This window comes from Triticum aestivum, chromosome 7D, assembly GCF_018294505.1.
Source record: "Triticum aestivum cultivar Chinese Spring chromosome 7D, IWGSC CS RefSeq v2.1, whole genome shotgun sequence".
In the NCBI taxonomy this organism is placed as follows: domain Eukaryota; kingdom Viridiplantae; phylum Streptophyta; class Magnoliopsida; order Poales; family Poaceae; genus Triticum; species Triticum aestivum.
Window position 1 is genome coordinate 141,317,011 of NC_057814.1, and position 144,179 is coordinate 141,461,189.

Here is a 144,179-nt window from a genome sequence, read left to right on the forward strand (position 1 = left end):
CGAGTTACAGCCGGCACATGGTCTCGGCGACCGGCTCAAGTAATGTCCAACGCCATGACCCGCCCCCTGGTCATGGCCCGGCTCATAAGGGAGCCTTCTACGTAGCAGACCAAGCACGCCAGGAGGCGGAGCAGACGCCTCAATTGACGGCTTACCAGACCCCCCTGGCTTATCCGATGACGTCCGTTGATGCGGGTATCCCTACCAGAACCGGGGGTGTCCCTTGTTTGGTGCCAGCTATCCGTAATGAACGTCTACCCAAGGACTTCAAAGGACCTAGGAAGGTGCCTAACTATACAGCAGACTTACAGCCTGCAGCCTGGATTGAGAGTTATGAGATGGCTATGGAATTACTGGAAGTCAGTGAGGCGGCCATGGCCAAATATTTCACCATGATGTTAGATGGAACTGCCCGCACGTGGTTGAAAGGGTTACCGCCAAACTCCATTGGGTCTTGGGCTGAGCTGAAAGCCCGGTTCATTCAAAACTTCAAAGATACCTGCAGGCAATCTATGTCAATCGTGGATCTGACTAACTGTAAGCAGCAGGAGGGTGAATCCACGACCCATTGGGTTCGCCGGGTCAAGGAGATCATACATTCATCGGATAAGATGGATGCCGGCTCTGCAGTCTTAATGTTGGAACAAAACTGTCGCTTTGTGCCCCTAAAGATGAAACTCGGGCGGCTTAAGCGTGACTGTACTGATATGGGTACACTGATGGCGGCTCTTGTCAAGTACGCCGATTCTGATGGTACCAAGGATCCCCCTTCAGATGATGAAAGGACAAGGAAGGGAAAGAAGAACGGCAACGGCAAGAGTCCTCAGTTTAACCCGGGGAATCAAGGAGGAGGCAAGCGCAAGGCCGATGGCAGCCTAGAGTTTGTAGCCAACACCAACTCTCAAGGTAATAACCAGCGACGCAAGGGGAGGCCCCCTCCCCGAGGCGGCGGGTCAGGACCTTCTCTGGAACAGCTGTTGAATGAACCTTGTCCGAGACACGGTTCTAGAGAGAAGCCAGCGACTCATTTGTGGAAGGATTGTGCTATCATGAAGGCCTTTAAAAACTACAATGGTCCGGGTGGCGGCTCAGGCTCCGGCGGCTTCCATGGCCCGGGCGGCGGGTCAAATTCCGGTCCTCAGAACGGTCAAGGGGGCTTTAATCCACAGTCTGGTCAGGGTCATCAACAGCAACAGGGGGGCTATCAGACCAACCCAAAGCAGCTTAGCGGTGGACAGTATCACGTGTTCACCACTAGTTTGTGCAAACGAGACGAGAAGCTTCACAAGAGGGCTGTTAATGCTGTTGAGCCGGCGGTTCCACGCTACTTACGGTGGTCGGAGCAACCCATAGTGTGGAGTAGGGAGGATCACCCTCCCCGGGTGGATAACCCAGGCCACCTGGCCTTAGTGGTGGCTCCTCAAGTGGGAGGCTATAAGTTCACAAAGGTACTCATGGATGGAGGCAGCAGCATCAACATCCTCTATTATGAGACTTTCCGTCGTATGGGACTAGTTGATAATAACCTCAGCCAGTCAAATACTATCTTCCATGGTGTGGTACCCGATAAATCGGCTTATCCAGTCGGCAAGATCGAACTGGAAGTGGCCTTCGGTGATGAGAACAACTACAGGGTGGAGAAGTTGACCTTTGAGGTGGTCAAGATAAGAAGTCCTTACCACGCCATATTTGGACGGCCGGCTTACGCCAAGTTCATGGCACGGCCGTGTTATGTGTCAAGATGCCGGGTCACAACGGGACTATTACGGTTCACGGCAGCCGGAAAGTGGCTCTGGAGTGTGAGGAAGGTGACGCGGCTTATGCAGAGTCTGTTTGTGCCACAGAAGAGTTGAAATTTTATAAAGACAATGTCGACCCGACAGATATGACCTCTCTGAAAAAGCCAACCACGGAGAATGAACCAGCAATGAAGTTTAAATCAGCTGATGAGACTAAACTTGTTGATTTTGTTCCAGGTGACTCGTCTCAGCAGTTCAGCATCAGTGCAAATCTGGACCCGAAATAGGAAGCCGCGCTCATCGAGTTCATCCGTGAGAATAGGGACATCTTCGCATGGAAACCTTCTGACATGCCAGGTGTACCTAGAGAACTCGCTGAGCACACTCTCAATGTTGATCCGAAATTTAAGCCGGTCAGACAGTTCCTTCGACGGTTTAACGAAGAGAGGCGGAAGGCTATTGGTGAAGAAGTGGCCCGGCTTTTGGCGGCCGGGTTCATTGTTGAGGTTTTTCACCCAGAGTGGTTGGCTAACCCGGTGCTTGTACTTAAGAAGAACGGCACCTGGCGGATGTGTGTGGACTACACGGACTTGAACAAGGCGTGTCCGGCGGATCCTTTTGCTCTCCCCCGTATTGATCAGATCATTGATGCTACGGCAGGTTGTGCACGCTTAAGTTTCTTGGATGCCTATTCCGGGTATCATCAGATTAAGATGGCAGTTAAGGACCAGGAGAAGACGGCGTTCATCACTCCCTTTGGAGCCTTCTGCTATGTGTCTATGCCCTTTGGGCTCAAGTGTGCGCAAGCGACTTACCAGCGTTGTGTACAGAATTGTCTCCATAAACAGATCGGGCGCAATGTTCGCTTACGTGGACGATATTGTGGTTAAGTCCATCAAGGAGGAAACCCTAATAGATGACTTAAGGGAAACCTTCGATAATCTCCGGGTCTACAAGATGATGCTTAACCCGGCCAAATGTGTTTTTGGTGTTCCTGGGGGCAAGCTATTGGGCTTCTTGGTTTCTGACAGAGGAATTGAAGCTAACCCGGAGAAGATCAAAGCTATCACTTCTCTAGCTAAGACGGCATGTATAAACGATGTTCAGCGTTTGGCAGGTCGCATCGCTGCTTTAAGCCGGTTCATAAGCCGCTTGGGTGAGAAGGCTATGCCCTTATATCAGTTGATGAAGAAAACTGACAACTTTGTCTGGAATGATGCAGCTAATACCGCTTTTGAGGATTTGAAAAAGCAACTGGCGGAGCCCCCCGTCCTTGCTGCTCCGGTTGATAAGGAGCCCTTGCTACTGTATGTGGCGGCAAACGCACGAGCCGTCAGCGTGGCTATTGTGGTGGAGCGCAAGGAGGCGGGTAAGGAGCATCCGGTTCAGCGGCCGGTTTATTATGTCAGTGAGGTGCTCATTGAGTCCAAGCAGCGGTATCCGCATTGGCAGAAGCTCGTATATGGGGTGTTTATGGCAAGCCGGAAGCTTAAGCATTATTTTCAGGGTCATCCCATCACTGTGGTCAGTTCCGCCCCTCTCGGTGATATTATCCAGAACAGAGAGGCTACAGGGAGAATTGCTAAGTGGGCTATAGAACTTGGACCTCATGACCTTAAATATGTGCCACGCACTGCTGTTAAGTCTCAGGCCTTGGTAGATTTCATCAATGATTGGACAGAGTCGCAAGTACCTGAGCAAAAGCCGGATAACACTTATTGGACTATTCATTTTGATGGGTCCAGGCAGCTGGAGGGCTCGGGAGCTGGTGTTGTCTTGGCTTCCCCTAAAGGTGACAAATTCCATTATGTGCTACGGTTGATGTTTCCTTGCACTAACAATGCGGCTGAATACGAGGCTTTGCTCCACGGTCTTCGGGTGGCTAAGGAGATGAGCTTAAGCCGGGTGAGGTGCTTTGGTGACTCAGACTTGGTGGCTCAACAAGTATCAGGCACCTGGGATTCTAAGGATCCTCTAATGGCGGCTTATCGCCGCGAGGTTGATGCCATTGCTGGGCACTTCCAGGGGTACCAAGTGGAGCATATTGATCGCCGGAGGAACGAGGCGGCGGATGCGTTAAGCCGGCTAGGCTCTCAGCGAAAGCCGGTGTCGCCTAACACTTTCCTGGATGTCCTGTATAATCCTTCGGTCAAGTTGCCTACAGAAGAGGATTTGGCCGTCCCTGACCCGGAGGCGCAACTGGTGGCAGCTCTTCATGTCATACCAGACTGGACAATGCCATATCTGGCTTATATAACCCGGGGAGAATTGCCTAAAGAGGAAATTCTGGCCAGGCAAATAACCCGGCGGGCTAAGTCGATGATTGTTATCGATGGCGAGTTGTATCATCGTAGTGTTTCAGGGGCATTTCAGCGTTGTATCTCCCCTGAGGAAGGTCAAGAGATCTTGTGTGAGATTCATGAAGGGGATTGTGGCCATCATGCCGGTTCAAAATCTCTTGTGGCCAAGGCTTTCCGTCATGGTTTTTACTGGCTGACGGCTCACGCTGATGCAGAGGACTTGGTCGGTAAATGTGATGGCTGCCAAAGGTTCTCACGACGGGCTCATGTGCCGGCTCAGGAGTTGAGGATGATTCCAATCGCCTGGCCCTTTGCGGTCTGGGGGCTTGATATGGTTGGGCCTTTTAAACGGTCCAAGGATAAGAAGACCCACCTCTTGGTGGCAGTGGACAAATTCACGAAGTGGGTGGAAGCTGAGCCAGTTAGCAAGTGTGCTGCAGCCACGGCGGTTCAATTTATGAAAAAGGTGATCTTCCGCTTCGGCTTTCCGCACAGTATCATAACAGACAATGGCACTAATCTGTCCAAAGGCGCTATGGAGGAGTTTTGTCAACGAGAGCATATCCGGCTTGATGTTTCTCAGTAGCTCATCCTCAGTCTAATGGTCAAGCTGAGAGAGCTAACCAGGAGATTCTGAAGGGCATCAAACCCCGGCTTTTGGTCCCTTTGCAACGGACGCCGGGTTGTTGGGTGGAGGAATTGCCCTCCGTCTTATGGAGCATCAACACTACTCCTAACAGGTCTACAGGCTTCACGCCTTTCTTCATGGTTTATGGAGCAGAAGCGGTTCTCCCCAGCGACATCCGTCATGATTCACCTCGTGTGGCGGCTTATGTTGAGACGGATAATGAACAGGCATGCCAAGATGCTCTGGACTTGTTGGACGAACAGCGTGATGTGGCAGCCGCCCGTTCAGCGATTTACCAACAAGACCTGCGCCGTTATCATAGCCGCCGGGTCAAGTCACGGGTCTTTCAGGAAGGCGACCTGGTGCTCCGGCTCATCCAGGATCAAACAGATGCACACAAGTTATCCCCACCTTGGGAAGGGCTTTTGTGGTCAGTAAGAACTTGCACAACGGGTCATATTACCTCATTGATATCCGGGAGCATAAAGACTCGCGTAAATCTGAGGAGGAGACCCGTCGGCCGTGGAACATAGCTCAGCTTCGGCTTTACTACACTTGAGCTACCGGCTCTTGTGGTGTATATATTTATCTCAGCCATGTATATATTATGATAAGCAATAAAGCAGGACCTCTGTCCTTTTTTCTCCTCCAAATATACGTGTCATACTAATTTGAAAGGAGGATCCGGCTTATGATCGCATTCGAGTCTAGCCGTAAGCAGTAAGATCACTTGGGGGCTTCCTGTTCAAACATGGGTCGTATTCGAACCAAAGAGAACATAGCTGTCGATACCCATTTGATTGGCAAAGTGCCGAGCTCATTGGGAGGTTGCCTTTGGTCATATTTGAATCATAGTGTAACCCCTCTGAGAACCGACGTGGATCGTATTCGAATCAGCGTCGTTAAACAATTTTCAGAATCACTTGGGGGCTTCCTATTCAAACATGGGTCGTATTCGAACCCAAGAGAACATAGCTGTCGGTACCCTCTTGATTGGCATCGCCACACCCATTGGGGGCTATATGATCGTATCCGAATCTTGGCTTAAACCCCTTTCGGGCCGGGTCTCTGGTCGTATTCGAACTGGAAGCCCCTAAGTTCCGATTTGTCGCAAAATCTACTCTGATTATGACAACGTGTGCATGGCCGGGTTTCACTTGCCGGCTTAACTTTGGTTTATCTTGTTAGTTGAGCATCATGGATGTCATCAAGACAAGTAAATTTGAGTTAAGATACCAGCCGTGCTACCCGGGTTATTTAACCCGGAAGTATGCTTATAGGCTGTTGAGTGTGTTATCACGACTGTGTTCAGAATATAGTTAAGGACCAGTCTTTTTGGTTTGTATCCCGGGTTATCCATCTCAAACACCTGATTCTCAGGGCGGTAAGCCGCCTTGCGACTTGTGATTTGCCTTTCTATGCAGATACTTAAAGGCACTTTTTAAGGTTGAGAAGGACAAAGGGATGATTACGACCCGGAGGAACACAAAGGGTAATTTCAAGAGTTTCCAGCATTCATTACGTGCACGATGGCACGGCAGAGATAAAATGTTGCACCTAGTCTATTACAAAATTCTTCAAGTCTCAAGGTTGGAGCGTTGTTCGGTGAACCGCCAGCCGCTTTACGATGCCTGCTGGGTTGAAGTCCCCGGCTCGTCTTCTGCTCCGGTTGATCCCAAGACCTCGAAGGTTGACGACTTCCAGTCGATGCCGCTGAGAGCTTCAAACTGGGCTTCTTCGTCAATTAACCCGGCCGGGTCAATCTCGGGGGCGAAGGTGTGCTGACGAGCCGGAGGAATCAGACTAAGAGCTTCATACCGAGGGGTTGGAATCCTCTGATTCTCCGCGTTGTACCCCGGCTGATACTTGGTTAAGTCGGTGTCGTTCCCGATGATGGTGGCCACCGGGCGTACAGCCTTCACACATGCCGCGAAATCCTTCTGGTCGAAGGCTGAGCCGTCTTCCTTCAGGCTCGGGTAACCCAGGGCGATGTCTGCCGGGTCTAGCTCCGGCAGGAATGCCTTGGCCCGGCTCAGCGCGGCAATTGCTCCGGATCTTGCGGAGGCTCGGCGTAGCTCCTGGATCCGTTGTGGCAGAACAGCAAGCCGGCGCAGGACTTCGGCCAGATGGGTCGGCACCTCATTGGATAGGGCCACCACAGCTAAGGCGCGCTGTGACCCGGTGTAGAGCTGTTCCACCAGGGTGTACACGGCCTTTAACTTGGTGACCACGCTCTGGTTCAGATTGGCACTCCTGGGACCTGTTTAAATAAAGATCAGGTAAGCCGGTGACAAGGATGAATTATAACATATACAGACTTGATGAAAGCCGGCGAGGTGACTTACCAAAGATAGCAGCTACCATCTGGGAAACCTGGCGCTTTAGGCTGGAGAGCTCAGCGGTTTTTTCATTGAGGGCCTTCTCCGCCTGTTCTGCCCGGGTCACCAGTGCGGTTTTCTCCTCAGCCCAGGCCTTCCGCTCAGCGTCGAATTCAGTCTTCAATTTCTCCTGAGCGGCAATGCTGGAGATAAACTTGGCATTCGCCTTCCGGGTCTCCATCTCTTGAGTTTTTAACCGGCTCTTGAGACCCGCAAGGTCCGGCCGGGTTATTAAACAGTCATTGTATAAGTCCCAAGCACTTTCCAAGCAAAGACACTTGGCACTTGGGGGCTAATGCATATTGAACGTGTTTATCTATGTACTGCTGGTTCAATTAAGTAAGCCGGACTCTAAGTCTATAATATATGCCAAGTATAAGTTATAGACTTGGGGGCTAGCAGGATGAGGATCACTATGCGGAAAGTAAGAAGACAGCAGAAGGTTACCTCAGATTTCTGTTGGATCTGGTTGACCATGGCGATCTCGGCGTCTCGGCTCTTGTGAACTTGGCTGATGTAGCCTGAGACAAGCTCTCCAATGCTTAAATCGGTGTAGCCCGAGAGATCCAGATTCGCCCGGTGGGGTCGCAGCAGCTCCCCCTTCGCAGAGCATTGGGCCAGTGCGGTCAGCCTCCCCGGCTCAACATACTCCGTCCGGGTAATTACGATGTCCGGGTCGTTAGCCGGTGGGGTTGAGCCGGAGGCCTCCGGATTAGCTGACGCTTCGGTCGTTGTCTTGGTGGTCGGGGCAGGGGCTTCAGGCGCCGTATCCATGGGAATGGTGGCCTTGGAGGCGGCTGGTGGATCTTGAGCCGTCGTCTCCGGCTCAGGCAAGTCCGGCACTCCGGCTGACCTGGTCTTCTTTGTTCTTTTGGTGAGCTTTGCCTGGGCGCTGAAAAAACAGAAGTGTTAGGTATACAAAAAGTAAGTACAGACAGATAATGTAAGGAGATTGTTATTACCCGGGTGCAGTCTTGAAGGCCGGCAGATTTGACTGCATGGAGTCACCCGAAGAGGGGGAGGTCTCCTGGTAATTGGAGTCAGAAGAGTTGAGTGGCTGGCGGATGACACCCGCCAACGGATGAAAAGGGTACAGGTGAGAAAAAACCTCAGTGCGGCGCTTCCTTGTCGCGACGGGTAACCCGGCGGCGAGGTCGGTGTCCTTGCGGGCCCGGGTGAGACGCCGGCTTTCATGAACCTGCTGCTTCAAAAGAAATTGAGGGTCTTGATGAGCTAATGAATGAGAAAAGCTTATTTTCCGGGTTACCCTTCGGACTTTCAGCTGTGGCAAAGGCTCCGAGTCGGAGGGGAGTAATGTTACCTCTTCAATCACCGGGTTACTGGCGCCGGTGTCATCCTGTCAATAAGCAAAATGATGGTAAAGTGGACAGCAGCAAACAATAAATACGGCAAGAATTTAAAGGTTTAAGGGTTACCTCTGACTCGGAGCTATCGCTTAATTGCAGCAGCTCCGAAGCAGTGGGTCTGTTTCCCTTTTTGCGAGGGGCGGCTCTCTTGGCGGCTTTCTTCGCCTTCCTGGCTTTCTTAGCCGCCTCATGGTCATATTTGACCCGCCAGAATTTATCATCAGCCTGAGAAATACAGTAATGAGTTCTTAGTAAGATGACAGGTAAAAAAAATGGAAAGGTTAAAGTCAGCGGCTTACCGCTGGGGCTGGATTGGTCTTGCAGAACGGAGCTAGCCCGGTTTTTCCGCAGTCTGCCAGGCTCTCGTTTAATAGAGCCTTGGTCTCTTCTTCGGCAACGTCTTCTGGAAGGTCGTTGCGACTGTGCCTCTGCGGGTCATCCTTTCGCCCGGTGTACTCACACATTAAGCCGGGGCGGCGGCTCAATGGGATCACCCGCCATGAGATCCAGACCCAGACCAGGTCTATTCCGTTCAGACCGTTGCCTAGCAGGGCCTTGATCTTATTGATCGTTGGAAGCAGAGGCTGGCGTTCCGCGGCAGTCAGCTTGTCGGATAGCGGATGAGTCGGCTCCAGGCGTGTTGGGCGAAAGCCGGGCAGCGGGCTCTCATTAGCCGGGGACGTGTCTTGGCAGTAGAACCAAGTCATGTTCCAGTCCTTGGGGTGACTTGGCGGTTCTGCGTAAGGAAATAGACAGTCCCTGCACCGTTGGATGGAGATGCCGCCTAACTCTAGACTTGGACCGTTTGCGCACTCGGTTTGGCGGTTCAAATAAAACAGCTCTCTGAGGAGCAGCAGACTCGGCTCTTCTCCAAGATATACTTCACAAAAAACTTGGAAGTTGCAGATGTTGGATATGGAATTGGGTCCTATATCCTGAGGCCGAAGGTCAAAGAAGTTGAGCACGTCCCGGAAGAATTTTGAGCCGGGCGGTGCGAAGCCACGGCTCATATGGTCTGCAAAGATCACTACCTCCCCGTCCCTCGGCTGAGGTCTTTCTTCGGACGGGTCAGGGGCACGGTAGGACATCACTTCCTTCCTGGGCAGATATCCGGACTTAACAAAGTTGGCCAGGGTCTCATCAGTGACGTTGGATCTCATCCAGTTGCAAGTGATGGGAGCTTTGGGAGGCATGGTGACGGTTGGTGATCTATGATAAAGAGGAAAGTGTCCGGGTTAATTATAAGCCGGAGTTTATCATTCAAACTACAATGACGGCTTATGGAGGGGACTAATGGTATGTATTGATACGGTGGGTTATCTAAGCCGTCGGGGCATTCAGGATGAGTTGGTCATCTACGGATTACTGCGGTTAAGTCGGAAGATACTACAGAGCATGGTTCTCTTTAAACCGGAAAGTTCTACGACGCGTGTTTTCTTTAAGTCGGAAACATAAGCCGCCAAGATTCAAGGGCTGTAGTTTTTACTAAGTGTGGTAAAACAGATTTCATATATTACAGTAACTTTTTCGGATCAAAATGGTCGGGCAAGATGAAAATTTTCTAGACCTAAAGAAACAGAAACATGAGAAGTTCTTAAGGTGGAACATGGTCTTTAAGCAGTAAAAAGAGGATTTTTTGCAGATGGAATGGATCTCGAACATTTACCGCAAAGGTTCTACAAAGAGTTAAGATCAACGAGGGCAGTGACTACAGGGGTTACCGAAACTTGCGGCAATGGTGAAGAACACGAAGAACACAAGATGAACCCTACCACAGATTTGTTCTAGCAAGGCAGGGAAGACTCACCGGAGTTGAGGAAGAGTGAAGGTCGCCGCCGTTATCTGGTCCGGGTCAGGGTGATGCAGCGGCCGGGTCGATGAAGAGCAGGGGCGCGACGGCGGCGGCGGCGGCAGAAGCTCGGGCAGAGGAACGACAGCGCGAGGAAGAAGAAGGAGAGTGTGAGGAGAGAGTGTCGGGCCGGCCTATTTATAAGGCAAGTCATAAGTGGGCGCGATATTCAAGGAGACCACGGCGTGGTTATCTCCCCCTCACGGCGCCTCGATTTTCGGAAAGACAGTAACAGCAGAGATCCGTCGCGGATCTGGCGGAGTAAAAAACGGACTTAATGGAGGATGACGTCACGGCGGATTATCCGGAGTCCGGAGAATGACGTCACACCGGGTTATGGCCTTCACACGAACGGTAAGCCGGAGATTTTTTTCTGTCGGCAGAGTTGAAGATTGACGCGAGCCGGCTCAAGTCAATCTAGGGCCTAATGTTGAGGATATAGACCTGGGAGTCACCCGCCAGGACGGCCGGGTTACACTAAGGGTCATTGCCAGAAGCCCGGAGCTAAGTTTCAAGATAATGGGCCAGAGATGGGCTGAGACCCGGCGATGGCTTAAAGCCCGTAGTACAATCTTTATTGTTATAGTAGACTTGTAGTGTAAGGCAAGTATTGTTTAGAGTCCGAGCCGGACACTCTTATGAGCCGGCCGGGACTCTAAGGGCCGCTGGGCGTCAGCCTCCCTATATAAAGGGACGACCCGGCAGCGGTTTAGGGGCGATAACAACCTCATCGAGAACCGGGCATAGCTGTTTAGCTCCCTGGCGATCGTAACCCTAATCAATAACACCTCGAACTGGACGTAGGCTTTTACCTTCACCGTAAGGGGCCGAACCAGTATAAACCCTCGTGTTTCTTGTCCCGCATAACCCCTTCAAGCTTCCTAGTTGCGATGGCTCCACGACTAAGTCCTAGCTCAAGGACATCTGCCGTGACAATTCCATGACAGTACTAGGATCGGTCGATCGTGAAGACGTACGACTACATCAGCCGCGTTGTCATAACGCTTCCGCTTTCGGTCTACGAGGGTACGTGGACTACACTCTCCCCTCTCGTTGCTATGCATCACCATGGTCTTGCGTGTGCGTAGGGAATTTTTGAAATTACTATGTTCCCCAACAATATATATAGGTGGGAGGGAGGGAGGAGCAGCCAAAGGAGGTGCGCAAGTAGGAGGAATCCTACTTGGAGTCCCTCCCAAGCCGCGCCCCTGCCTTATATAGGTGCGGGGAAAAGGCAGGGGAGGGTGGCGCCCCCCCCCTTTCCTTTCTCCCATGAGAGGGACTGCAGGAGGGGCTAGCCCTCCCCCTTTTCCTTCCCTTAGGGCCTGCTGTCCAAAGAAGGTGCGCACCAGAGGCTGGTCTGTTCCACCTTTGGCCCATTAGGCCCATATCTTTGCCGGGGGTGCCCGAAACTCCTTTCGGGTGACCCGATAAGTACCCGGTACCCTTCGAAACACTTCCTGTGTCCGAATACCATCGTCCTATATATTAATCTTTACCTCTCGACCATTTTGAGACTCCTCGTCATGTCCGTGATCTCATCCGGGACTCCGAACAACATTCAGTCACCAAATCACATAACTCATACAATACTATATCGTCATCGAACGTTAAGCGTGCGGACCCTACGGGTTTGAGAAATATGTATACATGACCGAGACACCTCTCCGGTCAATAACCAATAGCGGAACCTGGATGCCCATATTGGCTCCTATATATTCCACGAAGATCTTTATCGGTCAAACCGTTATGACAACATACGTAATTCCCTTTGTTCATCGGTATGTTACTTGCCCGAGATTCGATCGTCGGTATCTTCATACCTAGTTCAATCCCGTTACCGGCAAGTCTCTTTACTCATTCCATAATACATCACCTCATGACTAACTCCTTAGTCATTTGCTTGCAAGCTTATGATGTGTATTACCGAGAGGGCCCAGAGATACCTCTCCGAAACTCGAAGTGACAAATCCTAATCTTGATCTATGCCAACTCAACAAACACCTTCGGAGATATCCGTAGAGCATCTTTATGATCACCCAGTTATGTTGTGATGTTTGATAGCACAAAAGGAATTCCTCCGGTATCCGGGTGTCGGCGTTCTGGGAACGGGGGTCCCCGGACTTGCCTGCCTGCGGCCCACGGCGTGGCTCTACCAGCGGGCCCATACGACCCGTCTTCACCAACAAGCACTCAAGACCCTCGCGAGGGGCCAAGCCTCGCGAGGCGGACGACACAAGACCTCCTCAGGAGCGGCTTCACCAGGCTGGCTCGCGAGGGGCGGAGAGATCAAGGCAAGGTGAACATCGTGAGGATCCAGTGACGCAAGCCATCACGACCACACCAGGCGGGCGCCAGGCGGGTGCCCCGCGCGTGCAGTGTCCTTGTTTCCTCTTTGGTGCTAAAGAGGCAAGCGCAGGCGTGGAGTCCCGAGGCATCAGGCAAAGGTTTCCATATCGGTGCAACGAGACCAAGACCAGCAGGACGGTAGGACGGAGGTCACCGTGGAGCCCAAGACGGTGTCACCACCAGAGCCTTTGGCAGGCGAAGACCACCTTTAGTCGGGATAAGCTATACTAGCTGTCCCCCTTCAAACTTGGCCGTTGTGGGATCCCTTCCCTCTCAATATTTGGGAAGAGGACCCGGGCCTCTATAAATAGAACTAGCCACCACCATAGGAAGCATCTCATCTTGGTTCGGATCCATTCCATCCTATCACTCACCAGCACAAGAACACCTCACCTTAGGAGGTTGTTCTTCCCCTTGTACTGTTCATCCCCAGCCCAAGAGGCAATCCACCACACACACTGGAGTAGGGTATTACACCACATCGTTGGCTCGAACCAGTATAAATCTTGTGTCTCTGTGTTCTTTGGGTTCGGCGAGTTAGTCCGCTAGATCGTGGAGTGCGAGAGCTTGGGAAAGGAGAGATCTTCGTGCACACCCCAGTGTTCGTACGTCGAGGGTTTTGCCGGAACCCGTGATCCGACATTTGGCGCGCCAGGTAGGGGTGAGCCGAAGCTTTCCTCTCGCCGATCCGTGTTTCGCCACTCCACCACGACCATGTCGGATGCTCGTCGCGCCCGTGTTGAGCGCCAGGCCGCCCTCGCTGTCCGCGTCGCTCAGATGGCTCCTGTCGGCGGGCCTCCCCGTCGTTCTCCGTCACTCGCTGCCAACGCTGCCACCGGCCCGGCCGGAAACAAACAGCATGCGTCCTCGCTGCACCCCTCGGTGCGGCGGGACGTGTTGGAAATATGCCCTAGAGGCAATAATAAATGGTTATTATTATATTTCTTTGTTCATGGTAATTGTCTATTGTTCATGCTATAATTGTATTGTCCGGAAATCGTAATACATGTGTGAATACATAGACCACAAAGTGTCCCTAGTAAGCCTGTAGTTGACTAGCTCGTTGATCAACAGATAGTCATGGTTTCCTGACTATGGACATTCGATGTCATTGATAACGGGATCACATCATTAGGAGAATGATGTGATGGACAAGACCCAATCCTAAGCATAGCATAAAAGGTCGTGTAGTTTCGTTTGCTAGAGCTTTTCCAATGTCAAGTATCTTTTCCTTAGACCATGAGATCGTGCAACTCCCGGATACCGTAGGAGTGCTTTGGGTGTGCCAAACGTCACAACGTAACTGGGTGACTATAAAGGTGCACTACGGGTATCTCCGAAAGTGTCTGTTGGGTTGGCACGGATCGAGACTGGGATTTGTCACTCCGTGTGACGGAGAGGTATCTCTGGGCCCACTCGGTAATGCATCATCATAATGAGCTCAATGTGACTAAGGCGTTAGTCACGGGATCATGCATTGCGGTACGAGTAAAGAGACTTGCCGGTAACGAGATTGAACAAGGTATTGGGATACCGACGATCGAATCTCGGGCAAGTAACATACCGATTGACAAAGGGAATTGCATACGGATTGATTGAATCCTCGACACCGTGGTTCATCCGATGAGATCATCGTGGAACATGTGGGAGCCAACATGGGTATCCAGATCCCGCTGTTGGTTATTGACCGGAGAGGCGTCTCGGTCATGTCTGCATGTCTCCCGAACCCGTCGGGTCTACACACTTAAGGTCCGGTGACGCTAGGGTTGTAGAGATATATGTATGCGGAAACCCGAAAGTTGTTCGGAGTCCCGGATGAGATCCCGGACGTCACGAGAGGTTCCGGAATGGTCCGGAGGTGAAGAATTATATATAAGAAGTCAAGTTTCGGCCACCGGGAAAGTTTCGGGGGTTACGGGTATTGTACCGGGACCACCGGAAGGGTCCCGGGGGTCCACCGGGTGGGGCCACCTGTCCCGGAGGGCCCCGTGCGCTGAAAGTGGAAGGGAACCAGCCCTTAGTGGGCTGGGGCGCCCCCCTTGGGCCTCCCCCCATGCGCCTAGGGTTGGGAACCCTAAGGGGGGGAGCTTCCCCTTGCCTTGGGGGGCAAGGCACCCCTTTCCACCCCTTGGCCGCCGCCCCCCCAACCCTAGATGGGTTTTGGCCGGCCCCCCCTCCCAAGGGGGCCTATATAAAGGGGGGAGGGCAGCAACCTACAGCCTTGGGCGCCTCCCTCCCCCCCTGCAACACCTCTCTCTCTCTCGCAGAAGCTTGGCGAAGCCCTGCCGGAGACCCGCTACATCCACCACCACGCCGTCATGCTGTTGGATCTCCATCAACCTCTCCTCCCCCCTTGCTGGATCAAGAAGGAGGAGACGTCGCTGCACCGTACGTGTGTTGAAGGCGGAGGTGCTGTCCGTTCGGCACTCGGTCATCGGTGATTTGGATCACGGCGAGTACGACTCCGTCATCCACGTTCATTGGAACGCTTCCGCTCGCGATCTACAAGGGTATGAAGATGCACTCCTTTCCCCTCGTTGCTAGTAGACTCCATAGATGCATCTTGGTGAGCGTAGGAAAATTTTAAATTATGCTACGATTCCCAACAGTGGCATCATGAGCCAGGTCTATGCGTAGTTACTATGCACGAGTAGAACACAAAGAAGTTTTGGGCGTTGAGTTTGCCAATTCTTCTTGCCGCTACTAGTCTTTTCTTGTTTCGGCGGCATTGTAGGATGAAGCGGCCCGGACCGACCTTACACGTACACTTACGTGAGACAGGTTCCACCGACTGACATGCACTAGATGCATAAGGTGGCTAGCGGGTGTCTGTCTCTCCTACTTTAGTCGGAACGGATTCGATGAAAAGGGTCCTTATGAAGGGTAAATAGAAATTGGCAAATCACGTTGTGGTCATACGTAGGTAAGAAAACGTTCTTGCTAGAAACCTACAAACCACGTAAAAACTTGCAACAACAATTAGAGGACGTCTAACTTGTTTTTGCAGCAAGTGCTATGTGATGTGATATGGCCAGAAGATGTGATGAATGATATATGTGATGTATGAGATTGATCATATTCTTGTAATAGGAATCACGACTTGCATGTCGATGAGTATGACAACCGGCAGGAGCCATAGGAGTTGTCTTTATTATTTTGCATGACCTGCGTGTCATTGAATAACGCCATGTAAATTACTTTACTTTGTTGCTAAACGGGTTAGCCATAGAAGTAGAAGTAATCGTTGGCGCGACAACTTCATGAAGACACAATGATGGAGATCATGATGATGGAGATCATGGTGTCATGCCGGTGACAAAGATGATCATGGTGCCCCGAAGATGGAGATCAAAGGAGCATGATGATAGTGGCCATATCATGTCACTATTTGATTGCATGTGATGTTTATCATGTTTTTGCATCTTATTTGCTTAGAACGACGGTAGCAAGTAGGATGATCCCTTATAATAATTTCAAGAAAGTGTTCACCCTAACTGTGCACCGTTGCGAAGGTTCGTTGTTTCGAAGCACCACGTGATGATCGGGTGTGATAGATTCTAACGTTCGAATACAACGGGTGTTGACGAGCCTAGCATGTACAGACATGGCCTCGGAACACACGCAATACACTTAGGTTGACTTGACAAGCCTAGCATGTACAGACATGGCCTCGGAACACGGAGGACCGAAAGGTCGAGCATGAGTCGTATAGAAGATACGATCAACATGGAGATGTTCACCGATCTTGACTAGTCCGTCTCACGTGATGATCGGACACGGCCTAGTTAAGCTCGGATCATGTTCCACTTAGATGACGAGAGGGATGTCTATCTGAGTGGGAGTTCATTAAATAATTTGATTAGATGAACTCAATTATCATGAACTTAGTCTAAAATCTTTACACTATGTCTTGTAGATCAAATGGCCAACGTTGTCCTCAATTTCAATGCGTTCCTAGAGAAAACCAAGCTGAAAGATGATGGCAGCAACTATACGGACTGGGTCCGGAACCTGAGGCTCATCCTCATAGTAGCCAAGAAAGATTATGTCTTAGAAGCACCGCTAGGTGATGCACCAACCCCACAGAACCAAGACGTTATGAACGCTTGGCAATCACGTGCTGATGATTACTCCCTCATTCAGTGCGGCATGCTTTACAGCTTAGAACCGGGTCTCCAAAAGCGTTTTGAGAAACATGGAGCATATGAGATGTTCGAGGAGCTGAAACTGGTTTTTCAAGCTCATGTCCGGGTCGAGAGATATGATGTCTCCGACAAGTTCTTCAGCTGTAAAATGGAGGAGAACAGTTCTGTTAGTGAGCACATACTCAGAATGTCTGGGTTGCACAACCGCTTGTCTCAGCTGGGAGTTAATCTCCCGGATGACGCGGTCATTGACAGAATCCTCCAGTCGCTTCCACCAAGCTACAAGAGCTTTGTGATGAACTACAATATGTAGGGGATGGAAAAGACCATTGCCGAGGTATATTCAATGCTGAAATCAGCGGAAGGGGAGATCAGAAAAGAACATCAAGTGTTGATGGTGAATAAAACCACCAAGTTCAAGAAGGGCAAGGGTAAGAAGAACTTCAAGAAGGACGGCAAGGGAGTTGCCGCGCCCGGTAAACCAGTTACTGGGAAGAAGTCAAAGAATGGACCCAAGCCCGGGCCTGAGTGCTTTTATTGCAAGGGAAGTGGTCACTGGAAGCGGAACTGCCCTAAATATTTAGCGGACAAGAAGAAGGCCGGCAACACCCAAGGTATATGTGATATACAAGTAATTGATGTGTACCTTACCAGTACTCGTAGTAGCTCCTGGGTATTTGATACCGGTGCGGTTGCTCATATTTGTAACTCAAAGCAGGAACTACGGAATAAACTAAGACTGGCAAAGGACGAGGTGACGATGCGCGTCGGGAATGGTTCCAAGGTCGATGTGATCGCCGTCGGCACGCTACCTCTGCATCTACCCACGGGATTAGTTTTAAACCTCAATAATTGTTATTTAGTGCCAGCTTTGAGCATGAACATTGTATCTGGATCTCGTTTAATTCGAGATGGCTACTCATTTAAATCCGAGAATAATGGTTGTTCTATTTATTTGAGAGATATGTTTTATGGTCATGCCCCGCTGGTCAATGGTTTATTTTTGATGAATCTCGAACGTGATGTTACACATGTTCATAGTGTGAATACCAAAAGATGTAAAGTTGATAACGATAGTCCCACATACTTGTGGCACTGCCGCCTTGGTCACATTGGTGTCAAGCGCATGAAGAAGCTCCATGCAGATGGACTTTTGGAGTCTCTTGATTACGAATCATTTGACACGTGCGAACCATGCCTCATGGGTAAGATGACCAAGACTCCATTCTCCGGAACAATGGAGCGAGCAACCAACTTATTGGAAATCATACATACCGATGTGTGTGGTCCAATGAGTGTTGAGGCTCGCGGAGGATATCGTTATGTTCTCACTCTCACTGATGATTTAAGTAGATATGGATATGTCTACCTGATGAAACACAAGTGTGAAACCTTTGAAAAGTTCAAAGAATTTCAGAGTGAGGTTGAGAATCAACGTGACAGGAGAATAAAATTCCTACGATCAGATCGTGGTGGAGAATATTTAAGTCACGAGTTTGGTGCACACTTAAGGAAATGTGGAATAGTTTCACAACTCACGCCGCCTGGAACACCTCAGAGAAATGGTGTGTCCGAACGTCGTAATCGCACTCTATTGGATATGGTGCGATCTATGATGTCTCTTACCGATTTACCGCTCTCATTTTGGGGTTATGCTTTAGAGACTGCCACATTCACTTTAAATAGGCCTCCGTCGAAATCCGTTGAGACGACACCGTATGAATTATGGTTTGGGAAGAAACCTAAGCTGTCGTTTCTAAAAGTTTGGGGATGCGATGCTTATGTCAAGAAACTTCAACCTGAAAAGCTCGAACCCAAATCGGAAAAATGCGTCTTCATAGGATACCCTAAGGAAACTATTGGGTATACCTTCTACCTCAGATCCGAAGGCAAGATCTTGGTTGCCAAGAACGGGTCCTTTCTGGAGAAGGAGTTTCTCTCGAAAGAATTGAGTGGGAGGAAAGTGGAACTTGATGAGGTGATAGTCACCCCTTCCGAACCGGAAAGTAGCGCAGCACGGGAAAATGTTCCTGTGGTGCCTACACCGACTGGGGAGGAAGTTAATGATGATGATCATGAAGCTTCGGATCAAGTTACTGAACTTCGTAGGTCCACAAGGACACGTTCCGCACCAGAGTGGTACGGCAACCCTGTCCTGGAAATCATGTTGTTAGACAACGGTGAACCTTCGAACTATGAAGAAGCGATGGCGGGCCCGGATTCCGACAAATGGCTAGAAGCCATGAAATCCGAGATAGAATCCATGTATGAAAACAAAGTATGGACTTTGACTGACTTGCCCGATGAGCGGCGAGCCATAGAAAACAAATGGATCTTTAAGAAGAAGACGGACGCGGATGGTAATGTGACCATCTACAAAGCTCGACTTGTCGCTAAGGGTTATCGACAAGTTCAAGGGGTTGACTACGATGAGACTTTCTCACCCGTAGCGAAGCTGAAGTCCGTCCGAATCATGTTAGCAATTGCCGCATACTATGATTATGAGATATGGCAGATGGACGTCAAAACGGCATTCCTTAATGGCATCCTTAAGGAAGAGTTGTATATGATGCAGCCGGAAGGTTTTGTCGATCCTAAGAATGCTAACAAAGTGTGCAAGCTCCAGCGCTCAATCTATGGGCTGGTGCAAGCATCTCGGAGTTGGAACATTCGCTTTGATGAGATGATCAAAGCGTTTGGGTTTACACAGACTTATGGAGAAGCCTGTGTTTACAAGAAACAGAGTGGGAGCTCTGTAGCATTTCTCATATTATATGTGGATGACATATTATTGATGGGAAATGATATAGAATTCTTGGAAAGTATAAAGGCCTATTTGAATAAGTGTTTTTCAATGAAGGACCTTGGAGAAGCTGCTTATATATTAGGCATCAAAATCTATAGAGATAGATCAAGACGCCTCATTGGTCTTTCACAGAGTACATACCTTGACAAGATATTGAAGAAGTTCGGTATGGATCAGTCCAAGAAGGGGTTCTTGCCTGTATTGCAAGGTGTGCAATTGAACACGGCTCAATGCCCGACCACGGCAGAAGATATAGAAGAGATGAGTGTCATCCCCTATGCCTCGGCCATAGGGTCTATTATGTATGCCATGCTGTGTACCAGACCTGATGTAAACCTTGCCGTAAGTTTGGTAGGAAGGTACCAAAGTAATCCCGGCAAGGAACACTGGACAGCGGTCAAGAATATCCTGAAGTACCTAAAGAGGACTAAGGATATGTTTCTCGTTTATGGAGGTGACGAAGAGCTCGTCTTAAAGGGTTACGTTGACGCTAGCTTCGACACAGATCTGGATGACTCGAAGTCACAGACCGGATACGTGTATATTTTGAATGGAGGAGCAGTAAGCTGGTGCAGTTGCAAGCAAAGCGTCGTGGCGGGATCTACATGTGAAGCGGAGTACATGGCAGCCTCGGAGGTAGCACAGGAAGCAGTCTGGATGAAGGAGTTCATTACCGACCTAGGGGTGATTCCCAATGCGTCGGGCCCAATGACTCTCTTCTGTGACAACACTGGAGCTATTGCCCTTGCGAAGGAGCCCAGGTTTCACAGGAAGACCAGGCATATCAAGCGTCGCTTCAACTCCATTCGTGAAAGTGTTCAAAATGGAGACATAGATATTTGTAAAGTACACACGGACCTGAATGTAGCAGATCCGTTGACTAAACCTCTCCCTAGGGCAAAACATGATCAACACCAGGACGCAATGGGTGTTCGATTCATCACAATGTAACTAGATTATTGACTCTAGTGCAAGTGGGAGACTGTTGGAAATATGCCCTAGAGGCAATAATAAATGGTTATTATTATATTTCTTTGTTCATGGTAATTGTCTATTGTTCATGCTATAATTGTATTGTCCGGAAATCGTAATACATGTGTGAATACATAGACCACAAAGTGTCCCTAGTAAGCCTCTAGTTGACTAGCTCGTTGATCAACAGATAGTCATGGTTTCCTGACTATGGACATTGGATGTCATTGATAACGGGATCACATCATTAGGAGAATGATGTGATGGACAAGACCCAATCCTAAGCATAGCATAAAAGGTCGTGTAGTTTCGTTTGCTAGAGCTTTTCCAATGTCAAGTATCTTTTCCTTAGACCATGAGATCGTGCAACTCCCGGATACCGTAGGAGTGCTTTGGGTGTGCCAAACGTCACAACGTAACTGGGTGACTATAAAGGTGCACTACGGGTATCTCCGAAAGTGTCTGTTGGGTTGGCACGGATCGAGACTGGGATTTGTCACTCCGTGTGACGGAGAGGTATCTCTGGGCCCACTCGGTAATGCATCATCATAATGAGCTCAATGTGACTAAGGCGTTAGTCACGGGATCATGCATTGCGGTACGAGTAAAGAGACTTGCCGGTAACGAGATTGAACAAGGTATTGGGATACCGACGATCGAATCTCGGGCAAGTAACATACCGATGGACAAAGGGAATTGCATACGGATTGATTGAATCCTCGACACCGTGGTTCATCCGATGAGATCATCGTGGAACATGTGGGAGCCAACATGGGTATCCAGATCCCGCTATTGGTTATTGACCGGAGAGGCGTCTCGGTCATGTCTGCATGTCTCCCGAACCCGTAGGGTCTACACACTTAAGGTCCGGTGACGCTAGGGTTGTAGAGATATATGTATGCGGAAACCCGAAAGTTGTTCGGAGTCCCGGATGAGATCCCGGACGTCACGAGAGGTTCCGGAATGGTCCGGAGGTGAAGAATTATATATAGGAAGTCAAGTTTCGGCCACCGGGAAAGTTTCGGGGGTTACCGGTATTGTACCGGGACCACCGGAAGGGTCCCGGGGGTCCACCGGGTGGGGCCACCTGTCCCGGAGGGCCCCGTGGGCTGAAAGTGGAAGGGAACCAGCCCTTAGTGGGCTGGGGCGCCCCCCTTGGGCCTCCCCCCATGCGCCTAGGGTTGGGAACCCTAAGGGGGGAGCTTCCCCCTTGCCTTGGGGGGCAAGGCACCCCTTTCCACCCCTTGGCCGCCGCCCCCCAACCCTAGATGGGTTTTGGCCGGCCCCCCTCCCAAGGGGGCCTATATAAAGGGGGGAGGGAGGGCAGCAACCTACAGCCTTGGGCGCCTCCCTCCCCCCTGCAACACCTCTCTCTCTCTCTCTCGCAGAAGCTTGGCGAAGCCCTGCCGGAGACCCGCTACATCCACCACCACGCCGTCGTGCTGTTGGATCTCCATCAACCTCTCCTCCCCCCTTGCTGGATCAAGAAGGAGGAGACGTCACTGCACCGTACGTGTGTTGAACGCGGAGGTGCCGTCCGTTCGGCACTCGGTCATCGGTGATTTGGATCACGACGAGTACGACTCCGTCATCCACGTTCATTGGAACGCTTCCGCTTGCGATCTACAAGGGTATGTAGATGCACTCCTTTCCCCTCGTTGCTAGTAGACTCCATAGATGCATCTTGGTGAGCGTAGGAAAATTTTAAATTATGCTACGATTCCCAACAGGACGGCCGCACCGCCACTCCGTCGCTGACTCCAGCCGGCTTGTCGTCTCACGCTCGTCGCGCTCCCACGGACGCGCAGGCCGCGCTGCTCATGGCGCGCGAGCTCCTGCGTTACCACCCGGTCGATGACCTCTACGAGGACTGGCTCGACCGCATCGCCGAGCTCGTCAGCGCCGCTGGGGGCTCCCCCGTACCGTCCCTCTCGCTGCCTCGTCCCCCACCAGCTACGGGCGACGTAGCTCACGAAGCGCCTCCACCTCCCCCGCACCAAGACGGCGTCCTGGCGCCAAGACACGCGGCCCCGCGGCGTGACCCACCGTGCCAGGCGCCCGCGCGTGAAGAAAGAAGCTGCCAAGAAGTTCCTCGACCGCAAGAGAACGCTCCACCGCTCCCAGCACCGCCACGTCAGGATCGCTTGCCGCGGCAGGGCCATGCGCCGCTTGCCGTGGCGGCACGAGGTCACCAAGATATAGCTCCGCTCCCACGATGGGCCCCGGTGGCGACAGCAGGCTGCCGCGCCTTCACTCCGGTGCTGTGCAACGTCGTTTGGCCAGGCAAGTTCAAACCAGACCTGCCTCCTCGCTACGACGGCACCCCCGACCCTGCAGAGTTCTTGCAGCTCTACGAGCTGAGCATCGAGGCGGCCAACAGCAACGAGAAAGTCATGGCGAACTGGTTTCCCATGCCTCTCAAGGACGGCGCACGCTCTTGGCTCCTGAACCTGCCCGCGGGATCCATCTCCTCCTGGGGTGAGATGCGTGATCGCTTCGTCGCCAACTTCCAGGGCACTCGCGACCGCCCGCCGGCCACGGGTGACCTGCGCCGCATCAAGCAGCAGCCCGGAGAGACCCTGCAGAAGTACATTCAGCGCTTCAACTGCGCCCGCCTCAAGATCCCCAAGGTGACGGACGAGGCCATCATCTCTACATCCTCTGATGGCGTTCACGATGTCAAGATGAAGGAGAAGCTCGCTATCCATGAAGACTTGTGCACGGCCTTGGAGCTGTTCAACCTAGTAACCAAGTGCGCGAGAGCCGAGGAGGGGCGTCTCTCCCTCGTCGAGCTCGCGACGGTAGATCCAGAAGACAAGAAAGCCAAGGCCAAGGACGTGAAACGCAAGGGAGTAGCCGTACTCGCAGCGGAGCCGGATATGAAGCGCGGCCTGGACCTTCCTGAGTCGTCCAAGAGCAGCCGACCATTTTGCGCCTTCCACAACGTGCACAACCACAACACCAACGACTGTCAAGAGCTCAGAGCCATTCGAGATGGACGCTTCGGTACGCCCCGAGCGCAACGACCGGGGCTTCGGCCGAGGAGGAGGACGAGGTGGAGGATGCCGGGACGACCGCGGCCCTCGCCAGGAATGGCGCGACCGACCTCGTGAGGACCACTGGCTGGACCAGCCTCGTGAAGGCAACTGGAGGGATCAGCCTCGCGAGGATCGCCCTCAGGGCAACGCTGGCCTTCCTCCGCTGCCACCACCACCAAGGAGGAATGACGACTACCACCAGGACGAGGGGGCCGGGGGCTTTCAGGAACCTCGCGCCATCGCCTGCATCTTGGGCGGTGCGCAGGCCCCAGCCTCCCCGCGCCTCTTCAAGCAGTTTGCTCGTGAGGTGAACGCGGCTCTTCCCAAGCTCGAGGCCACGCACCCGCTCAGGTGGTCCAAGTGTGCCATCACCTTCAGCTCAGCTGACCAGCTCAAGTGCGCGGCAACTGCCGGCGCCCTCTCGATACTCTGTTCGCCCGTCATCAGCAACATTCAAGTCACCAAGACCCTCATCGACGGTGGAGCAGGACTCAATGTCCTGTCCGTCAAGACATTCGACAGCCTCCAAGTGCCGTATCAACAGATGCAGCCTACCAAGCCCTTCTCAGGAGTAACTGATGGCTCCACCACCCCGATAGGGTAGGTCCGCCTTCCTGTCACCTTTGGAGAACGCAAGAACTACCGCACCGGGCTCATCGACTTCAACGTCGCCCATATCCGCCTACCGTACAATGCCATCCTCAGGTACCCAGCATTGGCCAAGTTCATGGCGGTCACGCATCACGTCTACAACGTCCTCAAGATGCCCGGGAGCGGCGGGATCATCACGGTCCCCTGCGAAGAAAGAGATGCGGTGTGTTCCCTTGAGCGTGCCTTCCAAGCCGCAGCAATTGAAGACCCCGACAACGAAGGAATCATGTACCCTCCTGAGGCCATCCCCAAGAAGAAGAAGCAGCTGCTCCATGCAGGTCCTCAGGAGGGCGACACCACCAGCAGCACCACCTCAAGACTAGCGCCCTCAGGTGGGGCGCCTCCCTCCCGTGCATAGGAAAGCTCGCCGGGCGCCATCCTCGGGCAGCGCTCAGGGCTCTCTTCTGGAGGGCCTCTGACCTCGCCAACGTCATGAGGGAGGCGCTCGGGCACCACGTGGAGGCGTGCTATGCGGCACGTTTCCCTCAGGAAGGCATCAAGGAAGAAACACGCGGCGCTCAGGAGTTCGTCCACCAGGCCATTCAGGAGCTGGAAAATGCAAGGGCCATGCGCGGCGATCGCCGCCCACCTCGCGCGGCCCCCCACCCAGGAGAGGATGGTGGGCTGCGCGTTTGCGTAGACATCCCAGGGCTCAACTGGGCCGCATCTCAGGAGCACTTCTGGCCTTCGCGCGTGGGATGCTGCGAGGGCCCACCTCACAGCTACCTTCGCATGCCTTTTGGCCCGCCGAGCGTGGCGTCCGCCTTCCAGCGCAACCTGCAGAGCATTTTGGCGGCTCATGAGGCCAAGCATCATGCGGTCCTGGCGGAGATGGAGACGGTCCTCAAGGAACTGCCTGGACTCCCAGGGCCTCCCGAGGCTCAGGGCCCCGGTGGCTCGTGAGGGGCGACTCCATCACGCGCCTTCAGCTACACCAACATCTCTTCAGCGGCTAAACCAGGTGACATTCTCCAAGTTCATTTAGCTGGGAGCGCCCCTCGGGCTGCATCATTCCCAGGCTGCGTGGGTCCGTCCCTGCGGCCTGTATCCTTCTGTCTTTAGCTTGCCTTGCTAGGGGCGCCCCTCGGGCTGCATCATCCCTAAGCCGCTCGGGTCCTACCCAGTGGCATGTATCATTTTCGCATTTACCTAAGCTATTTCGCTTCTCATGCATGATCTATCTATGATTATCACCTGCTTGACTGTCACCCACCATGGGAGCCGTGCACCGATCGTCTTTCTTCGGGACCCTTCGCATAAGAAGGCTAGGCACGGCGTCTGTGCTCGGGCCCGTCCCTGCAGCGTCGATAAATCCAACGGCTGAGCTCTGTCTGGTGGGCCAGTCCCGTTCACGTCACCTCCTGGGGTCGTTGGTGCTTGGCTTTTTCATGAGATAATCTCGGGAGATTCGTTCTGCGCAGGTTGTCTAACCATGTCGCAGGACCACCACAGCCATCAAGAACCAAGACCAGGCGCAACCCGCCTTGAGGTAGGGCCTCATGAGTCCCACGCTAGCACACGAGTGCCCAGACACACCTCGTCTAGCCCTGCCGTGCAAGCCACGTGTCAGGGCGGGGCTGTACACGCCCCGGGGGCTCTCCGCAGTAGGGAGTCCCCTCCCATGTACCAGTGGAAGCACCATGCTCCACGCTGGCCGTCGACACTGCTGAGGAGCGGCTATGCCCGTGCAAGTATGGATGCGCTATGCTCCGCGCTGGTGATAAACAACTGAGGGCGGCCCCACGGCCGTATCAACCTCAGGGAGCCCTTGAGCTCAGTGTCCGGCCTCATTGCAACACCTCCCCTCGGGAGAGTCATGCGAGGGGGCTGGGCACGGGGGCTGCGCTTGGGTCACGCCCAAGCGTATGCCACCCAGCCAGGTCCCCCAGACCTGGTCATCGCGCGCCCCTCCCGAGCCGAGCCTCGGCGAGGACAAATGTATGAGGTCTGTTCGTACGTCAAGGGGGACCCTTGGGCATCGCGACCCAAGGGCCTAACTGGTCACATAGCCCCTCACTCTCTAGTGTCGTCCTGGTCTCCAGTCGAGTCAGCGGCGGCTGAGGTATGCGCGGGGTCGGGCCCTGCCGACGCAAAATGCCAAGGCCTGCTCTTGCCTCTTCTTCCCAAAGGTCATTTGAGCGTCAAGGGGGACTCCTGAGCATCGCGACTCAAGAGCCTAACTGGCCACGTAGCCCCTCACTCCCTGGTCTCGTCCTAGTCTCCGGTCGAGTCAGCGGCGGCTGAGGTATGCACGGGGCCGGGCCCTGCCGATGCAAAATGCCAAGGCCTGCTCTTGCCTCTTCTTCCCAAAGGTCATTTGAGCGTCAAGGGGGACTCCTGAGCATCGCGACTCAGGAGCCTAACTGGCCACGTAGCCCCTCACTCCCTGGTCTCGTCCTAGTCTCCGGTCGAGTCAGCGGCGGCTGAGGTATGAGCGGGGTTGGGCCCTGCCGACGCAAAACACTAAGGCCTGTTCCCGCATTTCCTTCCTGTAACCTGTTTGCATGTCAAGGGGGACTCCTAAGCATCACGACTCAGGAGCCTAACTGGCCACGTAGCCCCTCACCCCTGGTCTCGTCCTGGTTTCCGGTCGAGTCAGCGGCGGCTGGGGTACGCGCGGGGTCGGGCCCTGCCGACATAGAACGTAAAGCATAACATGAAGGAAATCGCAAAATCTCAAAGCAAATATTACAAGACATATTGTTCTCCAAGTATCAAGCACAAGTTTAAACGCCTCCACGAGGCACGGTACATGTTGCATGAATTTAAACAGGAAAAGAGCCGCAAGCAAGTCATCCCTGGACACCGCTGGCGCTCGCAAGAGGTGCTCCTTCCTTTGTGGCGTCGCCTTCACCTGTACTACCGACCAGGGTTGCAGGATTAGTAGCACAGCCGGTCGAAAGCGCAGGAGCAAAGGCGTTGAACTTCTTCAGGAGGGCCACCACCTGACCCTTCACGGCAGCGGCAGCGGCTGCGCAGTGCTCGTCGTCCATAGGCTCTAGCAGCTCGTTAAGACAGGCGTAGGATCGCGAAGATGGAGGTGGCTAAAGACGCGCGTCAGCGCAGCTGAAGAAAGGACGCGAGCTTCTTCCTCCGCCATGGGGCCAATGCCGCTCACGACTTCCTCAAGCGCCTCGACCAAGTAAGGGAGCAGCTGGGCGGGGCCATCCTCGTCGGCGGTCAGCGGCTTCTCCAGGCCCCTCTCATAGAGTGCCTTCAGTGCCACGTGAGACCTCTCCTCGAGGAGCGCGAAGGCCGCGCGGTCTTCGACCAGGACCTTTGCCTTGGCGTCAAGTTCGGCCTTCTCCGCCTTCATCTTCCGTTCCAGCTCCTCCAGCCGGCTGCGCTCAGCAGCCTGCACTTTCGCTGACTGCTTCAGCTCGGCGTCGCGACCCTTGATGGCGTCCTCCCAGGCCTTCATCTTCTCCTCCTCCGCCTTGCGACCATGAGCTTCTTCCGCACGCGCATTGCGCAGGGTCTTCAGCTCGGCCTCCAGCACCCGACAGCGACCCTGGGCAGCCTCGGCATCCTTCAGCGCCACCTCGCGAGTAGCTGCCGCCTAGGCGGCAGCTTGCTTCTCCCCCTCGGAGATCGCCGCGGCTTGGTTCAGTGCCACCCGAACAAGCACGTCAGAATGAAGCCAGCCAGAGACCAGCTCCGGCCGTCCAGCCACCAGGTGGGGTTCGGTGCCCTGAAGATCTTCTCGCAGCTGGGTCATCTCAGAAAGGGCATGCTCCAGGATGTCAGGGGAGGCAGAAGGACCTGGAACCAGCGGTGCAGCAGGAGGAGGAAGAGGCGACAATGTCACCATGGCTTGGGAGACTGGGGGCTCCTGAGCTTTGGGTACCTCAGCAGCCGCGCCGGGAATCAGCGCCTCCGGAGCCAGGGAGGCCACGGGGGCTGATTCCTCATGAGGGTGCGTTTTCGGGCCTCGCGGGGACGACCGGGCCGGGGAGGCATGAGCACCATCGCTCCCCTTCCCCACGGAGAGAGGTGCGGCCGTCGCGAATGGATCGGCCCCGGGCGGTGTCGTCGTATCCTCCTTCCTCTTCTTCGCCCCAGGCGGCGGCCTAGCCAGTCAATGGTGAATGTCAAGGATCAACGGCATAATCAAGAACAAGATGGAGCACGAACACTTACTGGTCCATCGCGACGTACTCCACCCTCCTCTTGCTAGGCTTGAAGCCTGAGAGCCTCGCAGCGTGGGGCACGGGTGCACGGGCTCCAGGGGCAGAAGGAGCGGCGGATGGGCCGGAAGCGGCTCCAGGCGGCGTCTGAGCAGAAGCAGCATCTCGGGAGAGCAGTGCCGACCTGCCCCTCGTCGGGATCGCGGGCGGATCCTCGTTCTCCAGGGGGACGTCGGCCTCGTCGTCGTCAGGAAGGGTGCGGAGGATATCAGCCTTGCTCAAGGGGGAGGTCTCCCCCGTCCCCTCAAGGGTCGCTTTCGAGTCGCGCTCCTCGTCTTCCTCTTCTTCTTCTCCCTTGCGGGACTCGCTGGAAGACACAACCACCTGCGTCGTCGCCTCCGGAGCCACAAGGGGCGCCGGCGGCACCAGGCCGCGCTCACCGAAGGTGGGCATGGCGGCCGCGACCTGCGCCCCGTCCTTGCGACCGAACAAGGGAACGATAGCACTTGGCGGATACTCTTGGTCGTCCCCGACCAAGAGGCGGAGAACTATAGCCAGCTCTTCGTCAGACAAGGATGCTGGACTCAGGCGAAGCTTGTCTTCCTCACCCTCGAGCGTCCACAAGGGGCGCGAGCACGCCTGAAGTGGAGCCACCCGCAACATGAGAAACTCCCTCGGGAGCATGGCCCCCGTCAGCTTCACCGCCTTTGCGTTGCCCGGCTTCAGGTCGGCGTTCATCTTCTCCAGCACCGGCGCCGCCCGGTCGTCAGTGAGCTTCAGGCGAGTCCACCCCATGTCAGATTGGGGCATCTCCATCGGCAACCTCAAGTGAGGGTGGACGCACTTGGCATCCATCATGACCCACTTGCTCCTGAAGCTGTCGGCCTTCTTCCCGGCCTTTGAGATCACGTTGGCCTTGCCGGCCGCGATGAAGTTGGCGCACCCGGAGGCACGGCCCTCATTGATGTGAAGGAAGAAGAAGTGGCGCAGCAGAGCCACAGACGGCATCACGCCGACATACGCCTCGCAGTAGAAGGCGAAGATCGACAAGAGAAGGATGGAGTTGGGATGGAGGTGAAGGGTCTGTAACCTGTAATGGCTGAGGATGGCATAGAAGAAGTCAGAGAAAGGGGGAACCAAGCCTGCGACTATGCTGCTCATGAAGAAGGGGTAGAAGGTGTTGTTCGAGGCCTCCGGCACGGCGGAGCCAACCCAGAGCTCGGTCTTCCCCCTCTCGTTGCTCTCCCCCGCCGTCAGAAGGCGCGTGGCGGCGAGGTTCTTCTCCGAGACGTTGGGCGCATCCAAAGCCGGCTCGTACCATGCCGGCGACGAGACGGGCTTGACCTTGCGGGGAGCCATTGGTCGAAAGCTTGGAAGGGTATTAAAGCAGATCTGGAGATTTCAGAAGCGAGGAGCAAGAAAAGGGATCTGGAGCAAGGCGAAGGAAAGCAATGAAGGCAAGTGTTGCCCGTGCCAGCCTTTTGTCAGTCGGGCAGTTGCCGAGGCAGCGTGGGGAAGCAGAGACGCCCATGTCCAATCAATCGCCACGCGTCGACCAAGGCCGCAGGCTGTTGGGGCCCGCGGTGCTTCGTGCTTGCCCTTTTGCTTCGCCTCGAAGCCAAGCCCGAGCGCACCTTGGGCCCGAGGGCTACTGTCGGCGTTCTGGGAACGGGGGTCCCCAGACTTGCCTGCCTGTGGCCCACGGCGTGGCTCTACCAGCGAGCCCGTATGGCCCGTCTTCACCAACAAGCACTCAAGACCCTCGCGAGGGGCCAAGTCTAGCGAGGCCGATGACACAAGACCTCCTCAGGAGCGGCCTCACCAGGCTGGCTCGCGAGGGGCGGAGAGATCAAGGCAAGGTGAACCTCGCGAGGATCCAGTGACACAAGCCATGACGACCACACCAGGCGGGCGCCAGGCGGGCGCCCCGCTCGTGCAGTGTCCTTGTTTCCTCTTTGGTGCTAAAGAGGCAAGCGCAGGCGTGGAGTCCCGAGGCATCAGGCAAAGGTTTCCATATCGGTGCAACGAGACCAAGACCAGCAGGACGGCAGGACGGAGGTCGCCGTGGAGCCCAAGACGGCGTCACCACCAGAGCCTTTGGCAGGCGAAGACCACCTTTAGTCAGGATAAGCTGTACTAGCTGTCCCCCTTCAAACTTGGCCGTTGTGGGATCCCTTCCCGCTCAATATTTGGGAAGAGGACCCAGGCCTCTATAAATAGAACTAGCCACCACCATAGGAAGCATCTCATTTTGGTTCGGATCCATTCCATCCTATCACTCACTAGCACAAGAACACCTCACCTCAGGAGGCTGTTCTTCCCCTTGTACTGTTCATCCCCAGCCCAAGAGGCAATCCACCACACACACTGGAGTAGGGTATTACACCACATCGGTGGCCCGAACCAGTATAAATCTTGTGTTTCTGTGTTCTTTGGGTTCGGTGAGTTAGTCCGCTAGATCGTGGACTGCGAGAGCTTGGGAGAGGAGAGATCTTCATGCACACCCCAGTGTTCGAACCTTGAGGGTTTTGCCGGAACCCGTGATCCGACACCGAGAGTTGCATAATCTCATAGTCAAAGGAATATGTATTTGACATGAAGAAAGCAATAGCAATAAACTGAATGATCATTATGCTAAGCTAACGGGTGGATCTTGTCCATCACATCATTCTCCTAATGATGTGATCTTGTTATCAAATGTCAACGCATGTCTATGGTTAGGAAACCTTAACCATCTTTGATCAACGAGCTAGTCTAGTAGAGGCTTACCAGGGACGTAGTATTTGTTTATGTATTCACACATGTATTTAAATTTCCGATCAATACAATTCTAGCATGAATAATAAACTTTTATCATGAATAAGGAAATATAAAATAACAACTTTATTATTGCCTCTAGGACATATTTCCTTCAAGCGCCCCCTTTCCCTCTAGGGGAGGCCGAATTGGGGAGGGGGAAGGACTCCTCATTCCCCCCTTGGCCGGTGCAAGGGAAGGGAAGTCCTTCCCCTCATGTTGACAGCCCCTCCATCCCTCCAACCTATATACACTAGAGGTTTTGGTGCTATTTTCGACACAAGTTTTAGAGCCTCCTCTAGTTCATCTAGTTCTAGTTGATCCTAGTTGATCTAATTAGAGATAGACCTAGTTCCTCTAATACTCATAATTAGAAGCCCAGTGTGGTTCTAATCTCCTTCCTCTAATTCTCCGGCAACGATTAAATTTGGACAGGGAAGCGTTGCCGGATCGTAAAGACCGTAGCTTGCAACCAAGTAGAGAGGCTGTGCTTTCGGTCTTCCGTTCGAGGGATCGTTCGTGGGCGGTTCGCGGGATCGTTCATCTACGGTTCGAGGGACTTCAAGTATGATCTACGCCGACTCATCTACTTCCGCTGCATTCGGAGCCGGTAATGATCGTGATCCAAACCTTATATGCATCTTCGTATTGTTCCTGGGTGATCGTAGGGCGTTTTTTTTGTTTTCTACTACGTTTCCCAACAATACCAGGGTCATGTTAAGAAGCCCACCATCATTCTTGAAGAAGTTGCACCACGAGATCTTCGGATTTGGCACGCTTTCTTTGACATACCCAGGTCTCACAATGACATCAATGTGCTGCAGCGATCACCATTGTTTGCTAGGTTGACTGAAGGAAAAAATTCTTCCTTGCCACTATACTGTCAATGGGCATGAGTACAACATGGGCTACTATCTAGTTGATGGTATCTATCCTCCTTGGGCTACCTTTTTGAATACCATCTCTAACCCAGTTGGTCAAAAAATGTCTCACTTTGCCAAAAGACAAGAAGCAGCTAGAAAGGATGTTGAGAGGGCTTTTGGAGTTCTGTAGGCACGTTTTGCAGTTGTTCGTGGAACTACTAGACAATGGGATCCGGAGGCCTTGTGAGAGGTGATGACATGTTGCGTGATCACGCACAACATGATGGAGGATGGGGGTGAGGATGCTGCCGCAGGTCTTGAATTTGAACATGGGTGATCTTATCGAACATGCCAACCAAAATTCGGCCACATTTGAAGAGTTTGTTCAAATGCATTAACAAATTCGGCATCGAGCAACTCACGAGCAACAAGATGTGATTGAGCATACGTGGGCAGTCAAGGAGGACAACAATGTTGGAGTGTAATATTTGAAATTTTTTAATTAGAACTAGCGCTGCATTTGAACATCTGAACTATTTTATACTATATACGCGGCTATTTGAATGTGCAGACTTTAAAAAAATGAGAGTTAGATGTACGCGGGCAGCATTGGATGGTGGGCTCCCGCATCAGTGTCTGTGGACTGGCCCTCCTATCCATGGATGGATGCCAGAGCAAATTTCCGGGTCAGCGTTGGAGATGCCCTTAGAGCAAAGGGCAAGTCCAACGACCTCCCGCATTGCAAAAGCAGGTTTTTGGTCTAAACGGTAGCTCCAATGTAAGAGTACTCTTTAAAATGAAGAGTGAAGGACGACGAAAACAAGTGCTAGCCACTTAGCCAGGCTCCTGCTCCCAACCCTAGCCTCCGCCACCAAAGGTCTCCTCCATGCAGCGCCTTGGACCCCCTCCTACCTCGTCTGATGGTCTTGTCGGCGGAAAGAGGAGTTGAGATCCGTCTTTTGTTTTACTTTTCTTTACATGCTAAATACAAGAATCATATGCTATGTAGGTGTTGTGGATATGGAACACGGGTACCCTCACGGAGGTAGAACGCGCCCAACATGAGGGTGGCCCAGCAGGCCGATTTAAACAGTTTGAGTAGGACCCGGACTGCTATCCGACTTGTAATAGAAGATAAGACTAGTTTGTACCCTACTAGGACTCTACATGTAAGCCAACCCCTTCCACCTATATAATGATGGGAAAGGCGCCCCAAGAGGGGAGAGAAGCTTTACGACTAGACACAAGTAGAGAAGAGCTGGCTCATACGGCATCTCCCTCATGAGCATACGAAATAAGACCTAGCCACAAACAACACGTAGGGCTATTATCGGGTGATTTTTCCCGGGGCCCGAAGCTGTCTAAATCTTGTCTCGTGTGCTAACCCACCTCGATCTCCACGCATACTAATCCCCACGACCATCTACGGATGATACCGTTGATAAACAACATCGACAGTAGGCAGCAGAGTCCTTGCCATGTGCACAAGGTGGCAATGCGCCCTACATTGCCGAACGACTCTTAAGGAGTAGGGTTGGGCCACCCCGTGGTTGATGGGCCTCTTTTGTCCTCCGTGGCAATATCTCAGGTTTAGAAGAAAAAAAAGATGATTAAGGGCCTCTTTGATTTGCAGGAATTTCAAAATGCAGGAACAAGAAAAGTACATAATTGGAGTGACATGTCCACTTAAATCTTACATGATACCAAAGAGTGCTTGACGCCATAGAAAAATAAAAGAATTGTAAAAAAGAGGTTAGAGTAGATGTTTGGTTCTTTATGAAATGTAGGAGTAGTACAAATGATTCCTTAGAGAGAGAAAAAATCATATTGGATCCAATTCTACGTTCGAATTCTCCAAAAATTCTATGAAATTTTCATGTTTCACAAAAATGTTGCAAGCAAGCCAAAAAGGATCACTATTATACGCAGCGTAGAGTGGATTTGCATTCTTTGATGGAAAGTTGTACATATTGAGAGGATTTGGCCAGCTTTCGATGTTTGAGTTGGACGAGACCTTCATCCATCCAGAACATAATTGACTCTTTGGGTGATTTAGGTGGTTTCACGCCATGGCTAATTCGGCAAGCGACGATGTGTTTGAAGATAAAATCAGGCTATACTTGAGGTCTTTTTGACAGATTTGCACAACAGCTCAGGTCAATGGAGAAGGGTCGGTGATTTGCGCGGCCATGCGCTCTTTCTTGGCCAACATGGCTCCTAGTCCCTGCCCGTTGGAGAATGCAGTGAATACCAAGAGGGTTGCGGCAAAATTGACAAATTTAACCGATGGACGAAATCAAATCACAGAATGAACTGCCCGTGAAACTATTTCACGCGGCTGACCTTTTTGTGTGACGCCCGACACGAAGGCGCCACACTACACTGTGCAACGCCTCACAAATAGGCACTACACGCCTGGCCAGCGTCACACCCGTGTGATCCGAAAATTACTAAGTCAGTGTGCAACGCCTGAGAGCTAGGCGCCACACTATACAGTGTAGCGCCTAGCTTATAGGCGTTGCACTAGTGGTTGCATCATTTTGTAGTGCAACGACTAGTGCAGCGCCTGAGAGCTAGGCGCCACACTATACAGTGCAGCGCCTAGCTCTTAGGCTCTGCACAATGACTTAGCAATTTTTAGGCAGTCTGAGGTGCAACGCTGGCTAGGCGTGTAGCGCCTATCTGTGAGGCGTTGCACAGTGTAGTGTGGCGCCTTCGTGTTGAGCGTCACACAAAAAGGTCAGCCGCGTGAAATAGTTTCACGGGCAGTTCATTCTGTGATTTAATTTCGTCCACAGGTCAAATTTGTCAAATTTGTCGAGGGTTGCATCTACTTCATGTGGACTATCCCTGCCTGAACTTTTCTGCTTCTCGACTCTGGTGTGTACGACATCAGGAATGGGATGATATCACCATTGAAGTCAGGGACAGCAGCGGCACGGCTACAACATGTTGAGCGGTGGTGTTCAACAAGGGTTATGGTTGGATAGTTAGAGGGACAATGGTATCCCAGCCCCCCAGGGTTCAAGTCTTGGTGCTCGCATTATTTCTGAATTTATTCCAGGTTTTTCGGCGATGCGTTTTCAGTGAGAGGAGACGTTTCTGTCGACGACAAGGCGCATATGATGACTTTGTAAATCTCAAGATGGTATGCCGGCTCAGTCTCTCAAAGATGCTAATAGGGATAGTGTATGCGTGTGTGCGTTCATCGAGGTGAGTGTATGCGCGTATATATAAGCGCTTGCGCATGTACTGTGTTTAAGAAAAGGCATGTGATCAACCTAGCAGGATTACTTCTGTTTTCTTGGAAGTTGGAACATATGTACTCCCAACTTGCTGTGCTACAACTTCGGGATCAACCAGTTAGCCTAGATCTGATTATCTTTGCCTTAGTGATCTATGATTCTTAGTGTACAGGGTATACCTCAAATCCTATATATGTATGTATGTACTCCCTTTGGCTTGCTTGCAGCATTTGTGAAACATAAAAAGGACACGAAGAGATTCTATTGACATCCCTAAGGCCAACTCCACCGCAAGACCCCAAATGGACGTTCGGTTTGGCCGGATTTTGTCTCTTTGGATAGGGCGATGGGGTCGTGTCCGGGCCTGTCCTGAGATGCGGTGGCCGTGCACCCAGCGCGCGACTGCATCCGTTTGCCCCATCCTATCTGCTAAGGCCAAAAATGCCCATATTTTCATATCAAAACTAGTTTGCACCTCCAAATATTTGTCTGAAAATAAAAATAGTTTTACAACCCAATTGAAATTGTCTCTAATAAAATAGTTGTACAACCAAATCGAAATTGTCTTGACTGAACATAAAATGAACCAATACATCTATTGGTTGCCAATGTGATCCCACACGTGCTCAACCAAGTCATTTTGAAGATTCAAATGAGTGTGCCAGTCACGCAGTGGAATTGGACAAACTGTTTAAATGTGGCCGGTTCTTGGTGTAGGGGCTCAACATTTCACCTTGATAATCAAATCCTTGGTCGAAAATACTCTCATCACACTCGTCCTCGACGATCATGTTGTGCATGATCACACAAGCAGTCATCACCTCCCAAAACTTCGTTTCATCCCATGACAATGCAGGGTTTCGAACGATACCCCACCGGGATTGAAGCACACCAAAAGCACGTTTCATACCCTTTCTAGCACTCTCTTGCATTTGGGCAAATCTCTTTCTCTTCTCACCTTGGGGTTTCGAGATTGTCTTCACAAAAGTTGACCACTGAGGATATATACCATCAGCTAGATAGTATCCCTTGTTGTACTGGTGGCCATTGATCTCAAAGTTGACAGGTGGGGAGTGGCCTTCTGCAAGCCTTGCGAAGACTGGAGAATGCTGCAGCACGTTGATATCATTGTGAGAACCTGCCATGCCGAAGAAAGAATGCCATATCCAAAGATCCTGCGAAGCCACCGCTTCGAATATGACAGTGCACGCTTTGACATGCCCCTTGTACTGGCCCTGTCAAGCAAATGAACAGTTCTTCCACTCCCAGTGCATACAATCTATGCTGCCAAGCATGCCTGGAAAGCCTCTAGCTGCGTTGGTCGCCAACAATCTCTCTGTATCAGCGGCAGTTGGCTGCCTCAAGTACTCCGGTCCAAACACCTCGATCACAGCCTGGCAGAACTTGTACATTGACATCAGACATGTTGTCTCACTCATACGCACATACTCATCCACCAAATTGCCTGGAATTCCATATGTAAGCATGCGGATGGCCGCGGTGCATTTCTAGTAAGAGGAGAATCCAAGCTTGCCAAGGGCATCCGTCTTGCACTCGAAGTATGGGTCATGAGCAACCACTCCCTCTCGGATACGATTGAACACATGCCTTGCCATTCGAAAACGGCGACGGAATTTATCCGGCTTGAAGAGCAGGGCGTGGCCTCTCTCCCTGTTGCGGTTCAGGTTGGGAGCACGGTCAGGGAGTGACCCCTGTACCGAGGAAGCTGCCATTGAATGTGGTCGTGAACGATCAGTGCAGCCACCACAAGATCTTCATCATCCGACGACGAATCGTCCGGTGAACAAATGAAGTGGTGGAAGAAAAACTCATCTCCGCTGTCCATACCTTTGTGGGCAAAGAGTCGAACACCTTGCGGTCGTGGTGGCAAAGAGGCCGCGATGATCACCTCGACGCAACAGGGGTGGTAGGCGGCCGGCTACTGGCCGCTCTGGAGCTCTCGTCGGAAGCTGCCGCGGCCGCCGTGGTACATCGCCGACGGTCGTATCCCCTCTGCCACCGGCTACGACGGCGACGACCAAACCTCCTCCGAACGACGGCCAAAACTACGGCGAAAGCGCGGGCGTGTTGGCGGCCATGTCGAGACGTGGTTTGGTATGGACGGACATGGCCTGCGCAGTGAGGAGGCAGCCAGAGAATAGCGGCGGCGCCGGCGGGGGGCGGGGCGGGGAGAGGGGGTGGAGGCGTTGGAAGCGAAGGGACTGCTAGTGTCCTCGACAGGCGGGCCACGGGAGGACAAGGGCGTGCGGCGAGCCCGTCCGCACGATGTCCGTTTCACCCCAAACTCGGCGCAAGTTTGGGCCGGGGATGGGTCGAAAACGGACGGAATCCGGACATTTGTCCGTTTGGGGCCACGCGTTGGGCCGTGCTATTCGTCCATTCTATTCCAAACGAACGCACCCGGACAAGATGGGGTCGCGCGGTGGAGTTGGCCTTAAAAGAAGAGTCTATTATTGACAATTAAGAAAACAAAAGGCAGACAATAGCAGAGTTCTGATTTCAAAAGGAGATAACGATAATCTAAACGCTCTTATATTAGTTTACAGAGGGAGTACTGAACAAGTTCTGATCTCAAAATGGAAGACAGAACTACGGATACATAAGCGATTTCTTGGCACCTCCCGTAGCTCCACCACCGCATCAACCGGTGAGTGAACCAGCCGTTGCTGGAGAAGACGCCGGTGAGGTGAAGCTGACGCTTGGATCTCGTAGTACATTACATAGCCTGGTCTCAACTGATGAAAAGCCACCGAAGAAGGTGGGACTGAACCAACCACGAGATCCGCAAGAAAAACAACAGCCTAAATTGGAACGGACTCCTCAGATCGATCGCTCTGTTTAAAGAGGACGCATCCGCACGTATCACACGACGATGGCAGCCTCATCAAGCTCGTCTCCCCGCTGCCCATGGCCGGACCTCCAGCCGGAGTTGTTGGGCGTCGTGCTCTCGCGGCTGCCGTCGCACGCCGACCGCGTCCGCCTCGCCGCCGTCTGCCGCCCATGGCGCTCCAACGCGCGGCTGCTGCGCCCGCTTCCCCCGCTGCTCCCGTGGCTCGCCCTCTGCGATGGCACCTTCCTCAGCCTCCCCGACGGCGCCATCCACCGCCTGCCCGCCGCGGACGACGGCGTCTCCGTCCGGGCCTCCACCGGCAGTAGGCTCTTCCTCGTGCACGGCGACGGCAGGTGCTCGCTGATGAGCCCTTCCCCCTCGGCGACGACCCCTGTCCCCGAGGCTGCCTCCTGGTTCCAGGGGAAGCCCGTCGTCCGGAAGGTGGTGGCGTCCGATCACCTCATCGCCGCTCTGGTGGAGTCAAAAAATTCCGAGACCGCAAAAGTCATCATCTCTACTCGTGGGCAGCCATGGGACACCACGAGGTGCTCCACGATGGAGTGGGCGGAGCCTGAAGGCGGCCTCGTCAGCGACATTGCCATCTTCAAAGGGAAGATCTATGCCCTCCTCACCACAAAAATGAAGCGATATCGTCAACACGAGCTTCGTATCCTGGACGACGGCCACGAGCAGACAACCATCCACGGTACCCTACCAGGGCAGGAGGCATGGTACGATCCTAACTCGACCGAGTTCCACTTGCAGCAGAACTACCTTGTCGTCTCCGGCGATCGGCTGCTGATGGTCGAACAAAGGATCAGCGAGCCGTGGCCGAGAGACTGGGGAGCTTTGAAGCTGACTCGACACTTCAAGGTATTGGAAGCAACGGACCTGAGCAGCAGCGGCTGTGCACACTGGACCGAAGTCGATACATTGATGGGGCGTGCGCTCTTCGTCAGCCAAGGGTGCTCCGAGTCCCTCCCTGCCAGTGCCGGAGGTCAGTCTAGCGGCACCGGAGTTGAAGAAGATTGCATCTACTTTCTAAACGAGAAGAAAGGATCTAGTCAGCCTGGTTTGGCCTTTCTTAACTTAAAGCCGGGCAGGCCCTTCGTTTCAAAAATAAACGGGGGAAATTGTGAGAATGCCTTTCAAGACTCTGGGGTGTACAACATGAGAGACCGGACAGTGATGCCATTGCTGTCGGAGACGCTAGTGGCGTCCACAGCCGGCGAAGGCCCATGGTCTCCAACTTGGCTTTTTCCAGAGCCTTGAGTTAAGCTAGTTACGCTGTATTATTAGTTACTAGGATTTTTCTTAGATGTTGCAGTATGTATTGGTTCCATCTCTTTTTACTTTCGCAATACCAATTAGACACTTTTAAAGTTCTATAAAGCATATGCTCGAGACTGTGAAGTGTGAACAAATCATCTCTTGTGTGTGTGTCAGTGTGTGGTATAGGAATATCTGGAATTTAATTCAAAATGAGAAGCTGCGGATCAGCACAAGCTGGGTGCAGAGCTTGTGCAAGCAGACCCACATAAGCAAGGTATGTCAAAACTCCTAGACAATGGGCATTGCGGTTTTAAGGAAAAAAGAATACAAACTGCAAAGATTTTTCTTTGTAGCAAGAAACAGTTTTTCCTACTACATGTAATATGTTATAAGAAAAATGCAAAAGGTTCAAACCTATCAAATGATTTGATCGCGAAATACTGAGCTAAATAGAATCCTAATGGACGGAACTCCAGATATTTATTGGTAGTTAAGGGGGGCCAATTGAAAAAAAATAGTGGGGTTTTACTTAATGGGCTGTGTCATCAAATCCATTGAGTTCATATTTGATATGTTTGCACAGATGGTTAACTGCAATGTCTAAATTCATGAAGGATCAAGATGAACTTTGATAGTTTCTGTCAGAACCTGCAGCCAGTTTGAAATTCCAGCATCTATCAGATCAACCTACATAATCAAATACCGTAAAAACAAACAATAATCATTGTCGAGTTTGAGATTCCTAACCTTATGCGATATTATTATTGCTAACCATAAAACTTACCTTACAGGCTTACACATCTTACTCAAACTAAATCTTTTAATGTGCACTGTAGTGGAAGACATGAGTTACACCAATAAGATTGAATGCAGATATAATGTATGATTAAATTGCCAGGATGTTCCCTCAAAAAAAAATGCCAGGATGATGTCATCTTAGTTTGCTAAAAAAATAGAACACATATTAATTTGCAACTTTGCGTCATATAAGATGTGCTCATTACCAAACACAAGGGATACTAATGTGCAGAGAACCAAGCAATTAATATTGATCTTTACTTCTGATGAAACAGAGAACTGCAAAGCGTGTTGTATTTGCATGTGATGCTGGAAATGTGATATAGAAGCTTTTTCTCTCAAACATGAGCTCCTAGAAGATGTTAATCTGATATCCAGGTAAGGAGATTAATTCACATGCTACTTTTGTGAATTTTATTTACAGTGACAAAAAGGACTACCTCAGTTACAAAGGAACCAAGCAATTCTGGTTCGCAATCAATTCTATTTCATTTTTGCTTACAGAAATGTGATCTGTGTTACTGTTGATCTTCTCTTTCAGTAACTAAAAAATTAGGCAGATTATATAATTAGAGTGGAGATTGTTCTCTGAACTGAAACAAACACCAAAAGTACATTGATAGAGGTAAACAAGAAAAGCAATCGAATTTGAGATTTCTTACATCTGTAGTCTTGTTCCTCTATTCACCTGATATTGTCCCAGAAGCACTATCCCACACCTCAACAGACCGCTTATCGACTCTAGCCAATGCCATTCTGCCGCCTCCGAAGGCCCAGCTCACGATCTTGTCCATCTCCTCACCGTCTGCAGTAACCATCGATGGCCCGTTCCCTACCCAATTCCTCCTCATCACCTTCTTCTCCCCAGGCTCTGATGTAATTTCCACCTGTGTCCACACCTCAGCATATGCACCTCGTGCCACAAACACCCAACTGCGGTAACACTCAATTCTACAACCATTCCCATCCTTTCTGCGAGATGCTGTGGCTGCTCCCGCCCTTTGCCCGTCTCCGATGCACACCCAAGGATCAACACTGGTGCCATCACCACTAAGTCTCCTCAAGTCAGCCATGAAAACCTCACCGGAGGCAGCCCCCACCTTAAACAATGCTGACAGCGAATCTGATGCGGCAACATCTGCAAAGCAGTCGTCCTTCTCCCTCACCCCCCACAGCGGCACCGTCGAGCTTGCCCGGACATCCCACAGGCGTATGTCCCCCACCATTCCAGCCGGCCCAGAGTGTGACCCAGCGGCAAGCAAGAGACTGTGCCCAGCAAGCCAACCTAGCTTGGTCGGTGGTATTGCTGCCTCAACGTCTGCACCGAACACCTCCTTCCGCCCAATCTCCACCACAGGTGAGAGAGAATTCAGATCGAACGCCACTACGGCGCTCGAATTCCGTCGCGCTGACTCGAAGCTGGCAAAGAGCCAGTGTGACGCCGGTTCTGAGGCGGCCATAGACAGCACGGAAGAAGGAGAGTCTGGCCAATATAGAGCGTCGGAAGCTGTGGCAGGGGCGTCGCCCGGGAACCGGCAGAGCTGGACGCCAGGAAAGTCGCGGGCGCCAGCGAGGGCGAGGGCGGGGGACACCGCGACGAGCGAGTCGATGGTGGGGAGCGGCGTTAGGACGCTGGTGCGAGAGGCGAGCGCGGCGTTAAAGCTAGTGACGACCCCGCCGTGCGCGGCGACGAGGGAGGCCGCGTGCGGGGAGAGGGGTATGGCCACTGCGGAGGGAGCGACGCGGCCGGTGAGGAGGAGGAGGGCGGTGGGGCGCAGAGAGAGGGGGGAGAAGGCGGACGCGGGGGAGAGGGAGGCGAGGAGGAGGCCGTCGAGTGAGAAGTGCCGAGCCTCGGCGAGGAGAGCGGGGGAGGGAGGATGGGACGCGAGGCGGCCACTGCGGAGGAAGGAGAGGCTGGCGGCGAACAGGCGAGGGTCGCCGTCGAGGAAGTGTGGCGCGTCGGGGGGCGAGGGGCCAAGGGAGGCGAGAGGGGAGGAACCGCCTGCGCGGGAGAGGGTGGCTGCGGTGGTCTGGAAGAGCTCGCCGCCGACGTTGAGGGTGACGACGGAGGAGGACGCGGAGGCGGAAGCCATGGGTGGGGAATTCTCGGTAGCCGCGGTGTTGACTTCGACTGACATGTTTCTAGCATTTTTGTTTCTCCTAGGGGATCGAGTGACAGTTTTTGTTTGGGCCGAAACATTTAGTGCGCTGTATGGTCGCGTCATTTGTCTATCATTCTGAAATTTCTCTATTTTTTTTCTGCTAGTGAGCATACCTAACGGCGCCACAAGGAAATTTTTTGCCCCCTCGCTTCTCACTGCCATCTTGGCACTCAGAGGTGGGGAAACCTCACATCTTCAAAAGTTCTATGTTCTTTGTCAACATTTAGTGACCATCGTATTTTGTGAGAGTAAATTTGCTCTTGTATTTTTGGCGATGCCATTGAGGTTAGAGAGGTTTTTGTCCTTGCAGATTGGAGCGGATCTAATCAGTTTATGATGGTGTGTCAAACCTTTTTTGTTGGTTTGATTCTTTGTGGAGATAAAATCTCGCATCGACGTCGTGGTGAAGATATTATGATCTGACAGCCTGCACTTCTAGGGGTTTATCCCTGGCTCAAATACGTTCATCGATTAAGACTTCTTGTCTTTTTGAATGGACGGCTCAAGGTGCTTTCAAAAACCATTATTGATAATGTTTGTGCGGGTGAAAAAGTGATAACATCGTTGCTTCAGTCTAATTGCAGCCTCTTTAGATTGAAGTATTTCTTCTAGCTAAGATTGGTACAACAAAGAAGGTGTTTTTAAGATATTTCATTGTAATTCTTAGTTATAAGAATTATTTTGTATTTTCTTGAATCTTATATCCAAATCAGTATACCATTAATCGTTATGAGTATGATGAATGAAACTACATGTGTTTCTAAAAAAACTTATTGGGATCGAACTCAGCTTTCCTTTTCTCGAAAAAAATTGTCGGAGTCCCAAGATAAAAATAGTAGTACTCCCTCTGAAAAAAGTATAGTGACCTACAACATCTTATCAGGAAGTAGTATTTTAGAATGTGAGTTAAATATCTAATCCAATATGGTCTTCTCCCATGGCTCGGACCCAATCGCCTAAATGCAGCTACCACTATCTTTCAAAACTGGCATGTTTTTCAACTCTTGAGAAAAGCAAAAAATCACACACATTGGATTCATCCTGACATGATTGGATGATTTGAACAATTCCTTAAGAAGGAGAACACACACTAAATCCTAAAAAGCCCCAAGCTACTGTTCTTGAGAAATGGCCGACCTCTGCCCCATCTGGAGGTGCACACCCGAGTTCGTTCGGCTTTCTCCCAGATTTTTGAATTCTTGCAACACGCAAGCGCCATGAGGGCTATTTCTCGCCTATTGCTTTCTCCCTGATTTTCCTATACTAGCAAAACGCAGGTGTTGTCGGGGCTATTTCTCGCTTATTTGCACAGCTACGGTAACCGGGCTCATGCTTTTTAAAAGATCGGCCCATCAAAACGGTTTTAGAAAGATTTTGTAGACCGGTTCGTAGCACTTTTGGGACCATTCAACAAGGATTTTCACTGTGTTTCTTTTGTCAGTATTCCGGTCTTCTTTTTCTTTCTTTTGTGCATTTTGGTGTTGGTTTTTACCAGTTTTCTTTTGGTTTTTTTTTTATGTTTTTTTGTCTATTTTTATTTCTATTTTCACTTATATATATATTTCAATACATGCCTATTTTTTCATACACATTGCACATATTTTGCATACATAAAAAAATCTTACACAATTTTAAAATTTTCTAAATAGATGATTAACATTTTTTTCAAATAAAAGTTTTGATGTCTACTTTTTTCATACACATTTCAGATTTTTGTATATGCTCGGAACATTTCTTATACATCTTCAACATTTTTCAAATACATTTTTAGCAATTTTTTAAATATATATTTTTGAACAACTTTTTTTGAATATGTGCTAAACAATTTTTCAAATGCATTTAGAATTTTTTAAATAGTATGAAATATTGTTTTACAGTGTATAAAAATTTCTAAAAATGGCACGAAAACATCTTCTGAAAACACGTGAACATTTTCTTAAATGTCAAGTAGTGCATCTTTTTGAATGGTACAGAACGTTTTTCCTGAGTTACGCAAACATTTTTCTGAATGTCATATACATTTTTTTTTCAAATGGTACAGGAAATTTTTCTGGATTATGTAAGCATTACTTTACATTATAATATATTTTTTAAAATATCACATACATTTATTTGAAACGGGGAACATTTTTTAATGTTATCAGCATTTTTAGAATGTTGCGTGAAAATTTCTTAAACATAACATCATTATTACTTTCACATTTTTAAAATTTAAGTAACATTTTTTCCACTTCAGAATTGTAAGTAAAAGTAATAAAAAGGAAGAAAAAGAAGAAGAAATTGTGTGCTAGAGACCCAACGCTTCTCCCACAATGGGCCGGCCTTTAATAATCTTTCATCTTCATGTTCTGAAAGGTTAGCACTAATAATAACAGGATATATCTTCTTCTCATCAAGATAAGCATATTTCAAAGTGTCAGGTAACTGTTTTAATTCAAACACAGGATCACCTTTAGGTGGAGGAGGACCTTCTAGAGTTTCAATAGGCAAACTGTGTTTAAGCAGAGGTTGTTGTTCGAACAAGATTCTATCTATTTCATTTCTTTCGTACATATGCAAATCATTTTCATGGTCTAGCAGATATTGTTCTAGAGGATCAGTAGGAGGTACAACAATAGAAGCAAGACCAATTATTTCATCCTTACTAGGCAATTAGTTTTTATGAGGTTTTCTACTAAACTTGGAAAAATTAAACACATGAGACTCATCACCAAAGCTAACACCAACAGTTTGTTTCTCACAATCTATTTTAGCATTAACAGTGTTCAAGAAAGGTCTACCAAAGATAATGGGACAAAAGTCATCTTGTGGGGAACCAAGAACAAGAAAATCAGTAGGGTATTTTATTTTCCCACACAAGACTTTAACATCTCTAACAATCCCAAGTGGTGTGATGGTGTCTCTATTAGCAAGTTTAACAGCAACATCTATGTCTTCTATTTCAACGGGTGATATGTCATTCATAATTTCTTGATATAAAGTAAAAGGAATAGCACTCACGCTAGCACCTATGTCGCATAAACCATGATAAAAGTGATCTCCTATTTTAACTAAGACAACAGGCATGCCAACCACAGGTCTATGTTTATCTTTTTCATCGGGTTTAGCAATTCTAGCAGCTTCATCACAGAAGTAAATAACATGCCCATCTATATTTTCAACTAGGAAATCTTTAACCATAGCAACACTAGGTTCTACTTTGATTTGTTCAGCAGGTTTGAAAGTTCTAATATAACTTTTATTGACCACAGTTGAAGCTTTAGCATGTTCCTTCATCCTAATAGGGAAGGGTGATTTTTCAATATAAGCAGTAGGAACAACTGGATCAACCACTACAGGAATCAGCTACTTTGCCGTCTGCCACGGCAGACGGCAAGGGCAAGGATGGCGGACGGCAAAGGCCTTTGCCGTCTGCCACTGTAGGCAAAGCCTTTGCCGTCCGCTGCTGTAGGCAAACTGACCAAATGGGTCAGCTCCCAGGGAGCACAGGTGGCCGGCGCGTGGCTTCTTTGCCGTCCGCGGCGGACGGCAAAGGCGCCTTTGCCATCAGCGGCTGACGGCAAAGGTGCCTCTTTTTTTTTCTTTTTTTTAATCCAGCATTTTTCACAGCAAATATATGACATATATATATATATATATATATATATATATATATATATATATTTCACAGGGCTATTTAACAGCAAACATATGACATATCCAGCACATAAGTTTCATCGTGCATACATATATAGTTCCATCCATTCATACATAGCAAGTTGCACATACACATTGTTCCATCCATACATATTACAATGCAAAGTTTCATCAAGATAGTAAGTTCCATCATAGCAAGCTAGAAGAATACTAGAGGAGAATGAAAGAAAAAAACAAGCACTCCATCATAGCAAGCTAGCTTCCGTGAAGTGAATGAAATCTGCAAAAAGGCAAATAAGAAAGTTAGAAAAAGGTGACTAGAAGAAGAAGTATATGCCATTTATGAGCTAACTTAGGTGAAATGGATCATTTATGAGCTAACTTAGTTGAAATGGATCGTTTATGAGCTAACCTAGGTGAAATAGATCGTTTATGAGCTAACTTAGGTATAATGCATCATTTTAGAGCTAACCTAGGTAAGATGGGCCATTTTGGAGCTAACCTATGTGAAATGGATCGTTTTTGAGCTAAGTTAGGTGAAATGGATCGTTTATGAGCTAACCTAGGTGAAATAGATCGTTTATGAGCCAACTTTGGTAAAATGCATCATTTTAGAGCTAACCTAGGTGTGATGGGTCATTTTGGAGCTAAACTAGGTAAAATGGATCGTTTGTGAGCTAACCTAGGTGAAATGGATCGTTTATGAGCTAATCTAGGTAAAATGGGTCATTTTAGAGCCAACTTGGGTAAAATGCATCATTTTGGAGCTAACCTAGGTAAGATGGGTCATTTTGGAGCTACCCTAGGGAAAATGGGTCATTTTAGAGCTAACATAGGTAAAATGGATAATTTTGGAGTTAGTCTAGGTAAAATGGGTCATTTTAGAGCTAACTTGGCTAAAATGGATCGTTTATGAGCTAACTAAGGTATAATGGGTCATTTTAGAGCTAACTTAGGTAAAATGGGTTGTTTATGAGCTAACTAAGCTAATTATGCCATTTTTGACATAAGTAAGCTAAGTACATGTCATTATTGAGCAAACTTAGTTAACTAAGCATACTAGAGCTAACTTAGGTCATTTTGGAGGAAACAAAGCTAAGTATAGATCGTTTTAGAGCTAACTTAGGTAAAATGGATGGTTTTGGAGGTCAGTAAGCTTATTAAGTCATTTTGGAGGAAAAGAAGGTAACTCTAGGTCATTGTGGTAAGCATATTGGAGGAAATAAGGCTAAGTCTAGGTCTTTATGCATTTGTTAAGCAAAACACTAGAAGAAACTTACCAGCGCCCACCATCTTTCAACACCTGCCATGACAAAGAGTAAACGAAATTAGTACAACATAAAAAAAATACCGACATGAATAATAATATGTATATCACTTAAGTGTATCATCATCAAGTACAACATAAAAAAATTATATACCTGACACTACTAATAATCTCGATCACTATCATCAATAAATGCATAATCATCATCATCACTATAATCAATGACGGGCTCATAGGGTTCAGTGGCATCAACATGTGGAAGGCCACCTTGACGTAATCGGTCAAGCATTGACAGGTCATCCGTAGCAGTAACCTCTTCTTGTTCCTGCTCTTCTTGTTCCTCCTCTGGGTTGATGTCGGATTCACTGTCGCTGTCTACTTCAATAATCCTCTTGAAACGCTTTTTGGAAAGACGTGTCTCTTGGAAGAATTCTCCTTCATATGTGTCTGGGTTAATGTGAGGTTCATAATCCTCTTCCTTTGGGGGAGATAGTCTAGCACGTGGCGGCACTTCATAAACGACATCCCAACCTTTCAGATTTGGATTAGTTTGGCAGGCCCACGGTAGATAGAATACTTGGGTCGCCTGTTGAGCCGTAATATAGACATCAGGAACATCTAAATGGGTGCTTTGTTTGATTTCAACTAGCCCTATATGTTCATGAGTCCTTCTAGTCTCCTTCGGCTGAAACCAATAACATTTGAAGAGTACGACATTCGGTGGGTTGTCACCATAGAATATAAGTTCATAAATTGCTTCAACTCTCCCATAATACTCGGTACCTCCTTCGCCGATAGCAGATACACAACAATTTGTAGACTTTCGGTCGGCCATAGATAGCTCTTTGCCATAGGTACGAAAGCGATACCCGTTGATGTCGTATTTGTCAAATGAATGGACCTTATAGTCAAAACCATTAGCGACTTGTCTCAATTCGGCGTCCATAGACTCTGAATTAGCCTACAAGTTTAATACGAAAGGATTGTTGCATTAGGCAGAAATTAGCGAATGTAATGAGATGGTCTAATAGAAATTACCGTTTGTTTGAACCAAGAGATGAAACTGGGATAGCCGCCTCCTTGCTTTGCGAGAAGCTCATACTCTTCGACGGAATCCTTTTGGATTACCGCTCCATACGAGAATATGGCGACGTATCGACTGTATGAAATATCCAGGAATAAGAGCAGTTCAAAGGAAATAGAAGTTGCGAAACAATGTACCGAGAACTTACTCGATGTACGGCTGCACTTCTGTCAGGTTGTTGAAGATATACAACGTAATGGTCCGCCATTCTTCGTTATCCAAAGATACTGGTTTCGAACCACTGGGTGGTGCGAGATTCCCTTTGAGTAGGCTGAGGTTGGATCCACCCTTTTGAGGTTCGTCAGCATTGTACCGAGGCTTCGGATTATGCAAATGACGATTTTTGGCTTCGTAGTGTGCTGTCACGAAGTTTGCCGCCTCCTCAGTGATGAATGCCTCAGCCATCGATGCTTCAATTCTACGTTTATTTTTACATTTTTGTCGAAGCGTCTTCTACATCCTCTCAGTTGGGTAGCACCAACGATTTTGCACGGCCCCCCCAATCTTGCCTCGGTCGGGAGATGCAAAATCAAATGCTGCATTGGATTAAAGAAGCCCGGTGGAAAGATCTTCTCTAACTTGCAGATCAACTCCGGCGCCAACTCTTCCATTTCTTCTAGCATGCCAGGCGATAGTTCTTTCGCACAAAGAACACGGAAGAAATAGCTGAGTTCTGCCAGTACTAGCCATTCATCCTCAGGGATGAAGCCACGCAACATCACCGGCATTACCCGCTCAATCCATATGTGCTAATCATGACTCTTGAGACCAAATATCTTGAATTTATCAAGACTCGCTCCTCTCTTTAGATTTGCAGCATACCCATCGGGGAACATCAACTGCATTTTCACCCACAAGATAATTTCCCTCATAGCTGGCCTTCCAAGATTGAACCATGCCTTTGGCTTCGTCCAGTTCTGCTTTCCTTTCGGTTCTTTCATGTTTTGTAACGGCCTATCACACAGCGCCTCCAGATCGACTCTAGCCTTAGTATTATCCTTTGACTTCCCATCTATGTCGAACAATGTACCAAAAAGTGCCTCGGCGATATTCTTCTCAGTGTGCATCACGTCGATGTTGTGTGGGCAAAGGAGGTCTTTGAAGTAAGGCAGATCCCATAAGCATGTCTTGTGAGTCCAGGCGTGCTTAGAATTATACCCCTTGAAGTACCCTGGACGCTCTAGATCGGGCTCGAGAGCGTTTAACTGATCCAGGGTCTGTTGGCCTGTCAACGCAGGTGGTGCAGAGTTTTTGACAACTCTACCTCTGATGAAGTTCTTCTTGTCTTTCCTGAACTTATGGCGAGGATCCAGGAACTGTCTATGCATGTCGAAGCAAGAAAACTTGCGACCGGCCTGAAGCCAACGAAACTCAAGAGCTCCCTTGCATGCGGGGCACGGGAACCTTCCATGCACACACCAGCCAACGAATAGCGCATACGCCGGCAAGTCATGCGTCGAGTACATGTACCAGACACGCATTATGAAGTTCCGTTTGCTATAGGCGTCGTATGTCTTGAACCCATTATCCCAGGCTTCTTGCAATTCATCCTTAAGCGGCTGCATGTACACATTCATATTTTTCCCTAGATAGTTGGGCCCTGGAATTATCAACGTCAGGAAAATGTTCTTTCTTTGCATAATCTGTCCGGGGGGGGGGAGATTGAGTGGAAAGACAAATACGGGCCAACAACTGTATTGGGCTGCCGTCATACCAAACACACTGAACCCATCCGTGCTGATGCCGACTCGAGGATGCCTCGGATCTGCCGCTTTGTCAGCATGTAATTCATCAAACTTTTTCCACGCAACACCATCCGATGTGTGTACCATCATCAGATTCCCATCTGCATCTAGTTCGGTTTTTTTGCCTGTTTTGTGCCATGTCATCTGTCTGGCCGTCTCTTCGACCATGAAAAGACGTTGAAGTCTTGGTACGATTGGCATATGCCGAAGAACACTAACGGGGATTTTGGTCTGTGTCTTCTCACCCATACCATTGTCTACCACAACATACCTGGAAGACTTGCAAATGGGACAATAGTTCAAGTCCGCATAGTTAAGCCTAAATAAGGCACATCCTTTCTTACAGGCATGTATCTTCTCATAGGGCATCTTCAGTGCACGGAGGATTTTGTCCGACTGGTACAGGTTTGCAGGCATTACATGGCCTTTGGGTAGAAAGCGTCCAAATACTGTCATTATTGCGTCGTAGCATTCTCTGCCCAAATTGAACTGAGCCTTCAGAGCCATTACTTATGAGATGGCATCCAACTGACAAAGCTCAGTGTGCTTGTGGAGCGGACGTTTTGAAGACTCCAACATTTCATTGAAGGCCTTTGCAGATTCCTCCATCTCCTCGTCCGAATCCCGAGCATCATCATAGTCTTGCACCATGTTTTCCATCCCGGTACCATGCTCGTCGGTGCGACGACGATCCACCTCAGCTCTGTCATGTTGGGCAGACTCACCATGATATGTCCACACCGTATAATCGGGCGTAAAACCACTCTTCTGCAGGTGTTTGCCCATTTCATCCTCTGTCCTCTTTTCCCAATTGCCGCACCGGAAACAGGGGCACCAGGTTTTCCTCTGGCCATTTGCAAATGCGGCTTGCACAAACCCCTTGGTTTTTGTGAACCATTCAGCGCTCCATTTGTTCTGACCAGTGTGACCGGTATACATCCACGCACGATCACTCATCTTGACTTTCAGAGCTACTGGACACACAACAAATATATATATAATTCACCATGTATATATTCATCAGTTGATCTACTTTGTCAATTTTATTACGTCCATGCAACCTACACTCTAATAGGTAATGATAGGTCCTAATCCCACTCGAGTATGTGTAGATTGGGTTCATTTTCCCATGCTATGCTCCAGATCCGACGCAAAATTTCGGCAGCACCTCCCCGCTGTTCTCCTGATACACGCCTCTGCAATAAACAGAGAGGATGTGTACCCGGAGAACAACAGGGGAGGCACTAACGAAATTTATGCATCGGATCCGGAGCAAAGCATATGGGAAAACGAACCCAATCTACACATACTCGGGCTGTCCATGGGTAGCGTTGGACAATTCGAAAGAATCATGGTTATAAATATGCAAATGCATGCATATTTATAACTATAACGCTTTCGAACGGGAGACACATATTGGTTACGCATACTGATGATTCAAGACACATATATAGCTAGCTATCAAGTTTCATCGGCACGAACACCGGAACAGAGCAAATAATTAATGGGGGAGGAGGACATGTCATTTGTGCTCACCCACGAACGAAGGGGCAGAGCTCGTCAAACGCACGGCGAGGTCGTCGAACACCAAACCTCGCAGCGATGAAACAACTGCACATTTAAATCTACCCGATCAACACAATTATATATATGATGTTTTTCATAACAAAATCGAAAATATATGACCTAACTCATAATTCACAAATATATGACCCTGCCGGCCTTTGGACGGCCAAAGAGCACCTTTTCGGGAGGTGTCGGGGTGTCGTGTCGGTGTCGGGGTGCCGTGTCGGGGTTGGGGTGCTGTTTCGGGGTCGGGGTGTCGTGTCGGTGTCGGGGGTCGGGGTGTCGTGTCGGTGTCGGGGTGCCGTGTCGGGGTTGGGGTGCTGTTTCGGGGTCGGGGTGTCGTGTCGGTGTCGGGGTGTCGGGGTCTGGTGCCGGGGTCGGGGTGTCGGGGTCAGGGGGTCCGGGGGTCGGGGTGTCGTGTTAGGGTCGGGGTGTCGGGGTGTGGTGTCGGTGTCGGGGTGTCGGGGTCAGGGGGTCGGGGTGTCGGGGTGTGGTGTCGGGGTCGGGGTGTCGGGGTCGGGGTGTCGGGGTTAGGGGGTCAGAGGGTCGGGGTGTCGGGGTGTGGTGTCGGGGTCGGGGTGTCGGGGTCAGGGGGGTCAGGGGGTCGGGGTGTGGTGTCGGGGTCAGGGGGTCGGGGTGTTTCCTTCTATCCTTCTTCTTCTTTCTTTCTCTTCTTCTTCTTCTTCTTCTTCTTCTTTCCTTTCTTCTTCTTCTTCTTTCATCTTTTTCTACTTCTTTTCGTTTCTTCTTCTACTTCTTCTACTTCTTTTCTTCTTCTTCTTCTTCTTCTTCTTCTTCTTCTTCTTCTTCTTCTTCTTCTTCTTCTTTTTTCATCTTTTTTCTATTCTTTTCTTTTCTTCCTTCCTTTCTTCTTCTTCTACTTCTTTTCTTCTTCTTCTTCTTCTTCTTCTTCTTCTTCTTCTTCTTCTTCTTCTTCTTCTTCTTTTTTCATCTTTTTTTCTACTTCTTTTCTTTTCTTCTTTTCTTCTTCTTCTACTTCTTTTCTTCTTCTTCTTCTTCTTCTTTTCTTCTACAGATTCTTTTTTCTTCTACTTCTTTTCTTCTAACACTAACACTATATAACACATATCTAGCACTAAATCTATCACTAACAATTAAACAGCAAAAAAAATGAAAAAAGAAAAAAAAGAAAAAAATAACTCACCGGAGCAATGGGACGGTCGGGGCAGTGGGGCGGGTGGGCCGGCGACGTGGTGGCGCGCCGGGGCAATGGGACGGTCGGGGCAGTGGGGCGGGTGGGCCGGCGACGTGGTGGCACGCCGGGGCGCCGGGATGGTGGAGCGACGGGGCGTCGGCGGGTGGGGTGGGGGCGGCGGGGTGGTGAGGCGATGGGGCAAGCGGGGGCGGGGGCGGCGCCGGGCGGCGGGATGGTGGGGCGACGGGGCGTCGGCGGGTGGGGTGGGGACGGCGGGGTGGTGGGGCGACGGGGCAAGCGGGGGCGGGGGCGGCGGTGGGTGGATCTGGTGGCGTGGCGTCGGGGAGGAGAGAGGGAGAGAAACAGAGAGGAGTAACGGGCGGGGGGGGGGCTCGATCGGCCGTTAGTTAGGTTAGGTTAGTTAGCCTTTGCCGTCGGCCAAACCTTTGCCGTCCGCTTTTTTTAATCTTTGCCGTCTGCTAGCAGACGGCAAAGAGGGGGGCCGTTAAGTTTTTTCTAATCGGCTCGTTAGTGGGGGCCACCTCTCTCTTTGCCGTCAGCCAGCAGACGGCAAAGAAGTGACAGATGGCAAAGACCTTCTTTGCCGTCTGCTTTTTGGTAGCTGATGGCAAAGACCTTCTCTGCCGTCTGCTAGCGGACGGTAAAGAACTGGCACACGGCAAAATCCCTGATTCCAGTAGTGAACATTATAAATAATAGTTTCATCTTTAGCTATTACCGGTTCTTCAATTTCTTCTTTAATAGGTGGATGATATTTAAACCACTTCTCCTTAGGGAGATCAACATGATTAGCAAACGATTCATAAAAGGAGGCTACTATCTCAGAGTCAAGTCCATATTTAGTGCTAAACTTTTGAAAAGCATCGATATTTATAAAAGATTTAACACAATCAAACTTAAGCTTAATACCTGACTCTTTACCTTTGTTGAGTTCCCAATCTTCAGAGTTGCGTTTATTCTTTCTAAAAGATCCCACCGGAATTCAATAGTCTTCTTCATAAAGGAACCAGTACAAGAAGTATCAAGCATGGATTGATCATTACGAGAAAGCCGAGCATAGAAGTTCTGAATGATAATTTCTCTCGAGAGCTCATGATTGGGGCATGAATATAACATTGACTTAAGCCTCCCCCAAGCTAGAGCGATACTTTCTCCTTCACGAGGCCAAAAATTATATATGTAATTTTGATCATGATGAACTAAATGCATAGGATATTTTTTTGGTGAAACTCCAATTTCAATCGATTCCAAATCCAAGATCCAATATCATCGCATAGCCTATACCATTCCAATGCTTTTCCCTTCAAATATAAAGGGAAAACCTTCTTCTTAGCTTCATCTCCGGGTAAACCCGCAAGCTTAAACAATCCACAAATTTCATCCACATATATCAAGTGCATATCAGGATGTTTGGTTCCATCTCCTGCATAAGGATTAGCTAGCAGTTGTTCTATCATACCCGAAGGAGTTTCATATTCAATATTTTCAGTAGGTGCAGTGGGTTGAGGGGAAACTAATTGTGGTTCCGGTCAAGGTGAAGATGCCCCGAACAAACCCCTCAAAGGATTGTTCTCCATAGCAACAAGTGATAATAAATTTCAGCACGTAGTAATAATTTTCCCTTACCAAGAGCGCTTCACTCCCCGACAACGGCGCCAGAAAAGAGCCTTGATGACCCACAAGTATACGGGATCAATCATATAGTCCTTTCGATAAGTAAGAGTGTCGAACCCAACGATGAGCAGAAGGAATTGACAAGTGGTTTTCAACAAGGTATTCTCTGCAAGCACTGAAATTATAAGTAGCGAGTAGTTTGCTAGCAAGATAATTTGTAACGAGCAATTAGCAGTAATAGTAACACAAGTGCAGAAAGTTATCCCAATCCTTTTGAGGCAAAGGATAGGCCAAAACAGTCTCTTATGATAAGCAAAGCGTTCTTGAGGGTACACGGGAATATCATCTAGTCACTCTCACCATGTTGGTTTGATTTGTGTTCGCTACTTTGATAATTTGATATGTGGGTGGACCGGTGCTTAGGTGCTGTTCTTACTTGAACAAACATCCTACTTATGATTAACCCCCTCGCAAGAATCCGCAACTACGAGAAAACTATTAAGAATAAATTCTAACCATAGCATTAAACTTTTGGATCCAATCGGTCCCTTACGGAATAACACATAAACTAGGGTTTAAGCTTCTGTCACTCTCGCAACACATCATCTAATAACTACTCCACAATGCATTCCATTAGGCCCAAATATGGTGAAGTGTCATGTAGTCGATGTTCACATGACAACACTAAGGGAATCACAACATACATACTATCAAAATATCGAACACATATAAAGTTCACATGATTACTTGCAACATGATTTCTCCCGTGACCTCAAGAACAAAAGTAACTACTCACAAGTGATAAACATGATCATGATCAGAGGGGTATTAAATAGCATATTGGATCTGAACATATAATCTTCCACCAAATAAACCATATAGTAATCAACTACAAGATGTAATCAACACTACTAGTCACCCACAAGTACCAATCTATAGTTCCGGTACAAAGACTGAACACAAGAGATGAACTAGGGTTTGAGAGGAGATGGTGTTGTTGAAGATGTGGATGGAGATTGCCCTCCCCAAGATGGGAGAGTTGTTGGTGATGACGACGACGATGATTTTCCCCTCCGGGAGGGAAGTTCCCCCGGCGGAATCGCTCCGCCGGAGGGAAAAGTGCTCCTACCCAAGTTCTGCCTCGGGACGGCGGCGCGTCGTCCCGAAAGTCCTATCCGTATTTTTTCTAGGTCAAAATGACTTATATACCAGAAGATGGGCACCAGAGGTGGGCTGAGCTGAGCACAACCCACTAGGGCGCGCCTGGGGGGCCTGGCGCGCCCTGGTGTCTTGTGCTCACCAGGTGGCCCCCTTCGGTAGTTATTTCCTCCAGTATTTCTTAAATATTCCATAAAAATTCCTCGTGAAGTTTTAGCTCATTTGGAGTTGTGCAGAATAGGTAGCCTGACGTAGCTTTTTCAGGTCCAGATTTCCAGCTGCCGGAATTCTCCCTCTTTGTGTGAACCTTGCATATTATGAGAGAAAATGCATTAGAATTACTCCAAAAAGCATTATTATGCATAAAACATTATAAATAACAGTAGGTAAGCATGATGCAGAATGGACGTATCAACTCCCCCAAGCTTAGACCTCGCTTGTCCTCAAGCGAAAACCGAAATCGAAAAACATGTCCACATGCTTAGAGAGAGAGAGGTGTTGATAAAAACAAAGTACGAACATAGAAGCATCATGTAAATTATTATAACAGCAAAAAACGTTAACATAAAACTTTTATCATAGAGCTTTTATCATAGACTTCTCATGAATAAGTAACAATTCATCACAACATTGAAGATAAAGCATAAACTCTATTGGAAACCAACAAACTATGTTCTCAGTCAATTTTGCAACTACAATTCATCATCTTTTCAGGAAGGGTCACATATCGGAGCCTTTAGGCAAGTCCACATACTCAACCATCATATAGTCTTCTATGATTGCTAACACTCACCGCATACATATGAGAAAAACGTTTCAACCGGACACATAGAAAGATAGGGGCTTATAATTTTGCCTCCCAATGTATTCACCTCAAGGGTGATGTCAACAATAATAACTCATGCTACCCATATCCAACTGGATATATGTGCCTAGATCTTTCCTCACCACATGATGCTTGCCAAAAAATAAAAATAAAAAGGAATAGAGAGAAAAACTTTGACTCTTGCATGAAAGTAAATACATAAAAGTAAAAGATAGGCCCTTCGGAAAGGGAAACAGAGGTTGCCATGCGCTTTTTGTTTGTATGCTTAATCCCTTAGTGCAAAAGAACGTCATGTTATATTGCTCCTTATGATAGCAACCTTTATTATGCAGTCTGTCGCTTTTATTCTTTGCTATCACAAGTTCGTACAACGCTCAATTTTCTCTTACACTAAATGATCTAACACTTTTAGAAGCAATTTTTATTGCGTTATTTCACCGATGACAACTTACTTGGAGGATCTTACTCAATCCTTAGGTAGGTATGGCGGACTCTTGAAAACAAGATTTGGGTTTAAGGTTTTTTTGGATGCACAAGTAGCATCTCTACTTGGTGCGGAATTTTTGGCTAGCAAAGATGGGGGGCAAGCACCTGATGTCGCTTTGAAGCTATGTCGGTATTTCCCCAAAGAGGAAGTGATGATGCAGCACAGCGGCGGTAGGTATTTCCCTCAGATATGAAACCAAGGTTATCGAACCAGTAGGAGAACCAAACAACACAACGTAAACAGCCCCTGCACACCGATAACAAATCCTCGCAACCTTACGTGTTAAAGGGGTTGTCAATCCCATCCTGGGTACGGCGCCTCAAGATAGGCAAACGGACGTGAGATAAATTTGTAGTAAATTGATAGATCGAACGCCAAATAAAATAAATAAGGAAAAAATGCAGCAAGGTATTTTTGTATTTTTAGTTTAATAGATCTGAAAATAAAAGCAAAGGAAAATAGATCGCAAAGGCAAATAATATGAGAAAGAGACCCGGGAGCCATAGGTTTCACTAGTGGCTTCTCTCGAGAAAAATAGCAAACGGTGGGTGAACAAATTACTGTTGGGCAATTGATAGAACTTCAAATACTCATGACGATATCCAGGCAATGATCATTATATAGGTATCACGTCCAAGATTAGTAGACCGACTCCTGCCTGCATCTACTACTACTACTCCATCGACCGCTATCCAGCATGCATCTAGTGTATTAAGTTCATGGAAAAACGGAGTAATGCAATAAGAACGATGACATGATGTAGACAAGATCTATCTATGTAGAGATAGACCCCATTGTTTTATCCTTAGTAGCAATGATACATACGTGTCGGTTTCCTTTCTGTCCCTGGGATCAAGCACCGTAAGATCGAACCCACTACAAAGCACCTCTTCCCATTTCAAGATAAATAGATAAAGTTGGCCAAACAAAACATAAATATCGGAGAAGAAATACGAGGCTATAAGAGATCATGCATAAAAGAGATCAAAGAAACTCAAATACTTTCATGGATATAAAAAGATAGATCTGATCATAAACTCAAAGTTCATCGATCCCAACAAACACACTGCAAAAGAGTTACATCATATGGATCTCCAAGAGATCATTGTATTGAGAATTCAGAGAGAGAGAGAGATAGCCATCTAGCTACTAACTACGGACCCGAAGGTTTACAAAGAACTACTCACGCATCATCGGAGAGGCACCAATGGAAGTGGTGAACCCCATCCGAGATGGTGTCTAGATTGGATCTGGTGGTTCTGGACTCTGCGGCGGCTGGATGAATATTTCATCGATGCCTTTACGGTTCTGGAAATATTGGGGTATTTATAGAGCAAAGAGGCGGTCCGGGGGCACCCGAGGTGGGCACAACCCACCAGGGCGCGCCTGGGCCTCCTGGCGCGCCCTGGTGGGTTGTGCCTCCCTCGGGGCACCCCCCAGGTGTAGCTAGGGCCATTGTGTTCCTTCTGGCCCATAAAAATTCTCCGTAAAGTTTCGGGGAATTTGGGCTCAGTCTGATATTGATTTTCTGTGATGTAAAAAACATGGAAAAAATAACAACTGGCACTTGGCACTATGTCAATAGGTTAGTACAAAAAATGATATAAAATTACTATAAAACATCCAAGATAGATAATATAACAGCATGGAACAATAAAAAATTATAGATACGTTGGAGACGTATCAGCACCACATGTTGAAGGATCTATGAAAATATAACTTCTATGTGAATATGAACAAACATAAATCATTACGTTGTCTTCCTTGTCCAACGTCAACAATTTTGGCGTATAATATTTTGATGGGGGCTCACAATCACAAAAGATTTCCAAGATAGTGTATTTGCATGTAAATCTTCTCTTCCCTTATCAATTCTTTCGTGAATTGCATCATTGACCAATGCTATGTTGGTCAATCTCCAATAAAATTTTATACTTATACTTTTCCTTATGTGGTGTCATTACTTACCATAAGATTAGCATATGATCTTTTTCATTTATTTCCTTTCTTTTTATTGAAACATGAAAGTAAAGAATGCAAAGCTCAAACTAAGCTTTATTATATATCTTGCACATGATCACAAAGATAGATCACTAAGAAAACTCTCGAAAAGAGAGGATTGAACTAAACTTTTATTCATCTAAAGCAAAAGATAATTATGGATCGAACTAAGGTAAATAAAGGCAAAAGATAGTGGAGGTGATACGATACCGGGGCACCTCCCCAAAGTTTGGCACAAGCCAAGGGGAGTGCCCATACCCGATACTCAATTTTCTTTTGGTGATGAAGAAGGAGGTGGTGGTGATGAAGTGGTAGCGATCTTGTCCTCGGGTTTCCATGGCAGAGGCTCACCATCATAGGAGGAGGAGTGAGTCTCTCGGGTCCTGCAACTAGCAGCCAAACTCATACCTTTAAACCTTGCCTCATATTCAAAGACTTGGTTTTGAAGGTCGTAGATCTGGCTCTGGAGGAAGTTGATTTGCTCGTTGAAGGAGAAGACGATGTCCTTCATGGACTTGCCATCCACCTTGAGATCACGAGTGTAGTCTGCGATCATGAGGTGATTGACATTGAGTCCATGTTCCACCATCCCCTTGCACCGGAAGACTTCTTGCTCCATAGCTTCAAGCCTAGCCTCCACGGATCCAGTCCCCTTTGGGCCTTGCACATCGCGGATGTGGAGCACCCCCTCACGCATCTGGATAGCTTGAGGCTGCTGCATCACCTCCCGCAAATATGGGTTGATGATGTTCTCGAAGAACTTGTCCTTGGAGGAGCTTGAAGCGGCCATGGTAGATGGGATCTGTCAGAAAACAACAAGGAAAAGAAAACAAGAGATTTCTCCACGATACAGTGGTCAATAGGTTCGGGGGGTTGATACGTCTCCGTCGTATCTATAATTTTTGATTGTTCCATGCCAATATTCTACAACTTTCATATACTTTTGGCAACTTTTTATACTATTTTTGGGGACTAACATATTGATCCAGTGCCCAGTGCCAGTTCCTGTTTGTTGCATGTTTTATGTTTTGCAGAAACCCCATATCAAACGGAGTCCAAACGGGATAAAAACGGACAGAGAATTATTTTGGAATATTTATGATTTTTGGGAAGTAAAATGAACGCGAGACGATGCCCGAGGTGGCCACGAGGGTGGGGCCCACGCCCACTCCAGGTGGGCGCGCCCCCACCCTTGTGGGCCCCTCGTAAGGCGGTTGATGCTCTACTTTGGCCGCAAGAAAGCTAATTTTTGGAAAAAGATCTGGGCGAAGGTTTTAATCCAATCGGAGTTACGGATCTCCAGATATAAAAGAAACGGTGCCAGGGCAGAATCCCAGAACGCAGAAACATAAAGAGACAGAGAGACAGATCCAATCTCGGAGGGGCTCTCGCCCCTCCCACGCCATGGAGGCCAAGGACCAGAGGGGAAACCCTTCTCCCATCTAGGGAGGAGGTCAAGGAAGAAGAAGACGAAGGGCCCCCCTCTCCCCTTCTCTTCTGGTGGCGCCGGAACGCTGTCGTAGCAATCATCATCACCGCAATCTTCACCAACAACTTCACCACCATCATCACCAACTCTTCCCCCCTCTATGCAGCGGTGCAACCTCTCTCTTATCCGCTATAATCTCTACTTAAACATGGTACTCAACGCTATATATTATTTCCCAATGATGTATGGCTATCCTATGATGTTTGAGTAGATCTGTTTTGTCCTATGGGCTATTTGATGATCAAGATTGGTTTGAGTTGCATGTTTTATTATTGGTGCTGTCCTATGGTGCTCTCTGTGTCGCGCAAGCATGAGGGATCCCCGCTGTAGGGTGTTGTAATACGTTCATGATTCGCTTATAATGGGTTGCGTGAGTGACTGAAACACAAACCCGAGTAAGGGGGTTGTTGTGTATGGGATAAAGAGGACTTGATACTTTAATGCTATGGTTGGGTTTTACCTTATTGATCTTTAGTAGTTGCGGACGCTTGCTAGAGTTCCAATCATAAGTGCATATGATCCAAGTAGAGAAAGTATGTTAGCTTATGCCTCTCCCTCAAATAAAATTGCAATATTGATTACCGGTCTAGTTATCGATTGCCTAGGGACAAATAACTTTCTCGTAACAAAAAGCTCTCTACTAAAACTAACTTAGTTGTGTCTTCATCTAAGCAGCCCCTACTTTTTATTTACGCTCTCTTTATTATCTTGCAAACCTATCCAAAAACACCTACAAAGTACTTCTAGTTTCATACTTGTTTCCGGTAAAGCGAACGTTAAGCATGCGTAGAGTTGTATCGGTGGTCGATAGAACTTGAGGGAATATTTGTTCTACCTTTAGCTCCTCGTTGGGTTCGACACTCTTACTTATCGAAAGAGGATCCCCTATACTTGTGGGTTATCAAGACCTTTTTCTGGCGCCGTTGCCGGGGAGCAATAGCGTGGGGTGAATATTCTCGTGTGTGCTTGTTTGCTTTATCACTAAGTAATTTTTATTTGCTGTTCTTAGTTGTTTTCTATCTTTAGTTATGGGTAGGAAATGCAAAATACCAAAAAAATTAGTTGTACCTACTGAACCAATGGTTGAAGAACCACTCAAAATCTATCACACTCCTGAAGCTTATTACTTGGATCATCTTCGATCCCTATGTGCTCGGGCTGAAACCCCAACTAGCTTAGTTGAGGGCAAATCTTTAGATGAGCATGCTTGTTATGTGCGACACCGAATATCTGAAAAAGGGAAAATTCTATTGGGTCAAATTCATCGTTTGCAATGTTATGCTTGGAATTTATGTGAAATATATGATGTTACTTGTTGTTCTGGAAACCCTAAGAAACACCTTCCCTACCAATGTGAGTTTATTGATAATGGAATCGTATCTTCGTATGCTAAGGGTGTTTATAGTTACTATGATGTTCAACAAATTGAAGAATTTGTTGCTTTTAAGGGTGCTTATGAAATTGCTTCTTTGATTGAAACGTATGGTGCTACTCTTCATAAATCTGAAAATTTTGCCATACTTAAATATTGTTATGATAATTATGCTTCTAATGCCTATGTTGAACCATATATTGAGGACTACCCCGCTGTCCAAGAAGAGACTAATATTTTGCAGGAGTCTATGGAAGAAGAAATTACTGAAACTGTGAGCTCATTGGATGAAAAAGATGAGGAGGAGAGCGAAGAACAAAAGGAGGAAGAGTGGATTAGCTACCCGTGCCCACCTTCTAATGAGAGTAACTCTTCAACTCATACATTGTTTAATTTCCCTTCGTGCTTACCAAAGGATGATTGCTATGATGGTTGTTATGATCCCATTGATTCTCTTGAAATATCCTTTTTTGATGATGCTTGCTATGCTTGTGGCCAAGATGCCAATATGAATTATGCTTATGGAGATGAACTTGCTATAGTTCCTTATGTTAAACATGAAATTGTTGCTATTGCACCCACACATGATAGTCCTATTATCTTTTTGAATTCTCCAAACTACACTATATCGGAGAAGTTTGCCCTTATTAAGGATTATATTGATGGGTCGCCTTTTACCGTTGCACATGATGATTTTGATAGATATAATATGCATGTGCTTGCTGTTCCTACTTGCAATTATTATGAGAGAGGAACTATAGCTCCACCTCTCTATGTTTCCCACACGATAAAATTGCAAGAAACTGTTTATACTATGCATTGGCCTTTACTATGTGTGCATGAATTGTTCTTTTATGACATGCCGATGCATAGGAAGAGAGTTAGACTTCGTCATTACATGATATGTGTTACTTTGTGCTCACTACTAAATTACAAATCAGTGAATTAAAATTGGCTTTGATATACCTTGGGATCCGGGTGGATTCACTACTTGAGCACTATATGCCTAGCTTAATGGCTTTAAAGAAAGCGCTGCCAGGGAGACAACCCGGAAGTTTTAGAGAGTCATTTATTTCTGTTGAGTGCTTTCATATAGTTTAAAAACAACAAAAATAAAGAGGGGAAGCCAAAACTTTTCAAAAAGGAAAGTGAAAGTGAGAAAGACAAGCATTGTTGAAGTGGGAGAGCTCCTTGAACTTTGTTCATGCTCACGGCAACTTTGTGAATCTTGATTACAGAAACTTTTCAACAAAAATAATTATCCCCTTGTACAATTCCATTGTATTATAAAAATAATGTGCCAAGGTTTGCCTTTAGGATGTTTACAATGCTTGTTGGTTTGTACGGTGCAGGACAGAAACTTTGGCTGTAGTGCGCGATTTTAATTTTTTACTGGAACGTCAAATGGTTCTGATTCTTTTTGCACTGTCTTTCTATACAAATTTTTATTTTTCCTAATTTTGGCAGAATTTTTCAAGTATCAGAAGTATGGTGAATGTTCAGATTATTACAGACTGTTCTGTTTTAGACAGATTCTGTTTTTGATGCATAGTTTGCTTGTTTTGATGAAACTATCAATTTATATCAGTGGATTAAGCCATGAAAAAGTTATATTACAGTAGACACAATGCAAAAACAAAATATGAATTGGTTTGCAACAGTACTTAGAGTAGTGATTTGCTTTATTATACTAACGGATCTTACCGAGTTTTCTGTTGAAGTTTTGTGTGGATGAAGTGTTCGATGATCGAGAAGGTCTCGATGTGAGAAGAAGGAAGAGAGGCAAGAGCTCAAGCTTGGGGATGCCCAAGGCACCCCAAGTAAATATTCAAGGAGACTCAAGCGTCTAAGCTTGGGGATGCCCCGGAAGGCATCCCCTCTTTCTTCAACAAGTATCGGTATGTTTTCGGATTCGTTTCGTTCATGCGATATGTGCAATCTTGGAGCGTCTTTTGCATTTAGTTTTCACTTTTATTTTATGCACCATGCTGGTATGAGATAGTCCTTGGTTGATTTATAGAATGCTCTTTGCACTTCACTTATATCTTTTGAGTATGGCTTTATAGAATGCTTCATGTGCTTCACTTATATCATTTGAAGTTTGGATTGCCTGTTTCTCTTCACATAGAAAACCGCCATTTGTAGAATGCTCTTTTGCTTCACTTATATTTGTTAGAGCGTGGGCATATCTTTTGTAGAAAGAGTTAAACTCTCTTGCTTCACTTATATCTATTTAGAGAGATGACAGGAACTGGTCATTCACATGGTTAGTCATAAAATCCTACATAAAACTTGTAGATCACTGAATATGATATGTTTGATTCCTTGCAATAGTTTTGCGATATAAAGATGGTGATATTAGAGTCATGCTAGTGGGTAGTTGTGGATTATAGAAATACTTGTGTTGAGGTTTGTGATTCCCGTAGCATGCACGTATGGTGAACCGTTATGTAACGAAGTTGGAGCATGAGGTATTTATTGATTGTCTTCCTTATGAGTGGCGGTCGGGGACGAGCGATGGTCTTTTCCTACCAATCTATCCCCCTAGGGGCATGCGTAGTAGTACTTTGCTTCGAGGGCTAATAAACTTTTGCAATAAGTATATGAGTTCTTTATGACTAATGTGAGTCCATGTATTATACGCACTCTCACCCTTCCATCATTACTAGCCTCTTCGGTACCGTGCATTGCCCTTTCTCACCTAGAGAGTTGGTGCAAACTTCGCCGGTGCATCCAAATCCCATGATACGATACGCTCTGTCACACATAAACCTCATTATATCTTCCTCAAAACAGCCACCATACCTACCTGTCATGGCATTTCCATAGCGATTCCGAGATATATTGCCATGCAACTTCCATCATCATCATATACATGACTTGAGCATTTATTGTCATATTGCTTTGCATGATCGTAAGATAGCTAGCATGATGTTTTCATGGCTTGTCCGTTTTTTGATGTCATTGCTACGCTAGATCATTGCACATCCCGCTACACCGCCGGAGGCATTCATATAGAGTCATATCTTTGTTCTAGTATCGAGTTGTAATATTGAGTTGGAAGTAAATAAAAGTGTGATGATCATCATTATTAGAGCATTGCCCCAGTGAGGAAAGGATGATGGAGACTATGATTCCCCCACAAGTCGGGATGAGACTCTAGACGAAAAAAAGAGAAAGGCCAAAAAAAAGAGAAGGCCCAAAAAAAAAGAAAAAAAGAGAAAAAAAAATGAGAGAAAAAGAGAGAAGGGTCAATGTTACTATCCTTTTACCACACTTGTGCTTCAAAGTAGCACCATGTTCTTCATATAGAGAGTCTCTTGAGTTATCACTTTCATATACTAGTGGGAATTTTCATTATAGAACTTGGCTTGTATATTCCAACGATGGGCTTCCTTAAATGCCCTAGGTCTTCATGAGCAAGCAAGTTGGATGCACACCCACTTAGTTTCAGTCTGAGCTTTCATACACTTATAACTCTAGTGCATCCGTTGCATGGCAATCCCTACTCCTCACATTGACATCAATTGATGGGCATCTCCATACCCATTGATTAGCCGCGTCGATGTGAGACTTTCTCCTTTTTTGTCTTCTCCACATAACCCCCATCATCATATTCTATTCCACCCATAGTGCTATATCCATGGCTTGCGCTCATGTATTGCGTGAGGGTTGAAAAAGCTGAAGCACGTTAAAAAGTATGAACCAATTGCTCGGCTTGTCATCGGGGTTGTGCATGATGTGAATATTTTGTGTGGTGAAGATGGAGCATAGCCAGACTATATGATTTTGTAGGGATTACTTTCTTTGGCCTTGTTATTTTGAAAAGACATGATTGCTTTGAAGTATTATTGTTTTTATGTCAAATGATAGACTATTGCTTTGAATCACTCGTTTCTTAATATTCATGCCATGATTAGATATATGATCAAGATTATGCTAGGTAGCATTCCACATCAAAAATTATCTTTTTTTTATCATTTACCTACTCGAGGACGAGCAGGAATTAAGCTTGGGGATGCTGATACGTCTCCGTCGTATCTATAATTTTTGATTGTTCCATGCCAATATTCTACAACTTTCATATACTTTTGGCAACTTTTTATACTATATTTGGGGACTAAAAAATTGATCCAGTGCACAGTGCCAGTTCCTGTTTGTTGCATGTTTTATGTTTCGTAGAAACCCCATATCAAACGGAGTCCAAACGGTATAAAAACAGACGGAGAATTATTTTGGAATATTTGTGATTTTTGGGAAGTAAAATGAACGCGAGACGGTTCCCGAGGTGGCCACGAGGGTGGGGCCCATGCCCACTCCAGGTGGGCGCGCCCCCACCCTCGTGGGCCCCTCGTAAGGCGGTTGATGCTCTACTTTGGCCGCAAGAAAGCTAATTTTTGGAAAAATATCTGGGCGAAGGTTTCAATCCAATCGGAGTTATGGATCTCCAGATATAAAAGAAACGGTGCTAGGGCAGAATCCGAGAACGCAGAAACATAGAGAGACAGAGAGACAGATCCAATCTCGGAGGGGCTCTCGCCCCTCCCACGCCATGGAGGCCAAGGACCAGAGGGGAAACCCTTCTCCCATCTAGGGAGGAGGTCAAGGAAGAAGAAGACGAAGGGGCCCCCTCTCCCCTTCTCTTCCGGTGGCGCCGGAACGCTGTCGTGGCCATCATCATCACCGCAATCTTCACCAACAACTTCACCGCCATCATCACCAACTCTTCCCCCCTCTATGCAGCGGTGTAACCTCTCTCTTACCCGCTATAATCTCTACTTAAACATGGTGCTCAATGCTATATATTATTTCCCAATGATGTATGGCTATCCTATGATGTTTGAGTAGATCTGTTTTGTCCTATGGGCTATTTGATGATCAAGATTGGTTTGAGTTGCATGTTTTATTATTGGTGCTGTCCTATGGTGCTCTCTGTGTCGCGCAAGCGTGAGGGATCCCTGCTGTAGGGTGTTGCAATACGTTCATGATTCGCTTATAGTGGGTTGTGTGAGTGACTGAAACACAAACCCGAGTAAGGGGGTTGTTGCGTATGGGATAAAGAGGACTTGATACTTTAATGCTATGGTTGGGTTTTACCTTAATGATCTTCAGTAGTTGCGGACACTTGCTAGAGTTCCAATCATAAGTGCATATGATCCAAGTAGAGAAAGTATGTTAGCTTATGCCTCTCCCTCAAATAAAATTGCAATAGTGATTACCGGTCTAGTTATCGATTGCCTAGGGACAAATAACTTTCTCGTAACAAAAAGCTCTCTACTAAAACTAACTTAGGTGTGTCTTCATATAAACAGCCCCTACTTTTTATTTACGATCTCTTTATTATCTTGCAAACCTATCCAAAAACACCTACATAGTACTTCTAGTTTCATACTTGTTTCCGGTAAAGCGAACGTTAAGCGTGCGTAGAGTTGTATCGGTGGTCGATAGAACTTGAGGGAATATTTGTTCTACCTTTAGCTCCTCGTTGGGTTCGACACTCTTCTTATCGAAAGAGGCTACAATTGATCCCCTATACTTGTGGGTTATCAGGGGTATATAAAGATTTTTTTATCTTGGGAAACAAGCAAAAGGAAGAAAAACGGAGTCCGGAAGGTACCCGTGGTGGGCACAACCCACCTGCCTACCAGGGGTGCTGTCGGTGTACAAAAGTAGGAGCTCTCCTTTTTACCCCTGTACTTGTGCACGGGTAGTCAGAGCCGCGCCTGCGGCCACACTTAGCAGGGCAAAGGGTGGGAACTGAAGCACAAGACGGGCAAAACAACGCGAAGTCCAGAGACACAAAAAGCAAGAGGGCAAGGCGGACTCCCCCGGCAAGGCCCTTGCCGGGGCAACTTGCCCAATGCAAGCAGAGCGAGCCACCCTTGAGCCCAAGGGTTCCAGACGCCAACAACCACATTTGGAACCCAGGCTCGGGAGGCACCTTCGTGATGGCATGCAGATCTTCGTCAAGATCATAAAAACACAAGATCAGATGAGGACCAGAAGACGACGATCCTCGGCGGATCCTAGCAGAGGAAATCCACGAGACCCCCGGCAAGATCCTTGCCGGGGACGACCGCGATGCCACGGCAAGACCCTGGCTGGGGCCTTGGCAAATCCCTTGCCGAAGACACCTACAGGGCCGCAGCCAGGCCCGCGTTTGCCAAGGCTCCACCGCCATTCCCATGCAGCTGTCAGCCCAACCAGCTGGGCAGGCACCTGCATGGCGACATGCGGCTTCCAGGCCAACTCAGCGAACACCTACGTGGTGACATGCAAATCTTCGTGAAGACCCTACTACCACGCCATCTCAGCAGCCTGCCAGCTGTAGCGACCAGACCTCAAACAGTCCGATCTCTGTGCATAAGTGTCATCCCTGGATCGGTAATGCTGACACACACAGTACTTGAAGGATTTATAACAGAGTAGCAATCACACACTTATTACATCGAATGTCTCAAAAGAGAACTTATTACAATAAATATGGTTTCATGCCATCTAATTACGATAACGGCGGAAAGCTTGGAAGATAAAGTGAGTCCATCAACTCCAACGGCATCACTGAGTGAAAGATCACGACCTAAGGCCCCTTACTCGTCGTCTGAAAAGTCTGCAACATGATACGTTGCAGCCCGAAAATGGGTCAGCACATGGAATATGCTGGCAAGGTAACACAAAAGAGTAATGAACAGAATAATGCTATCACTACATGCATATATGGCTGGTGGAGGCTGTATTGTTAATATGTTTTGCGAAAAGCCAATTTTTTTCCTACCGCAAAGGAATATATTTTATTTAACTACAAAGTTGGTTGAAAAAATATATTGAGAATGGTAAACCCCATCTCAATCCCAATTAAAAATAATTAATAACCCAATAAATTAATTATATAGAGTGATGAGATCAACATGATAATCCAAGAACTAGATACTCAAGATGTCCATAACCGGGGACATGGCTAACCATGATTAGTTTGTACACTCTGCAGAGGTTTGCGCACTTTTCCCCACAAGACTCGATCTCCTCCGTTGGATTTCTCGCACTACATGGTGTTTGAGAAACGGATGACTGAGACACAGTCTTTCAGAAGCGTTAGCACCTTACGATGGGTAGACCGGTACACCTACATCCCCTACATCTGCTAGTCTACCACTGTAAGAGTTCACACGACTTAATCAACTATGCTAGAGCCCATAATAGCTTGTGGCTGCACACGGAAGTTTCTAGCATGAATAATCTTATGATCCCTTGGAGCCTGGGTGGCAGTCCATAGGAGAATCACACGGTACCCCGGGATTTCCAAAAATACAGGCAATCACTGGGTTCCCCAGGTGCCTCAATCCACCCAGATGTGTATTTAAGTTGCCACCTTAAGTTGAACCATTGATTAACAATCTCACATATGTCATGAATACACTCAAACCCAATCCACATCTACGAGCATAACATAGCAATATAAGCAACGTAGAAGTAACTTCCAAGGTTTGATAATAAACAGGTGAATAGGTACTATCTCATCTACTTCCCAAACCCCCGATTTAATTCAGATCCTAACCATGCAATTGTTTTGAGGGTTGACTAATGCAATAAAACTGGGTAGTAAAGAGGTATGATCAAAGTGTTACTTGCCTTTCTGATGATCCGCAAAACCTAGAGACTCGTAGAAGCACGCTTCACACTCCGGGTACTCTATCGCAAACAAACAGGCATATAATAAGCAATCAACTAAGGGCATGGGTAAAACTCAAATAAGAGATCTAACTAGAAAGTTCAACTTAAGAACTCCGGTTTGCAAAAAGAATCAAATCAAACGAAGCAACAAAACTCAAACGGCGAAAGAAACAAGCTTCATTTACTAATCTGGACTAAAGTCAAATTTTACAGTAGCAAAATCTTGTTTAAGTTGGTTAAACAGAAAGAGGGTTTCGAGACGAAACTTTAGGCGCTTGAATCGCTTGATTCCAATAAATGAGCGAAAAGTTATACTAAAACGAAAATCGGATCAGAAATCGCGATCGAAAATAATGGCGGAAAAGTCGAAGAAAAAAAACCGACTAACAGGCTAACGAACAAACGTTCTCTGTCTGCGGCTAACGAGTGAACACAGTTCGCTAAAACAAACGTACGGACGAACGTCCGCTAAATAAATAAACCGAAAAAAATAAAACCGATCTATTCTAAAAAAACGAAAACTAGGGTTTTCTGAAAAAAACCGAATCGGATTTCTCTCAAAACCGGCGGCGGCGGGGCGTCTACCTCGGCGGGGCTCCGGCGGCTCCGGCGGGGTCCGATGGGGCGGAGGAGTGCTCGGGCGGCGGCAACGGCAGGTGGCGGCGGCGGCGCTAGGCGGCAGCGGCGAACGGTGGCGGCGGCGCTAGGCTGCGGGGTTTCGCGGGGCGGCTCGGGTGGTGGTGGTGCGGGTCGGCGGCGGCGGTATTTAAGAGGAGGGGGGCGGCGGTTGGCTTGAGGGAGGGGCCGTCTCGGGAGGCGTGCTCCTCCCGGACTCGGGCAGCGGTGGCGGCTTCGCTCGGGACTCCGGTCCCGAGCCGGTGCGGGAGACGGCGGCGGCGCGGGCTTGGTCCGGCTCGGCTGGGCCTTCGGCCCAGTCGGGCACGCGAACATTTTTTTAGATAACGTTCCGCCGAAAATAAATCCTAGAAAAATAAACAAAAATCTAAAAATGCCAAAACAAATTTTCACCGTCTAAATAAAATGTTTAGAACAAGATGAACATTTTCTTGGCCCTAAAATGCAATTTTGAAAACGTGCAATTTTTCTAATTCAAATAAAATTGCAATAAAATCCAAATAAAATATTTATTTGATTTTTAATATTTTTCCTCTAATATTTCATCTATTTTGGAGAAGTCATTTTATCTACTCTCATATATTTTTATTTTTGAAATATTAGGAAGGGAAAATAATTAAAACCAAATGATCCTCCTTTCAAAATTTGAGAAAACTCAAATATGAAAATAACGAAATCCCCAACTCTCTCCGTGGGTCCTTGAGTTGCGTAGAATTTCTAGGATCAAGCCAAATGTAATAAAATATGATATGCAAAGATGATCTAATGATAACATTCCAAATTGAAAATTTGGGATGTTACAAACCTACCCCCCTTAAGATGAATCTCGCCCTCGAGATTCGGGTTGGCTAGAAAATAGGTGAGAGTGATCCTTCCGTAGGTCTTCTTCTGGCTCCCAGGTGGCTTCATCTTCGGTATGGTGACTCCACTGAACCTTGCAAAACTTGATAACCTTATTGCGCGTAACTCGGCTGGCAAACTCGAGTATCTTGACTGGTTTCTCCTCATATGTCAAATCGCTATCCAATTGTATCGCTTCCAGCGGCCCTGTATCTCTCAGAGGAATATCAGCCATCTCCGCGTGGCACTTCTTCAAATGAGAAACGTGGAACACATCGTGAACTCCTGACAATCCCTCGGGCAATTCCAACTTGTAAGCAACTTCTCCCATACGTTCCAAAACTCTGTATGGTCCCACAAATCGTGGCGCTAACTTTCCCTTAACTCCAAAGCGCTTCACTCCTCGAAGTGGGGATACACGAACATGCACTCTGTCTCCAACTTCGTAAACTGTCTCCTTGCGTTTAGAATCCGCATAACTCTTCTGCCTGGACTGGGCTACCTTGAGTCTATCTCGAATCAGCTTAACCTTCTCTTCTGACTCTTTAATCAAATCTGGTCCAAACAACTGTCGGTCTCCAACTTTGTCCCACAACAACGGTGTTTTGCACCTCCTTTCATACAAGGCTTCGAAAGGGGCCATCTTCAAACTGGCTTGATAACTGTTGTTATAAGAGAACTCTGCATAAGGCAAATTATTGTCCCAACTAGATCCATAGTCTAGCGCACAAGCTCTCAACATGTCCTCCAGAATCTGATTTACTCTCTCAGTCTGTCCATCTGTCTACGGGTGAAAAGCTGTACTGAACTCTAGCCTGGTTCCCAAAGTTTCATGCAACTGATCCCAAAACTTTGAAGTAAACTGGGTTCCTCTATCTGATACAATGGTCCTCGGAACTCCATGCAGACATACGATCCTGGTCATGTATATCTTTGCCAACTTAGCACTGGTGTAAGTGGTCTTTACTGGGATGAAATGAGCTACTTTCGTCAAACGATCGACTACAACCCATATCGAGTCATAGCCTGAACGAGTCCTGGGTAATCCCGTGATAAAATCCATGCCTAGCTTATCCCACTTCCATTCGGGTATCGGCAATGGTTGTAGCAATCCGGCTGGCTTCTGATGTTCTGCCTTCACTCTCTGACATACATCACAAACGGCTACATACTCCGCAATACCCTTCTTCATTCCGGTCCACCAGAAACTGTCCTTCAAATCCAAATACATCTTGGTATTTCCTGGATGAATCGAATATGGTGAATCATGGGCCTCTTGCAGAATCAACTTCCTGATCTCCTGATCATTGGGCACATATACGCGGTCCTCAAACCATAAGGTATCGTGCTCATCCTCATGAAATCCTTTAGCCTTTCCTTTGCTCATCCTTTCCTTTATCTCGGCAATCTCCTTGTCCGTCTTCTGAGCTGCTCTGATCTTATCCATCAAAGTAGACTGAATCTCCAAAGCTGCTACATAACCTCTCGGAACTATCTCCAAACATAGCTCGCGAAGGTCTTTTGCTAACTCCTTGGGTAATTCTCCGGTCATGAGGGTATTTACATGACTCTTGCGGCTCAACGCATCGGCTACTACGTTAGCCTTTCCTGGATGATAATGCAATCTCATATCATAATCCTTAATGAGCTCTAACCATCTCCTCTGCCTGAGATTCAACTCCTTCTGCGTGAAGATATACTTCAAACTCTTGTGATTTGTGTATACCTCACAATGGTTTCCAATCAGAAAATGCCTCCATGTCTTCAACGCATGCACTACGGCTGCTAACTCCAAATCATGCGTAGCATCGTTTAACTCATGGGGTTTAAGCTGTCGTGAGGCATAAGAAACAACTCTTCCCTCCTGCATAAGTACGGCTCCAAGTCCTCGACGTGAAGCATCGCAGTATACTTCATAATCTTTGCGTTGATCTGGCAGAATCAACACTGGTGATGTAACCAAGCGTTTCTTTAACTCCTGAAAACTGGCCTCACATTCCTTAGTCCATTTGAATTTGGTGTCCTTCTTCAACAACTCCGTCATAGGCTTTGCAATATTTGAGAAATTCTCAATGAACCTCCGGTAGTGTCCTGCGAGTCCAAGAAAACTCCGGATCTCTCCAACTGTCGTGGGTGACTCCCAATTTGTCACAGTGACAACCTTGGTGGGGTCTACTGCTATTCCTTCTCCGGATATAACATGTCCAAGAAATCCAACTTCCTTCAGCCAAAACTCACACTTGCTGAACTTGGCGTATAACTGATGTTCTCTGAGCTTCCCAAGTACCAAACGCAAATGCTCCTTATGTTCTTCTTCATTCTTCGAGTAGACCAGAATATCGTCAATGAACACCATGACGAACTTATCCAAAAACTCCATAAACACCTTGTTCATCATGTTCATAAAATAGGCAGGTGCGTTTGTCAGGCCAAATGACATAACGGTATACTCATACAGCCCATATCTCGTGGTAAAAGCTGTCTTAGGTATATCCTGCTCTCGAATCTTCAGCTAGTGATACCCTGATCGCAAATCGATCTTGGAAAACACCTTTAGCTCCTTGCAGCTGGTCAAACAAATCATTGATCATCGGTAGTGGGTACTTATTCTTGATCGTCACCACATTCAGTCCTCGATAATCAACAACTATCCTTAACGATCCATCCTTTTTCTCCACTAGAAGTACTGGTGATCCCCATGGTGACGAACTTGGGCGAATATAACCTTTATCCAGTAACTCCTTAATCTGCTTCTTAATTTCTTCCAAATCCTTTGCGGGCATTCTGTATAGTCTCTTAGATATTGGCCCTGTGCCTGGCAAAAGTTCAATCAAAAACTCAATGTCTCTATCCGGTGGCATGCCTGGCAACTCTTGTGGAAATACATCCGGAAAATCCTTCACCACTGGTACTTCCTCCTATACAACTCTAGATAAGGAATTTACTTGCGTCCTATTCGGAACATGCCGGGATACATACTTGATCCTTCTTCCTTCTGGGGTGGTAAGCAAAATCGTCTTACTGGCACAATCAATGTTCCCTCCATACATCGATAGCCAATCCATACCCAGTATCACATCCAAACCTTGCGACTCCAATATTATCAGATCTGAGGGAAAAACATGCCTACCTATGGTCAATGGCATCTGAAAACATCCATGGCTTGCCATATACTCTGCTCCGGGTGAGGTTACTAGCATGGGTGTCTTAAGAACTCTAGTGGGCAACTTATACTTATCTACAAATCCCCTTGATATGTATGAATGCGATGCACCAGTATCAAAAAGTACGACTGCAATAAATGACTTAACCAAAAACTTACCTATTACTGCATCTGGCTGAGCTTCAACCTCCTCCACGTTAACGTGGTTCACTTGTCCCCTGTTGAAAGGGTTGGGCTTCTTCCCAGAGCTTCCATTGCCATTTCCATTCTTAGCTTTAGGACACTCATTGGCGTAATGTCCGGTCTTCTGGCACTTGTAGCAAGTAACGTGGCTTAGATCCTTCTTGGCGGGTGTTGCCGGGTTGGAACGGTTCTGTCCGCTACTTCCTCCATTACCATTATCATTCTTGAGGCCACTATGATTGTGCGAACTTCCTCCATTATGAGTGTGGCCTCCATGGTTATGAACAAGTCCTCCTGAGTTCGGGGTGTAACGGGGTCTCTGCTGGGCTCCAGAATTGTACTTCCCTTGTCCATACTTCCTCTTGCGGCTGTCAATCTGCTGCTGCTTCCCTTCAAGCATGAGAGCTCTATCCACCAACTCCTGATAGTTATTGAAATTTTCCACCATCAACTGCATGCTCAGCTCATCATTTAGTCCTTCCAAAAACTTCTCATTTTTAGCTGCATCTGTAGCAACGTCATCTGGGGCATAACGTGCTAACTTACTAAACTCATCCACATATTGGCCAACAGTGCACCCTCCTTGGCGTAAGTTGCGAAACTCATGCTTCTTCATGGCCATAGCTCCTGCTGATACATGGGCAGTGCGAAAAGCCTGCTGGAACTGGTCCCATGTCACAGTGTCAATAGGGTAAGTGACTATGAAATTCTCCCACCATGATGCTGCGAGTCCATCAAGCTGATGTGCGGCAAAACGCACTCTCTCCGCATCTGTGCATCCTGCAGTAGTCAACTCCCTCTCAATCTTGCGGAGCCAATCATCTGCAACAATCGGCTCGGTGCTACTGGAGAACACCGGCGGATTCAGCCTAAGAAAACGGGCTAAGTGATCAACTGGTGGGGTTGGTGGTGGGTTGTTGTTGTTGTTCCCCTGGTTCTGATTCTGGACTAGTATCTGCATCAGGGCATTCTGCTGCTGGATCAACTGAGTGAGCTCCGGTGGGAAAGCAAATCCATTGTCGCGTCTCAGAGGCATCTGCTGGGTTTAGAAAAGATGAGAAATTAGAATAGAATGAGGTCTAGAGGGAAAACACTACCCATATGCACATGAGACAAAACACAAACATATCACTCAATCAAACAAGGGCATACAATCGGTCTAGAACTATCGTTACAAAAGTGCTTGGACTATACTATATACATGGTGGAATACTACTACTGATATGGTGGCCTACTAGAAAAATTGCTCGGTCGAAGACTCCATGATATCTGCTCCAGCTTCATCAACATAATCATCATCGCTATCGTGGGGGTCCGAGTCAGTGTCGTCGATGATGATGTAATCCTCCGGGTAAGTGGAATCGTCATCTCCTCCTCCTGGCGCAGGGTCTCCCATGAAAACTCCTAGCTTCCTTGCCAGGTCGTCATTCTTCTCCACTAGTATGACGATTTCTTCCTCATAATCTTCGCGTGTGGCCTTGAGTTCTTCCTCCAGCTCCGTGATCCTTGTCATTGCCTTCTTCAAATCTGTCATGCCTGCGCACATCTGGTTCTCCTGGCGTCGAACGTGCTGGTTTAACTCCTGGATGAAAGAGGCAATCGATCTATCCTTCCTGGTGCTGATCATCTCCCATTGCTCATCTCGGCGCCCACAAATCTGGTAGCTAGTGTCCTTGAGATCATTGTGGTAAACTTATCCAATGCGTCCCATGGTAATGTGAGCTGCCATACTCTTTCCTAGACTCCAGGTTGGTGCATCGAAGGAAAACTCTATGGGCTCAGTGACTGGCGTGAACGTCCTTCCTGGAACTTGAACTTGAATCATCCAGCGCTCCTCTTCTGGTAAAGTGGCATTGTAGGTTCCGGTGAAGCTTGGTATTCCAATGTTCAGGTACCTAGTGACTTCTTTCAAGTGGCGTCCAAATGGGGTGTCTTCATCCGGTTGCGTGAACTTGATCCTTGCATCTGCCATCCTAAAGAGTAGAAAATGGAGAGGAGTCAGAAACGAGAAGAGAGTAGTGATCTAGGGCTTTAGCTTAGTGGTCGTGTCCTACAGTCAGCGTGTGCTCTGATACCATCTTTGTAGCGACCAGACCTCAAACAGTCTGATCTCTGTGCATAAGTGTCATCCCTGGATCAGTAATGCTGACACACACAGTACTTGAAGAATTTATAACAGAATAGAAATCACACACTTATTACATCGAATGTCTCAAAAGAGAACTTATTACAATAAATATGGCTTAAGGCCATCTAATTACGATAACAGCGGAAAGCTTGGAAGATAAAGTGAGTCCATCAACTCCAACGGCATCACTGAGTGAAAGATCACGGCCTAAGGCTCCTTACTCGTCGTCTGAAAAGTCTGCAACATGATACGTTGCAGCCCGAAAACGGGTCAGCACATGGAATATGCTGGCAAGGTAACACAAAAGAGTAATGAACAGAATAATGCTATCACTACATGCATATATGGCTGGTGGAGGCTGTGTGGTTAATATGTTTTGCGAAAAGCCAATTTTTTTCCTACTGCAAAGGAATATATTTTATTTAACTACAAAGTTGGTTGAAAACATTGAGAATGGTAAACCCCATCTCAATCCCAATTAAAAGTAATTAATAACCCAATCAAATTAATTATAGAGTGATGAGATGAACATGATAATCCAAGAACCAGATACTCAAGATGTCCATAACCGGGGACACGGCTAACCATGATTAGTTTGTACACTCTGCAGAGATTTGCGCACTTTTCCCCACAAGACTCGATCTCCTCCGTTGGATTTCTCGCACTACATGGTGTTTGAGAAACGGATGACCGAGACACAGTCTTTCAGAAGCGTTAGCACCTTACGATGGGTAGACCGGTACACCTACATCCCCTACATCTGCTAGTCTACCACTGTAAGAGTTCACACGACTTAATCAACTAAGCTAGAGCCCATAATAGCTTGTGGCTGCACACGGAAGTTTCTAGCATGAATAATCTTATGATCCCTTTGAGCCTGGGTGGCAGTCCATAGGAGAATCACACGGTACCCCGGGATTTCCAAAAATACAGGCAATCACTGGATTCCCCAGGTGCCTCAATCCACCCAGATGTGTATTAAGTTGCCACCTTAAGTTGAACCATTGATTAACAATCTCACATCTGTCATGAATACACTCAAACCCAATCCACATCTACGAGCATAACATAGCAATATAAGCAATGTAGAAGTAACTCCCAAGGTTTGATAATAAACAGGTGAATAGGTACTACCACATCTACTTCCCAAACCCCCAATTTAATTCAGATGCTAACCATGCAATTGTTTTGAGGGTTGATCTAATGCAATAAACTGGATAGTAAGGAGGTATGATCAAAGTGTTACTTGCCTTGCTGATGATCCGCAAAACCTAGAGACTCGTAGAAGCACGCTTCACACTCCGGGTACTCTATCACAAACAAACAAGCATACAATAAGCAATCAACCAAGGGCAGGGGTAAAACTCAAATAAGAGATCTAACTAGAAAGTTCAACTTAAGAACTCCGGTTTGCAAAAAGAATCAAATCAAACGAAGCAACAAAACTCAAACGGCGAAAGAAACAAGCTTCGTTTACTAATCTGGACTGAAGTAAAATTTTAGTAGCAAAATTGTTTAAGTTGGTTAAACAGAAAGAGGGTTTCGAGACGAAACTCTAGGCACTTGAATCGTCTGATTCCGATAAACGAGCGAAAAGTTATACTAAAACAAAAATCGGATCAGAAATCGCGATCGAAAATAATCGCGGAAAATTTGAGAAAAAGAAAAACTGACTAACAGGCTACGAACGAACGTTCGCTGTCTGCGGCTAACGGAGTGAACACCGTTCGCTAAACGAACCTATGGACAAACGTGCCGCTAAATAATAAACCGAAAAATAAAACCGATCTATTTCTCTATAAAAAACGAAAACTAGGGTTTTTTGAAAAAAAAACGAATCGGTTTTCTCAAAAAACCGGCGGCGGCGGGGCGTACCTGGCGGGGCTCGGCGATCCGGCGGCTCCGGCGGGGTCCGTGGGGCGGCGGGTGCTCGGGCGGCGGGGGGTGGGCGGCGACGCTAGGCGGGCGGCGGCGCTAGGCGGCGGGGTTTGGCGGGGCGGCTCGGGTGGTGCTGGTGGGGGTCAATGGCGGCGGTATTTAAAAGGAGGGGGGCGATGGCTGGCTTGGGGGAGGGGCCGTCTCGGGAGGCGTGCTCCTCCCTGACTCGGGCGGCTTTGCTCGGGACTCCGGTCCCGAGCCGGTGCGGGAGACAGCGGCGGCGCCGGCTTGGCCCGGTCGGCTGGGCCTTCGGCCCAGTCGGGCGCGCGAACAGTTTCTTTAAATAACGTTCCACCGAAAATAAATCCTAGAAAAATAAACAAAAATCTAAAAATGCCAAAACAAATTTTCGCCGTCTAAATAAAATATTTAGAACAAGATGAACATTTTCTTGGCCCTAAAATGCAATTTTGAAAACGTGCAATTTTTCTAATTCAAATAAAATTGCAATAAAATCCAAATAAAATATTTATTTGATTTTTAATATTTTTCCTCTAATATTTCATCTATTTTGGAGAAGTCATTTTATCTCCTCTCATATATTTTTATTTTTGAAATATTAGGAAGGGAAAATAATCAAAACCAAATGATCCTCCTTTCAAAATTTGAGAAAACTCAAATATGAAAATAACGAAATCCCCAACTCTCTCCGTGGGTCCTTGAGTTGCGTAGAATTTCTAGGATCAAGCCAGAATGCAATAAAATATGATATGCAAAGATGATCTAATGTATAACATTCCAAATTGAAAATTTGGGATGTTACACCAGCCTACGTGGTGTTGCATGGCTCGTTGGCCTGGACGCGTGTCGGAAGAAGATGGAGCGGCGACGGACGGGACGGGCCTCGTTGCCGTCCCCGATAAAGCAACGGGCACCTAAGGAGTGCATTGAATGCGTCTTGTCCCGTAATGACATGCGATAAGCTTGTGTACTGTAGACCTTTCCACCTCCTGTGTGCCACTGTGGCGACCCCTTTTGTCTATAAAAGGAGGCCCGAGGCGTCCATGAGGAGGATTCGGATCTTTGGGACTAGACACGCACCGTAGCTAGTTCAAGAACTCAAGAACATTCAAATACACACCAAAGCAGGACTAGGGTTTTACGCATCCTCGCGGCCCGAACTTGGGTAAGCGATCTTTGTGCTAGCTACCAGACCCGCTCTTTGCACGACCTCGCGCCCGCCAACCGTAGGAGGGATCCCAGTGATCCCATATGTGTCGTTTCCACCGACAGGTGCCTTCTGGTTGTTTCTTATTTTCCTAATTTTTGTTATATTCCAAAACGGACAGAAAATATTTTTGCAGATTTTGCGGAGTCCGTTTACTTACCGTATCACGTACCCCCTATTTTTCACGATTCTGGAGTATTTCGGAAGTTTTCTTTTATGTGTTCTTCTGGTGTCATAGTTTGGATAATATTGCTTTCAACATTAATGGGCATACCTGAGATATAATGTTTTATTCGTTGCCCATTAACAACCTTCGGGTTAATACCTTCAGCATTATTTATTTTGATAGCTCCAGATCGATAAACCTCTGCGATAACATAGGGTCCTTCCCATTTGGAGAGGAGTTTTCCTACAAAGAATCTGAAATGAGAGTTGTACAAAAGAACATATTCTCCAACTTTGAACTCACGCTTTTGGATTCTTTTATCATGCCATCTTTTAACTTTTTCTTTAAATAACTTGGCATTTTCATAAGCTTGGGTTCTCCATTCATCTAATGAGCTAATATCAAATAACCTCTTCTCACCAGCAAGTTTGAAATCATAGTTGAGTTATTTAATTGCCCAATAAGCTTTATGTTCTAACTCAAGAGGAAAATGACAAGCTTTTTCATAAACCATTTTATAAGGAGACATACCCATAGGATTTTTATATGCCGTTCTATAAGCCCAAAGTGCATCATCTAGTTTCTTAGACCAATTCTTCTGGGAGCTATTGACAGTCTTTTGTAAAATTAATTTTATTTCCTGATTGCTAAGTTCAACTTGACCACTAGACTGTGGATGATAGGGTGATGCAGTTCTATGGTTAACGTCATACTTGGCAAGCATTTTACGAAAAACACCATGAATAAAGTGTGAACCACCATCAGTCATTAAATATCTAGGGACTCCAAACCTTGGGAAAATAACTTCCTTAAGCATTTTAATAGAGGTGTTGTGATCAGCACTACTAGTTGGAATAGCTTCTACCCACTTAGTAACATAATCAACATCAAGCAAAATATGAGTATACCCATTAGAGGAAGGAAAAGGTCCCATGTAATCAAATCCCCAAACATCAAATGGTTCAACAGCAAGTGAATAATTCATATGCATATCTTGACGCTTACTGATATTACCTATTCTTTGACATTCATCACAAGATAAGACGAACTTACGAGCATCCTTGAAGAGAGTAGGCCAATAAAACCCAGATTTCAATACCTTGTGAGCGCTTCTGTCTCCCGCATGGTGTCCTCCATAAGCTTCGGAGTGACATTTCCGTAGGATTTGTTACTGTTCATGCTCAGGTACACAATGTCTAATAATACCATCTACTCCTTCTTTATAAAGATGTGGGTCATCCCAAAAGTAATGTCTTAAATCATAGAAGAATTTTTTTCTTATGTTGGTAAGTAAAGCTAGGGGGCAAGTATTTAGCAACAATATAATTAGCATAGTCAGCATACCAAGGTGTACTATTGGAAACATTTATTGCAGCTAATTGCTCATCAGGAAAACTATCATCAATAGGTAGTGGGTCATCAAGAACATTCTCCAACCTAGACAGGTTATCAACCACGGGGTTCTCCGCTCCTTTTCTATTAGAGATATGCAAATCAAATTCTTGTAGCAAGAGAACCCACCTAATGAGTCTAGGTTTAGCATCTTTCTTTTCCATAAGATATTTAATAGCAGCATGATCAGTGTGAACAATTAATTTGGGTCGACAATATAGGATCTAAATTTATCACAAGCAAACACCACTGCTAGAAATTCTTTTTCAGTAGTAGCATAATTTCTTTGTGCACTGTCTAGAGTTTTACTTGCATAGTGGATAATATTAAGTTTCTTATCAACACTTTGTCCTAGAAGAGCACCAACAACATAATAACTAGCATCACACATAATTTCAAAAGGCAAATTCCAATCAGGTGGTTGAACAATAGGTGCAAAAATTAAGGCTTCCTTGAGTGTTTCTAAGCACTGGTACGCGTCGGTCCTATACAAACGGTTTTTAACCCCTTTTCGCGACGGCATTTGGAACCATCGCCAAGTGAGTGTGTGCGATAGGGTGTCCTTCCCACACGACCCAGAAATCGTCGGGGATAGGCCGTCCTGGGACCCAGGCTGGGGCCGTGTGAGATCGGGCGAGGCATTGAGACCGAATCATTTCCGTAGGTATGTACATCCCACACGATAATCCGAGAAAATCATTTCCGTAGGTATGTACATCCCACACGGTGAATCCCAGAAAAACATTTCCGTTCGTATGTATATCACACACAGTCAATCCAAGGAACACGTTTCCGTTCTTATGTACATCCCACACAGTCAATCCAGGGAAAACGTTTCTGTTCAGATGTACATCCCACATAGTTTTATGTATATGCTCGTGTGTGAAAGGTGTAACTATCACACATGCTCTGCCTTGGTTAACTGTTTGCTTTCATTAACTACATCACACACGATTTGATGTAGAAAACTGTGTGGCATTGGGCTATCCATCACAAGCGCTTTTACTGCCAGAACCGTTTGCAAAGTTCCATGACCGTCTGTTCTCTTTTATTTTTGCCTGTAATTTATTATTCTAATTGGAAATTTTGAAATATGAAACGTGCAATTCAAATTCTCAGCACAATGGTTCAACAACGAATCCATAAATAAAATTGCTAGTACAATATGTTCAGTAATTACAGGATTAGGTAGCAATTAACTATGATGAACCACAGTATTTAAAGGCGATAAAGGTGAAGAGACAAGTGTAAATCATTTTGACTGCCGATGGTGTTGAAGAAGCAGAATGCCCATAATGTGCCTTCGTGCATGCCATAGGCACAAACCACTTTTGTCCAACCCCTTGTGACGATCGCCCGCCCATCCTTCAACCCCTCAGGAAGACTTCTAGAACATTATCATGGTAGCATGAATTATATACTTTAACCTTAGTTGCCTCCACTCCGGTCATGTAGTTTGCAAGGCAATCATCAGTAAATAGCTTCAGAAACCACTGAAAAGAGAAAAATATCAGATACTGAGGTCTAATAGAGTAACTTGTTGTGGGCAGGGGGAAAAGGCAACACATTACTTACCATCCTAAAGTTCACTGTTGTCTTCGACAAAGTGTAAATAAAGAGCTTAATTCCAATCACCCGTTTCTTCCGCCTAACAATCTTTCTTAGTTTCCTCACTTGATGCTTGTTCATGAATATCTCATTGCCCCATACGCAAAAGGGATGAAAGCGTGAATCAGTACCGCTCATATATGTACCGACAAGCAACCAGTAAATGTTAGAAGCTAAACTGAGATTGCACAAATGATGTAAAATACAACTACCTATGTTCCTAAGTACAAGTATTTTTTTTTGAGATTTCAATATGAACTACATACGGATGTATATAGAATTATAGATATAGTTTAGATTAGAATCTAGATTCACTCATTTTGCTCCTTATGTAGTCTATATTGGAATCTCTAAAAATACTTATATTTAGGAATAGATGGTGTATAATACATGGGATGCAGCTAACCTCGAAGGCAAACAACAACATCACCCATTGTAGCCCTGTGTAAGTACATGGAAAGCCAATGTTAACTACAACAGTGTTAACATCCACCAAAAATAGCAAATGGTAATAAAACGGCAGCATCTGTAGTGATATCTTCATTTCAAAAGAGTAGCACGGTAGCAAAGGGACGGATTAAAAAATGGATACAACTGTTAATTGCAACAGGCTTAACAACATCCTAATTCATGTTTTGTAAGTTTGTAGCCATTGAAATACAACTCTTTAAAAATGGATACAACTGTTAATTGCAACAGGCTTAATGGCCATTGAAACCGTACTAATAAAAATGCAATTGGCAAAGTTAAACATCACAGGGCAGGTGCTGCCAGAGCAGATAATGGCCCAGTTGTCTATAAAAAGGTAGGGAAAATAGCTAAAACGTGTTAGGCATGTTTACTACAACATGCTTAATACATCGACAGTAGAAAACATAGCCATTAATTGCAACTGGTATTGGTAAGATTGAACTGGTGGGTACATACTTGGTAAGTCCTGAGAGGTAGTTGCTGGGGCACTTCATCTTGGCCAGAGCCAGCCCAAGGTCAGCGGTGGCGGAGGCGAGCTATTCCTCCAGGTCGAAGCATGGATCAGTGCCACTGACATGTGTACCTATAGGCAACCAGTAAATGGTAGAAATTAAACTGCAATTGCACAAATGATGTGAAATACTATAAGACATGGGATGCAGCTAACCTCGATGGCAAACAACAACATCGGCCATTATGACCCTGCGTAAGTACATGGACAAGCATGTTAAGTACAACAGGGTTAGCATCCACCAAAAATGGCAAATGGGGCAACATCTCTGGTATATCTTCATTGCGGAGAGTAGCATGGTAGCAAATGGACAGCTTAAAAAATGGATACAACTATTAATTGCAAGAGGCTTAACAGCATCCTAAGTCATGTTTTGTAAGTTTGTAGCCATTCAAATACAACTTTTTTAAAAATGGATTCAACTGTTAATTGCAACAGGCTTAATAGACATTGAAACCGGTAATGATAAAAATGCAATTGGCATAGTTAAACATCACAAGGCAGGTGTTGCCAGAGCAGAGAATGGCCCAGATGTCTATAAAAAGGTAGGGAAAGTAGCAAAAATGTGTTAGGCATGTTTACTAGAACATGCTTAATACATCGACCATACAGAACATAACCATTAATTGCAACTGGTATTGGTAAGATTGAACTGGTGAGTACATACTTGGTAAGTCCTGAGAGGTAGTTGCTGGGGCACTTCATCTTGGCATGTGTACTCCGGGTCGAAGTCAGCGACGGCGGAGGCGAGCTATTCCTCCGGGTCGAAGCATGGATCAGTGCCACTGACATGTGTACCTACAGGCAACCAGTAAATGGTAGAAGTTAAACTGCAATTGCACAAATTATGTGAAATACTGTAAGACATGGGATGCAGCTCACCTCGACGGCAAACAAAAGCATCGGCCATTATGACCCTGCGTAAGTACATGGACAGGCATGTTAAGTACAACAGGGTTAGCATCCACTAAAAATAGCAAATGGGCAGCATCTAGTGATATCCTGAGTCATGTATTGTAAGTTTGTTGCTGGTATTGGTGAAATTGAGCTGGACACGGTAATATTTGAACATCACACAGTGTGCAGTACTGAAATAAACAAGGCACGGACATGCTTAATACATCAACCGTACGAATAATAGCCGTTGCAAGTGGTATTGGTAAGATTTAGCTGGTCAGATCTTACCTGTTAAGTCCTGGGGGGTAGTCGCTGGGGGACTTCATCTGGGCCAGAGCCTGCACCATGTCGGCGGCGGCGGCGGAGGCGAGGTGTTCCTCCGGGTCAACACGCACAGCGGCCATCGCGCCATGGACCGCCATCAGCTCCTGCCGGGGGGCATTTGGAGGCATGAGGATGTTTCGCAGGCGCCATTTAAGCAATCAGGCCGGGGACGTGATAGAGATCGGTGGGGTACCTGACTGGATTCGAGCAGAACGTAGATGTGGTTGAAGCTGTTGTTCAGGCGGCGGCGGTTTGAGATGCCGGTAGGGGGAGGCGCGAGGAAGGGGGGGATACTGAGGGGAAGGGGATGTGGTTGGAGGAATAAATTCTGAAATCGCGCGCCTAATGAAAATTTCGGTGCGAAACTTGAAACTTGGGCGGGGGAAACACACAACGCAGACGAAGCTCATAAAATACTCGTGTGCGGGAAAAAAGAAAGTTGGCAGATCCCGTCTCCAAAAAAATGTACACGTGTACTTGATTTTTTTCGGTCAATGGTACGCCTGGTTTATTAGGAAACATGGCACAGGTAACTGACTTATAGGTCATTAATGCAAAAAAACGCAGACGGGTACGACATAGAAACCGTGTGTTTTGTGATCTTCTAATGATTAAAGCAAAAAAAAGCACACGGGCACACATGCTAATCAACGCTCAAAGCCCTCAAAGGATGCTCTTACCGACATTGTACGTTAATACTACAAACTTAAAGTACTACTGGTAATTTGCTCTAATACTACAAACTTAAACTACTTCTCACATGCTGCCATCAGGGCATGCTGGCCAGACGCCGGCGTTCTCCTTCCCGGCCTTGTAGGTGGCAGCCCACCATGCTTCAATCTCCGCCAAGCTCTCCTCACCATGGCGTGCGACCTCTTTTTTCTTGCGGCGGCGGGACTCTCTTTTCTTGACTGCTTTCTACCTTTTCCGCTCCTTCTGTGCGGCTTTGCCCGCCTCTAGATCCACCACCCATTCGGCCATGGCAGCCTCAAAGTCCGCCCATGTAACTGTCTGGCCGCCAGCAGCGATGAACTCGGCGCGGCGAGATGCCATCGCTTCCGTACCATGTGTGCGGTCATGGGCGGCGAGGAACGCGGCGCGGCGGGATGCCATCGCTTCCTTACCAGTTACTGTGCGCCGCGGTGCCATGGACGACGCCTGGAGAGAGCTCTGGGACGGAGGGGCCGGGCAGCTGTACAGTGCGGTGGTATTCAAGAGCTCAACGACAAACGATAGCAGAAATTTGGCTTCCCTTACAATTTTGCTCGTTCATTATCGCACACGGTTCATCTCTGCCGCTTCCAAAAACAGTGTGCGCTGAGCCTATTGTGTGTTGCGTTATGATTGGCCAGAACCCCAGCCATGCGGATCGCGCATGTGCACCGTTGGATGCGCCGCGATCGAACGGCAATCCACGTCCCTCACATCACACCCGTCCATCTGTAGCTGGATTGGATTTATATGCGCTAAATGCCTAGAAAATGCACATAATCTTCTAAATATGGTAAATGAGCCCGGAAAAATGCCAAATTTGAACATCGTGATTTGTAGGGTGTATGTTCGTCATAGAAAAAAACTCCAGGGCAAAGAACGAAGAAAATTTGGATTCCCCTTCGATCTTAGGGATTTCCCTCTCGAAAGCATGGAACTTCCTCGGTGATGGTGATACGTCTCCAACGTATCTATAATTTTTGATTGTTCCATGCTATTATATGTTCTGTTTTGGATGTTTAATGGGCTTATTTATACACTTTTATATTATTTTTGGGACTAACCTATTAACCAGAGGCCCAGCCCAAATTGTTGTTTTTTGCCTATTTCAGAGTTTCGCAGAAAAAGAATATCAAACGGAGTCCAAACGGAATGAAACCGTCGGGAACGTGATTTTCGGAACAAACGTGATCCAGAGGACTTGGAGTCCACGTAAAGTAATCAACGAGGAGAGCACGAGGCAGGGGGGCGCGCCTACCCCCAGGCGCGCCCTCCACCCTCGTGGGGCCCACGTTGCTCCACCGACGTACTTCTTCCTCCTATATATACCTACGTACCCCCAAACCATCAGAGGCATCCACGAAAACCTAATTCCACCGCCGCAACCTTCTGTATCCGTGAGATCCCATCTTGGGGCCTTTTCCGGCGTCCTGCCGGAGGGGGCATTGATCACGGAGGGCTTCTACACCAACACCATAGCCTCTCCGATGATGTGTGAGTAGTTTACCTCAGACCTTCGGGTCTATAGTTATTAGCTAGATGGCTTCTTCTCTCTTTTGGATCTCAATACAAAGTTCTCCTCAATTCTCGTGGAGATCTATTCGATGTAATCTTCTTTTGCGGTGTGTTTGTCGAGACCGATGAATTGTGGGTTAATCAAGATTATCTATGAACAATATTTGAATCTTCTCTGAATTCTTTTATGTATGATTGGTTACCTTTGCAAGTCGCTTCGAATTATCAGTTTGGTTTGGCCTACTAGATTGATCTTTCTTGCAGTGGGAGAAGTGCTTAGCTTTGGGTTCAATCTTGCGATGCTTGATCCTAGTGACAGTAGGGGAAACAACACGTATTGTATTGTTGCAATCGAGGATAACAAGATGGGGTTGATATCATATTGCATGAGTTTATCCCTCTACATCTTGTCATCATACTTAAAGCATTACTCTGTTCTTATGAACTTAATACTCTAGATGCATGCTGGATAGCGGTCGATGTGTGGAGTAATAGTAGTAGATGCAGAATCGTTTCGGTCTACTTGTCGCGGACGTGATGCCTATATACATGATCATACCTAGATATTCTCATAACTATGCTCAATTCTATCAATTGCTCGAAAGTAATTTGTTCACCCACCGTAATACTTATGCTCTTGAGAGAAGCCACTAGTGAAACCTATGCCCCCCGGGTCTATTCTCTATCATATTAATCTTCCAACACTTAGCTATTTCTATTGCCTTTTATTTTACTTTGCATCTTTATTTCCCTTTATCCTAAAAATACCAAAAATATTATCTTATCATATCTATCAGATCTCACTCTCGTAAGTGACCGTGAAGGGATTGACAACCCCTTTATCGCGTTGGTTGCGAGGTTCTTATTTGTTTTGTGTAGGTGCGTGGGAATCAAGCATAGCCTCCTACTGGATTGATACCTTGGTTCTCAAAAACTGAGGGAAATACTTACGCTACTTTACTGCATCACCCTTTCCTCTTCAAGGGAAAAACCAACGCAGTGCTCAAGAGGTAGCAAGAAGGATTACTGGCGCCGTTGCCAGGGAGTCTACGCAAAAGTCAACATACCAAGTACCCATCACAAACCCTTATCCCTCGCATTACATGATTTGCCATTTGCCTCTCATTTTCCTCTCCCCCACTTCACCCTTGCCGTTTTATTCGCCCTCTCTTTTCAGTTTGCCTCTTTTTCGCCTTCTTTATCGTTATGGATAGTCCTTTATCTACCCCTCTGTCTCCCGAGAATGAAGTTCTTAATTTTAAACAAAGGGAGGGAGAAAATCTAAAAGATGCTTGGTATAGCATTTGCAACACTCAAAATAAATCTGCTAGAAAGCAATCTACTACCATTTTTCTTCGCAATTTCTATGTAGGCGTCACCCCTTGGCATAGATATATTCTTGATACCATTACCGGAGGGAACTTTTTGGGTAGCCATACTTTTGATTCTTATAATGCTATGATAGATTTGTTTGGCTCATCACCTCTTTTGGTTAATGGAACTATTTTAACTTTGGAACATGTGATGCAACGGCTTGAAATTATTGAAAATAAAGTTGCCACCATAGAGTTGATTGAAAATTTGGATAAAAAGATCCATAATCAAATTACCCAATACGGATCTAAGGTAGGAGTTGCTCTTAAATTTTTTAAAGAAAAGGGACCTATGGTTAATGAAAGGATAGATCAAGATTCCACTAGAATTGATAAAATTGAGGATATTATTACTAACCTAGGATCGGCCTTTTCCTCCGTAAACAACACTTCTCCCAATGCTAAGATTGCCAAGTTAATGTATGTCCCTAAGAATAAGGGTGAAACCTCTAGTGAAGGGAAGGCAGACCTCAAATCTATAAGTGTTCACCCCGATTTTTTTGCTATCCTCAAGGAACCTTTTGCCACTAGAGATTTCTTTGATTTCGTGCCTAGAAGTTTGATTATTAATAAAAAGGAAGAAACCCCTAGGGGTGATAGGCGCCTTATTGAAGAATTGCCTACTAAAGATGGCGATACCTAGATCTATCCTCGCTTTTATGCATAGCTAGGGGCGTTAAACGATAGCGCTTGTTGGGAGGCAACCCAATCTTATTTTTTTTTGCTTTTTTGCTTCTGTTTAGGAATAAATCTTTGATCTAGCCTCTGGTTAGATTTGTTTTTATGATTTAATTAGTGTTTGTGCCAAGTTAAACCTATAGGATCTTCTTGGATGATAGTTATTTGATCTTGCTGAAAATTCCAAAAACTTTCTGTTCATGAAAACAATTGTTAAAAATCACCAGAACGTGATAAAATATTGATTCTAATTGCAGCAGATCAATAAACAAATTATTTAGGTCGTCCTATTTTGGCTGAATTTTTTGAGTTCCAGAAGTTTGCGTTAGTTACAGATTACTACAGACTGTTCTGTTTTTGACAGATTCTGTTTTTCGTGTGTTGTTTGCTTATTTTGATGAATCTATGGCTAGTAAAATAGTTTATAAACCATAGAGAAGTTGGAATACAGTAGGTTTAACACCAATATAAATAAAGAATGAGTTCAATACAGTACCTTGAAGTGGTGTTTTCTTTTCTTTTGCTAACGGAGCTCACGAGATTTTCTGTTAAGTTTTGTGTTGTGAAGTTTTCAAGTTTTGGGTAAAGATTTGATGGAGTATGGAACAAGGAGTGGCAAGAACCTAAGCTTGGGGATGCCCATGGCACCCCAAGATAATCTAAGGACAACAAAAAGCCAAAGCTTGGGGATGCCCCGGAAGGCATCCCCTCTTTCGTCCTCATCCATCGGTAAATTTACTTGGAGCTATATTTTTATTCACCACATGATATGTGTTTTGCTTGGAGCGTCTTGTATGATTTGAGTCTTTGTTTGTTAGTTTGCCACAATCATCCTTGCTGTACACACCTTTTTAGAGAGACACACATGATTCGGAATTTGTTAGAATACTCTATGTGCTTCACTTATATTCTTTGAGCGATATAGTTTTGCTCTAGTGCTTCACTTATATCTTTTAGAGCACGGCGGTGGTTATATTTTATAGAAATTGTTGAACTCTCATGCTTCACTTATATTATTTTGAGAGTCTTAAACAGCATGGTAATTTGCTTTAATCGTGAAATTAATCTTCTATATTGAGTCCGTTAAATATCTTGAGAAGTTAGATACTGGATAAGTGTTTTGAGATATAAAGGTGGTAATATTAGAGTGTGCTAGTTGAGTAATTGTGAAATTGAGAAATACTTGTGTTAAAGTTGGCAAGTCCCGTAGCATGCACGTATGGTAAAAGTTGTGTAACAATTTTGACACATAGGTGTTCTTTTATTGCTTCCCTTATGAGTGCCGGTCGGGGACGAGCGATGGTCTCTTCCTACCAATCTATCCCTCTAGGGGCATGCGTAGTAGTACTTTGCTTCGAGGGCTAATAAACTTTTGCAATAAGTATATGAGTTCTTTATGACTAATGTGAGTCCATGGATTATACGCACTCTCAACCTTCCACAATTTTCTAGCCTCTACGGTACCGCGCATTGCCCTTTCTCACATTGAGAGTTGGTGCAAACTTCGCCGGTGCATCCAAACCCCGTGATACGATACGCTCTATCACACATAAACCTCCTTATATCTTCCTCAAAACAGCCACCATACCTACCTATTATGGCATTTCCATAGCCATTCCGAGATATATTGCCATGCAACTTTCCACCGTTCCGTTTATCATGACACGTTTCATCATTGTCATATTGCTTTGCATGATCATGTAGTTGACATCGTATTTTGTGGCAAAGCCACTATTCATAATTCTTTCATACATGTCACTCTTGATTCTTCGCATATCCCGGTACACCGCCGGAGGCATTCACATAGAGTCATATCTTGTTCTAAGTATTGAGTTGTAATTGTTGAGTTGTAAGTAATAAAAGTGTGATGATCGTCATTATTAGAGCATTGTCCCATGTGAGGAATGGATGATGGAGACTATGATTCCCCCACAAGTCGGGATGAGATTCCGGACTAAAAAAAAGAGGCCAAAGAAAAAAAGAGAGAAGGCCCAAACAAAAAAATGAGAGAAAAAGAGAGAAGGGACAATGTTACTATCCTTTTCCACACTTGTGCTTCAAAGTAGCACCATGATTTCATGATAGAGAGTCTCCTATGTTGTCACTTTCATATACTAGTGGGAATTTTTTCATTATAGAACTTGGCTTGTATATTCCAATGATGGGCTTCCTCAAAATGCCCTAGGTCTTCGTGAGCAAGCAAGTTGGATGCACACCCACTTAGTTACTTTTGTTGAGCTTTCACATATTTATAGCTCTAGTGCATCCGTTGCATGGCAATCCCTACTCCTCTCATTGACATCAATTGATGGGCATCTCCATAGCCTATTGATTAGCCGCGTCAATGTGAGACTTTCTACCTTTTTGTCTTCTCTCATAACCCCCATCATTATACTTTACTCCACCCATAGTGCTATATCCATGGCTTGCGCTCATGTATTGCGTAAGAGTTGAAAAGGCTGAAGCGCGTTAAAAGTATGAACCAATTGCTCGGCTTGTCATCGGGGTTATGCATGATGAGAACGTTTGTGTGACAATATTGAAACATAGCCTAACTATATGATTATGTAGGGATAAGCTTTCTTTGGCTATGTTATTTTGATAAGACATAATTGCTTGGTTAGCATGTTTGAAGTATTATTGTTTTTATGTCAACATTAAACTTTTATCTTGAATCTTTCGGACCTAAATATTCATGCCACAATAAAAGGATTACATTAAGAAGTATGCCAAGAAGCATTCCACATCAAAAATTCTGTTTTTATCATTTACCTACTCGAGGACGAGCAGGAATTAAGCTTGGGGATGCTTGATACGTCTCCAACGTATCTATAATTTTTTGATTGTTCCATGCTATTACATATTCTGTTTTGGATGTTTAATAGGCTTATTTATACACTTTTATATTATTTTTGGGACTAACCTATTAACCGGAGGCCCAGCCCAAATTGCTGTTTTTTGCCTATTTCAGAGTTTCGCAGAAAAAGAATATCAAACGAAGTCCAAACGGAATGAAACCTTCGGGAACGTGATTTTCGGAACAAACATGATCCAGAGGACTTGTAGTCCACGCAAAGTAATCAACGAGGAGAGCACGAGGCAGGGGGACGCGCCTACCCCCTAGGCGTGCCCTCCACCCTCGTGGGGCCCACGTTGCTCCACCGACGTACTTCTTCCTCCTATATATACCTACGTACCCCCAAACCATCAGAGGCATCCACGAAAACCTAATTCCACCGCCGCAACCTTCTGTACCCGTGAGATCCCATCTTGGGGCCTTTTCCGGCGTCCTACCGGAGGGGGCATTGATCACGGAGGGCTTCTACATCAACACCATAGCCTCTCCGATGATGTGTGAGTAGTTTACCTCAGACCTTCGGGTCCATAGTTATTAGCTAGATGGCTTCTTCTCTCTTTTTGGATCTCAATACAAAGTTCTCCTAGATTCTCGTGGAGATCTATTCGATGTAATCATCTTTTGCCGTGTGTTTGTCGAGACCGATGAATTGTGGGTTTATGATCAAGATTATCTATGAACAATATTTGAATCTTCTATGAATTCTTTTATGTATGATTGGTTATCTTTGCAAGTCTCTTCGAATTATCAGTTTGGTTTGGCCTACTAGATTGATCTTTCTTGCAGTGGGAGAAGTGCTTAGCTTTGGGTTCAATCTTGCGGTGCTCGATCCCAGCGACAGTAGGGGAAACGACACGTATTGTATTGTTGCCATCGAGGATAACAAGATGGGGTTTATATCATATTGCATGAGTTTATCCCTCTACATCATGTCATCATACTTAAAGCATTACTCTATTCTTATGAACTTAATACTCTAGATGCATGCTGGATAGCGGTAGATGTGTGGAGTAATAGTAGTAGATGCAGAATCGTTTCGGTCTACTTGTCACAGACGTGATGCCTATATACATGATCATACCTAGATATTCTCATAACTATGCTCGGTTCTATCAATTGCTCGACCGTAATTTGTTCACCCACCGTAATACTTATGCTCTTGAGAGAAGCCGCTAGTGAAACCTATGGCCCCGGGTCTATTCTCTATCATATTAAACTTCCAACACTTAGCTATTTCTATTTCCTTTTATTTTACTTTGCATCTTTATTTCCCTTTATCCTAAAAATACCAAAAATATTATCTTATCATATCTATCAGATCTCACTCTCGTAAGTGACCGTGAAGGGATTGACAACCCCTTTATCGCGTTGGTTGCGAGGTTCTTATTTGTTTTATGTAGGTGCGTGGGACTCGAGCGTAGCCTCCTACTGGATTGATACCTTGGTTCTCAAAAACTGAGGGAAATACTTACGCTACTTTACTACATCACCCTTTCCTCTTCAAGGGAAAAACCGACGCAGTGCTCAAGAGGTAGCAGATGGCTCAATTTATGAAGGGCGTGCATGACGACATAAGCCAAACCTTCTCAAACTTTTACCAGGGCGTGGTGAGGTCATACCATGGCACCATGGCAGGCGTCATGTTTTTTAAGCATTTATTTCATTTTTTCTATTGTTGAAAACCCAACAAAGAAACATTTGTGGTTGACTATTGCCACACATTTCATCAAAATATCAGTCCATTCCTTGTAAAAGGCATGAGAATTTACTAAATGGCACGAGCATGGTTTTCTAGGCCATTCTTGTGGACCCTTTCATGCATCGATTGTTTGAACTTGAATTATGCGCATTAATGCCTAGGAAATGCACATAATCCCCTAAATATGGCAAATGAACCTGGAAAAATGCCAAATTTGAACACGGTGATTTGCAGGTTGTATGTTCATCATAGAAAAAAACTCGTGGACAAAGGAAATTTGGATCCCCCTTCAATCTTGGTGATTTCCCCCTCGAAACCATGAAACTTCCTCGGTGATGGTTCGATTTATGAAAGGCGCGCATGACGACATAAGGAAAATATTCTCCAATTTTTACCAGGGCATGGTGAGGCCATACCATGGCACCATGCCAGGCGTCATGTTTTCTAACCATGTGTTTCATTTTTTATAGTTGTTAACCGAGTAAACGACGCATTTATGGTTGACTATTGCCACACATTTCCTTGAAATATCTGCCCATTCCTTGTAAAAGGCATGAGAATGTACTAAATAACACGAGCATGGTTTTCCAGACCATTCTTGTGCACCTTTTCATGCATCGATTGTTCGAATTTGAATATGTCCGTTAATGCCTAGAAAATGCACATAATCCCCTAAATATGGTAAATGAGCCCTAGAAAATGCCAAATTTGAACACGTTGTATTTGAGGCGGTATGTTGATCATTGGAAAAAAACTGAATGACAAACTAGGACAGAAATTTTTATTCTCCTTCAATCTTGGGGATTTCCCTCTCGAAAGCATGGAACTTCCTCGGTGATGGTTCGATTTATGAAGGGCGTGCATGACGACATCAGCCAAACCTTCTCAAATTTGTACCAGGGCATGGTGATGTCATACCATGGCAGCATGCCAGGCGTCATGTTTTTAAGCATTTATTTCATTTTTTCTATAGTTGAAAACCCAACAAACAAACATTTGTGGTTGACTATTGCCACACATTTCATCGAAATATCCATCCATTATTCCTTGTAAAAGGCATGAGAATTACTAAATGGCACGAGCATGGTTTTCCAGGCCGATCTTGTGGACCCTTTCATGCACCGGTTGTTTGAACTTGAATTATGTGCATTAATGCCTAGGAAATGCACATAATCCCCTAAATATGGCAAATGAACCCGGAAAAGTGCCAAATTTGAACACGGTGATTTGCGGGTTGTATGTTCATCATAGAAAAAAAACTCGTGGACAAAGGACAAAGGAAATTTGGATCCCCCTTCAATCTTGGTGATTTCCCCCTCAAAACCATGAAACTTCCTCGGTGATGGTTCGTTTTATGAAAGGTGTGCATGACGACATTTTTACCAGGGCACGGTGAGGTCATACCATGGCACCACACCAGGCGTCATGTTTTTCCAAGCATGTATTTGATTTTTGTATAGTTGTTAACCCAGTAAATGACGCGTTTATGGTTGATTATTGCCATACATTTCCTTGAAATATCTGCCCATTCCTTGTAAAAGGCATGAGAATGTACTAAATAGCACGAGCATGGTTTTCCAGACCGTTCTTGTGCACCTTTTCATGCACCGATTGTTCGAATTTGAATTATGTGCATAATTAATGCCTAGAAAATGCACATAATCCCCTAAATATGGTAAATGAGTTTGGAAAAATGTCAAATTTGAACACGTTGCATTTGAGGCGGTATGTTGATCGTTGGAAAAAAACTGAATGACAAACTAGGACGGAAATTTGGATTCCCCTTCAATCTTGGTGATTTCCCTCTCGAAAGCATTGAACTTCCTTGGTGATGGTTCGATTTATGAAGGGCGTGCATGATGACATAAATCAAACCTTCTTAGCTTTTAACCAGGGCACGGTGAGGCCATACCATGGCACCATGCCAGCCATCATGTTTTTCAAGCACATATTTCATTGTTCTATAGTTGATAACCCAGTAAATGATGCGTTTGTGGTTGACTATTGCCACGCATTCCATTGAAATCTCTGCCCATTCCGTGTAAAAGGCTTGAGAAATTACTAAATACCACGAGTATGGTTTTTCCAGACCGTTCTTGTGCACCCTTTCATGCACCTATTGTTTGAATTTGAATTGCGTGCATTAATGCCTACAAAATGGACATAATCCCCTAAATATTGTAAATGAACCCGAAAAAGTGTCAAATTTGAACACGATGATTAGCAGGGTTTAAGTTCATCGTAGAAAAAAAACTCATGGATGAAGGACAAATGAAATTTGGATTCCCATTCAATCTCGGTGATTTACTATCGCACACGATTCATCTCCGTCGCCTCTGCGAACCGTGTGTGTTCACTCAACCATGCTAAAGGAAAAGAAAACCCTCGCCCACTTCGTCGCCACTCACTCGCCGCGGACTCCTCCGCAACTCTTCACCCTAAGCTCGACGGCTGTTGGCGGCGGGCGTAGGTCGCGCTCCAAACGGCACTGGATTTCGCGTCCACCGCTTTCTGCCGCCTATCTGCACTGACATTCTAGACTCTGGTCGACTGGGGTTTTCCGCGGGATTGGGCCGGGGATTTTTCTCATGGAGAAGGTAATCAACTTAATCAGCGAAATATTCACTCATCTCTTATAGCAGTCCGTCCGTCGCTGTTAATCAACCGGCGGAAATCGCCGTGGAATCATTTTTGTTCTAGCTGATTCGTGGGTGTTCATTCATATGTCCACAGTGCGAGCACAAATCGGGCAACTGTGGTCATGGCCAATCGGAAACGAAGTTCTATCTCACCATTCTGGATGACTTCAGGGAGCGCTTGGTATGTTCAGTCTCAACCTACCACGGTCGGCATGGCCTAAATTTGTGAACATATACCGTCTATTACTACATTATCTATATATTTGCATCAAATCTTTGTTACATTATCTATTTTTAATTCTATATTTTTGTACTTTGCTTTCATCTATATATATATAGGACAAATGTTTCCTACAAGTAGTGGTAGTTACCACCACTTGCGTTTTGTATGTTGTATGTAGTATCTGTCGAAACCGAGAGTATGTACGTGTAGTATGTAGTATATGACAATGTTTAGATAGTATATATACTAATTTTTAGGTAGTATGTACCATATTTTGGGTATGCTTTTTTTTACGTACAAATATGTACGTATTTCACAAATATAACAAAAACTATGGACTCATATGCAATTTTTTCATGTAACTTGCTTTGAAATATCTTAGATAGAGTATATATGAACATATTTAAAATAATAAAATAGTATATATAGTATCACATGGTAGTATATGAGACATGTGGGGTAACTACCCCCAGGTGGTAGGATGGATTTTCCCTATATATATATATGTATATATATATATATATACACACACACACATAAACACTATTCTGATCACGGGGATTAGAATAATATTTTGATCACAACCGGAACTGGCTGAGTAACGCGCCTGAACTTCCCTCTGTACGAACCCGACCTTCGGGCTATCTTCGCAACCGTGTCTCCCCGGGCGAATTATTCTGGTTAGTTGTGTTCTATATGATGTGAGTGTAATCTAGAAACATTTTTTACAACTAAATACCCGTTTTAAATAGGAATCTCGCTCGTTGGCGGATTTTGCTCTCGGGTTGTGATGAAATTGCGTTTTTTTACAATTTTACTGCCTGAGTTGTTCGACCTGAACTTCTCCCAGTGCTAGATTGAACTTCCGCCAACATTGCCCAAATGAGGCTTGCGATATACCGTTGGAAAGCTATGGACACCAGTAGCCAAGTTAAATTTTTGGCAAAATGTAAGCGGTTGAAGAGCAATTTTGAAAACCGTTTTTTCTTCATACAAAAAACATGAATCGTATTTTCGATCGCATTTTTAAACCGTTTATCGGAATGAGCCAAATAATATGGTGTTGGAAAGCTGCTGTAAAACCGCTCCTTCCACATGTTGATGGTTTCTAAACGGCTAATCCAATTGAGCCAAATGATATGGCGTTGGAAAGCTTATGAAAATGCGCTACTTTCCCTTGTTGAAAGTTTTCTCTATTTTTGAACGGTTTAAAAATAATTTAGAAAATGGTACAAGTTCCACCGAGTTCGTATTTTCGAGCTAATTTTTTAACCTTACGTCCAAATGCAGTAAATGATATGGCGTTGGAAAGCTTGAGGAAATGCGAAACTTTTTGGTATATATTATTTCTCCCAATTCATTACGGTTTTATGTCAATTTTGAAAATGGCAAAAACATATTTTCGCAGTAATTTTTACAAGTTTTATCGGAATGGGGCAAATAATAAACCGTTGAAAAGCTACAAAAAATGCGAAACTTTTTCATGTTGATGGTTTTCTCTAAATCCTTGCCGTTTTCAAGTAATTTCGAATATGGCAGGATCATTCGTTCTGCCTTTATCGCGAAACAGATTCTTCAAAAATGCACCGTGTGAAGAACTTGAACTTCTCGGCATGTTTACTTGAACTTCACTCTGTTTTTCACGTGTTTTTTTGCTCGCAGCTCTCCATCCACAGATCGGGACACCCACCGGAATTGAGCAAGTGACATACCAGTGGACAGCTACTGTAAACACGCAACTTTCCCGTGTTGATCGTTTTTTCATACTCGCGACAATTTTTAAATTTTTTCATCTAAAATTCATTCACTATAGTAGTTGAACTTCCTGCTTTTTTACGTTGAATTTCTGTGACGTATTTTCGTTTGTAATTTTCTCATCCATTCGTTAGTGTTACACAAATGATATTCCTTTTGTACAAACCACTCTCATAATATTTTTTTAACTTTCTCCGACGAAGGACCTGAACTTATAACAGTACAACTTTTAGTCTTTGATTCTTTATTCTTTTTTAATACAAAATGCACACCGTGTAATACGTGAACTTCTGGCAGTTATCAATCTGAACTTCTCTCGGTTACGTGAACATATCTGAGTTTTTTTATGATTTGTAATCTGAATTTTATTAATCCTTTTTATGAATTTTGAAGCGCTCTATTTTTAAAAGTTGAACTTCTTGTTATTTTGTTTTTGAACTTCTTGTTTCCATTCTTTAATAACGAGGAAAATCTGAGTTTTCTATAATCATCGAACTTCTCCATCTTTTTAATATGGACTTCCTGGTTTTATTTTTTAATCTTTTTTATGAAATTTTGAAGCGCTCTATTTTTAAAAGTTGAATTTCTTGTTTTTTATTTTTGAACTTCTTGTTTCCATTCTTTAATAACGTGGAAAATCTGAGTTTTCTATAATCATCGAACTTCTCCATCTTTTTAATATGGACTTCCTAGTTTTATTTCTTTTAATCCTTTTTTTGAAATTTTGAAGCGCTCTATTTGTAAAAGTTGAACTTCTTGTTATTTTATTTTTGAACTTCTTGCTTCCATTCTTTAATACCAAGGAAAAACATGAGTTTTCTATAATCATCGAACTTCCCGTTGTTTTGACTTTGAACTTCTACCACGTATTTTTGTTCATAATTTCTCACCCGTTCATCAGAGTTGCACAAATGATGTACCGTGCCGTTTACCTCTCTCATAAGAAGTTTTGTACTTTCCCGTGCCGAGCACTTGAACTTCTTGCAACTAAAATTTTATACTTTAACTTTTTATTCTTTTTTCTCATTTGAAAACACACACCATACTGTACGTGAACTTCTGGCAGTTATTAATTTGAACTTCTCTCTGTTTCGCTTTTAGTAACGAACCGCTCTAACTTTTTTATTTGAACTTCTTTGTGTTTTTTTAGAAATGTGAAAATTGTAGTTTTTTAGAAACACTGAACCTCTTCGTTATTTAAAATTGAACTTGTTGGTTTTATTCTTTAGTAACTGGAAAAATCCGTTATAAATATCAAACTCCTCCGCTTTTTCTAATTGAACTTCTTGGTTTTATTCTCTAGTAACGAGAAAACCTGGTTTTTCTTGATTTTTATTGGTTTTCCACCATGAATTACTCAAGTCTACACCGTTGATTTTTCTCCTCTGCACATCCTGTCTCTTGATTCTTGACTTTTAAATCCCCCTTGAATTATTAAAGTTTTTGTTACATGAAGTAAACAAGTTTGTTCCTTTTTGTTCCTAAATATTTTTTGTTATCTGAATTTCTCTCGTAGCTCCTTCTGAACTTCTACACATATGTCATGAATATTCCCTAGTTTTTTACCTTTTCTGTTTGTTTTTTGAACTCTAGGATTAGTGGTTTTTTTTGAACTTCGCTGGTTTTCATTTTTGGACTCGAAGGGGTTGTTATATCAACTAATATACTTTTTATCATTCCACTTGAGCATCTTATTTTATGAACTTCTAGTCTTGACGAATGCACCAGACTTTGGGAACACCTCGTTCTTTTATTTTTTTGAACTTTTTTCAGCAGTAGTAATACTTGAACTTCACTGACTTTTTTTTATGGAGCAAGCAAATGTGCAGACCACACAAGGAAGAGGGCACAATTTCTTTCGTTGTGGACATTTTTTAAGATCACATGGAGAGCACACAATCACAAAGAGGAGAATAAAGAAGGAAAAAATTATGGATTTTTCTTGTTTTTTGCTCATACATAGAAAATGTGTGTATCCACATTTTTAAATCTTCTATGTTCTTTCTTTGATCTACATGACTTGGAAAGAACAACATGTCACAAGCTGACCCGAGGTACATCCCTGCGGTTGTTAACGACACCGAGCGAGAGCGCTCCTGCGGTGGCACCCATTTTGCCAGGACTGTGTGAATGGCAGGAAATATGAAACCTTGTGCCACACCAACAAAAAGGGCGAGAAGGGACCAGAATGACTTCTCTATTGGGGTCCAGTGGACTTAGACTGCATATCAAAGACCATAACAAGAATGACAGCAACAGAACACGTCTCCCTCCCAATCTCTGAGCTGCCCATCCACCAGGAATTTGCGACAAAACATAACCATAATAGAACATGGAGAGTATCAGGCCCTTGTTTGCTTGATTCATGTTGATTGCATCAGCTGCTACGGTGTACGCAATCGAGAAACCCACACACTCAATGTAACAGACTTTGTGTAGATGAATGTCAGCAACACTATGACATAACGCTTTGGGACCTTCATTCTCGGCATCACTAGTTAATTGGAGATGAACCTCAAAGTGTTGTAGCAGTCTTAATCAGGCCGCCACTTGCTGACCTCACACGAATATTTTTACCAGGGTTTACCATGAACCTGTCTTTCTTCCTTCCATCTCCAGGGATACTAAGATCTGAAACAGATAAAACACTGATCATTCATCGGTATGAAACAATATGGGGCTTCTTCAGCTGTGCTTCATATATCCATAGCAGTTTACTGATTGCATGAGCAATTCAACACATGCAAATCACTATATATTGCACAATAACTGAAGCTACCCGCTCAATGGAGATGGAAAGACCAACATCGCTCAGTTAGATGAATCAGGACAAAAGGTTCCGAATCCTACCTACAGCCTTTACATTCCAAGAACTAATTGTAAGCAAGAACTAACTATACATTGGCAAAAATTCCAGAGATCCGGGTAAGCAGGCCCAAGTAGGTTGGTTCGAAATTTTCCCACTTTAGACACAGATTCGCATCTAAAAAGATCCCAACTGTTCACCCAACCTGGTAGGTTGAAAATGAACAGAAAGCTAACACAAAATTCTAACTCACCACGGTCCATGAACTTGTATCCTTATTTCTTTTGAACTGCAACATTTTTGTGCAGGGACCGGCGAGCTCACCATGGCGTCCACCACACGCAGAGGAAGATGAAGGGAGATGATGGAGGTCGGCGCTTGATTGATGGACGGGGCCATGGCCGGTGCTGGTGGAGGTGGAGGTGCACGAAGGCCGATAGATGGTGCAGCGCCCCACGCCGGTGGGTGCTGCCATCATCCCCGGCGGCGTGCAATGGCATGCGGAGGCACGTGGAAGGCACGATGGGCCGCGTCCCTGTGTAGGACGACGGTACAAGTGGCGTGCTGTAGGGGCCGGTGGAGCCGGTGTGGCGACCCGGGCAGTGGGGCGGTCAAAGTAGGCGGCGGCTGGTGAAGCCGATGTGGAGTAGCAGCGGAGGGAGGGATGCTGGGCACGCCAGGGAGGGAGGTTGGGCGCGGCAGCGACAGGGAGTCTGGGCGCGGCGGCGGGAGGGAGGCTGGGCACAGCGGGGGAGGGAGGCCGGCCGCGGCGGCCGGAGGGAGGCCGTCAGTGGCGGCGGGATACAGTCCAATCGTGGCGGCGGGTGGGTTTGGTCGAGGTGGGGAGGAGAAGGTCACAGGTTAGCTAATGGGCCGTTCGGGAGGTGTAGGTGGGCTGGTGGGTTCCATGTTACGATCTCGGGAATGTCTGATCGCCCCTATATAGGGCCCCGTGGTCCAAATAGTTATTCTAATCCCAGGATTAGAATAGCGCCACTCTCTCTCTCTCTCTCTCTCTCTCTCTCTATATATATATATATATATATATATATATATGGATCTGTTCTACCAGTTACTCCCATATTTGCATCTTGCTTTGTTATTTCAATATATCTAATTTACGATCTTAATTTTCATTTCAAGCAGTACATCCCTTGCTTTGCAAGAACAGCAGTAGAAGGAAATCTTGGGCTTTACTTTGCTGATGACTCCCAGGATGTCATATTGACAATGCAACATGGATTTACAATGACGGTTAGCGTAAAACTTGATAAAGATGGTCACTCCTATTTTAATGCGGACCTTTGGAGAAAAATGTCTAAGTGTTATGAACTGAAAGCTGGCAATAAAATTCTAGTGCGTGCACCACAGCCTTGTCTAATTAACATGGATGTTTACTTCCCCAACGTCATCAGCCAATCAAAATCTGATTGTGGTTAGTGTCCTTTCAACTTTCTCCTTGCTGTCATATTACTATTTAAGCAACCAATTGATCACTATTTAAGCAACCAATTGTGATATCATATTCTGACTCCGTTCCTAGGCAGTACCAAATTCTATTTACCAATTTATGCGCACTATATATTCTTCTGCCATGTTCTGAATAAATAATACCTTTCCACCTTTTAAGTAGGATATGTTGGATGCATAGTGAACGATCTGTATGTTACTAAGGGTACAAAATTTCACTGGAAGGACTTGAAGCATGTCATAAAGTTTGTTGATAATCTGACAGAGATAACACAGCGTATGAAAGCTGGATTTTGGATGGGACTAATTAGACCTATGGTGCACACACCGAACAAGACCAATTGTGTGCACAAAACGCTGGTAAAAAGTCTTATTTTAATGTTGATGCTCATAAACTATATATATCTTCAACGATATGTTCCAATTGTTTTTTATTCTACATGTCAACAGAAATTGCCCCCTGTAGCAGTTCCTGGATCGATTTCCCGGCGTGGTCGAATTACACTTGTGCCTGCTAATAACGCCAAAGCGATTGCAAGGTACTGCATTTCCCGCAGAAATGGAACCATTCAAATAACAAGTTCTTGCTTCTCGTGGCAATGCATCCATATTGGAAAATTTGACACTGTTCTACTCATGATGTACCAAGGCACAGGAGGGCTCTTCCTTTTCATTGACGAGATGCCGAGTCACCGTGATCAAGCTGCTTCCAGTGGATAGTTGTGGTTGTTGGCCCTCAGCCTCTTAAAATGTGCTAGCTGTTACTATAAATGTTAAGTATGTAGATATGGACCATACGGTTGTTGGCCCTTAACCTCTTAAAATGTGATAGTTGTTACTATGTTAAGTATGTAGATATGGACCATATGGTTGTCAAAACTGTGTTACGAAGATCCTCCTTTTGTCGAATAGTGTAACCACTATATATATGTTACTCAAATGCTGTTACCCAAGTTCATAAATTTTCATGGAAAGTATTAGTATCGTACATAGTTCATTGAGTTTAAGCGTGTGCCCGATGACCAGAAGGTATTTGCATATTAACTGTCCATATTGCAAATTCACACACATGTTAACATAAGGAAACGTATGTGTAACATACTAATCATCCCACACGAGTACTCGCAGACGCATCATTTGCGATACTCCGCCACCGCAAGCAACTAGTTTGCATTTTCGATGTTTTTTGTACACACAGAATCGCACACGAAGTAACTGCATTGACCGTCTGTGTTGTAATTTCTCATCGCAAACAGTTCATCAGAGTTGACTGTTTGTGTCGGCGTTCTGGGAACGGGGGTCCCCAGACTTGCCTACCTGCGGCCCACGACATGACTTCACCAGCGGCCCTGTACGACCCATCTTCACCAGCAAGCACTCAAGACCCTCGAGAGGGGCCGAGCCTTGTGAGGCGGACGACACAAGACCTCCTCAGGGGTGGCCTCACTAGGCTGGCTCGCGAGGAGCGGAGAAATCAAGGCGAGGGGCACCTCGTGAGGTTCCCATGACGTGAGCCATGACGACCAAGGCCAGGCGGGCGCCAGCGGGCATAGAGTAGTGGTTTCCTCTTCAGTGTTAAAGGAGCAGGCGCAGGCGAGGAGTCCCAAGGCGTCAGGCAAAGGTTTCCATATCGGTGCAACGAGACCAAGACCAGCAGGACGGAGGTCATCGCGGAGCCCACGATGGCGTCACCACCAGAGCCTTTGGCAGGCGAAGACCACCTTTTGTCAAGATAGCTTGTACTAGCTATCCCCATTCAAATTGGCCGTTGTGGGATCCCTTCCCGCCTAACATTTGGGAAGAGGACCCGTGCCTCTATAAATAGGACTAGCCACGACCAAAGGAGGGGGAGAGGTATCATTCAGACCATCCTCACACACTAGCTCACCGAGCTCAAGAACACCTCTCCTCAGGAGGTAGTTCTTCCCTTGTAGTTGTTCTTCCAAGCCTACTAGGCAATCCACCACACCACACTGGAGTAGGGTACTACACCACATCGGTGGCCCGAACCAGTATAAACTCTTGTGTCCCTTGTTCTTCGGGTTCGGCGAGCTGAGCTTTGAGATTGCGGTGAGAGCGTGAGCTAGGGGGAGAGAGATCTTCGTGCGCACCCCAGAGTTCAAACCTCAAGGGTTTTGCCGGAACCCGTAATCCGACATTTGGCGCGCCAGGTAGGGGGTGCGCCGAAGCCCGCCTCTCCGCCGACACCGCCTCCTCGCCCAGTCCCCATGGCCGGCGTTGCTCCTCCGTCTGGGTCAACGTGCGCCCATGACGGCGCCAGGGGGCTCAGGGTCCTCACCCCGGCCTTGCGGCGGGTTGATATGTCTCCAACGTATCGATAATTTATGAAGTATTCATGCCATGTTTACTATTGTTTTATATGATCTTGGTATGATTTGATTAGAACTTACCTGGACTGACGTTTTTTTGGCAGAACTACTGTGGTGTTGTTTTTGTGCAGAAATAAAAGTTCTCGGAATGCGCTGAAAATCAATGGAGAATTTTTCTGGAAAATATAAAAAATACTGGAACAAAAATCTACCAAGGGGAGTCCCGGGGGCCCCATGAGGGTGGGGGGCGCGCCCACCCCTGGGCGCTCCCCTATGCCTCGTGGACTACCCGTGGGGCCCCCTGACTTGTTCTCGACGCCAACCTCTCCTATAAATACAGAAACCTATAGAAATTAACCTAGATCGGAAGTTCCATCGCCACAAGCCTCTGTAGCCACGAGAAATCAATCTAGGCCCTCTCTGGCACCCTGCCGGAGGGGGCCACCGGAGGCCATGGAGGAGGATCTCGGAGGGGCCATCATCGCCATGAAGGCCAAGGACTAGAGGGAGAACCTCTCCCCATCTAGGGGGGAGGCCATGGAGGAGGAAGCACAAGGGGGAGAACCTCCCCTCCTCTCTCTTGGTGGCGCCGGAGTGCCATCAGGAGGGGAATCATCGCCGCGGTGATCGTCTTCATCAACATCACCACCATCACCACCATCCTCATCTCTTTTACGCGGCCCACTCTCCCGCACCCCGCTGTAATCCCTACTTGAACATGGTGCTTTATGCCACATATTATGATCCAATGATGTGTTGCCATCCTATGATGTTTTGAGTAGATATCCTTTGTCTTTGGGTTGATTGATGATATAGATTGGTATGAGTTGCATGTTTTATTTTGGTGTTGTCCTATTGTGCCCTCCATGTCGCGCGAGCACTATAGGGTGTTGCAATACATTTATGATTCACTTATAGTGGGTTGCTTGAGTGACAGAAGCATAAACCCGAGTAAGGGGGTTGTTGCGTATGGGATAAAGGGGACTTGATGCTTTAATGTTATGGTTGGGTTTTACCTTAATGATCTTTAGTAGTTGCAGATGCTTGCTAGAGTTCCAATCATAAGTGCATATGATCCAAGAAGAGAAAGTATGTTAGCTTATGCCTCTCCCTCATATGAAATTGCAATAGTGATTACCGGTCTTGTTAACGATTGCCTAGGATAATTCCGCACACCGACCCATCATTATTCCACATCGCTATTTATAATATTTAGTAATATATTCTAACTTTATGATAACAACACCTACTTTTATGTTCTAGCTCTCTGATATCATGCAAAGTTATCCTCTTCATACCCACAATGTAGTTTTATTTCTCGTTTCTAGTCAGAAGCAAACGTTCAGTGTACGTAGAGTCGTATCAGTGGCAGATAGGACTTGAGAGAATATTGATCTTACCTTTAGCTCCTTGTGGGTTTGACACTCCATACTTATCACTTCCACCATTGGGAATTGCTACGATGATTCCCTGCACTTGGGGATTATGACGGGTGCGGTGGCCACACAAGTTCAGGCCGGAGATGCCACCCCGCTACGACGGCGCGACGGACTCGTCGGCCTTCCTGTTGGCGTACGAGGGCACTGTTCTGAAGGCCGAGCGCGACGGCGAGGTCATGGACAACTGGTTCCCCATGGCCCTCACAGGCGCGCCGCTCACCCGGCTGTTCAGCCTGCCGGAATCTTCTGTGGCCGCTTGGGAGGAGCTGCGCAACCTTTTCGTTGCACACTTCGCGCCTGTGCCTGTTGCCGTCCCGGCCATCCTCGGCGGCTCGCAGGCGCCGCCCTCCGACTGCCATGCCAAGCAGTTCTTCCGCCAGATTGGCGCCGCCTTTGTGCAGCAAGGAGCCCCTCCAGGATGGGCGGCTCCCAAGGCCGACCTCACCTTTGACTCGGGGGATCACCCCGTCACTACCATAAGCTCGGGCGCGCTCCCAATGCTTTGCACGCCCACCATCTGCAACGTAGCCGTCACCCAGACCCTCATCGATGGTGGAGCCGGCCTCAATGTGCTCTCCGTGGAGGCTTTTGGCTTGCTTCATGTACCACACGAACGGCTTCGTCCTACCAAGCCCTTCTCCGGAGTCGGCGGCGGCTCCAACAGCCCCCTAGGGCAGATCCGCCTTCCCGTGACTTTTGGCACCCACGACAACTACCACACTGAGCTTATCGACATTGACATCGCCCGCATCAACCTCCCGTACAACGCCATCCCCGGGTACCCAGCCTTAGCCCAGTTCATGGCGGCCACCCATCCTGCTTACAACCTCATGAAGATGCCAGGGAGCAAAGGTGTCCTCACCGTGGCTGGAGACACCAAGGAAGCCCTAACAGCCCTCAAGCTCGCCTTCAGGAATGCAGCTGCAGCCAGCCCGGCCAATGAGGCCGCTCTCGGTGTTGAGGGGGCTGCGCCGACGAAGAAGAAGTAGTTGTTCATTCAAGATCGGGCCGAAACGAAGCAAGTGCCGATCGAGGAAGGCGGACCCTCAGGAGCCACCTTCACCATAGGCGCCAGCCTCGACCCGGACCAAGAGGAGGCATTGGTGAAGTTCTTGCGTGCGAACAAGGAGGTATTTGCCTGGGAACCCAAGCAGCTGGTAGGGGTCCCAAGGGGGGTGATCGAGCATCACTTAAGGGTGTGCCCCAATGTGCGTCCTGTGAAGCAGAAGGCGCGGCGTCAGTCCATGGAGAAGCAATCCTTCATTGTCCAGGAAACCCGCAAGCTGGAGGCAGCAGGTGTCATTCGCGAGGTCCGGTTCCCAGAGTGGCTGGCCAACCCCGTCGTCGTGCCAAAGAAAGGCGGGAAGAAGCGCCTGTGTGTCGACTTCACCAACCTCAACAAGGCCTGTCCCCAAGACCCGTTCCCGCTTCCGCGCATCGACCAGATTGTCGAATCCACCGCCGAGTGCGACCTGCTGTGTTTCCTGGACGTGTTCTCGGGCTACCACCAGATCAAGATGGTGGTGGAGGATGTGGAGAAGACAACTTTCCCGACCCCACGCGGGGTGTACTGCTACACTTGCATGCCGTTCGGGCCGCGCAACGCAGGAGCGACCTTCCAACGGTTGATGCACATCGCCTTGGGTCAGCAGCTCGGGAGAAACGCTGAAGCCTACATCGACGACATCATAGTAAAATCTTGGGAGGCGAGAACTCTGATTCAGGACTTGGAGGAGACCTTCGCAAGCCTGTGCCAGGTGGACCTGCGGCTTAACCCAGAGAAGTGCGTGTTCGGTGTTCCCTCCGGCAAGCTACTAGGCTTCCTTGTGTCCCACAGGGGGATCAAGGCTAACCCGGAGAAGGTCAAGGCGATAGAGGACATGAGCCCACCGCAAACTCTCAAGGAAATGCAGAAGCTTGCGGGCTGCGTGACCTCGCTAGGGCGCTTCATCTCCAAGCTAGGGGAGCGCGCCCTACCATTCTTCAAGCCGATGAAGAAGAAGGGCCCGTTCGAGTGGACCCCGTAGGCTGACCTGGCGTTTCAAGACCTCAAGAGATACTTGACCAGCCCTCCGGTGATGGTGGCGCCTCGACCCCTCAAGCCCCTGGTGCTTTACCTTGCCGCCACTCCCTACTCCGCCAGCGGGGCGCTAGTGGCGGTTCGGGAAGAGCGCCAGGCCAAGAGTCTGCCGCGTCGCGCCGCACCCCCAGTCGGGGCAGTACGGAACCAAGAGGATGCCGCAAAGGCTGCGACAACGCCAACGAGTAATCAGGCCCCACAAGACGGCGTTCTCGGGCCTGCAGGGCCCCCAATGGACGACCAGGCTCCTAAGGTCCCATCACCTCAGGAGACGCCCCAACCTCCGGCAGGCGCAGGCTCTATCAATGCTCCTACCCTCGTCGAGCACCCAGTGTACTTCGTCAGCACGATGCTGCGGGATGCGAGGGCGTGGTACCCCATGCCACATAAGCTTCTGCTCGCGCTTCTGGTGGCCTCACGCAAGCTGCGCCATTACTTCCAAGGCCACCCGATCAAAGTCGTCTCAGCTTACCCACTGGAGAGGGTGCTCCGGAGTCCCAACGCCGCGGGAAGGGTCACTGAGTGGAACATCGAACTTCAAGGATTTCAGCTCGAGTTCAGCACAACCAGGGTCATCAAGGGGGCCGCCCTAGCCGACTTTGTGGCCGAATGGACTGATGTCCCGAAACCTGAGGATAGCAGGAGCTTATCTCTCTCGCCAGGAAGTGAAGCACCAGATGGTTGGGTCATGCACTTCGACGGCGCCTTCGCATGCCAAGGCGTGGGGGCTGGAGCTGTGCTCATCTCGCCAACCCAAGACAAGCTCTACTACGCCATGCAGCTCTGCTTCCAGCGGGGCGAGAAGGTCTCCAACAACATTGCGGAGTACGAGGGGTTGATCGCCGGCCTCAAGGCCGCCATGACCTTGGGGGTAAAACGTCTCATCATCAAGGGATATTCGCAGCTCCTCGTCAACTTCTCCAACAAGGTGTACGAGCCGAAGGACGAGCACATGGAGGCGTACCTCGCGGAGGTGCACAAGATGCAGAAGTAGTTCTTGGGCCTGGAGCTACAACACGTGCCTCGCGACACAAACAAGGAAGCCGACGACATCGCCAGAAGGGCATCAAAGCGCCTGCCCCAAGAGCCCGGCGTCTTTGAAGAGTGGCTTTTCAAACCTTCGGCAGCTCCCCCATCTGTGGGGCTGGCATCACCTCGGGAGGAGCTCCTCCAACCACCAGCCTCGGGAGCCCCCGCGTGTGGCCCGACCACAGGAGCACGTCTGCTCCTGGCGCTCGAGCCTCGGGAGGGGTGCTGGACCGAGGAGTTCAAGGCGTACCTGACATGAGGGACGCTGCTGGAGAAAGAGGAGGACGCGGAGCGCGTGGCCCGGCAGGCTACGGCATACTGCATCCAGGATGGTGAGCTATACAGGAAGCGACCAAATGATGTTTCCTTGTGATGTATCTCCAGGGAGCAGGGGAACGAGTTGCTATCTGACATATACGGCGGAGATTGCGGGCACCACTCGCCGTCACGTACACTGGTCGGCAAGGCGTTCCACAGCGGGTTCTACTCACCCAAGGCACTCAATGACGCGATCGAGCTGGTGAGGTCCCGCGAGGCCTGCCAATTCCATGCCAAGCAGATTCACCAGCCAGCCCAGGGCCTCCAGAATATCCCACTCTTGTGGCCACTCACGGTCTGGGGGCTGGACATCCTGGGTCCGTTCCCGCGAGCGCCAGGGGGCTACCACTACCTGTACATCGCCATCGACAAGTTCACCAAGTGGGCAGAGGTGGAAGCTGTCCGCACCATCCCAGCCGGGTCGGCAGTTAAGTTCAACAAGGGCCTCGTGAGCCAGCTCGGGGTCCCTAACCGCATGATCACCGACAACGGCTCGCAGTTCACTAGCAATCTCTTCAAGACATATTGTGCTAACCTTGGAATGCAGATCTGCTACGCTTCGGTGGCACACCCCAGGAGCAATGGCCAAACCGAACACGCCAACACGGAGGTCCTGAAGGGCCTCAAGACCAGGACCTTCAAGAAGAAGCTCGAGGCCTACGGCAGGGGCTGGCACGACGAGCTCCAGTCCATGCTGTGGTCCATCCGCACCACCGCCACCAAGCCAACAGAAGAAACCCCGTTCTTCCTCGTCCACGGAGCAGAAGCGGTTCTCCCTCACGAGGTCAGGCATCACTGCGCGCGGGTCCTGGTGTTTGATGAGACGCAGCAGGACGCCATGCGGGGGATGGACCTCGTGTTGGGGGAGGAACGCCACCGTGAAGCCTCGCTCCAAGCGGCAAGATACCAGCAAGCGCTGTGACGGTACCACTGTCGTAGCGTCCGCTCCAGGACGCTCGAGGTGGGTGATCTCGTCCTAAGGCCGGTGCTCTCCAGGGAAGGCTGCACAAGCTCTCGCCCATGTGGGAGGGGCCGTTTAGGATCGCCCGCGTCTCCAGGCCTGGCGCCGCGCGCCTGGAGACGCAGGACGGGATCCCCATGCAGAATGCCTGGAACATCCAGCACATCCGGAAGTTCTACCCATGAAGCAAGGCCTAGTGCCTGTGAAGGTCTCCGCTCGTGACACTCTCACGTAATAATGAGTGGGGCTGTACACGCCCCGGAGTCTCCGGAGTGCCACCCTCGGGCCTCGGGGGCTCCCTCCCACGTCCTAGTGGCAACACTTAGCTCCGCGCTGGTGAGAAGACTAGACTAGGTGCCGGACATGGCTGTTCATTTGCTTTCCGTAGTTGGCTTGCCTCTCTTTAATGGAAATTTCAATTCTGGTGTTTCTCGCTGGCTTGGTTCGATTCCCTTTTCTCTCTGTTCCTTTCCTTGGTTCTCTGTTTTGCCCGACACTCTCCCTCGCACGCCTCGCGAGGGGGATGGATAGGAGATACGTGCATAGCGCTTCCTTTGGTCTTCGCAAGGCACCCTCATCCGAGCTCACGACCGGTGCATCCCTTTTTAAGTCCGTGCCCCACGGGCACTACGATGTGGTGCGCTAGGCCATGACCGGCCGCGCTTGGGGCCCCGAGCAAGGTAGAATAAGGGTTTCTTAACAATTTTTTGCAGTATATCTCAACACCTCCCAAGTCTGCAGCAGGGAGGTCTCATCAGGTGACAGGAGATATGCGCCTCACGAGGTGGAAACTGCTTCAGACGCGTCGAGGTAAGTTATCCTTACATGCTTGCGTAAAGCACTGGTGCCACAACACAACTCAGAAGTGATAAGCATAGCAAAAGGCGGGAAAAGCGTTACGGTTCATCATATGCCCCCGCGGGGCCCCATACTTGCTTCTTGTGATGCAGGGAGAAAAGAAAGGAAAAACAGGCAAAAGCGGCCCCTACGCCCGCGACTACTCCCAAGAACCGGCTCCCAACGCTCCCCCAAGCTCAGTCGGAGCCCTCCTCGCGCTTCACCGGGGCGCGACGACGGGACGACCCGCCACCGTCCTTGAAGCGAGCCCCGCGACGGGGCGGTTGGTCATAGACGCCGCTGCTGGAGCTTTCGCAGGAGGAGGAATCGCCGCTGCTGGGCGAGCCGCGGCCATCACCGAGGGTGAGCTCGCCCTCGTCCTCGTCGGGGCCGTTGCCAAGGCCGAGCACTTCGTCGCCGTTGCCGCCTTCAGGGAAGCACCCAGCGTGGCGACCGTCTTCCCCGAACACCCTCACAAAGAGGGTCGCGGCGCCGTCGTACTTGAAGTGGAGGGTGCACCGCCTGTTCAGACCGCGAGCGTGGGCAAACGTCTGCCAGCCACGGCCTAGGGCTGCGTTGCCCGCGACGGAGATCTCCACCGCGACCCACGAGGCCCTGCTGCAGTAGCTGTCCGCCTGCAGCCAGAGGCCGTTGGGGCCCGTGGTCGCCAGCTCGCCGGCAAAGGAGCGCGGGAGCTGGAGCCAGGTGCCACTCGGGTTCTCCGACCACACAACGAACTCCGGCAGCACCTCTACCGAGTGGAAGCGTGGCCGGGGAGGCCGGGCAACCACGACGCGCCCCCCTCGCCGACAGAACCACCACGTCTCAGGCGGCTTGCACAAGGCGGGGAAACACCGCCTCGGCCGGGCAGAGCGGCACTGGACCCCGAAGAGATCCGTCCTCGGCCACGAGGAGCCACAGCGGGGGACATGGCGTGCTTGGGAGGGCGACCACGCCCCCTCTTGGGCGGTGGAGAGCCGGGCCCCTCTTGGCGATCCTTCCCCTTCTCTGCGGCCGAGAACCTCTTCGTTGGCGCCATGGGTGTCACTGCAAGATGGTGGAGGGAGGAAGAAGAAGCAAGCGGAACGGAGGAAGAGATGGGTGATGGGGGCTCCGCCCCCTCCTCATTTATAGCAAGAGGAGGCCAACCGCCGGCCTCCACGATCGTAGGTAATGATGGCTTTTCTGCATGCACCAGGGACTTGTCAAGTCGGGCAGTTTCCGAGGTAGCGTGGAAGTGAAGACGCCCACGTCCCGTCAGTTGCCACGTGTCAATCAAGGCCGCAGGCGGTTGGGGCCTGCGGTGCTTTGCACTTGCCCCTTGGCTTCGCGTCAAAGCTAAGTACGAGCGCGCCTTGGGCCCGGGGGCTACTGTCGGCGTTCTGGGAACGGGGGTCCCCAGACTTGCCTGCCTGCGGCCCATGGCGTGACTTCACCTGCAGCCCTGTATGGCCCATCTTCAACAGCAAGCACTCAAGACCCTCACGATGGGCTGAGCCTCGCGAGGCAGATGATACAAGACCTCCTCAGGGGCGGCCTCACTAGGCTGGCTCGCGAGGAGTGGAGAAATCAAGGCGAGGGGCACCTCGTGAGGTTCCCGTGACGTGAGCCATGACGACCAAGGCCAGGCGGGCGCCAGTGGGCGCAGAGTACTGGTTTCCTCTTCGGTGTTAAAGGAGCAGGTGCAGGTGAGGACTCCTGAGGCGTCAGGCAAAGGTTTCCATATCGGTGCAACGAGACCAGCAGGACGGCAGGACGGAGGTCATCGCGGAGCCCACGACGGCGTCACCACCAGAGCCTTTGGCAGGCGAAGACCACCTTTTGTCAGGATAGATTGTACTAGCTGTCCCCCTTCAAATTGGTTGTTGTGGGATCCCTTCCCGCCTAACATTTGGAAAGAGGACCCGGGCCTCTATAAATAGGACTAGCCACCACCAAAGGAGGGGGAGAGGGATCATTCGGACCATCCTCACACACACAAGCTCACCGAGCTCAAGAACACCTCTCCTCAGGATGTAGTTCTTCCCTTGTACTTGTTCTTCCAAGCCTACTAGGCAATCCACCACACCACACTGGAGTAGGGTATTACACCACATCGGTGGCCCGAACCAGTATAAACTCTTGTGTCCCTTGTTCTTCGGGTTCAGCGAGCTGAGCTTTGAGATTGCGGTGAGAGCGTGAGCTAGGGGGAGAGAGATCTTCATGCGCACCCAGAGTTCGAACCTCAAGGGTTTTGAGGGAACCCGTAATCCGACAGTTTGCCATGTATCACACACATGTTGTTTACACGAGTCGTTTGTGTTCTTTTGGCTCACTGCAAACAGTTCATCCATGTGAACTATATGCCGCATATCACATGCATCTTGTTAAGTTGAACCGTTTCTGTTGTGTTCCCTAATCGAAAACAGTTCGTCCGAGTTAATCGTATGCCGTATATCGCACACACATTGATATGGCTGCCCGTTTTTGTTGTTCTACCTCATCGCAAACAGTTCGAATGGATTAACCGTGTGTCCTGCATCGCACACACATTGTTATGGCTGCCTGTTTCTGTTGTTCTGCCTCATCATAGACAGTTTGAATGGATTAGCCGTGTGTCCTGCATCGCACACGCAACTAAAATCTGAACCGTATTTGATGGCTCCGCCGTTGCAAACGTTTTGCACCTTTTTTGACGGTTTTTTACACCACCGTTTGCGATCATTGCATCGCACACAGTTTCGGCAAAGGGTCTCTGATCGTAGTGTCGCGTTAGCAGTATCCTGTAGTAGTGAAGGCTTCTAAACAATCATCATCAAAAACAAAAGGAATATCCTTTTGCAAAAGATTTGTAAGAGGCCTTGAAATTTTAGAAAAGTCTATGATAAATCTCCTAAACTAGCATGACCAAGAAAACTACGAATTCCTTTGATATCTTTAGGACATGGCATTTTCACAATTGCATCAACCTTAGCTTTGTCCACCTCAATACCTCTTTTAGAAATTTTATGGCCCAAAACAATACCTTTGTTAACCATAAATTGGCACTTCTCCCAATTCAAGACAAGATTTGTTTGCTCACATCTGTGCAAAACTCGATCAAGATTGCTTAAACAATCATTAGAAGACTTCCCACTAACATAAAAGTCATCCATGAAAACCTCAACAATCTTTTCACAAAAGTCAGAGAATATAGCAGTCATACATCTTTGAAAGGTAGCAGGTGCATTGCATAAACCAAAAGTCATACGTCTATAAGAATAAGTTCCAAAAGGACAAGTAAAAATGGTCTTTTCTTGATCAGGTTGAGAAACAGGTATTTGTGAAAAACCAGAATATCCATCAAGGAAGCAAAAATGTGTGTGCTTAGATAATGTTTCTAGCACTTGATCAATAAAAGGCAGAGAGTAATGATCTTTTCTAGTTGCTTTGTTTAATTTTCTAAAATCAATTACCATTCTATAGCCTGTAACAATTCTTTGTGGAATAAGTTCATTCTTATCATTAGGAACAACAGTAATACGTCCTTTCTTAGGGACACAATGGGCAGGACTTACCCATCTACTATCAGCTATAGGATAGATTATACCTGCTTCCAGAAGTTTTAATATTTCCGTTCTTACCACTTCTTTCATCTTCGGATTTAACCGACGTTGGTGATCAACAATTGGTTTAGGATCAGGTTCCATATTAATTTTGTGCTGACATAGAGTGGGACTAATGCCCTTTAGATCATCAAGAGTATATCCAATAGCAGCTCGGTGCTTCCTTAGAACCTTTAATAATCTTTTCTCTTCATGTTCGGAAAGGTTAGCACTAATAATAACAGGATATATCTTCTTCTCACCAAGATAAGCATATTTCAAAGTGTCAGGTAACTGTTTTAATTCAAACATAGGATCACCTTTAGGTGGAGGAGGACCTTCTAGAGTTTCAATAGGCAAACTATGTTTAAGCAGAGGTTGTTGTTCGAACAAGATTCTATCTATTTCATTTCTTTCGTACATATGCAAATCATTTTCATGGTCTAGCAGATATTGTTCTAGAGGCTCAGTAGGAGGTACATCAATAGAAGCAAGACCAATTATTTCATCCTTACTAGGCAATTAGTTTTTATGAGGTTTTCTACTAAACTTAGAAAAATTAAACACATGAGACTCGTCACCAAAGCTAACACCAACAGTTTGTTTCTCACAATCTATTTTAGCATTAACAGTGTTTAAGAAAGGTCTACCAAAGATAATGGGACAAAAGTCATCTTGTGGGGAACCAAGAACAAGAAAATCAGTAGCGTATTTTATTTTCCCACATAAGACTTCAACATCTCTAACAATCCCAAGTGGTGTGATGGTGTCTCTATTAGCAAGTTTAGCAGCAACATCTATGTCTTCTGTTTCAGCGGGTGATATGTCATTCATAATTTCTTGATATAAAGTAAAAGGAATAGCACTCACGCTAGCACCTATGTCACATAAACCATGATAACAGTGATCTCCTATTTTAACTGAGACAACAGGCATGCCAACCACAGGTCTATGTTTATCTTTTTCATCGGGTTTAGCAATTCTAGCAGCTTCATCACATAAGTAAATAACATGCCCATCTATATTTTCAACTAGGATATCTTTAACCATAGCAACACTAGGTTCTACTTTGATTTGTTTAGCAGGTTTGGAAGTTCTAATATAACTTTTATTGACCAGAGTTGAAGCTTTGGCATGTTCCTTCATCCTAACAGGGAAGGGTGGTTTTTCAATATAAGCAGTAGGAACAACTGGATCAACATTATAAATAATAGTTTCATCTTTAGCTATTACCGGTTCTTCAATTTTTTCTTTAATAGGTGGATGATATTTAAACCACTTCTCCTTAGGGAGATCAACATGAGTAGCAAACGATTCACAAAAGGAGGCTACTATCTCAGAGTCAAGTCCATATTTAGTGCTAAACTTTTGAAAAGCATCGATATTCATAAAATATTTAACACAATCAAACTTAAGCTTAATACCTGACTCTTTACCTTTGTTGAGTTCCCAATCTTCAGAGTTGCATTTAATTCTTTCTAAAAGATCCCACCGGAATTCAATAGTCTTCTTCATAAAGGAACCAGTACAAGAAGTATCAAGCATGGATTGATCATTACGAGAAAGCCGAGCATAGAAGTTCTGAATGATAATTTCTCTCGAGAGCTCATGATTGGGGCATGAATATAACATTGACTTAAGCCTCCCCCAAGCTAGAGCGATACTTTCTCCTTCACGAGGCCAAAAATTATATATGTAATTCTGATCACGATGAACTAGATGCATAGGATATTTTTTTTGGTGAAACTCCAATTTCAATCGATTCCAAATCCAAGATCCAATATCATCGCATAGCCTATACCATTCCAATGCTTTTCCCTTCAAAGATAAAGGGAAAACCTTCTTCTTAGCTTCATCTCCGGGTAAACCTGCAAGCTTAAACAATCCACATATATCAAGTGCATATCAGGATGTTCAGTTCCATCTCCTGCATAAGGATTAGCTAGCAGTTGTTCTATCATACCCGAAGGAGTTTCATATTCAATATTTTCAGTAGGTGCAGTGGGTTGAGGGGAAACTAATTGTGGTTCCGGTCAAGGTGAAGATACCCCGAACAAAACCCTCAAAGGATTGTTCTCAATAGTAACAAGTGACAATAAATTTCAGCACGTAGTAATAATTTTTCCTTACCAATTTCCACTTACCAAGAGCGCTTCACTCCCCTGCAACTACGCCAGAAAAGAGCCTTGATGACCCACAAGTATACGGGATCAATCATATAGTCCTTTCGATAAGTAAGACTGTCGAACCCAACGATGAGCAGAAGGAATTGACAAGTGGTTTTCAACAAGGTATTCTCTGCAAGCACTGAAATTATAAGTAGCGAGTAGTTTGATAGCAAGATAATTTGTAACGAGCAATTAACGGTAATAGTAACACAAGTGCAGCAAGTTATCCCAATCCTTTTGAGGCAAAGGATAGGCCAAAACAGTCTCTTATGATAAGAAAAGCGTTCTTGAGGGTACACAGGAATATCATCTAGTCACTTTCACCATGTTGATTTGATTTGTGTTCGCTACTTTGATAATTTGATATGTGGGTGGACCGGTGCTTAGGTGCTGTTCTTACTTGAACAAACATCCTACTTATGATTAACCCCCTCGCAAGCATCCGCAACTACGAGAAAAGTATTAAGAATAAATTCTAACCATAGCATTAAACTTTTGGATCCAATCGGTCCCTTACGGAGTAATGCATAAACTAGGGTTTAAGCTTCTGTCACTCTCGCAACCCATCATATAATAACTACTCCAAAATGCATTCTATTAGGCCCAAATATGGTGAAGTGTCATGTAGCTGATGTTCACATGACACCACTAAGGGAATCACAACATACATACTATCGAAATATCGAACACATATAAAGTTCACATGATTACTTGCAACATGATTTCTCCCGTGACCTCAAGAACAAAAATAACTACTCACAAGTGATAAACATGATCATGATCAGAGGGGTATTAAATAGCATATTGGATCTGAACATATAATCTTCCACCAAATAAACCATATAGTAATCAACTACGAGATGTAATCAACACTACTAGTCACCCACAAGTACCAATCTATAGTTCCGGTACAAAGACTGAACACAAGAGATGAACTAGGGTTTGAGAGGAGATGGTGTTGTTGAAGATGTTGATGGAGATTGCCCTCCCCAAGATGGGAGAGTTGTTGGTGATGATGATGACGATGATTTCCCCCTCCGGGAGGGAAGTTCCCCTGGCGGAATCGCTCCGCCGGAGGGAAAAGTGCTCCTACCCAAGTTCTGCCTCGGGACGGCGGCGCTTCATCCCGAAAGTCCTATCCATATTTTTTCTAGGTCAAAATGACTTATATACCAGAAGATGGGCACTAGAGGTGGGCTGAGCTGAGCACAACCCACCAGGGTGTGTCGTGGATCTAAGACTGACAGTGGAATGGGGGGGTAGGTATGAGGAGGCAAGATCCTAGCTATGGCGAAGTTCTACACACTAGTTTTACGAGTTCAGGCCCTTCGCGGAGGAAGTAGTAGCCCTACGTCTCGGTGCCCGGAAGCGGTCGACTAGATTATGCGTGTGTGTGTTACAGGGGGTGCGAACCCTTGTCCCAGAGGAGGGGGTGGCTTATATAGAGTGCGCCAGGACCCCAGCCATTCCCCGTTACATAGGGTTCAATGTACATAAAGAAGGAGCGTTACAGGTAACATCCGTAATAAAGTGCTATAAATGATCATTAAGTCTATGAGTAAACGCCCGACCGTTGCTGTGCAGAGTGACTTTAGATCTTCTGTATGTCGAGTGGTTTCTGTTACGGTCGAGTGATAGTGATTCTTCCGAGTGGAATGTTTCTGGTCGAGTGGATGATGGTACCCTTCGAATGCTTCTGACTTTAGGGTGATGTCCTTGGGGAGGGTGTCTAGGTCAGGCCTATAACCCTACCCTAGGTACATAGCTTCATCATTAGCCCCCGAATTGTTCAGGGTTTGAGTGGAGAAGGAGTTAAAAATACTTCTGATTCAATTTTCGCGCTTCGGAAGAGTCTTGTTGGGATCGACTGGACTTCCCCCCTTTTCCATGGCTCGATTAGAGAAGCCCTCCGCCTTGAAAGTGACCCCGGGGGAGAAAGCGGAGGTGAAGGTGCTGGTTGAGCGAGTGGTCCAGCTCATCCGTGACGGCGTGACCAGCATGGATCTGTTGGAAGTCTTCCTCAGACGACGCGTTCAGCCGCTTCAAGCCCGTGACCATCCGATGTGGATGTATTCGGGCATTGACGATTCCACTCGGATCCACCCAGAAGAGGTCGACGAGGATACAGTGGAGAAGTGGTTGAAGGGTATCACTGGCAACAAAGATAACCCCAGGGGGTCCAGGAGAGTCCCTCCACTCGACAACTCGTACGAAACAGAGAAGGTGCAACTCTGAATTGCCGAGTGTTATCTTGACTTATCATGTAGCTGCTTGTAGTCAACCGACTGACTTTTGCCTTGCTTGTTGTCTTCTAGGCTCTTACTGAGATGTATTCGATGCCCAACGGAGAGCAGGAGCAGGACCCAGAGGGGGAGGCGAGTGGAGGCGAGAGCGGCGAGTGGCATTCTGATGGTGAAGAGGACGAGGAGAGCAATGACCCGAGTGATGAAGAAGAGGTCGACTCACCTCCTAGTAGGAAAAGGCGATCCAAGATCACTCACGATCCCGCAAGCGTCCGCGGCAAAGCGACCGGGCAAACCGGGCAGTCGTCAAAGCACCCTCGGACATCTTCTCCAGCGCCGACTGAAAAGGCACCGAAGCAACCGAAAGGTGCGCCATCAAAACCGCAGAAAGCCTTGGCCAAGATCAAAGTGACCATTCCCACTGTTTCCGGGTAATAGTTGGACTTGAGTTCCTTGTTTAGTACAAACTGGGTCTTGGTCGACTCACTGTTATAGACATGACCGACTGAATCTTGAAATTTGCAGTGCTGCTACCTTCGAGACTTCCGCTTGCAAGAATGAAGACGAAGAAATGGAAGATGCCGTCACCTCCAATCCAGGTATGATTCTCATAATCTTGTCCTTATTTACTCGGTCGTTTTATTGGTCGATTGAATTTCTGGCAATTGATTCTTTTTGCAGCTCCTCCCCATGTCATTGATCTTCCAGATGATGACGAAGACGTGCCACTGAGGTCCCAGGAGAGAAGAAACAGGAAGGCGTCAGCTGGAAAGACACCTCAGTCTGCGTCGGCGACCGAAACAGCTATCCTGGAAGGTGGCAGTGCCAATCGGACTTCTGTAACTTTCGCCGTACCACTAACGAGTGCTCAGCCTTCGGCGTCGACTGCTCAGACTCCAGCCAATCCATCTTCGCTCTTTACCGCACATCACGTCCCAGAGGACCAAGTGGGTGCTGCCAAGGAAGCCATACGCCAGGCGGGCATCATGATGGAGCAGATGAAGATGGTCCGGGAAGCCAGCCAAGCAGCTTACGACGCCAGCTCAGCCCTTCAGAGCAACTTCCAGGTTGGTTGATCACCGACTGACTCTTTAGCTTGCCACTTGTTCTGTTAGGATATGCTACCTGAAAACTTCCTTTGAAAAATCTTTTCATCTGTCTGCGTTTCGCATTTGTACACCCACTGGGTGTTTTTTATTTGCCACTGAGCAAACTTGTATCTTGAGTCGACTAAGTTGTGTCGATTGGATCTTTGAACTAGTGGGGGCACGCTGAGTGCACCCACTGGGTGTAGTCCCCTAGACTATAGTTGACTGCGGGCAGTTGACTGTAGTCTTAGAACTGGAATTTTCTCACTCGGCCTGGTCGGGCCATGTCGAGTGGAACCTGAACCAGTGGGGGCACGCTAAGTGCACCCACTTGGTGTAGTCCCCGAGACCGTGGTCGACTGCGGGCAGTTGACTACGGTCTGAGAACAACTTGCCTCTTTTTTTACACTCGGCCTGGACAGACCACGTCGAGTGGAAACTGGACTAGTGGGGGCACCCTAAGTGCACCCACTGGGTGTAGTCCCCGAGACTATTGTTGGATGTTTGATTCGGCAGTAGTCTTAAATCTTGCTGAATTTATCAGACCATTGCTCTGAAGTAACCAGTCTTTCCATCTGTCGATTGACTGTCCTTTGATTACAGAAATCTTGTGAACTTGGAGCTCGTTTTGCTGACCTGGAGAAGAAGCAGATTCAACTCAACCTCGATCTGGAGCTGGCCAAGAAAAATCTGCAGAAAGCCAAGGATGAAGCCGTTGGTAAGAAAAAACTTGTCGACTATGTTGTCTCTGAACCGGATTTTATTTTGCTTTTTCTGAACCGAGCGTTGTTTCTTTCAGAGAAATTGTACCAAGATCTGGCGAAAAAGGACCAAGATCTTGCGGCCGCACAGAAAACAGCTGATGAGAAAACTGCACTCGCTGAACATAAGCTAGCTTCAGTCGGCAAACTGGAGGAAGAAAACGCCAAGCTGAAAACTGCCCTTGATGAAGCCAATAAGGAAGCGACTCGCCTGAAGAAGGATAGGAACAATCTGAACGAGAAGATGGAAGGCATTGCCCGCAAGAGGGATGATCTAGAGAACTATCTGGGAGGTCTTGCTAAGAAGCTGTTCGTCATGCTTGAAGGTATTTTCTTCGACCCGACTGTCTTGTTACTGTCGACTCGACATACAACCGCTGACTCATCTTTGAATTGTGCGTGCAGAATTTTGCCAGAACTTCGAGGTAGAGACTGGGCGAGTTGAGACAAGCTTGGACCCCATCCGCTCTCCAGTGAAGGACGAAGCTGCCATGAACATGCTCCGACTGGACTCTCGCGTTGCTGGTGTTGTCGACTATCTTGCTCGACTGAAAGTTGCAACGTCGCAGATCGACACAGCTCTCTGGCCAAGGGTGACGCTCCAGAATGACCTTGAGTCTCTGATGACTCGGCTTAATGAGGTTCCCGGTCGAGTGCAAGAATGGAAGAAGTCTTCTGCCCGGTGCGGCCCTAATGAGGCTCTGTCCCTGGTTCGTGTCCACTGCAAGGAAGCGCGAGAAGAGAAGCTGGCAGCAATCAAGGTTGCCAATACCAAGAAGCACGGCTTCCAATCTATCATGGAGACCTTCATTGCTGCTGTCACTCGGATTGCCGACGGAATCGACCTGGACGAATTCGTCGAGCCTGCTAGCCCTCCTCCTGCGGAGTGAACAAACTTTTATGCCTCACCTTAAATTTTCTTCGGAATGCCGAGTGATTTTGTAACCATTAAACTCCTTCGGGCTTGATGCCCGAGTACTTTAATCCGCAGTCCAGAGCCTTAGGATTTATCTGAATTTGGTTTATCTCTGAATATGCTTGTGTTTGTTGTCGAGTGGAACTTATCCTTCACTCGGAATAACCTTTGTACTTGAGATGCAGCTCTGAGGAGGAGATTCCAGTCGTCCTGCATCTCGTCGACCTTGCAAATAGGAATGGAGCGTACGTTATACTTGTGGCGTAGCTCCGAGGAAAAGGTTGCAGTCAACCTGCACCTCGTCGTCCTTGCGGATAGGGATGGAGCGTACGTTGTACTTGTGACGTAGCTCCGAGGAGAAGTTTGCAATCGAGCTGCACCTCGTCGTCCTTGCAGATAGGGATGGAGCGTATGTTGTACTTGTGACGTAGCTCCGAGGAGAAGGTTGCAATCGAGCTGCACCTGGTCGTCCTTGTGGATAGGGATGGAGCATACGTTGTACTTGTGACGTAGCTCCGAGGAGAAGGTTGCAGTCGACCTGCACCTCGTCGTCCTTGCGAATAGGTATGGAGCGTACATTGTACTTGTGACGTAGCTCCGAGGAGAAGGTTGCAGTCGACCTGCACCTCGTCGTCCTTGCGGATAGGGATGTGTTTCAAACTTAGGCGAGTACTGGACTACAGCTAAGCCCCCGAGTGGGAGGGTTGCTCACCACTCGGTAGGATTTTTCAAACTTAGGCGAGTACTGGACTGCAGCTAAGCCCCCGAGTGGGAGGGTTGCTCACAACTCGGTAGGATTTTTCAAACTTAGGTGAGTACTGGACTGCAGCTAAGCCCTCGAGTGGAAGGGTTGCTCACCACTCTGTAGGATTTTTCAAACTTACGCGAGTACTGGACTGCAGCTAAGCCCTCGAGTGGGAGGGTTGCTCACCACCCGGTAGGATTTTTCAAACTTAGGCGAGTACTGGACTGCAGCTAAGCCCCCGAGTGGGAGGGTTGCTCGCCACTCAGTAGGATTTTTCAAACTTAGGCGAGTACTGGACTGCAGCTAAGCCCCCGAGTGGGAGGGTTGCTCACCACTCGGTAGGATTTTTCAAACTTAGGCGAAACGGATTCGCAGCTAAGCCCCCGAGTGAGAGGCTTGCTCACCACTTGGTAGGATTTTTTAAACGTAGGCGAAACGGATTTGCAGCTAAGCCCCCGAGTGAGAGGCTTGCTCACCACTCGGTAGGATTTTTCGGACTTAGGTGAAACGGGTTCGCAGCTAAGCCACCCACTGGGGGATTTAGAGAATAAAAAAGAAACAACAATCATTTATGAGATTGCAAAAAAACTGTGTTTTAATAATCAAACTAGAAGGTATTTCTTATTACATCCCAACAATCTGAAAACTTAAGTGTAAAAGGGGCGGAGCAGCTCCGCATTCCAAGCGCGTCGCTCATCTTTCTTGTGCTCGACGTTGTAAAGGTGGTATGCTCTGTTGTGGAGCACTCTGGTGACGATGAAGGGGCCTTCCCAAGCAGGAGCAAGCTTGTGTGGTTTCTGCTGATCCACTCGAAGAACCAAGTTTCCCTCTTGAAATGCTCGACCTCTCATGTTTCTGGCATGGAATCGACGCAGGTCTTGCTGATAGATGGTCGACCGGATCAAGGCCATCTCTCTTTCCTCTTCCAGGAGATCAACTGCATCTTGCCGTGCCTGCTCTGCTTCATCTTCTGAGAAAAGCTCGACTCGGGGTGCGTTGTGGAGCAAGTCACTCGGAAGTATAGCCTCAGCTCCATAGACCAGGAAAAATGGAGTTCGGCTAGTCGAACGATTGGGAGTTGTCCTCAATCCCCAAAGCACTGATGGAAGTTCATCGACCCAGGCGCCTGCTGCGTGCTTGAGATCACGCATCAGTCGGGGTTTCGGTCATTTGAGAATCAATCCGTTTGCTCTTTCAGCTTGTCCATTCGACTGGGGGTGGGCGACTGAAGCATAATCGACTTGAGTACCTTGGGAAGCACAGAAGGCTCTGAACTCATCAGAATCGAAGTTCGACCCATTGTCAGTGATGATGCTGTGCGGAACACCATATCTGAATGTTAACTCTCTGATGAAGCTGACAGCAGTACTGGCTTCAAGGTTTTTGATAGGCTTGGCTTCAATCCATTTGGTGAACTTGTCGACTGCCACGAGCACATGAGTGAAGCCGCTCCTACCAGTCCTCAGAGGTCCAATCATATCCAATCCCCAAACAGCAAAGGGCCAGACGAGTGGAATGGTCTTCAGGGCTGATGCAGGCTTGTGAGACATGTTGGAGTAAAACTAGCAACCTTCACATTTGTCGACTATTTCTTTTGCCATCTCATTTGCTCGTGGCCAATAAAATCCCGCTCGGTATGCTTTGGCCACAATGGTCCGAGAGGACGCATGGTGACCACAGGTCCCCGAGTGGATGTCATTGAGGATCACTCGACCTTCTTCTGGTGTTATGCATTTCTGGCAGACTCCAGTCACACTTTCTCTGAACAACTGTCCTCTTGTCACAGTAAAGGCTTTGGATCGACGGACGATCTGCCGAGCCTCTTCTTCATCCTCTGGGAGTTCCTTTCTAAGAATGTACGCAATATACGGTACTGTCCAGTCGAAGTGATGACCAAAACCTCCATGATCAAGTCGACCACGACCGGGACTTCGACTTCAGTCGGATCAGTGGCACTCTTTGGTTGTGGGGGCTCTTCAGTGAAAGGATCTTCTTGAACTGAAGGTGAATGAATATGTTCCAAGAACACATTGCTGGGAATGGCTTCCCTCTTGGAACCTATCTTTGCCAGATCATCGGCTCCTTGATTTTTCAGTCGGGGTATGTGATGGAGCTCTAACCCCTCAAACTTCTTCTCTAACTTTCTCACTGCCTTACAATAGCCAGTCATAGCTGGGCTTCTGACGTCCCACTCCTTCATCACTTGATTGACCACTAAATCCGAGTCGCCATAGACCATGAGGCGACGGACGCCGAGTGAAATGGCCATACGCAACCCGTACAGAAGTGCTTCATATTCAGCTTCATTGTTGGAGGAGTCAAAGTGAATCTGGAGAACATAGCTGAGTTTGTCGCCTCGGGGGGATACCAATACCACCCCAGCACTGGAACCATTCAGCATCTTGGATCCATCAAAGAACATGGTCCAATGCTCCAAGTGAATCTGAGTCGGAAGTTGCTGTTCGATCCACTCGGCGAGGAAATCTGCTATTGCTTGGGACTTGATAGCTTTCTTTGCCTCAAACTTGATATCCAAAGGAAGGAGTTCAATCGCCCACTTTGCCACTCGACCAGTTGCATCTCTGTTATTCAGGATCTCTGACAATGGTGCGTCGCTGACGACTGTAATGGAGTGATCAGAGAAATAGTGAGCAACCTTCTTCGTGGTCATGTAAATTCCATAAACAAGCTTCTGATAATGTGGATATCTTTGCTTGGATGGAGTCAGAACTTCAGAAACATAGTATACTGGGCGCTGAACTTTATAGGCTTTTCCTTCTTCTTCCCGCTCGACCGTGAGTACTGTACTGACAACTTGTCCTGTGGCTGCAATATAAAGCAGTAAAGGCTCTTTGCTGATTGGGGCAGCAAGCACCGGCTGGGTGGAAAGCAGGGCTTTGAGCTCTGCAAACGCTGCGTCAGCTTCATCTGTCCACTCGAACTTGTCAGACTTCTTCATCAGTCGGTAAAGAGGCAAGGCCTTTTCACCGAGACGAGATATGAATCGACTCAAGGCGGCCAAACAACCAGTAAGCTTCTGGACATCATGTACACGCACAGGGCGTTTCATCCGGAGTATAGCACCAACTTTCTCTGGGTTAGCGTCGATCCCTCGTTCGGAAACGAGGAAGCCGAGTAACTTTCCGCCAGGAACTCCGAATGTGCACTTTGATGGATTAAGCTTGATATCATACCTTCTGAGGTTGGCAAAGGTTTCAGCAAGGTCAGCCAGCAGGTCGGAACCCTTACGTGACTTGACCACAATGTCATCCATGTATGCTTCCACATTCCGACTGATTTGAGTGAGCAGACACTTCTGAATCATCCTCATGAATGTGGCTCCGGCGTTCTTCAGGCCGAATGGCATGGTGACATAACAGAAGCATCCGAATGGAGTGATGAAAGCCGTTTTTATCTCATCGGGTCCATACAGTCGGATCTGATGATACCCGGAATAGGCGTCCAGAAAAGACAATCGCTCACATCCCGCAGTCGAGTCGACGATTTGGTCGATGCGGGGGAGAGGAAAATGATCTTTAGGACAGGCCCGATTGATATGCTTGAAGTCAATGCACATGCGAAGTGAGTCGTCCTTCTTGGGGACCATGACAACATTGGCGAGCCACTCGGAGTGGTAAATCTCACGGATGAACTCAGCTGCCAGGAGCCGAGCCACTTCCTCACCAATTGCTTTTCTCTTCTGTACGGCGGACCGTCGAAGATGTTCCTTGACTGGTTTTACTTTCGGGTCGACTCGCAAACGATGCTCAGCCAGTCCCCTGGGTACACCCGGCATGTCAGAAGGCTTGCATGCAAAGATGTCCCAGTTCTCACGGAGGAACTGGATGAGCGCTTCTTCCTATTTGCTGTCGAGTGAAGTTGAAATATGAGTAGGAGCAGCACTAGGATCGGTCGGGTGAATATGAATCGGCTTGGTTTCACCGGACGACTGAAATGCAGAATCAGTGGCAGGCTTCTTGGAGCGCAACAAATCACTCGGATCTGCGTTCTTCCGGTATTCTTGCATTTCGACTGCCGCCATTTGTGCATCGGCGATTTTTGAGCCCTTCTGGAAGCACTCTTCTGCCTTCTGCCGATTGCCAGTGATAGTGATCACTCCTCTGGGACCAGGCATTTTCAACTTGAGGTACACGTAACATGGTCGAGCCATGAAACGTGCATAGGCAGGCCTACCCAGAATAGCATGATAAGCACTCTGGAAATCCACTACTTCAAATGTCAACTTTTCTTTGCGGTAATTCTTGGAATCACCGAAAACCACATCAAGGGCGATCTGGCCGAGTGATTCAGCCTTCTTGCCAGGTATAACGCCATGGAAACTCATATTGCTTTCACTAAGCTTGGACATCGGAATGCCCATTCCCTTCAAGGTCTCAGCATACAGGATATTCAGGCCACTACCACCATCCATCAGCACTTTAGTCAGTCGAGTGCCTTCAACAACTGGGTCGACCACCAGCGCTTGCCTCCCAGGGGTGGCTATACGTGCTGGATGGTCAGACTGGTCGAATGTGATGGCAGTCTGGGACCACTTCAAATAACTTGGTGTTGCCGGAGCAACCATGTTCACCTCTCTGTTGATAACTTTCAGTCGACTTTTGCTTTCAACATCAGCAAAAATCATCAGAGTGGAATTGACGTTGGGAAAACCATCATCATCTTCTTCCCTATCCTCACCCTTGTCCGACTCCTTTTCCTTCTCCTTGGGTTGTTTCTCTCGGAACTGCTGGATCAGGAGCCGACACTGTCGAGTGGTGTGTTTAGGGTAAATGAGATTACCCTCTTCATCTTTTTTGGTGTGAATGTGGCATGGTAAATCCAACACATCATTTCCATCTTGATCTTTCACTTTCTTGGGGTTCCACGGCCCTTTGGGCTTCCCCTTGAACTTCCCTTGAGCCACAACTAAAGCTTCACCAGGAATTCCCTCCTCCGGTTTCTTGGGCGACTGTTTTGTGTTTGCCACTCCGGAGTCGGTCTTCCTCTTCACCATTAGCGTACTTGGTGGCAATCTCCATCATCCGAGTCAGGGACATATCCCCTGTCCGACCGAATTTCAGATTCAACTCTCGATACTTAACACCCTCCTTGAAGGCACAAACTGCTTGGTGATCTGACACATTCTCCACTGTATGGTGCAATGTGATCCATCTCTGGATATAATCTCTCAAGGTCTCATTCGGTTTTTGCACGCAGGACTGTAATTCTGTCAACCCTGCTGGTCGTTTGCATGTACCTTCAAAGGTTCTAACAAACACTCGGGCAAGATCGTCCTAACTATATATGCTGCCAGGTGCTAACTGATTCAACCATGCTCTGGCCGAGCGTTCCAACATCAGAGGGAGGTGCTTCATGGCCACTTCATCATTGCCGCCACCGATCTGTACAGCCACTCGGTAGTCCTCAAGCCAAGTGTCAGGCTTGGACTCACCAGTGAACTTGCTGACTCCAGTCGCCAACCTGAAGTTGGGAGGAATCACTGCAGCCTTGATGGCTCTGCTGAAACACTCTGGCCCTGAAACATGCACTCTGCTGCCAGTCGGATAATCTCTGTCATGACATTCTCTGTGTGCCCTGTTCCTGTCAACCAGACCTTGAACGAGAATAGATCTCGCATCAAAGCCCAGCTCAGTGGGGTCGACTGGAATTCTTCGCCCACCACTGTGAGCACTTGACGACGTGGCACATATGACCCACTCCTCGGGGGAAGCCCAAAGCGTCTGTCATCGTGCTGCCGTGGCACATATGACCCACTCCTCGGGGGAGGCGTGGGCACTTGACGACGGTCATCGTGGTCGAGTCGGTGATCATACTGCTCACGGTTTCTGTACTGATCTCGCCGGTCTCCACGTCCCTCATGCCATGGGGGCGATCTTGGGCTGTGAGCCGACTGAACTGTGTCTGCCGTCAAAGATCTGCTATGAATCCTATTCCGCGACTGAGATACTACTGAGTTCTGCTCTCCCGCTGCCTGGAGTAAAGCCCGGATCTGCATCAAACCTCTGCCAGCTTCCGACTGGGAAGGCTGAATCGACTCTGCTATTCGGGCTGCATCTGTGAGATTCTGAATCGGAGTTCGGCATACCTGAGTTGGAGGCGGAAAAAGATGTCGTCGACTGGACTCAGGAATCCGCTGCCGAGCACGCTCGTCGAGTGCGTGCTGGAGGTTCTCCAGTCGAGTGCGCTCAGCCAAGTTGGCCAGGGGCACCTCCTCCAAGGCCCGAGCCTCGGGGGTTTCTCCAACGATAGGAGTGTGAAGTGCATCCATATTGCGGCGGCGGAGCTCTTCCCTCTGCTGCGAAGAAAGAGAATCGGGGCGGTACTCCTCGTGAGCGCACAACGGATCGCCACCGCCATCACCACCGTCATCGCGGGGGAAGCCAGGAGGACTGCGTGGTCCATTGACCATCAAAACTTCCGCCGTGGGGTCACTGCTGTCGCACTCGGATGCGGTCTCAACGGAGCCAGTCAACAGGTCGAACAGGCCGTAGAGAGTTTCGTCGGGCTCGATTACCGCGACTTGTGGGGTGGCCGACTGGCGGGCCACCGTGTGCCTCACCCACCGCTGGAGCCGCGACCGACCGGAACGCTTGCACCGGCGAACAGCGGGGAACGAGGACGCCACAGGAGCCGACCGATACTGAGTCGACGGCTGCCGAAGAAGGACGCAGCGGACGCATGCGTGAAAGTGCGTCGCCCCGCGAACGGGGAGCGCCTCGACGTCGAGTGGAGCCTCTTGGAGCCAGGCGGAGTCGTCGGCGACGAAGACGAGCGCGCCGAGACGGATCTCACGGCCCTCAGCCAATCCACCGCCGGAAACCATGATGATAGGAATCGGAAAAATCGCAACTTCACCAACAAGTCGCTAAGACACCTGCCCCATGGTGGGCGCCAACTGTCGTGGATCTAAGACTGACAGTAGAATGGGGGGTAGGTATGAGGAGGCAAGACCCTAGCTATGGCGAAGTTGTACACACGAGTTTTACGAGTTCAGGCCCTTCGCGGAGGAAGTAATAGCCCTACGTCTCGGTGCCCGGAGGCGGTCGACTGGATTATGCGTGTGTGTGTGTTACAGGGGGTGCGAACCCTTGTGCCAGTGGAGGGGGTGGCTTATATAGAGTGCGCCAGGACCCCAGCCATTCCCCGTTACATAGGAGTTCAATGTACATAAAAAAGGAGCCTTATAGGTAACGTCCGTAATAAAGTGCTATAAATGATCATTAAGTCTATGAGTAAATGCCCGACCGTTGCTGTGCACAGTGACTTTAGATCTTCTGTATGTCGAGTGGTTTCTGTTACGGTCGAGTGACAGTGATTCTTCTGAGTGGAATGTTTCTGGTCGTGTGGATGATGGTACCCTTCGAATGCTTCTTACTTTAGGGTGATGTCCTTGGGGAGGGTGTCTAGGTCAGGCCTATAACCCTACCCTAGGTACATAGCTTCATCAGGGCGCGTCTAGGGCCTGGCGCGCCTTGGTGTCTTGTGTCACTAGGTGGCCCCCTCCGGTAGTTATTTCCTCCAGTATTTCTTAAATATTCCATAAAAATTCCTCGTGAAGTTTTTGCTCATTTGGAGTTGTGCAGAATAGGTAGCCCGACGTAGCTTTTTCAGGTCCAGATTTCCAGCTGCCGGAATTCTCCCTCTTTGTGTGAACCTTGCATATTATGAGAGAAAAGGCATTAGAATTACTCCAAAAGCATTATTATGCATAAAATCATTATAAATAACAGTAGGTAAACATGATGCAAAATGGACGTATCAAGCTTCAAGACTCTACATCTTTGGTTAAGTGATTCACATTGCGTCCATAGGAAAGTCAATACTATCAAAAGGGTATGAGGTTTTAATCATGAATCAATTGCTTAAGTGCTTGAAGATATTGCTCCAAAAATCCTCAACCACCTTCCCTATATCACATCCCTAAAAGCTCAACTTGACCCCACCGAAATCTCCACACCCGAACCCACAGAGTTGACCCTAGACAGAGCCACACCCAAACCCTAACAAACCGGCTTCACTGAGATGACGGTCGGTCTCACTGAATTGCACTAACCAAGTTTCTGTAACCCTTCCACTCCATTTCAGAATTACCAAGTTGGTTTGATCAAAATTACCGAGATGAGGTCTTGCTTAGGTCATTGCACATCGGTCTCACCGAGTTGTTCCATTCGGTCTCACCGAGATGCCTAACGTTCAAATCTTTTACAAAGATCAGTCCACCAAAATTTCATTTCGGTGTCACTGAGTTCAATAAAAAGGTTGTAACGGTTGGATTCTTGGTGAAGGCTATTTATACCCCTCCACCCCACTTAGTCTTTGAGAGACCCATCAGAATGAAACTACACTTCCACCATTCTGAGGGAAAACCACCTACTGATGTGTTGAGATCAAGAGATTCTAATCCAACAATTTGAACCTTGATTTCTAGCCTCCCCAAGTTGCTTTCCACTCCAATCCCTCTCCTACCCAAGACAAATATATGAGAGAGTGATTGAGTGTTGAGGAGACTATCTTTTGGAGCACAAGAGTAAGGGGCTCTTCATCAACAACACCAGCTATTACCTTTTGGAGAGTGGTGTCTCCTAAATTGGTCAGGTGTCACTTAGGAGCCTCCAAGATCTTGTGGAGTTGAACCAGGGAGTTTGTAAGGGCAAGGAGATCGCCTACTTCATGAAGATCTGCCCCTAGTGAGACTAGTCTTTTGTGGACGTAAGCCATGGTGGAATAGGCAAGGTTGCTTCTTCTTGGACCCTTCGTGGGTGGAGCCTTTCGTGGACTCGCATAGCCATTACCCTCCGTGGGTTGAAGTCTCCAGCAGAGTGGACGTACGATAGCACCACCTATTGAAACCATGCCAAAAATCATTGTGTCCTCATTACATTTGATTTCTCCGATCCCTCCTTTATGTTTATATGCAAAGTCTTTACTTTTCGCTGCACAACTCTTAGACTTGCATGTGTAGGGTGTATCTTGACTTGGTAGAATTGCTAAAACCTGCTAGAACTAAAATTGGAGAAAGGATAAGTTTTATTTAGTCAAGTAGTCTAATCACCCCCCATCTAGACATACTTTCGATCCTATAGTTGGTCTTGTTGCTTAGTACCTTTGTGGGAAAGTCTATGTATACACTATGCATGTAACACACTCTACCTTGTAAGATTTTTGACATGATTTATACATGAGATCTTATGATCTCACCCTAGTGTGCAATGAAAATTTCTTGGTGTGTTTATTTCACATTTCTACACCCCCACTTAGTTCTAGGATTTAGGGGGGGGGGGTCTTTTTTTTCCTTTTGGTATGTGCATTGTGCTTGAACTAGCATATCCATTTTGATGATGCACATATCTAGGGGGAGCCTTCCTATTTATCCTAGTCCTAGACAACCTCACACTACTGGAATCAGAGAATTTGCCGTCTGTCAGTTCTTTGCCATCTGCTAGCTGACGACAAAGAAGGTCTTTGCCGTCAACTTACAAAAAGCAGACGACAACGAACTGGCTGATGGAAAAGATGCAATTTGGCGTCAGCCAGTTCTTTGCCGTCCGCTAGCAGAAGGGAAATAGGTTGGGTGGGGTCCGTTTAGGGCAACGCTGTAACAGCCCACCCTCCAACCTCTTTACCGTCTGCTAGCGGACGACAAAGATTACCTATAACGGCCGTTACCCCCACGCCTCCTCTCTCTCTTCTCTCTCTACGCCCCAATCTCTCTCCTCCCCGACCCCCACAGCAGCCGCCGGCCACTGCCCCCGCCTCCCACTGCCCCCGCCGCCTCGGCCCGCCGCGTGCCGCGGCCGACGCCCTGCCCAAGCCGCCCCGTTGCCCTGCCCAGGCCGCCCCGCCGCCTGCCACCGCCCCCACCTCCCACTGAGCTCGCCGCCCCGACCCGTTGCCTGCCGCGGCCGCTGATGAAGCCATGTACCTAGGGTAGGGTCATAGGCCTGACCTAGACACCCTCCCCTAGGACATTACCCTAAATCCAGAAGCATTCGAAGAGGAGTCATCATCCACTCGACCATGAGGCATTCCACTCGGAAGACTTGAAATCACTCGACCATGGAGACTGTCACTCGACCGCCAGAAGTTCTAAAGCCACTCCGCACTGCAACGGTCGGACATTACATCATAGCTTTAATGGTCATTATGTCTCTTTATTACTAGCGTTACCAGTAACGCCCCCCTCTTGATGTACCTTAAACCCCTTGTAACGTGGGCTGGCTGGGGTTCTGGCGCACTCTATATAAGCCACCCCCTCCACAGGCACAAGGGTTCGCACCCCTGTAAACACACACATACATAATCCAGTCGACCGCCTCCGGGCTCCGAGACGTAGGGCTGTTACTTCTTCCGAGAAGGGCCTGAACTCGTAAAACTCGTGTGTACAACTTCGGCATAGCTAGGATCTTGCCTCTCCATACTTACCCCCCTATTCTACTGTCAGTCTTAGTACCACGACAGTTGGCGCCCACCGTGGGGCGGGTGTCTTAGTCACTTGTTGGAGAAGTTGCAATTTTTCCGATCCCCATCATCATGGTTTCTGGTGGAGGATTGGCCGAGGGCCGCGAGATCCGTCTCGGCGCGCTCGTGTTCGTCGCCGACGACTCCGCTTGGCTCCAAGAGGCTCCACTCGACGTCGAGGCGCTCCCCGTCCGCGGGGCAACGCACTTTCGCACGTACGTCCGCGGCGTCCTTCTGCGGCAGCCGTCGACTCAATATCGGTCGGCTCCTGTGGCGTCCTCGCTCCCTGCTGTTCGCCGGCGCAAGCGTTCCGGTCGGTCGCGGCTCCAGCGGTGGGTGAGGCACGCGGTGGCTCGCCAGTCGGCCACCCCACAAGTCGCGGCAATCGAGCCCAATGAAACTCTCTACGGCCTGTTCGACCTATCGACTGGCTCCGCCGAGACTGCATCCGAGTGCGACAACAGTGATCCCGCGGTGGAAGTCCTGATGGTCAATGGACCGCGCAGTCCTCCTGGCTTCCCCCGTGACGACGGTGGCGATGGCGGCGGCGATCCGTCGCGCGTCCACAAGGAGTACCGCCACGAGCCCCTCTCTTCGCAGCAGAGGGAAGAGCTTCATCGCCGTAACATGGATGCACTTCACACTCCTTTCGTTGGAGAAACCCCCGAGGCCTGGGCCTTGGAGGAGGCGCGCCTGGCCAACTTGGCTGAGCGCACTCGACTGGAGAATCTCCAGCACGCACTCGACGAGTGTGCTCGGCAGCGGATTCCTGAGTCCAGTCGACGACAGCTTTTTCCGCCCCCAACTCAGGTATACCGAACTCCGATTCAGAATCTCACAGCTGCAGCCCGAATAGCAGAGTCGATTCAGCCTTCCCAGTCAAAAGCTGGCAGAGGTTTGATGCAAATCCGGGCTTTACTCCGGGCAGCGGGAGAGCAGAACACAGCAGTGTCTCAGTCGCGGAATAGGATTCATAGCAGATCTGTGGTGGCAGACATAGTTCAGTTGGCTCACAGCCCAAGATCGCCTCCGAGGCATGAGGGACGTGGAGATCGGCGAGAACAGTACAGAAACCGTGAGCAGTATGATCACCGACTCGACCACGATGATCATCGTCGAGTGCCCACACCTCCCCCAAGGAGTGGGTCATACGTGCCTCTGCAGCACGATGACAGGCGCCCTCAGAGTGGTGGGCGAAGGATTCCAGTCGACCCCCGAGAGCCGAGCTTTGATGCGAGATCTATTCTCGTTCAGGGTCTGGCTGACAGGAACAGAGCTCACCGAGAAGGTCATGACAGAGACTATCCGACTGGCAGCAGAGTGCATGTCTCAGGCCTAGAGTGTTTCAGCAGAGCCATTAGGGCTGCAGTGATTCCTCCCAACTTCAGGTTGGCGACTGGAGTCAGCAAGTTCACTGGTGAGTCCAAGCCTGACACTTGGCTTGAGGACTACCGAGTAGCTGTTCAGATTGCCGGCGGCAATGATGAAGTGGCCATGAAGCACCTTCCTTTGATGTTGGAGGGCTCGGCCAGAGCGTGGTTGAATCAGTTAGCACCTGGCAGCATATATAGTTGGGATGAACTCGCTCGAGTGTTTGTTAGAACCTTTAAAGGTACATGCAAACGGCCAGTAGGGTTAACAGAGTTGCAATCCTGTGTGCAGAAACCGAATGAAACCTTGAGGGATTATATCCAGAGATGGATCACGTTGCACCACACAGTGGAGAATGTGTCAGATCACCAAGCAGTTTGTGCCTTCAAGGAAGGTGTCAAGTATCGAGAATTGAACATGAAGTTCGGTCGGACCGGGGATATGTCTCTGAGTCGGATGATGGAGATTGCCACCAAGTATGCTAATGGTGAAGAGGAGGATCGACTCCGGAGTGGCAAGCACAAAACAGTCGCTCAAGAAACCAGAGGAGGGAATTCCAGTCGGAAACAGAAGCGCAAAGCCGAGCCAGCTGCTCCTGGTGAAGCCTTAGCCGTGACTCAAGGAAAATTCAAGGGGAAGCCCAAAGGGTCGTGGAACCCCAAGAAAGTGAAAGATCAAGATGGAAATGATGTGTTGGATTTACCATGCAACATTCACACCAAATAAGATGAAGAGGGTAATTTCATTTACCCTAAACATACCACTCGACAGTGTCCGCTCCTGATCCAGCAGTTCCGAGAGAAACAGCCCAAGGAGAAGGAAAAGGAGTCAGATAAGAGTGAGGATAAAGAAGAAGACGATGATGGTTTCCCCAACGTCAAGTCCACTCTCATGATTTTTGCTGATGTTGAGAGCAAAAGTTGACTGAAAGTCATTAACAGAGAAGTGAACATGGTCGCTCCGGTGACACCCAGTTATTTGAAGTGGTCTCAGATTGCCATTACATTTGACCAGTCTGATCACCCAGCGCGCATAGCCACCCCTGGGAGGCAAGCATTGGTGGTCGACCCAATTGTTGAAGGCACTCGACTGACTAAGGTACTGATGGATGGTGGTAGTGGCCTGAATATACTTTATGCTGAAACCTTGAAAGGGATGGGCATTCCGATGTCCAAACTCAGTGAAAGCAATATGAGTTTCCATGGGGTTATACCTGGCAAGAAGGCTGAATCACTCGGCCAGATCGCCCTCGATGTGGTTTTCGGTGATTCCAAGAATTACCGCAAGGAAAAGTTGATGTTTGAAGTCGTGGATTTCCAGAGTGCTTATCATGCTATTCTGGGTAGGCTTGCTTATGCACGTTTTGTGGCTCGACCATGTTACGTGTACCTCAAATTGAAGATGCCTGGTCCCAGAGGAGTGATCACTATCACTGGCAATCGGCAGAAGGCAGAAGAGTGCTTCCAAAAGGGCTCAAAGATCGCCGATGCACAAATGGCAGTAGTAGAATTGGAAGAGTATCAGAAAAATGCAGATCCGAGTGATTTGCTATGAGCCAAGAAGCCTGCCACAGACTCTGCATTCCAGTCGTCCGGTGAAATGAAGCCGATTCACATTCACCCAACCGATCCCAATGCGGCTCCGACTCACATCTCGACAATGCTCGATAGCAAATAGGAAGAAGCGCTCATCCAATTCCTCCGTGAGAACAGGGACACCTTTGCATGGAAACCTTCTAACATGCCGGGTGTACCCAGGGGACTGGCTGAGCATCGTTTACGAGTCGACCCGAAGGTAAAACCAGTCAAGGAAGATCTTCGATGGTCCGCCGTACAGAAGAGGAAAGCAATTTGTGAGGAAGTAGCTCGGCTCCTGGCAGCTGAGTTCATCCGAGAAATCTACCACTCCGAGTGGCTCGCCAATGTTGTCATGGTCCCCAAGAAGGATGATTCACTTCGCATGTGCATTGACTTCAAGCATAGCAATCGGGCCTGCCCGAAAGATCATTCTCCTCTCCCCCGCATTGACCAAATCGTCGACTCGACTACGGGGTGCGGGCGATTGTATTTTCTGGACGCCTATTCCGGGTATCATCAAATCTGTTGAGGATATAACTGTTAGAGTCACCCGCCCAGGAGGGGCCGGGTTACATCATAATGGACATCACGCGAAGCCCGGCACCAAACTTGAAGACGGCGGGTCAATAATGGGCTTAAGACCCGGAGATGGCTTAAGGCTCGTAGTGTTAACCGCCGTTAGGGTGAAACTTGTAGTGTAAGACAAGAATAGTTAAGAGTCCGAGCCGGACACTGTTATGAGCCGGCCGGGACTCTGAGAGCCGCTGGGCGTCAACCTCTCTATATAAGGATGACCCGGCGGCGGTTTAGGAACAAGTAAGACAAACCCGATAACCAGGCAGGACGGCTTAGCTCCTGGTGATCGAAACCCTAATCAATACCACCTCAACTGGACGTAAGCTTGTACCTTCACCGTAAGGGGCCGAACCAGTATAACCCTCGTGTTCCTTGTCCCGTTTAACCCCTTTAAGCTTCCTAGCTGCGATGGCTCCACGACTAAGTCCTTGCACGAGAACATCTGCCGTGACAATTCCACGACAGTTGGCGCCCACCGTGGGGCCAGCGCACGATGGATTTGAGTTCTTGAAGGGTAGCTTCGAAGGGCTCAAGGGATACGCTGTGGGCCGGATGACCAAGAGTCGTCGCGGCAAGCTCTACATTGACGATGCAAACTGGGGCCCCGACGCCGGCTCAATCGAGTACGTGTACCGGGTCCCCTTCGGCGGAATTCATATCTTCATTGGCAAGATTGGTGAGCCGGGCCCTGAACCGGATCTCTGCGCCGATCTCATCGAGACGGCTCAGCGTGCGCGACCCGCCCGGGCTTTACCTGCCTTGAAGCATGCTTTCGTGGGATGTGTCCATGGAGGACTCTCTGAAGGATCCGGATCTGGTGATGAGACGGCCGCCGGCTCTGACGGCGAGTCGTCTACGGATGAGTCAAACTCGTTGTATCAACTTCAAGATGGCAGGCTCGGGGGTTGTTCCGGTGGCGACAGCATTCCGGACCCCTTTGAGCCGCCGAGCCGGGTTGGAATCTTCATGGCCGGCGCGCAACCTGTCCAAAACCCCGCCTCCGGGTCAGGAAGCCCTGTGCCCTCACCGGCTCAGGTGCTGATGGATCTCACAGATAAGATGACGGCCCTGTTGACCGCTACGGTTGCTCCGGCGGACCAAGTTCAGCATGACGTGGAGGTGGCACAGTTAAAGTTGGATCTAGAAAAGGCCAAGGAGGATCTGGCGGCGGAGGGGATCGGGATGGCTGCAGAGAGGGCGGCTCTTGACGCCCAGACTCAGCTGATTCAGGCATAGTCCTTCCGGCTCACGATGGATCAAAACGCGTCCAAGGAGGTCATGAGAAGGAGGCATCAAAAGGCCCAATCTCGACTCCCTCCGGTTTACGATCCTCGAAACCTCTTCAACACGCCGGGTGCGGGGTCTAGTAACCCGCCAGAGATCATAGTGCCCGGGGCTGGGATGCCAATTCAGCCCCAAGCGATGGGACCTCCCCGGGTGAACCCTGCCCCGCCTCAGTACGTACCAATACCACCGGGTCATTATGCCAACCCGTTGGAAAACATGGTCGCCGCGGCGGCGCGGCTGGCGGCTCTCCCAATTGATGGTGACTCTCCAACGGCGGTTGAAACCCGCCGGGTCAGAGAACTCCTTCAGACGGCTCTAGCGTAGCAAGAGGCATATTCTTATAGCCGGGACAGGATTCATTCAACCCCTCGCCCAGGACGGAGCCTGAGTTATAGCAGACATATGGTCTCAGCGACCGGCTCAAGTAATGTCCGACGCCATGACTTGCCTCCTGGCCACGGCCCGGCTCATAACGGAGCCTTTCACGCGGTAGACCAAGACAGAGCACGGCAAGAGGCGGAGCAGGTGCCTCAGTTGACGGCTTACCAGCCACCCCCGGCTTACCCGACGGCTTCCATCGACGGGGTATACCTACGAGGACTGGGGGTGTCCCTTGTCTGGTGCCGGCTCTCTGCAATGAACGTCTGCCCAAGGATTTCAAGGGGCCTAGGAAGGTGCCTAATTACACGGCTGATTTACAACCCGGAGCCTGGATCGAGAGTTATGAGATGGCCATGGATTTGCTGGAGGTCAGCGAAGCGGCAATGGCCAAGTACTTCACCATGATGTTAGATGGGACAACCTGCACTTGGTTGAAAGGGCTGCCACCGAATTCTATCGGGTCTTGGGCTGAGCTGAAAGCCCGGTTCATCCAAAACTTCAAAGATACCTGTAGGCAGTCTATGTCAATTGTGGATTTGACTAACTGTAAACAGCAGGAGGGTGAGTCTACAACCCATTGGGTTCGCCGGGTCAAAGAAATAATACATTCATCTGATAAGATGGATGCCGGCTCTGCAGTCTTAATGTTGGAGCAGAATTGCCGTTTCCTGCCCCTGAAGATGAAACTCGGGCGGCTCAAGCGCGATTGCAATGATATGGGTACGCTGATGGCGGCTCTCGTCAAGTACGCCGACTCTGATAGTACCAAGGATCCCGTGTCAGACGATGAAAGGACAGGGAAGGGAAAGAAGAACGGTAATGGCAAGGGTCCTCAGCATAACCCGGCGAACCAAGGAGGTAGCAAGCATAAGGCTGATGGCAGCATGGAGTTTGTGGCCAATGCCAGCTCACAGGGTAACAACCAGCGACGTAAGGGGAGGCCACCTCCCCGAGCTGGCGGTTCAGGCCCAACGCTTGAGCAGTTGTTGAATGAGCCTTGTCCAAGGCATGGCTCTAGGAAGAAGCCAGCTACTCATCTATGGAAAGATTGCGCAATCATGAAGGCCTTTAAGAATTCCAATGCCTTTAATGGCAACAATGGCTCGGGCGGCGGCTCAGGCGCTGGCGGCTTTCATGGCCCGGGCGGCGGCTCAAATCCTAATCCTCAGAATGTTCAAGGGGGCTTTAATCAGCAGTCCGGCCAGGGTCATCCACAGCAGTAGGGGGATACCAGACCAATCCAAAGCAGCTCAATGGTGGACAGTATCATGTGTTTACCACCAGTCTGTGTAAGCGAGATCAGAAGCTTCATAAGAGGGCTGTGAATGCTGTTGAGCCGGCGGTTCCACGCTATTTAAGATGGTCTGAGCAGCCTATTGTGTGGAGTAGGGAGGATCACCCTCCCCGGGTTGATAATCCGGGTCACCTAGCCCTGGTAGTGGATCCTCAGGTGGGAGGATATAAGTTCACTAAGGTGCTCATGGATGGAGGCAGCAGCATCAACATCCTTTATTATGAGACCTTCCGTCGTATGGGGTTGATTGATAAGAACCTCAGCCAGTCCAATACTGTTTTCCATGGTGTAGTGTCTGGTAAGTCGGTTTATCCAGTTGGTAAAATCGAGTTGGAAGTGGCCTTTGGAGATGAGTACAACTACAGGGCGGAAAAATTGACCTTTGAGGTGGTCAAGATAAGAAGTCCGTATCATGCCATATTTGGGCGGCCGGCTTACGCCAAGTTCATGGCACGGCCATGTTACGTATATTTACAGCTCAAGATGCCGGGTCACAATGGGACCATTACGGTTCATGGCAGCCGAAAGATAGCCTTGGAGTGTGAGGAAGCTGACGCGGCTTATGCAGAATCTATTTGTACAATAGAGGAGTTGAAGTTTTACAAGGACAATGTTGACCCAACAGATATGACATCTCTGAAAAAGCCGACCACGGAGCATGAGACGGCAATGAAATTTAAGTCAGCTGATGAGACTAAACTTGTTGATTTCGTTCCAGGTGACTCATCTCAGCAGTTTAGCATCAGTGCCAATCTGGATCCAAAATAGGAAAGCGCGCTCATCGAGTTCATCCGTGAGAATAGGGACATTTTTTCATGGAAACCTTCTGACATGCCAGGTGTACCTAGAGAACTCGCTGAGCACACTCTCAATATTGATCCGAAATTTAAGCCGGTCAGGCAATTCCTTCGGCGATTTAATGAGGAGAGGCGGAAAGCCATTGGTGAGGAGGTGGCCCGACTCTTGGCGGCTGGGTTTATTGTCGAAGTCTTTCATCCGGAATGGTTAGCTAACCCGGTGCTCGTGCTAAAGAAGAATGGCACCTAGCGGATGTGTGTGGACTACACGGACTTAAACAAGGCGTGTCCGGCTGATCCGTTTGCTCTCCCCCGTATTGATCAAATCATTGATGCTACGGCGGGTTGTGAGCGCTTAAGTTTTTTGGATGCTTATTCTGGATACCATCAGATTAAAATGGCAGTTAAGGACCAGGAGAAGACGGCGTTCATCACTCCCTTTGGAGCCTTCTATTATGTGTCTATGCCTTTTGGACTCAAGAGTGCACAGGCGACTTATCAGCGTTGTGTGCAGAATTGTCTTCATAACCAGATTGGGCGCAATGTTCATGCCTATGTGGATGATATCGTGGTTAAGTCCAGGGAGAAGGAGACCCTGGTAGATGACCTTAGAGAAACCTTTGATAATCTCCGGGTTTACAAGATGATGCTTAACCCGGCCAAGTGTGTTTTTGGTGTTCCCGTAGGCAAGCTCTTGGGTTTCCTGGTTTCTAACAGAGGCATTGAAGCTAACCTGGAAAAGATCAAGGCAATCACCTCTCTAGCTAAGCCGGCGTGTATAAACGACGTCCAGCGTCTGGCAGGCCGCATCGCTGCTTTGAGCCGGTTTATAAGCTGTTTGGGTGAAAAGGCCATGCCACTATACCAGTTGATGAAGAAAACTGATGACTTTATCTGGAATGATGCTACTAATGCTACTTTTGAGGATTTGAAGAAACAGCTGGCTGAGCCCCCCGTTCTTGCTGCTCCGGTTGACAAGGAGCCCTTATTACTGTATGTGGCTGCTAATACATGAGCCATCAGTGTGGCTGTGGTGGTGGAGCGCAAGGAAGAGGGTAAGGAGTATCCGGTTCAGCGGCCGGTTTACTACGTCAGTGAAGTGCTCATTGAGTCCAAACAGCGGTATCCGCATTGGCAGAAGCTTGTTTATGGTGTGTTCATGGCAAGCCGGAAGCTTAAGCATTATTTCCAGGGTCACCCCATCACTGTGGTTAGTTCTGCTCCCCTCGGGGATATCATCCAAAACAGAGAAGCCACAGGAAGAGTGGCTAAGTGGGCTATAGAGCTTGGGCCTCATGGTCTGAAATACGTACCACGCACTGCTGTTAAATATCAAGCTTTGGTGGATTTCATCAACGATTGGACAGAGCTGCAGGTGCCTGAAGAAAAGCCGGATAATACATATTAGACTATTCACTTCGACGGGTCTAGGCAATTGGAGGGCTCGGGGGCTGGAGTTGTTTTAACTTCCCCTAAAGGAGACAAGTTTCATTATGTGTTACGGTTTATGTTTCCCTGTACTAACAATGCGGCTGAGTACGAGGCCTTGCTCCATGGTCTTCGGATGGCTAAGGAGATGAGCTTGAGCCGGGTAAGGTGCTTCGGCGACTCAGATTTAGTGGCTCAACAAGTATCAGGCAAGTGGGATTCCAGGGACCCTCTCATGGCGGCTTATCGCCATGAAGTTGATGCCATTGCTGGACACTTTCAGGGTTACCAAGTAGAGCACGTTGATCGCAGGAAGAACAAAGCGGCTGATGCATTAAGCCGGCTGGGCTCTCAGCGAAAGCCGGTGCCATAATACTTTTTTGGACATCTTGCATAACCCTTCTGTTAAGTTGCCTACAGAGGAGGACTTGGCTGTCCCTGACCCGGAGGCATAGTTGGTGGCAGCTCTCCACATTACCCCAGACTGGACATTACCATACTTGGCTTACATGACCCGGGGAGAGTTGCCTGAGGATGAAACTTTGGCCCGACAAATAACCCGGCGGTCTAAGTCAATGATAATTATCAATGGTGAGCTACATTGCCGCAGTGTCACTGGAACTTTCCAGCGTTGTGTTTCCCCTGAGGAAGGCCAAGATATTTTGTGTGAGATTCACGAAGGGGATTGTGGCCATCATGCCGGCTCAAAATCTCTTGTAGCCAAGGCTTTTCGTCATGGGTTTTATTGGTTGACGGCTCATGCTGATGCGGAGGACTTGGTCAGTAGATGTGACGGTTGTCAGAGGTTCTCACGACGGGCTCATGTGCCGGCTCAGGAGCTGAGGATGATTCCAATTACTTGGCCATTTGCGGTCTGGGGGCTTGATATGGTTGGGCCTTTTGAAAGGTCCAAGGACAAGAAGACCCACCTCTTGGTGGCAGTTGACAAGTTCACAAAGTGGGTTGAGGCAGAGCCAGTTAGCAAGTGTGATGTGGCCACAGCGGTTCAGTTCATGAAAAAGGTGATATTTCACTTTGGTTTTCCACACAGTATTATAACTGACAATGGTACCAATCTGTCTAAAGGCGCCATGGAAGAGTTTTGTCAACGAGAGCATATTCGACTTGATGTTTCATCAGTGGCTCACCCTCAATCCAATGGTCAAGCTGAGAGAGCTAATCAGGAGATCTTGAAGGGCATCAAGCCCCGGCTTTTGGTCCCTTTGCAACGGACGCTAGGTTGTTGGGTGGAGGAGTTACCCTCCGTGTTATGGAGCATTAATGCTACTCCTAACAGGTCTACGGGTTACACGCCTTTCTTCATGGTTTATGGAGCCGAAGCAGTTCTCCCCAGCGACATCCTTCATGACTCGCCTCGAGTGGCGGCTTATGTCAAGGCGGATAATGAACGGGCGCGCCAAGATGCTCTTGACTTGTTGGACGAACAGCGTGATGTGGCAGCAGCTCGCTCGGCGATTTACCAACAAGACCTGCGCCGTTATCACAGCCGCCGGGTTAAGTCCCGGGTCTTCCAGGAAGGTGATCTGGTGCTCCGGCTCATCCAAGATCAAACAGATACACACAAGTTATCCCCGCCTTGGGAAGGGCCCTTTGTGGTCAGCAAGAACTTGCACAACGGGTCATACTACCTTATCGACGTTCGGGAGCACAAAGATTCACGTAAGTCGGAGGAAGAGACCCGTCGGCCGTGGAACATAGCTCAACTTCGGCCTTATTACACTTGAGCCACCGGCTCTCATAATGTACATATTTCTATAGCCATGTATATGTTATGCTAAATAATAAAGCAGGACCTCTGTCCTTTTCTCCTCCAAAGGTAAACGTGTTATTTCCATTACAACATCACATGGTCACTTGGATGTGGACCCGGCTTATGATCGTATTCGAATCTGGCCGTAAACAACATGATC

The 144,179-nt window shown here is 47.8% G+C and overlaps 2 protein-coding genes across 3 annotated transcripts; one reads left to right on the top strand and one right to left on the bottom strand.

The window, feature by feature from the left end:
• Nucleotides 1-38,146: 38,146 nt before the first annotated feature.
• On the top strand, nucleotides 38,147-39,376 carry LOC123170973 (uncharacterized). Its single transcript, XM_044588662.1, has one exon. It carries the CDS (start codon nucleotides 38,147-38,149, stop codon nucleotides 39,374-39,376), a length of 1,230 nt encoding a protein of 409 aa, XP_044444597.1.
• On the bottom strand, nucleotides 38,890-42,328 carry LOC123168860 (BTB/POZ domain-containing protein At5g41330). Of its 2 annotated transcripts, none has more exons than XM_044586722.1 (2): nucleotides 40,837-42,328; nucleotides 38,890-39,086 (listed from the first exon to the last, which is right to left on the bottom strand). In XM_044586722.1, the coding sequence occupies exon 1, from the start codon at nucleotides 42,310-42,312 to the stop codon at nucleotides 40,855-40,857; it is 1,458 nt and encodes a 485-aa protein (XP_044442657.1). In that variant the 5' UTR covers nucleotides 42,313-42,328; the 3' UTR covers nucleotides 38,890-39,086; nucleotides 40,837-40,854. The 2 variants fall into 2 exon arrangements, with proteins under 2 accessions (XP_044442657.1, XP_044442658.1); XM_044586723.1 differs by lacking the exon at nucleotides 38,890-39,086 and adding an exon at nucleotides 39,107-40,063.
• Between the last annotated feature and the right edge of the window lie 101,851 nt (nucleotides 42,329-144,179).

Bases quoted from the DNA above. Each gene is read 5' to 3' on its own strand.
- LOC123168860 (XM_044586722.1), bottom strand. From the start codon at position 42,312: ATGTCAGTCGAAGTCAACACCGCGGCTACCGAGAATTCCCCACCCATG.
- LOC123170973 (XM_044588662.1), top strand. From the start codon at position 38,147: ATGGCAGCCTCATCAAGCTCGTCTCCCCGCTGCCCATGGCCGGACCTC.